The 112,242-nt window shown below is 51.1% G+C and overlaps 5 protein-coding genes and 1 long non-coding RNA gene across 11 annotated transcripts in view; 4 read left to right on the top strand and 2 right to left on the bottom strand.

Annotated features, from left to right (window-relative positions):
• The first annotated feature begins 3,181 nt into the window (after positions 1 to 3,181).
• On the top strand, positions 3,182 to 9,477 carry LOC138813836 (zinc finger protein 426-like). The gene is made up of 5 exons (XM_070002325.1): positions 3,182 to 3,430; positions 4,025 to 4,066; positions 4,850 to 4,976; positions 5,469 to 5,549; positions 7,728 to 9,477. The coding sequence occupies exons 2-5, from the start codon at positions 4,034 to 4,036 to the stop codon at positions 7,793 to 7,795; spliced, it is 309 nt and encodes a 102-aa protein (XP_069858426.1). The 5' UTR covers positions 3,182 to 3,430; positions 4,025 to 4,033; the 3' UTR covers positions 7,796 to 9,477.
• A 1,362-nt stretch (positions 9,478 to 10,839) lies between these two features.
• LOC138813835 (zinc finger protein 778-like) lies at positions 10,840 to 24,206 on the top strand. Of its 4 annotated transcripts, none has more exons than XM_070002322.1 (7): positions 10,840 to 10,998; positions 12,020 to 12,154; positions 13,668 to 13,746; positions 15,517 to 15,643; positions 18,104 to 18,181; positions 19,654 to 19,736; positions 21,671 to 24,206. In XM_070002322.1, exons 3-7 carry the CDS (start codon positions 13,714 to 13,716, stop codon positions 22,982 to 22,984), a joined length of 1,635 nt encoding a protein of 544 aa, XP_069858423.1. In that variant the 5' UTR covers positions 10,840 to 10,998; positions 12,020 to 12,154; positions 13,668 to 13,713; the 3' UTR covers positions 22,985 to 24,206. The 4 variants fall into 4 exon arrangements, with proteins under 4 accessions (XP_069858423.1, XP_069858422.1, XP_069858424.1 ...); XM_070002321.1 differs by lacking the exon at positions 10,840 to 10,998 and adding an exon at positions 11,211 to 11,343; XM_070002323.1 differs by lacking the exon at positions 10,840 to 10,998 and adding an exon at positions 11,211 to 11,358.
• Positions 24,207 to 36,737: 12,531 nt separating this feature from the next.
• Fbxl12 (F-box and leucine rich repeat protein 12) lies at positions 36,738 to 41,760 on the bottom strand. The gene is made up of 3 exons (XM_070001846.1): positions 41,408 to 41,760; positions 41,226 to 41,298; positions 36,738 to 38,075 (listed from the first exon to the last, which is right to left on the bottom strand). Exons 1-3 carry the CDS (start codon positions 41,491 to 41,493, stop codon positions 37,254 to 37,256), a joined length of 981 nt encoding a protein of 326 aa, XP_069857947.1. The 5' UTR covers positions 41,494 to 41,760; the 3' UTR covers positions 36,738 to 37,253.
• Positions 41,761 to 48,315: 6,555 nt separating this feature from the next.
• LOC138813421 (uncharacterized) lies at positions 48,316 to 50,770 on the top strand. The gene is made up of 3 exons (XR_011367806.1): positions 48,316 to 48,401; positions 48,712 to 49,445; positions 50,628 to 50,770. It is a non-coding gene; the product is annotated as an uncharacterized lncRNA (long non-coding RNA).
• A 3,887-nt stretch (positions 50,771 to 54,657) lies between these two features.
• Pin1 (peptidylprolyl cis/trans isomerase, NIMA-interacting 1) lies at positions 54,658 to 65,141 on the top strand. 2 transcript variants are annotated; one of them, XM_070001845.1, is made up of 4 exons: positions 54,658 to 54,765; positions 57,983 to 58,201; positions 63,789 to 63,899; positions 64,628 to 65,141. In XM_070001845.1, the coding sequence occupies exons 1-4, from the start codon at positions 54,708 to 54,710 to the stop codon at positions 64,735 to 64,737; spliced, it is 498 nt and encodes a 165-aa protein (XP_069857946.1). In that variant the 5' UTR covers positions 54,658 to 54,707; the 3' UTR covers positions 64,738 to 65,141. The 2 variants fall into 2 exon arrangements, with proteins under 2 accessions (XP_069857946.1, XP_069857945.1); XM_070001844.1 differs by lacking the exon at positions 54,658 to 54,765 and adding an exon at positions 54,985 to 55,136.
• Positions 65,142 to 68,709: 3,568 nt separating this feature from the next.
• Positions 68,710 to 112,242, bottom strand: part of Olfm2 (olfactomedin 2) — a 54,863-nt gene continuing 11,330 nt past the window's right edge. Inside the window, exons 1-6 of one of the 2 annotated variants that reach the window (XM_070002318.1) lie at positions 111,538 to 111,771; positions 75,317 to 75,466; positions 74,197 to 74,343; positions 72,694 to 72,913; positions 72,313 to 72,419; positions 68,710 to 69,855 (exon numbers count right to left, since the gene is read on the bottom strand). In XM_070002318.1, coding sequence (XP_069858419.1) covers positions 69,178 to 69,855; positions 72,313 to 72,419; positions 72,694 to 72,913; positions 74,197 to 74,343; positions 75,317 to 75,466; positions 111,538 to 111,672 — 1,437 coding nt within the window. In that variant the 5' untranslated portion in view covers positions 111,673 to 111,771 and the 3' untranslated portion in view covers positions 68,710 to 69,177. Of the gene's footprint in view, positions 69,856 to 72,312; positions 72,420 to 72,693; positions 72,914 to 74,196; positions 74,344 to 75,316; positions 75,467 to 111,537; positions 111,772 to 112,242 lie in introns of those variants that run through there. The other variant, XM_070002320.1, reaches the window with a different exon arrangement.

Raw genomic sequence — 112,242 nt, 5'->3', positions numbered from 1 at the left:
GCTGAGGAATCGAACCCAGGGCCTCAAGCATGCAAGGCAAGTGCTCTACCACTGAGCTACCTTCCCAGCCCCTGGGTTTTGGGTTTGTTTGGGTTTTTTTTCTTTTTTGGCTGTTGTTAGTGGTGGTTGTTTTTGGGGGGGGTCAGGTCGTGGGGCCTGAACTCTGGGCCTAGGTGCTATCCCTCAGCTCTTCAGCTCAAGGCTAGTGCTCTACCACTTGAGCCACAGCACCACTTCTGGCTTTTTTCTTTTTGCTTATGTGGTGCTGAGGAATCAAACCCAGGGCCTCATGCATGCAAGGCAAGCGCTCTACCACTGAGCCACCTTCCCAGCCCCGGTTGTTGTTGTTTTTTAAGACAGAGTCTCACTACATAGCTCAGGCTGTCCTGGAACTGGGAACTCTTGATCTACTTCCTGACTGCTGAGATTATAGATTTGTTCCACCATACCCAGCTTCCTTCTTTATATATTTATATTTTTTTGCCTTTTTCTTTTCTTTCTTTCCCCCAGCAAGCACAAGTCCCTGGGTAGCCCCAGTAACAAAAGAAAAATAAAGGCCATGACCACAACTAGGCTCGCAGGATCGCTCATCCGCCTCTTGGCCTCCACATGGAACAGAACAGAATCACCCCTTCTGTATCCTTCTTGGAGAAAAATGAGTTCTTCACAAGGAGGAAAGCCTAAACCTGTCAAACAACCCACGAGGAAGCCAGAGTTACCAGTTGGCCGTTTTGATGCACCAGAGGATTCCCACTTAGAGAAAGAACCACTGAAAAAATTTCCAGGTGATATTAATCCAGTCACCAAAGAAAAAGGTGGACCCAGAGGCCCAGAACCTACTCGCTATGGAGATTGGGAACGAAAGGGACGTTGTATTGATTTTTAAGTCAAATATTCATTAACTTCATTTTCTGAATCATCTGAATTGCCTATTTCTAGTTATTTTCTGTGTCTTTGTGTAAGTCATCTAATTTTTATTATGTATATAATGGCTTTGGAAGAAAGTATGCTGCTATAACTAAGAACAGGAAATATTTTTATGTTAGGTTAACTAATAAAAATACATTGGGGTATATAAAATAAAAGGAAAGAAAGAAAAATAAAGTTTTCCCTTAAACGTAGCAAGAATTTTCTCAAGAAACCATCCCAGAGCCTCCAAATTAGGATTACGCCAACTCCCTCAAAGAATGACTCAAACAAGTTCGACTTAAATGAGGAAAATGAGTTTTAGCATGTTCACTTAGGGGAGCAGTGAGACTGTGGGAGACTATTTTTACCCAGCCAGCTTAGGAACGCCTCCTGAAACACTGGAACATCACACACACACACACACACACACACATACACACACACTCACTCACACACACACACACACCCCTGTTTCCTGAAACACCAGAACACTCCATCCTATCTCACTGTTGAATTCAGGCTCCTGATTCACTTGGCTCTGAAGTCCATAGCAGAAAACTGAGCTAGAGCGCCACCTAATGTCAGCACAGCAGCAATAACTCCAAGTCAAATGCAAAGAGAACCTTGGAGGAAATGAATGAATGATGTGCTCCTCTCCCGGGTCTTGCTGACCTGTGACCTGTGCAGACACTGTCCTATCTTAGGAGTTGTGCTGCAGTCTGTCACTTAGAATAGCTAAATGGCACCGTGCTGCAAGATGGAGTCTGGATAGGAATCAGAGGACCTGTCCCATTCCTAAATCAATGAACTTCCCCAAATTGAAGTGCTTTTTCTTTTTTCTTTTCTTTTTTTTAGCTTTTTTTTTCCTTTTCTTTTTTTGTCGGTTGTGGGGCTTGGGCACTGTCCCTGAGCTTTTTGCACTCAAGGCTGGCACTCTACCACTTGAGCCACAGCTCCACTTCACACTTTACTTGGAAGTTTAGTGGAGGTAAGAGTCTCACAGACTTTCCTGCCTGGCCTGGCTTCGAACCGTGATCCTTAGATCTCAGCCTCCTGAACCACTAGGAATACGCTCGTGAGCTCACCGGACTAGGTGCTGCTTTAAATGTGAGGTTTTCCTTCAGTCACCTACTTTTGATTCTGTGGAGTCCTCCAGAGCCGCTGTATGCATCCTGCCCAACCTTCCCTGAGCGTAGACTACAAGATCTGCAAGCACTCTACCATGTATGTATTCCTGAGACCTACATGGGCCCCGCCCACCTCTGGCCACGCCCAGACATGACCCCACCCATATGCGGTCTGTGTCCCATATCTGGCCCCACCTCCAATTTGGACAGCTCCCAGCTCCACCGGCAACTTCCCCATGGAAGACATAGCCCTGCCCTATCCCTATATGAACCACGTCCCACCTCTGGCCCCCCCCCCCCCCCCCCCGTCACGTATAGACCCCACCCCCAGGGTAACCCCGCCCCCGAGTAACCCCGCCTTCTATGTGGGCCCTCCCTCGTGGGAATCCTGCCTTGCCTCTGGCCCCGCCCACATGCGTGAGCCACGCCCCCGACTCGTACCGCCCCTGTATTTCCTATGGCCCCCGCCTGCTCATAGCCCCGCCTCTCCTGCTAGCCCCGCCTTCAGTGTAGCACCTGTTCCGCCCTTATTCCCATCGGGTAGGTCTGAAGTTTAAACCTCATCCTCTGAGTCTATTTCCGTACGGACCCAGAGCCAAAGCGCGCCAGAACCGAGTCAGTTCTTCCCCTTTACTCCAAGGCAGAGGAACCGCAGGCCCTGGCCCCGCCCCGCTGCGGGCCCCGCCTCCGGAAGTGACGTCGCAGCCCCCGCCGCGGCTGCACCTGTCACGGCGCGCTCGCGTGCGCCGTTAGCGGTGTCAGTTACTGCTTGAAAGCGCGCGTGTGACTCGCAGAGACGAAGCGACGCAGGACACGTCTGGCCGCGGAACCTCGACCTCGGGGGACAGGCCTGGCCCGGTGCTGATGGAGACCGCGCGGGCGGTGGGGAGGTGGGGTGCTCCCGTTCCCTGGGATCCGCATTGGAAAAGCCTCCAAAGCACCATGGCGGATTTTTGTTTGCCGAACACTTTTCACCGCTCGGATCACGGTGACAGCGGCCCAGCCGTCCGGCCTTGCGTTTCGGTGAGCACCGGTGCAAGGTGGTCGGCGGGGGTCTCCCCTGCAAGCAGGCGGCCCAGCCGGGACCCTGGCGTGGAGGGCCCTCCGTTCATCCTGCTGCACTGCATCAAGGCGGGAAAATTAAAGAGCTGTCTTGGGTGCCAGCGGGCCGAGCTTCTCGCTGAATGCTCTCTATCCTCCGGTGCTGGGATTTGAACTCCGGACCTGGGCACTGTCCCTTAGCTCTTTGACTCAAAGCTGGTGCTCTGCCACTTGAACCAAAACCCCACTTCGGGATTTTTGCTGGTTAATCGGAGCTAAGAGTCTCACGGACATTCCTCTCTGGCTGGCTACAAACGGTGATCCTCAGATCCTCAGAGTAACTAGAATGACAGGTATGAGACATTGACGTTGATGTTTCTTTTGGAGGGAAAAAAAAAAATACATCCCCACTCTCCCCCAACCTCTCAATAACAGAATCTAGTGTTCTGAGCCCAAGCAGTTTCCCAGGCTTAGTTCTTGTTGGAGCCACTGAGCTGACTACAGAAGTCAGAAGTCAGGCCTGGAACATGTGTTTCCAGGAGAAATGCTACCCCAGTGTGTGGCATTACATACCTATAATCTCAAATCATTCCCAGCACTTTGAGGACCAAGCTCCAGACTACAGTGAGACCCTGTCTCCAAAGCAAACAAACAAACAAGCACTGCATAATCCATGAGATTTGGCATCAGGACACATGAGTCACATCTCCTGGCTCTGCAGCCTTCTTACCTGTAAAGTGAAGCTGGGTACACTTTCTCCAGTGGGCAACATAGCCCCCATGCCCACACCTATCTCTAGCTGAGACAGGACTACCCTGGCATAGATGGGCAGTAGTGTGTATGTGCCGGATCACAGGATGCCTTACTCAGAAGGAATGGTTTTCTAGCCCTGCGTGTGTAGGAATTATGGCGGGCTCTGGGTTCTCAGGTCTCCTTTCTTTTTGTAGAGGGAAAGGATGCTGACTGGCTTCCCAGCACATTACTATCAGGTATGTAGAAACTGACCTGCATCATTTCATACTTTGTCACACATAGACAAATTTCCTTTGAGGAAGCCTTGATCTCTACAGCTTATTTGTCTGTGTCTGTGTCTGTGTGTGTCTGTCCTGGAGCTTGAACTCAGGGCCTAGGCACTGTCCCTGACCTTCTTTTGCTCAAGGCTAGCATTCTACTACTTGAACCACAGCACTACATTTTTTTTCTGTGATTTAATTGAAGAGTCTCACAGACTTTCCTGCCCATGCTGACTTCAAACCACAATCCTAAGATTTTAGACTCCTGAGTAGCTAGGATTATAGACATGAGCCATCAACACCCAGCTCCTACAGTGGCTCATGACTGTAATCCTAGCTACTCAAGAAGATGAGGTTTGTGGTTCAAAGCCAGCCTGAGCAGGAAAGCCAACCACCAAAACCCTGTCCTAGTTAACCACCAAAAATAAATAAACCAGAAGTGGAGATGTGACTCCCTAGCCTTGAGCAAAACAGCTCAGGGGCAGCTCCTTGAGTTCAAGCCCCAGGACTGGCACCAAAAAAAAAAAAAAAAAAACAAAGGAGCACTGCACTGGTTGGTTGTAATAGAGGAATTCATGATCAAAGGGTTCCCAGCCCCCATATCTGGAGCAGATGGACAGGAAGCTGGGGGTGGACGCAGGATAGAGCCCCTGTCCTCCCTGAGCCCAAACCCTAGGGCTGACAGTGGGATGTCATTTTCAATGCGGGGATGGTGTTGTTGCTTGTGCTTGAGGCTGGTGTGTATGTGTGACTGTTTAGGATTTGATGACCTTTGAGGATGTGGCCGTGGGCTTCCTCCAGGAGGAAGGGAACTTACTGGATCGAGCTTACAGAGATCTGTACAGAGAGGTGATGCTGAAGACCTACAAGAACTTGGCCTCCCTTGGTAAGACTCCATCCTGCCTGAGGCCTCTTGGGGTAAGGGAAGGAAAGTTCATGAAACTCTTATCCCCAACTGGCCACCAAAAAGCCAGAAACAGAGCTATGGCTGAAGTGGTAGAGTGCTAGCCTTGAGCAAAAAGACTTAGGGATAGTGGAGGCTTGGATTCAAGCCACAGGACCACCACACAAAAAAAGGAAGTGTTAGTTTTGTTTTGAAACTGTGTAATAACCACTACTTTTTGGTTTCAGAGAATTGGAGAAAGTGGAGGGGTGGAGGGGGCGGTGATATGAGCTGATATGGAGGTTGGAGATGTGGCTCTGTTGGTAGAGCACTAGCCAATGAGCAAAAGCAACAGGTACTGAGCTTGAGTCCTCAGACCTAAAGCTCAAGTCTCAGACCTAAAAAAGAGGTAAAGCTTGCTACTTTAAGTAGAATAGACACCTCTGACTTATACTGGGTCATCTACTCTCTTGCCTGAACTTTTCCCATGCATAGGATGTCAGCCCACCAAACCCAGTCTGATCTCCTGGCTGGAAGATGAAGACATGGGGACAGTACAGAGGGGACATCTACCAGGTGACCATGGAAGAAATGGGACACAGAAGATTAAGGCTGTTAAATCTGGCATGGTGAGGTGCACCTGTAATCCCAGCTGCTCAGGAAGCAGAGGCAGGAGGATTGAGAGAGTTCAAGGACAGCCTGAGAGTGAGACCCTAATGTCCAAACAAAGGACAGGTTATGGCTCGAGTGGTAGAGTGCTTGCCTAGCACATGCAGCGTCCTGAACCAGTCCCCAGTACCCACCCTACTATATTTGGAGATATATATAATCTCCAAGTCATTTGTCTGACACGTTAGGGTATCTTCAGCTTTCCATTGTTCCTTGCTTTCTGTCTACTCAGACTTTCCTCTACTCTTGCTAAACAAACCCAAGCCAGTAGCTCATATCTATAATCCTAGCTCCTCAGGAGGCTGAGATCTGGTAAATGAACCTTCTCACATTCTCTTCGAAATTCCCTGAAGAGTGTTAGGAGGCTTTGTGAGTTCGTGTGTGGTTATTGGGACTTGAGGATTACGTGAACACGCACGTGCATATCTTACAAGCATACGGCTTCTCGCCAGTGTGGGTCCTCTGGTGCAAGATTGGAGCAGTGGGCAAAGGCCTTGAAGCCACACTGCTGGCATCGGTAGCACTGTAGGCCTTCTGCATGCCTCACACTTAAAGGGTTTCTCTCCGACTTGAGTTCTTAGGTGCTCAATGAGACATAAAAAATAAAAACCTAAGCCGGGCGCTGGTGGCTCACGCCTGTAATCCTAGCTACTCAGGAGGCTGAGATCTGAGGATCGCGGTTCAAAGCCAGCCCGGGCAGGAGAGACCGTGAGACTCCTATCTCCAATAAACCACCAGAAAACCGGAAGTGGCGCTGTAGCTCAAGTGGTAGAGCGCTCGCCTTGAGCTGAAGAGCTGAGGGACAGCGCCCAGGCCCAGAGTTCAAGCCCCACGACTGACAAAAAAATAAAAAAATAAAAATAAAAAATAAAAACCTGGTGAAGGCTCTGCCCCATTGCTTGCAGAGGAAAAGCTTCCTTCCCATGTGCTTTCTGGTATGGGCCACGAGACAGGTGGACGTGGTGAAGGCTTTCCCACACTCCTTATACGCATAGGCTTGTGTGCACTGTGAGTGCGCATGTGCCAGGAGAGACCCCCAGTACTGAGCGAAGGCTTTGCCGCTCTTGGGGCCTGTGTGGGCCTCTCCCCAGTGTGGGTTCGCACGTACTTGCCCAGATAAGCGGGGTCTCGGGAACGCTTTGCACACAGCTCACATCTGTAGGGGGGCTCCACGCAGAGGCTGGCCACGTGCACGGCAAAGTCCATGGAGAGGAGGAAGGGGCCCCCACTGCCACTCCATCCACACAGCTTGTCTTCACCCTGAGCTTCCACGAGGGCCTGGACAGGGATGGCCAGGCAAAGGCGTGCCCACTTCCCCTGTGTCCTGAGGTTCTTCTCGCAGGCAGGCAGTTCTCTGGTACTTTTGGGGTGGGGATGAGGGTTTCTGGTTATCAGCAAGTGCAGAGAGCATCTCTGCAGTAGAGGTTTTCACCTGCAGGGTGAGGAAGGCTTTTCCACCTGGATTGGGCTCACAATTGTTCCCTGCAGCTGGAGTTCTCTTGTCTAGGTGCTCGCAGGCATGCAGTTGAGTAGCTTGGCTGCCACTTCCTGTTGATAAGATGATGAGGGAAGGTTAAAGCATGTGATTGGACGATGGTAATGACCTTGAGGACTTTCAGTATGACTTTCAGCATGGTGTTACATTTGTGCAGCTCTGTGACAAAAGTCACAGAAACAACACAATGGTCAGAGCATCTCCTGGTGTCTCCCTTGGGGAAACACTGCTTCTCTCACCTAGTTTTTTTGTTTTGTTTTGTTTTTGTTTTGTTTTTTTGTTTTGCTAGTTCTGGGGCTTCTACTCAGGGCCTGGGCAGTGTCCCTGAGTTTGTGTTGCTCAAGGCTAGCACTCTCCTGCTTGAGCCACAGTGCCACTTCCAGCTTTTTCTGTGTATGTGGTACTGAGGAATTGAACCCAGGGCTTTATGCATGCTAGGCAAGCAGTCTACCACTAAGCCACATTCCCAGTCCTCACCTAGCTCCTGTTTGGGCTGATTTCCTAAAATGGAACTATCTGTGGTTTTCTGAGTATAAATAAACAAACAGGAGACATTCTTCCTTGATCTTACCATCTGTATCCTGCTGCAGGCTTGTCCCTTCTAAAGCTCCTGTGCATGTGTGGACTCACTGGTACTAAGTGGTTTTTCATATTCTGAAGACACACTGGAAAATGGAATTAAGATTTGCATAAAGAAATGGCCAAGGCCCAGAGTTCAAGACCCACGAACGACGAAAAAGGAAAGAGAAAGAAATGGCCAAAGCTGGGCACTGGTAGCTCATGCTGCAATCCCACCTACTGAGGAGGATTGGATCTGAGGATCACAGTTCAAAGCCAGCCTAGGCAGGAAAGTCCATGAGACTCTTACCTCTAACTGATTACCAAAATGCTGGAAGTGAAGCTGTGGGCCAAGTAGTAAAGAGAGCATCGGCCTTGAGCAAAAAAGCTCAGGAAAAAACAGCTGGGTGTCTTCAAGCCATAGGAGTAGGGGGAAAACAAACAAAATGAAAAACCAGCTGCAGGAGTTAAAATGACAAAACTGATTTGTATTTGTTTTCAAATTAAATTTTTTTTTTGGTCAGTCCTGTGGCTTGAACTCAGCCTGGGCGCTGTCTCTGAGCTCTTCAGCTCAAGGCTAGCGCTCTACCACTTGAGCCACAGCACCCACTTCTGGCTTTTTCTGTTTATGTGGTGCTGAGGAATCGAACCCAGGGCCTCTTACATGTGAGGCAAGCTCTCTACCACTGAGCCACCTTCCCAGCCCCTAAAAAAATTTTAAGCAATTTTTTTATTGTGATTGATTACATGAATTTCACAAATTTCACAGTATTGTGATACTTAAAGTATCACAGACAGTGATACTTAAAGTCACAAACACATTCTAACCTTCATGGGGAAAATTGTCTTTTCATGGTCTATGAAGTTTATGAGTTCTATGAACTTTGAAAATACAGTTAATTCTTCCACATGGAGTGATATGTACATTTCTTTCCTTTTGCGCTGTGTCAGCTGTTCCCTCTTTCCCGCTCATTCCCTCCCTCCTATCACTGCCATTGAGTTGCTTAGTTTTGTTTTTGTTTTTGTTTTTTTTTTATCAATGTCCAATGCAGCTGATGGGTCCCACTGTTATATGTTTTCCAGTTTCCCTCTGTTTCTGTGTCCTCTTTCTAGTTTCCCTCCAATGTGCACAAACACACACACACACATACACCATATATGTAGTCATCAGCATGGTGTCATTTAGTAATGATTCGACCAAGTGAGTGGAGGTCCTTTGTTTCTCCAGTCTTGTTTACTTTGTCATATCTCCTTATTTGGATTTAATAGCCACTTATCAGGGAGACCATATGCTGTTTGTCTCTTTGCTCTTGGCTTACCTCACTCAACATGATTTCTTCCAGGTCCATCCATTTCCCTGTGAATGCCATTATTTTGTCCTTTCTAGTGGCTGCATAATATTCCATTGTATATAGGTACCACAACTTTTGGATCCATTAATCTGTAGTGGGGCATCTGGGTTGTTTCCATATCCTGGCTATTGTAAACAGGGCTGCAATAAACATGGAGGTGCATGTGTCCTTGTATCCTTGTTCCTGTTGTTCAAGATCCTAAAAATGTTTTTTATGGTACTTTTAGGGCTTGAACTCAGAGTCTGAACAAAGTCCTTTAGCTTTTTTCTCTCAAGGCTAGTGTTCTACCACTTCAGCCACAGTTTGACTTCTGGCTTTTTGCTGGTTAAGTGGAGATAAAGAGTCCCATGAATTTTCCTGCACAGGCTGCTGGCTTTCAGCCTCAATTGACCTGACCCATCCAGGAGGATCCATACAGGAGAGCACCCCTATAGATACCAGGAGTGTGGCTTCAAGGCCTTTGCCCACTGCTCCAATCTTGCACCAGAGGACCCACACTGGCGAGAAGCCGCATGCATGTAAGATATGCACGCGTGTGTTCATATATTCCTCACGTTGCAATAACCACATACCAATTCACAAAGCCTCCTGACACTCTCCAGGGAATTTCAAGACTGTGAGAAGGTTCATTTACCACATTCTTTGTGCTCTTGTTGGTCATGGGGCTTGAACTTGGGGCCTAGGCTCTGTCCCTGAACACTTTTGCTCCAGGTGAGTGCCCTACCACTTTGAGCCACAGCTCCACTTCTGGTTTTCTGGTGGTTCATTGGAGATAAAGACTCTCATGGCTTTTCCTGCACAGGCTGGCTTCAAACGATGATCCTCAGATCTCAGCTTCCTCAGTAGCTAGGATGACACTGGTGAGTCACTAGTGCCCAGCTATTTACCATATTCTTGATGGGTTCCATGCTATGCTCCCCTGGTGAACAGAGGGGCAGGGCTGTCAGGGACTGACTATGTCATCCTGGAAAGAAGCCTAGGGAATGAATGTCAGGCCACAGAGACCTGGCAAGCTCACTGGTGATGCTGGTTCCTGCAGTTGTGTGCCATTGAGAAAAGTTCCACCTTGTTCCTTCAGCAAGGCTGCTGTGTTGCTTCTGCTCAGGTGTTGAGCAGCACAGCACTCTATTCTGACTACACCTTGTTTTTGTAGTCAAGATGTGATGTGATGTATAGATATTTGACAGTTCAAAGAACTGTCCTCTGTTGTTTGAGCATCATTGGGTTAACTGTCACTGAGTAAAGTTCTCTCTGTATTTAAAATGTGTGTGTGTGGTGAAAAGCAGCGTAAGAAAAAGGATGAAATAAAATGTAGTTTATTTTCAAATTTATTTATTTATGGCAGTACTGAAGTTTAATTTTTAGGCCTGCTCAACGTTCAGCCTCAGGACCAGCACTAAAATAAAAATAAAAAACCTAGAAACGGATAGACCTGTAGATCAAGTGAAGCATTGGTTGGCTTAACAACAGAGAGGTCTAAGAACATGGGCAGTTAGGGAAAAATCTTTTCTGGGCATCTCTTAAGAGCAAGTCCTCACTCCTCGGGGGGGGGGGGGGGCCCCCCCCCGCCCCGCCCCGCCCCGCCCCGGGCATGGACTCCGCCTTGCCTCAGGCCCCGCCCCCAGGGAGACCCCGCCTCCGCCCCGCCCCAAGCGCGGGCTCCACCCCAGGGGGGTGGGCTCCGCGTGGCTCCGCCCCCGGGACGTAGCCACGCCCTCGAGGGCCCCGCCCCCGACCTCTGGCAATTTTGTCTTCCAAAGTCCATTTGGAGCCTTTCCAAAGATAACAGGCTACGAGTCCCCAGGGGCTGAGTCCCGAACGCCACGGGCTCCACGCGTGGGGCCGGAAGCGGAAGTGACGTCAGCGACCCGCGGGTTCTTTGCCGGCGGCGCTGGCTGCGCTCGGCGGTCCCGAGCACCCTCTCTTCATGGTGGGTGCGTCCCTCACTTGGGTAAGTTCCAGATGTGCTGGGGGGCCGCGGAGGTGGCGGCATGCGGACCCCACAGAGGCCTGCTTCCACCCGGGCGCGCGCGGCCCTGTCAGGTCCTCGGGGGAGCGGGCGGGAAGTGTCCCGGCTGCCGGGCTCGGGGCTTCGTCCACGGGGCTCCTGTCGTCATCCAGCGGCGACCGAGTGCGTCAGAAACGTGCGCCCGAACACAGCGACCGGGTTGATGGGTTCGTTGTTTTTCACGACATACCAGCGAGAAAGTTGAATTCGCAACTGAGGTCCAGTGACAGATGAAATGCCTAAAATACACTGGCGACAACAGGCTGCAAATCTCTCAGAAATACCTATGTATATATAATATACGTGCGTGCATGCGTGTATATATACATGTTACGTGGCGGGCATGTACCTTAGTGGTAGGAGGCTGCTGGCCTAGCATTAAGCCCCGGGTGTCAGAATTTCTTGGTTAACACATCAGTTTTGTTGGGGTTAAACTTTTTCTTCCACAGCACTGGATTTGAACTCAGGGATGTTGGCATGCTAAGCAAGTGCACTACCACTTGAGCCATGCCTCCAGTTCTGATTTCATTGGCATTGATTTGCCTAGTACTGTTGACTTAATAGGGTATTCGTGGCCATTGGCTACCACAGGTACGCGTGTGTTTATGTGTATGCTTGAACTCGTCCTGGGTGCCGTCCCTGAGTTTTCTCAAGGCTGCCACTCTACTGCTTGAGCCACAGCTCCACTGCTAGCTTTTTGGTGGTTAATTGGAGATTAGAGTCTCATGGGCTTTCGTGCCCTGGCTTTGAACTTCAGTCCTCAGATCTCAACCTCCTAAGGAGCTAGGATTACAGGCTTGAGCCCTGATGTTTAGCTGTGGTAATTTTTTAATCTGTTATGTGTCAGTCTGTGCCTTTGTGCTGGACAGATGGTGGTTTAATTTCACAAATAAGTAGGAGAGTTGGGCCAGGCACCCGTGGCTCACCCCTGTAATCCTTGCTACTTAGAGCCTCATCTCCACAGGTCCCTTTCAGAAGCTTCCAAAGCCACCTCTCTGCGTTGTTTCCTACAAGGAAAGGAATTTCCAGTGCTTGGTGAGGCTGACTCCATTCCCTGCTTCCTCCCATCTCGCAGACATATTGATCCCAGTGAATTCAGGTGAGCAGGTGTAAAGTGGTTCAAAATTCTCTTCCTCCTCCTCCCTCCCCCCCCTCCTCTTCCTCTTCCGTGTATCTGTCCTAGAGCTTGAACTTAGGGTACTATCGTTTAGCTTTTTTGCTTAAGACCAGAGTGCTACCACTTGAGCTACAGCTACAGCTCCACTTCAGGCTTTTTGCTGGTTAATTGAAGATAAGAGTCTCACACACTTTCCTGCCCAGGCTGGCTTCATTCTAGTTGATTCTCTGATCTCAGTTGATTCTCTGATTACAGTTCTGAGTCACTTGGTGCCCCACTGTAGACATATTTTCGTGACTATTTCAGGAATTGGCTCAAGTGACAGAGTGCTAGCCTTGAGTGAAAAAGCTAAGGGACAGCACTCAGCCTCTGAGTTGAAGCCCCAGTACTGGCATACAGAAAAAGAAGGAAGGAAGGGGGGGAGAAAAGGGAAAAGGAAGGGAAGGGGAAAGGGAAGATTGGCTTTGGATTTCAGGGGTCCAGACATGAACACTTGGCTCTGTTTTTTCTGGGGCTTGGGGTGATACAATAACATGATGAGCAGCTCATGGAACGACAAAGCTCACCTCGTGGTGGCCAGGGACAGAGAGCAGAAGGGGTCAGAAAATTACACCCTTCAAGAACACGCCCCAGTGACTTACTTTCTCCAAGGAGACAAACCAGACATTTCCACCACCTCCTAGTATAGGAATCCATCAATGCATTGAGCCATTCAGAAAGTTCCAGACCCACTCCCCTTTCCAAAGTCCTGGGGGACCAAGTCTTCAGTACATATGAGCTTACGAATGTTTCAGGCCCAACTGGTAAGTGACCTTGTATAGGACTATCCCAAGTATGTGTGTTTTGAAAAAAGATGTTACCACTGGAGGTGTGGCTCAAGTGGCAGTGTGCCTGCCTAGTGAGCAAGATGGGGGGATGAGAGTTCAATCCCCAATGCCACTAAAAATAAGAAAGAGGAGCTAGACACTGGTGGCTCATGCCTATACTCCTAGCTAATTAGAGGGCTGAGATTTGAGGATCACAGGTTGAGATTGGAGGATTGCAGTTCAAAGCCAGCCCAAGCAGGAAAGTCTGTGAGACTTTATCTCCAATTAACCACAAAAAGGCAAAAGTGGAACACTAGCCTTGAGAGAAAAAAAAACAAAACGAAATTCAGGGATAGCAAGCAAGCCCAGAGTTCAAGCCTCAGGACCAGAAAAAGAAAAGAAAAGAGGTCCTATATTATTATTGTGATGATAGCCCCGGTGGAATATAGTGTTACATCTGACCAGAGATTTCCTTACCAGTAAAGTGAGACTAGTGCACTTTTCCCCAGTGGACAGCACAGCCCCTGAGCCCTCACCCAGTTCTAGGTGAGACAGGACTTCCCTGGCATGGATAAGCAGTAGTGTGTGTGTGTGCATGTGTGTGCTAGGATGGAATGGTTCCTAGCCATGCAGGTGTAGGAATTATGATGAGCTCTGTGTTCTCAGGCCTCCTATCTCTTTTCTTCCAGGTGGTCGTCTTTCTAGAGGCCTGAAGAAAAGGCAAAGGTGGAGAGGATGGTAGCTGATTGCCTGACACATTGCTACGAGGTATGCAGAGAAAGCACCACGATGCCATGCCCTTGCTAGGAACACATTGGCCTTCTAGGCAGGCGGGGCTCCAGAGCTTTCTCCCACTCAGGCTAGTGCTCGATCACTTGAGCCAGGCTTCAGTTCCAACTCCAGAGCTTCTAAAGCTAGTAGAGAGCCCCACTCAAAGACTGAGCTCCCAGGACAGTCACCTCAGGAAACAGCATCTCTCCTCATGGTGGGCTAATGCCTGAAAATCATGCCAGGACCTCAGTAATTCTGAAGTAGTCATAGCCCTTATGGCACAAGTGCACATTTGCTATGTTGCCAAGTGCTTTGTTCAATTAAGAAACACAGAGTGGGAAGTGGCGCCTGTAGCTCAAGTGGTAGAGCGCTTGCCTTGAGCTGAAGACATAAGGGACAACGCCCAGGCCCAGAGTTCAAGCCCCACGACCGACAAAAAAAAAAAAAAGAAACACAGAGTGAAGCCAGGCGCCGGTGGCTCACGCTTGTAATCCTAGCTACTTAGGAGGCTGAGATCTGAGGATCATGGTTCAAAGCCAGCCCAGGCAGGAAAGTTTGTGAGACTCGTATCTCCAATAAACCACTCAGAAAGCCAGAAGTGGGGGCTGGGAAGGTGGCTCAGTGGTAGAGCGCTTGCCTTGCATGCCTGAGGCCCTGGGTTCGATTCCTCAGCACCACATAAGCAAAAAGAAAAAAGCCGGAAGTGGCGCTGTGGCTCAAGTGTTAGAGCGCTAGCCTTGAGCTGAAGAGCTGAGGGACAGCACCCAGGCCCAGAGTTCAGGCCCCACGACCAGACCAAAAAAAAAAAAAAAGAAAGAAAAAAGAAAACCAGAAGTGGTGCTGTGGCTCAAGTGGTAGAGCTCTCGCCTTGAGCTGAAGAGCAGAGGGACAGCACCCAGGCCCAGAGTTGAAACTGCACAACCAATAAAAAAAAAAGAAAAAGAAAAGAAAAAAAAAAACGGAGTGTCCATTTCTTTTTTCTTTACATAGTTGTACAAAGCAATTGCCATTCAACAAAGCAGTTTATGAATACAATACATCTTGACCAATGTCACCCCAAGTGTCCTTATCTTGAGTATTTATTCAACAATTTATCCAGTGCATGTGCAGGAATGTTAAACTATAATTTACAGGAGGGGGGCTCTGGTCCAGTGGTTAGAGGAGTTCATGACCAAAAGGGTGCCAGGCACCAGTAGCTCACACCTGTAATCCTAGCCACTCAGGAAGCTAAGATCTGAGAATCATGGTTCAAAGCCCAAGCAGAAAAGTTTCCATGAGGGGCTGGGAAGGTGGCTCAGTGGTAGAGCATTTGCATTGCATGCCTGAGGCCCTGGGTTTGATTCCTCAGCACCACATAAGCAAAAAGAAAAAAGCCGGAAGTGGCGCTGTGGCTCAAGTGGTAGAGCGCTAGCCTTGAGCTGAAGAGCTGAAGGATAGCACCCAGGCCCAGAGTTCAGGCCCCACGACCGGACCCCCCCCCAAAAAAAAGTTTCTATAAGATTCTCATCTCCAATTAACCACTCAAAAATGAGAAGTGGGACGATGGCTCAAGCCTTGAGCACCAAGAAGCTCAGGGACAATACCCAGGCCCTGAGCTCAAGCCCCATAACTGACAAAAAAAAAAAAGGTCACTAGCCCCCACGACTGGAGCAGATAAACAGGAAGCTGGGTGTGGATTCAGGGCCAACTGGGATGTCATTTTCAATGTGGGGATGGTGCTGTTGTTGCTTGTGCCTGAGGCTGATGTGTGTGTGTGTGACTGTTTAGGACTCGGTGACCTTTGATGATGTGGCTGTGGGCTTCACCCAAGAGGAATGGATCTTACTGGATCGGGCTCACAGAGAGCTATACAGAGAGGTGATGCTGGAGACCTACCAGAACCTGGCCTCACTCGGTGAGACTCCATCCTGCCTAGGACTTCCTGGGGGAGGGCGCAGTCCCATGCTGGCTACACTGCAGGATCTCTGGGCTCCACTAAACACATTAGGAGGATGCATCCTGACACAGTACCTCTCTATCTGCAGGGATCTGTCCCAAGACCCCCAGGGGATTCCGACCACAATCTGGAGTGAGTCCTGTCCATAGAGTTTCCCAGGTGTTTCCAGGTGCTGCAGTAAAACCAGCACAAATTCCTTTTCCCTCTCCATAGTTCCACAGGTAGATTCCTTCCCACAGTTGATATGAGCAACCTTGGCAGATAATTTTTTTCCTCTCCTTTCTGAGAAGTCTAGAACTTTTCACCTAAGCAATTTAGGAGTTCTCTTTACCACTGATCACCACGATCACTACTGGGGGGAGGGTTACTTGAACTGCTGTGTAGCAATGAGTGATCTGTTGCAAGAAGGCTGCTGGGTGACTAACGTGCAGGTAGCATATACAGCATGGCAATTTGGACACACAGATGATTCATATCTGAGGTGTGACACAAAGGAAAACTGATCAAAAGTGTACCATTTAAAACTTTGGACTTTAGCCGGGTACCAGTGGCTCACGCCTGTAATCCTAGCTACTCAGGAGGCTGAGATCTAAGGATCGTGGTTCAAAGCCAGCCTGGGCAGGAACATCCGTGAGACTCTTATCTCCAATAAACCAGTAGAAAACTGGAAGTGGCACTGTGGCTCAAGTGGTAGAGCGCTCGCCTTGAGCTGAAGAGTGCAGGGACAGTGCCGAGGCCCAGAGTTCAAGCCCCACAACCGACCAAAAAACAAAAACAAAAAATTTTGGACTTGGGCTGGGAATATGGCTTAGTGGTAGAGTGCCTGCCTAGTGTGCATGAAGCTCTGGGTTCAACTCCTCAGTCCAAATAAAGAGTAGAAAAAGTGGGCTGGGAAGGTGGCTCAGTGGTAGAGTGCTTGCCTTGCATGCCTGAGGCCCCCTGGGTTCCATTCCTCAGCACCACATAAGCAAAAAGAAAAAATCCGGAAGTGGCGCTGTGGCTTATGTGGTAGAGCGCTAGCCTTGAGTTGAAGAGCTGAGGGACAGCACCCAGGCCCAGAGTTCAGGCCCCAGGACTGGCAAAAAAAAAAAAAAAGAAAGAAAGAAAAAAAAAACTTTGGAAGTTTTGTTTTCTTTTATCAGCTTGTGGGGCTTAAATTTAGGGCCTGGGTGCTATCCTGTTTTTTGATTAAGGCTAGTGCTATACCATTTTGAGCCACAGCACCACTTCTGATGTTCTGGTGGTTTATTGTAGATAAGACTCTCATGGACTTTCCTGCCTGCCGTGTCTTTGAATTGTGATCCTCAGATCTCAGCCTCCTAAGTCACTAGGATGACACCATGAGCCACTGACTCCCAGCACAAAGAAAATTTATATTTAATATTTTCTTGTAGGACAGAAAGCCAAATCATAGATATGCGGGCCTACCATTTACTTTGCTGTGATAATTCTCAAAATGCGGTCCCAGGTGACGTTACCTTTTTCCCATCAGAAATGTAAATCATTGCACTGGGGACGTAGCTTAGTGATAGAGCCCTTTCCTGAATGCACATAACGCAATCTCCAACAGTGCAAGAAAGAAAGAAAAAAAAAACTATAACTTAATGGCTTTCTCTTTTTACAGAATTAGCAATTGTGTGTAAATCCCATTTGTGTTGGCTCACCATCTAGATGACTCTGTACTACACTCCATAGCAATCATTGATCACTGCCAGTTTGTTTTCCAGAACAAAAACCTTTTCTTTGTTGCACTTTATTTTCTGTTTGTGGCTTGTTAATGGGTACTCAGTAGATGTTTGGGCTTCAGGATTGAGGAGTATTAAATCACAGGAAGAGGCAATATCAGCAATGTTTAGCGTATGAAGAATTCCAATGCCTCCATTAGAAGCATGGCTCCTTGCCAGGCACCAGTGGCTCATCCCTGTAGTCCTCATTATTCAGGAGTCTAAGATCTGAGGAGCCCAGTTTGAAGCCAATGTAGGCAGAAAAGCCCATGGGACTCTTATCTGCAATTAACCAGTAAAATGATGGAATGGCTCAAGTGGTAGAGCACCTGCCACAAGTGGAAAAATGCCAAACAAAAAAGTAGGCCCTGAGTTCGAGCTCATGTACACACACACACACACACCATACCAAAAAGCATAGCTCCTCAATTTGTCCTTAAGTGTAGGCCCTGAGTTTGAGCTCATGTACACACACACACACACACACACACACACACACACACACACACACACACACACACACACACACACACACACACACACACACACACACACACACACACACACACACACACACACACACACACACACACACACACACCATACCAAAAAGAAGCATAGCTCCTCAATTTGTCCTTAAGTGTATGGCTTTGGCTCCAACCTTCCCCATGAAAGCATATCTCCCCATGTACAGGACGTGAACCCATCAAACCCAGTCTGATCTCCTGGCTGGAAGAAGATCTGTGGCTTGTACAGAGCGGAGCCCTCCATGGTGAGTGTTTGGAAAGAACACGTTTAGTAGTATAGGGAGGAATCTTTTTCTTGGTTTTTTTTTTTTTTTTCCCTCCTGGTCCTTGACTTGAACTCAGGGCCTGAGCACTGTCCCTCAGCTCAAGACTAGTGTTCTACCACTTGAGACAAAACTCTGCTTCCTGCTTTTTGTGGTTTATTGGAGATAAAAGTCTCATGGGCTTTCCTGCCCAGGTTGGCTTCGAACCGTGACCCTCAGATCTCAGCCTCTTCAGTGGCTGGGATTACAACACCTAGCTAAGGGAGGAATCTTTTAAGACCTTTGAAGGGACAAGGCTTGGGCCACTGACCTGGGAAGGAGGGGAATCCTCAGCTTCTCCCATTCCTACTTCTGTCCACTGAGTCTTCCCTGTGATTGTCCAAGATATCTTGTCTTCTTCCTTTTTTAGCATTTTTTGTCCCATGTTCTTTGTCCAGATCTGTGCTCCTCGTCGTCCTGATAAAATTCTCCATCATCCATTTGAATTTTCAAAGGATCAGCTCATAATAAACTGCCAAAAACTATATTTGTGGCTCACACCTGTAATCCTAGCACTCAGGAAGCTGAGGTTGAGGATCATGATTCAAAACCAACTCAGGCAAGAAAGCTCTTTAGACTCTCATCTCCAATAAACTACTCAGAAAAGCTAGAAGTACAGCTGTGGCTCAAGAGGTAGAGCTCTAGCCTTGAACACAAAAGTTCAGGAAAAAGCTCTGAGTTCAAGCCTCAGGACTGACACACACAAAACAAAAACAAAAAAAATCCTTTGAGTCACATTCTTAACAATAGCCAATAACTGGCACGGTCAAAACACTTCTACTTTCCCTTTTTTCAGCCAGATGCAATTTGAAATCCTAGACAAGTTGGGCTCTATCATTTTTACTACAACATTTTTTGGGGGGGTCCAGTCGTCGGGCCTGAACTCTGGGCCTGGGTTCTGTCCCTCAGCTCTTCAGCTCAAGACTAGGACTAGCGCTCTACCACTTGGGGCTCTATCATTTTTTTTTAAATATTATTTTATTTGAGAACATACTGTACAGAGGGGCTACAATTACATGGGCAGGATAATGCATACATTTCTTTTTTTTTTTTTTTTTTTGGGTCCGGTCATGGGGCCTGAACTCTGGGCTTGGGCACTGTCCCTCAGCTCTTCAGCTCAAAGCTAGTGCTCTACCACTTGAGCCACAGTGCCACCTCCGGCTTTTTTCTTTTTGCTTTTGTGGTGCTGAGGAATCGAACCCAGGGCCTCAGGCATGCAAGGCAAGCGCTTTAACCACTGAGCCACCTTCCCAGCCCATGCATACATTTCTTACCAAGCATTGCAGCCTCCTCCTTTGTTTACCCTTCACCTCCCTTCCCAGCCTCCCCCCTCCCCCCACCGCTCTATCATTTTTAACTCTTGCAATTGACCATTTATCTCCAAACATTAATTTTTTTTTCTGTTTTATCTTCAGACTGGGAAATGCAACTTAACACTAAAGAGTCAACAGTTCAGGAGGACTCTTTGAGGAAACACACTTCCAGTGGGATACGAACAGTAAGATTAACAAGAGATAGTTGTTATTTTCTCACCCAAAATAATATTTTCAATTCCATTTTAGAAAAAATGTAGTATTCACTCAGCAGGGAGCAATGTGTCTGAGAAACACTCACACTACAATGAATTTGGGATGTCCCAAATTTACAAGGGGATGGAGAGCTTGGCTAAGTGGTAGAGTGCTTGCCTGTGTTTTGTCCTTAGTATTTAAAAACCATTGTAAGCCAGGCTCTTGTGGCTCACGCCTGTAATCCTAACTACTCAGGAGGCTGAGATATGAGGATTGTGGTTCAAAGCCAGCTGAGGCAGGAAAGTCTGTAAGATTTTATCTCCAGTTAACCACTAGAAAACCAGAAATGGCACTGTGGCTCAAGTGGTAGAGCACTGGCCTTAAGCTGAATAGCTCAGGGAAAGCACCCAAGCCTAGAGTTCAAACCTCACGAGTGACTACAACAACAACAAAAAACAATCTAGCTGCTGAGTGCCGTAATTCCAGAACTCGGAGGCTTTAATGGGAGGATCAAGAGTTCCAGGTCAGCCTGGGTAGAAAAGTACACAAATCCCCCATCTTCAAAACAATGAGTAAAAAGCTGAACTGAAGGTGTGGCTCATGCAGTAGAGCATCAGCCGTGAGTGAGCAAGCTGACCAACATCAAGGCACTGATTGCAAACTACAGTACTCCCATCCCCAAAACTTTTTTCCTTTTTTTTTTTCTGTCAGTTGTGGGGCCTGAACTCTGGACTTGGGCACTGTCCCTCAACTCTTCAGATCAAGGCTAGCACTCTACCACTTAAGCCACAATGCCATTTCTGGCTTTTTCTGTTAATATGATGCTGAGGAATTGAACCCAGAGCCTCATGCACGTAAGGCAAGCATTCTACCACTGAGCCATCTTCGCAGCCCCCCCCCCCATTTCGTCATACGTATACAAACCCACAGTTTAGACATCAGATTTTTCAAGCAATTTGTGAATACCTGTACAGCAGCTTTAAAATTAAAGCAGATTTAAAATTAAGGCCAGGTGTCATGGTTCAAAGCCAGCTTAGGAAATTTCCATGAAATTCATCTCCAATTCACCAGCAAAGAGCTGGAAATGGCTCAAATGATAGAGCACCAGCCATGAGCACAAAAGTTTAGGGACAGCGCTCAGGCCCTGAGTTTAATCCCCAGGACTGGCACACATACATACATACACACACACACACACAAACACACACACTAAAGCAGGTGGCTCAGAATTTGGGCGCCATTTTTGTGTGGCATCATTCCATGAGAAAGAATATTGTTGGGAAAATGTCATAAAAAGGCAAAAATTCTGAATCATGGTCTCAATGACATAGTTTATCATCCTTCTTGCATTATCAGCATGGAGGAAGCAATAGCACTGGGGAATCCAGAGGTTAATGAGGGAAAACCCTGACTTGCTTGGAGGAAATCAGCCGAAGGAGAATGAGAGACCAGAGAGAAATAACTGTCCCCTCGTGGGGAGGGGGCGGGGCGTCCCAGCAGGGTTCCCTGATAATCACGCTCTTGCCTCAGGTTTCAGTTCCTACCAGTGCCCGCCCCTGAGTACTCAAGATGGGTTCCAGGCGTGGCTCAGTGGTAGAGCCCCTGTCTCACAAATCCAAGGCCCTCAGTTCAAACCCCAATACCACCCATAAAGGAAAAAAAAAATCTTATTAAAACAGTCAAGAATTTTTCCATGGTTAGAACAAGATAGTTTGGGGTTCTTGTGTAAGGGTCCCCCATTCAACTCAAATGCACAGGGCAGGGAATGTGGGCCTGTCAATCAAAATGGCAAACCATCATCATCACCATCATCATCATCATCATCATCATCATCACCATCATCATCATCACTGTTCCGTCATCATGTCGGTAAACCCCTTAGTAAGTGTGAACATGTCTACCCTTTCTACCCTTTCTTCACCAGGCAGGAAGCCACCTCGCCCAGGCCCTCCGTGATCACGCGCAGGGCGGAGAAATCTTCAGTGAGCACTCGTATTTCAAGACACCCGTGAAGACACAGCACGCGTGGCCCCCGGCGGCCCCCGGCGGCCGCTCCAGCGAGGAGGCGGCGGCGCCCGTGCCCCTGCACGCCCTCCGCACCTACGCGTGCAAACTGTGCGGCAAGGCCTTCGGGCGCTCCTCCAACCTCAGCCGGCACATGCGCACGCACACGGGCGAGAAGCCGTACGAGTGCAAGGAGTGCCGCAAGGCCTTCACCACCTACTCGCGCCTGGTGGAGCACTTCCGGACGCACACGGGCGAGAAGCCCTACAAGTGCAAGGACTGCGGCAAGGCGTTCAGCAAGCGCTCGGGCCTCATCACGCACCTCCCCACGCACGCCTCGGACAAGCCGTACGCGTGCGAGCAGTGCGGGAAGGCCTTCGCCTCGGCCCCGCGCCTGGCGCAGCACACCCGCATCCACAGCGGCGAGAGGCCGTACATCTGCAAGGAGTGCGGCCGGGCCTTCCTCACCTCGTCCTACCTGCGCAACCACGTGGGCCGCACCCACAGCCGCGAGCGGCCCTACCTGTGCGGGGACTGCGGCAAGGCCTTCCACTCCTACTCCTACCTGCGCCGCCACGTGCGCATCCACAGCGGGGAGAGGCCCTACCTGTGCAAGGAGTGCGGCAAGGCCTTCCTCAACTCCTCCTACCTCCACAACCACGTGCGCAAAACGCACAGCGGCGAGAGGCCGCACATCTGCGGCGAGTGCGGGAAGGTCTTCCACGCCTCCTCCTACCTCCGCCGCCACGTGCGCACGCACAGCGGGGAGCGACCCTGCATCTGCAAGGAGTGCGGGAAAGCCTTCCTCAACGCCTCCTACCTGCGCAAGCACCTGAGCACGCACGCCGGGGACCGGCCCTACGGCTGCACCGAGTGCGGCAAGTCCTACAACCGATCGAACCTGCTGCACGACCACCTGAAAACGCACCTGGTGGAAAAGCCATTCGAGTGCGACGTGTGCGGGAAAGCCTTCCAGTACTTCTCATACCTCACCAAACACATCCGCATTCACACCGGCATCAAGCCCTACAAGTGTAAGTACTGCGGCAAAGACTTCACCACATCCTCCAGCCGCACGGAACACGTGCGGACCCACACCGGGGAGCGGCCCTACGAGTGCAAGGAGTGCGGCAAAGCCTTCAGCTCCTCCTCCAACCTCATCCACCATGGCAAGATCCACAGCAGAGAGAAACCCCTCGTTAGAGAAGTAAAAAAAAACTCCACTAGCTCCTAACTGAGCACTTACTAACTGACGCCAACAGCAATGGCTTGGGATGGAAGGAAGGCTGACAATCCTGTAGGAATTCTCATCTTACAACATCACACTGGAATGTTCCCTGGGCTTTCTGCCCAGGCTCTGGTGGTTCACACCTGGAGTCCCAGTTACTCAGGAGGCTGAAATCTGAGGGTCGCGGTTCAAAGCCAAACCAGGCAAGAAACGTCCATGAGACTCGTTGTCTCCAAAAAGCAAGAAAGCAAGCAAGCAAGCAAGAGAAAGAGAGAGAGAAATCTACTCCAGAAAAGCCAGACATGAAGCGGTAGCTCTAGTAGAGCACAAGCCTAGAGCAAAAAATAACTACAGATAAGGAATATGGGCCAGCGCTCAGTCAAGCCAGTTCACTTGAAAATATGAATTGAACCTGTGTTCTCACAGCTCCCCATGAATGTAAGCAAGAAAGCAGGAAATCCCTCACTTGTTTCCTGGGAAGTTATTAATTATAGGAAGTTATTAAATACAGTTATTAAATACCATGGAGGGAGAGAACGCTGATGTAAATAATAAGGTTGGATCATGGCTGTACAAGATATTTCCATCTTCCCTTGTGCTTTCAGTGGCAAAAACTGAAGGAAAGGAATAGTGGGAAATCCCTTTCATGGGGCATGAATCCTCCAGCTGACTCCGCCAAGAGATGACTCTAAGGGAAGTGGAATTTGCCCCCCACCCCCAATCAGTCCATCTGGATGGTGTTGGTGTTTTTGGACCATTTTTTTCCTTCTGTCCTGGTCTTTTTTTTTTTTTTTTTTTTTTTTTGCTAGTCCTAGGGCTTGAACTCAGGGCCCAAACCCTGTCCCTAAGCTGCTTTTGCTCAAGGCTAGCACTCTACCACTTGAGCCACAGTGCCACTTCTGGCTTTTTCTGTGTATGTGGTACTGAGGAATCGAACCCAGGGCTTCGTGTATGCTAGGCAATCACTCTACCACTAAGCCACATTCTCAGCCCTGTCCTGGTCACTCTGAGAGTGATGTGGCTTGCTTCCCGCAGCAACACCAGTCTATTCTGGTTGCCATGTCTTCTGGAGGGGAGGGGGCACAACTTGGTGGAAAGGACCTTAGGGTAGAAACGTGATGTGATTGCCCAATGTAGATCTCTGCCTGGGGTTGTCATTCTTTTGCACACCGTACTCCTATAGCAGTCAAGTTTGGCTGAGAATATAGCTTTCTGTGTTCTGGAAAAATGTCCATGTTACTCTTTCACATGTGGTCCTTTCAGATAAAGGTTGGGAGCAAGAGGAGGCATAAGGAGGGAGTGAGGGAATAGTGAGCAGTAGATCTGAGTGTGGAGGAGAGGTGGAACCCTCACTCCTGAGGTTGAGGGGTTCCCACAACACAAGCAGTACAGGGAGGGACCGTAAGGCCTGAGTTCCCTGTGTCACCTCTGCACTTGCTCTACAGATTGACGAAGCATCAACTTCACCCACAATCTGCTCTTCTCCACATGTTGTGGAGACAGAAAGGCTGCTAGAAACATGGCTTGTCAGGGTCCACGAGTGTGTGTGTGTGTGTGTGTGTGTGTGCGCGCGCGCGCGTGCGTGCGTGCTGGTCCTAGGACTTGAACTCAAGGCCTGGGCACTGTCCCTGAGCTTTTTGCTCATGGCTGGCACTCTACCACTTGAAGCCCACCCCCACTTCTGGCCTTTTTAGTGGTTCATTGGAGGTAAGAGTCTCCAGGACTTTCCTGTCTAGTTTTGACCTGTGATCATCAGATCTCAGCCTCCTGAATAGCTGAGATTATAGGCATGAGCCACGGGCACCAGCACAATCCACCTTTTTTTGGTCGGTCGTGGGGCCTGAACTCTGGGCCTGGACACTGTCCCTGAGCACTTCAGCTCAAGGCTAGCGCTCTACCACTTGAGCCACAGCGCCACTTCCGTTTTTTCTGCTTATGTGGTGCTGAGGAATCTAACCCAGGGTCTCATGTATGCAAGGTAAGCACTCTACCACTGAGCCACTTTCCCAGCCCCTAGTCCACTATCTTGACTAGCACTGCACCCCCTGAACAGGGTCTGGGGTTACAGACCTGCAGATCTCCACTACTAGATTTCAGTCTACAGAACCAAATTGAGACACTTAACTCGAGCAGCCAAAGGTTATATCACATGTGATCACGGCTACAGCCACTTGATGGTTCTTCCTGTGGCTCTTAGGCTAGTGTGATGACCCACACCACTACACAAGAGATCCTGAGAAGGAGACCCGTGTCCCTTTGTGTATGTGTGTATTGTTGCCTTTAATTTTGATAACCACTCAGAGGTCATGAGTCTTTATTCCCTTGTGTGGGTTGTAACAGCTTATAGACTATCATTAGGCGCCATACAGATTGTACTAAATAAGGCTGGAGGGACCAGGTGCTGGTGACTCACACTTGTCAACCTAGCTACTCAGGAGGCTGAGGTCTGAGGAACACCGCTCAAAGCTAACACAGGTAGGAAAGTCTGAGAGACTTATCTCCAGTGAACTACCAGAAAACTGCAAGTGGCGCTGTGGTTCAAAGTGGTAGAGCGCTAGCCTTGAGCAAAAAAGCTCAGAGACAGAGCTCAGGCCCTAGGTTCAAGCCCCACAACTGACCAAAAAAATATAATAATAAAATAAAGTTTGGTGATTTTCCTAGAGACTTGGGCAAAGTGAGCAGCGTAAGTTGGCCTCAAACTTGGGCTTAGATTCCTACTGACAGTATTAACAACATCCCAGTGTCCCTGCCTGCCTGAGTTCACTGCTGGTGAGGACATCATCCTGCCCCAAGGCCTGGCCAGGGGAGATGAATTCCATCTGCACTGCACACCAGCAAGGTCGCGTTTAGAACCTGCCCTGTAGCAATGCTACTCACACACACAGCAGCTTGCTTTCCTTTCTTTGATACGTTGGGTCTGCTATGGGCCAGTCTTGCTGCTGGCTTCTCCTGGGATTCCTGAGAATCCTTGGATTCTCAGCCTTTATGGGCTTTGTAGCCCATGGCTGTAGGAAAGTCAGATAAGGTTAGTATTATCCGTGCAGTTCTAAAGGTTGGCAAAACACAGGGCACTGGTGGCTCATGCCTGTAATCCTACCTACTAAGGAGGCTGAGATCTGAGGATCAAGGTTCAAAGCCAGCCCGGGCAGGAAAGTCCATGAGACTCTTCACTCCAATTAACCACCAGAAAACCAGAAGTGGCACCATGGCTTAAGTGGTAGAGGGCTAACCTTGAGCTGAAGAACTGAAGGACAGCACCCAGGCCCAGAGTTCAAGCCCCACGACTGACCCCCCAAAAAAAGAAGGTGGCTCAGTGGTAGAGGGCTTGCCTTGCATGCCTGAGGTCCTGAGTTAGATTCCTCAGCACCACATAAGCAAAAAGAAAAAAACTGGAAGTGGCACTGTGGCTCAAGTAGTAGAGCGCTAGCCTTGAGCTGAAGAGCTGAGGGACAGCGCCCAGGCCCAGAGTTCAGGCCCCACGACCGGACCCAAAAAAAAAAAAAAAAAAAGAATGTATGCGGGGCGCTGGTGGCTCACGCCTGTAATCCTAGCTACTCAGGAAGCTGAGATCTGAGGATCGCGGTTCAAAGCCAGCCTGGGCAGGAGAGACCGTGAGACCCCTATCTCCAATAAACCACCAGAAAACCGGAAGTGGCGCTGTGGCTCAAGTGGTAGAGCGCTCCCCTTGAGCTGAGCTGAGGGACAGCACCCAGGCCCAGAGTTCAAGCCCCAGGACCGACAAAAAAAAAAAAAAAAAAAAGATGATAGAGCCAAGTGTTTTGGTGTACAACTATAATCCCTATGTTTCAGAGGCTGAGACAGAGGATTATGAGTTTGAGGCTAGCCTGAGCTACTCACTAAAATCACAATGAAACCATTATATGGGGGGAGGGGCCTCCACCCAATGGTAGAACACAAGACTAACATTTGGAAGTCTTTGATCTTCAGTACCATAAGAAAAAACAAGTTGAGGCTGGGTGCTGTGGTGGGTCACACCTAATCTTATCTATTCTGGAGGCTGAGATCTGAGGATCGTGGTTTGAAGCCAGCCCAGGCAGGAAAGTCCACAAGACCTATATCTCCAGTTAACTATCAAAAAAGCAGAAGTAGAGTTGTGGCTCAAGTGGTAGAGCACTACCTTAGGACAAAAGAAGTTCACAGACAGTGCCTGGGTCCTGAATTCAAGCCTCAAGTCCAGAACAAAAAAAAAAAAAAAAGTTGAGCCGGGTGCCAGTGGCTCATGCCTGTAATCCTAGCTACTCAGGAAGCTGAGATCTGAGGATTGTGGTTCAAAGCCAGCCAGGGCAGGACTCCATGAGACTCTTATTTCCAATTAGCTACTAGAAAACCAGATGGGGTGCTGTGGCTCAAGTGGTAGAACGCTAGACTTGAGATGAAAGCTGAAGGACAGCACTCAAGCCCAGAGTTCAAGCCCCACGACTAACCAAAAAAAAAAAAAAGGTTGAATATTAGCATAGCAAAATAGTATTAATTGTGGCTGCGTAGGGCTGGAAATGTGGCATAGTAGTAGAGTGTTTGCCTAGCAGGCATGAAGCCCTGGGTTTGATTCCTCAGTATCACATAAACAAAATCAGGAAGTGGCGCTGTGGTTCAAGTGGTGGAGTGCCAGCCTTAAGCAAAAGCAGCTCAGGGACAGTGCTCAGACCCTGAGTTCAAGCCCTAGGACTGGCAAAAAGTATGTGGCTGCATAAGCAGGTGGCATACATAAATGAAGAATTCTCTCTAAAATGTGTTAACAAATCAAATATTTGCATTTTTTGCCAGTGTTGGGGCTTGAACTAAGGATCTGCCCCACCTTGCTTGCTCATGGCTGGTTCTCTACCACTTGAGCCACTCCAATTCCAGCTTTCTGCTGCAGACAGAATCTCTTGTCCTTTTTTTTTTTTTTCCCAGCCAGGTTTTGAACTGTGATACTATAGATCTCAGCCTCCTGAGTAGCTTGGATTACAGGTGTGAGCCACCAGCACCAAGCTTGTACCAATACTTTTTTTTTAGAACCTGTTTTTTTTTTTCAAATTTATTGTGATTGCGGTTACATAATTTCCCAAATTTCACAGTATTGTGGGATAGTGATATTTAAAGTCACAAACACATTCTAATTTTCATGGAGCAAATTGTCTATCACGGTCTATAACATTTATGAGTTCTATGAGCTTTGTGATACAGTTATTTCTTCCACATTGGGTGATATGTACATTTCTTTTGTTTTGCATAGCATCAGCTGTTCCCTCTTTCCCACTAGTTCCCTCCCTCCCATCGCTGCCATTGAGTTGCTTAGTTCATTTTGATCAATGTCCAGTGCAGCTGATGGGTCCCGCTGTTGTATGTTTTTCCCTGATTCCCTCTAGTTCTGTGTCGTCCTCCTGGTTTCCCTCCGGTGTGCACATATATGCCATATATGTGATCAGCAGCGTGGGGTTATTTAGTAGTGATTCGACCAGATGAGTGGAAGTCCTTTGTTTCTTAAGTCTTGTTAATTTTGTCGTATCACCTTACATTTTGGATTTAACATTCACTTATCATGGAGACCATGTGCTCTTTGTCTCTTTGCTCTTGGCTTACCTCGCTCAACATTTCTTCTAGCTCCATCCATTTCCCTGCAAATGCCATTATTTTGTCCTTTCTAATGGCTGCATAATATTCCATTGTGTATACATACCACAATTTTTGGATCCATTCATCTGTGGTGTTGTACCAGTACTTTTAGCAGAGCTGGGGATGTTGAGCAGTGTGTAGATTTACGTGTAGTGCTTAACATGTAAGTGGTCCTGGGTTCCATGTTCAGAATACACGCATTTACTTTTCTAAGCCAGAAAGTTACCCACAAAAAAAACCTCACTTTTTTTTAATAATTCTTACTGAATAAATGAAGAATGTGTGATAGCTACTATTTTTACCATCTGTCTTGAATCAGTAAGATCAAACAAAGAAAGCTTTTTTTTTTTTTTGAAGAAAAGAAGTAGTAATACAACTCAAAACTTTTTTTTTGATAGGATGTGAGATTTGAACTCAGGGCCTGGGCTCTGTCCCTGAGCTCTTTTGCTGAAGACTAGTGTTCTACTACTTTGAGCCACAGCTCCACTTCTGGTTTTTAGTGGTTAATTGGAGATAAGACTCTCCTGGGGACTCTTCTGCCCAGGCTGGCTTCAAACCTCGATCCTTAGATCTCAGCCTCTTGAGCAGGTAAGATTGTAGGACTGAGCTACGATTCAAAATGTTTAAGTCATAGAACATTGAGGGCTGGAGGGGTGGGACTCCATTAGTAGAGTGCTTGCCTAGTATGTGCATGGCTCTAGTATTGATTCCCAGCACCAAAAATAATCACATCACCTGTGTTAAACAGCAATATGTACAAATTGTATAGTAGATAATGCATTACATATGTTCACTGTTGAACTATAAAGGTTCCAGTGCTACCCAGGGGGAGGGATCCTCTCCAGTCCCTACCTAACTTAAAGAGAAACTAACCCAATGTCTGGAGCCCTTGTCCTGCAAATGAAGGCAGGGAATGCCCTCTATTCCCTTGGCACCAGAACCCTCTTGGATGGCACCAAGCTTGACTTCTGGATGGGACAGGATTCCACAGAAGGAAAAGTGATGGCATCTACATCATAAATCTGAAGAAGGCTGAGGAGAAGCTGGTGCTGGCATTTGGTGCTGACCCAGCCTAGGTACTGCTATCTCCACAGCCACTCTGATTGCTGCCTGCTTCACGCTGGGGAAAACCTTCATCAGCCTCATCCAGGCAGCTTTCCTGGAGCTTTCGGTGGTGACCCATCTCAGGGTTGATCAGAGCCTCTCATCGCATCAACCACTGCTCTGTATGTCACAGATTTCTTCCCTGCTGGGCCAGAAGGTTCTACATGTGGGAACATCCTTGAGCAGCCATGCTTGACCTCTGCGTCCATCAGAGACCAAAAGAGGAAGAGCAGGCTGCAGCCACAAAGCCTGTGACCAAGGAAGAACTGCAGGGCAAATGGAGTGCCAGCTTCTAAGTTCACTACTACGCAACCTGAGGTAGTTGAATGGTTTGAGAGTGTGCAGATGCCATCTGTCTGTGCCTATCCAGCTGGTCCCAAATGAAGACGAAGTAAAGGCCTAGCCTCCAATGGTGTCCAGGGCCCATGGTTCATCCACTGATATGATAGGAACAGCACTAAGTGGTCCTAAGTTCTTTGACTGCAGACATTTCAGCAAAACAGAAGAAAGGTTGATGGGAAAGGAATACCAGTTTCTTCGAGAATGTAAAGGAACTCAAATGCGGTTTGGCAGGATATGTAAGAAAAGGAAAGGGGCTGGGAAGGTGGCTCAGTGGTAGAGCACTTGCCTTGCATGCCTGAGGCCCTGGGTTCCATTCTTCAGCACCACATAAACAAAAATAAAAAAGCCGGAAGTGGTGCTGTGGCTCAAGTGGTAGAGCACTAGCCTTGAGCTGAAGAGCTAAGGGACAGCGCCCAGGCCCAGAGTTCAGGCCCCATTAACAAAAAAAAAAAAAAAAAAAGAAAGAAAGAAAAGGAAAGAAAAGGAAATAAAGACCTAAAGGTTGGATTGAGTATATAGAAGAGATAGATCATTTCATAGACTACCAGGTTTAGTATCACAGGGAACTGTAAGGGATCTAAAGACAGATGGGTGGTTTATAAGAAATGTTTTTGATAAGCCCAAAGTTCGTGAGATTCAAATCTCCAATTGACCACCCAAAAGCCTGAAGTAAAGCTGTGGTTCAAGTGGTAGAGCACCAGCCTTGAGCACAAAAGCTCAGGGCCAGCATCCAGGCCCTGAGTTCAAACCCCAGTATTGTCCCAACCACACAATTTTTTAAAATATGAGCATCCCGTGGTCCATCCTGCTGACCACACCCAGCTCGATTCCCGCCTAGTGCCCTATGGTAACCTCGATATCGTAACTTCGCGGGGCAGTTTCTGCCTTAACTTCCCCACCTGAGCGAACCCCTGGGTCTTTCCAGGCCGGTGCAGGGATATATAACTTTCCAGTCTAGCTGGATGGAGTTTACCTGAGGCTGGAGGATTCCAGCCTTCTCGCCCCGTCCCCTCTACGCTGCACGCCCACTATACGCCTCTCACGCCGTCACGCCCCCTTTGTTTACCCTGCCCCTTTTCTGTTGTCCGCCTATTATCAATCCCTCCCGTCCATCCCGGCCACGCCCATCTTCGCTTCGCCCTATCAGTTGGCCTCGCCCCTGCCGCTCGCTCCGCCCCCTTCCCCTGCCTTGCCAACCAGCGGCTAGAGGAAGTGACGTCATAATACCGTCTGCGTCTTTGTGACGTTTTCGGCTCCCGCTTGTGAAGGCGTTGGCGGTTGTGAGGGGCCCGGCGCGGAGAGGACGGGCCGGCTCGGGCCTCCCAGGGGTCCCGGGAGGCAGGCCTGGAGGCCAGCACGCGTCCTCCCGATCCGCAGGTGCCGTGGGCCGGAGGCGGAGAGGGTCGGTGCGCTGTGGGGTTCGTTTCCTGAAGGAAAACGGTCGTCCGCCGCGGGAGGACGGTGGCATCGTCGCCGTGCCCTCCTGCCTTGGGGCCGCGGGCCGCGCCGACACCGGTGGAGGGCCGGCGTGGAGGCCCCGTCCAACTCCCCGCAAGAAGAGAAAACAAAACCATTTTCCATTAGGTGTCAGTGTTTCTTCTAAGAATTGCCCTTTTCCTTTATTTTCTCAGGCTCAGATCACTGAATTCTTTTCACTAGCGAGGCGTTGTGTCGGGAAAATAACCAAGTCACACAGTAATGAATGGTGCTCTTATCTAGAATCTCGACACGCTGGAGGCTGAGACTGAAGGATCAAGAGTTTGAGGCCGGGCTGGGAAGGTGGCTCAGTGGTAGAGCGCTTGCCTTGCATGCATGAGGCCCTGAGTTCGATTCCTCAGCACCACATAGGCAAAGAGAGAAAAGCCAGAAGTGGTGCTGTGGCTCAAGTGGTAGAGTGCTAGCCTTGAGCTGAAGAGCTGAGGGACAGCGCCCAGGCCCAGAGTTCAGGCCCCACAACTGGACCAAAAAAAAAAAAAAAGTTTGAGGCCATCCTGGCTACAGAGTGAATTCCAGGCTAGCCTGGACTACATCATGAGACCTGGTCTCACAAAATCAAAACGAAAGGGCACGGTGGCGCACACTCATAATCCCAGCTACTCTGGAAGCTAAAGTTGGAAGATTGTGGCCCTATACTGGCCCTAGAGGAGTAAACTGAAAGGCTATCTGAAAAATGAACTAAAGCAAAGGGGCTGGGGCATGTGACTGCAATGATAGAGCACCAGTCTATCAAAGCAAAGCCTTGAGTTCAAACCAGTACAGAGGGCAAAAGTATCAGACATTATTGCCACTGTTACACTCTAGCAAGGAAGATAAATGGAAGTAATATATTGTAATCTTTGGCAATTATGTTATATAGATTTGTACATAGCATTTACACCTGGCTCAAGCCTGTTATCGTAGCTTCTCAGGAAGCTGAGATGTGAGGATTATGATTTGAAGCCAAGGCATTCATATCTCCAATTAACCACCAAAACAGCAAAAGTGGAGTTGTGGCTCAAGAGGGAGGGCACTAGGTTTGAGCAAAAAAGTTCAGTGACAGCACCCGGGCCCTCAGTTCAAGACTCAGGACCAGCACACATGGGCATGCATGCACATGGGCACACACACATAAATTTTAAAAACCAAGCAAAAAGGGCTGGGGGATGTTGCTTAAGTGGTACAGAACCCTCATAGCAAACATAAGGCTCTGAATTCAAACCCCAGTACCCCAGTATTGTAAAATAAAAAAACCAGGGGTAAGGAAGAGAGCTGTGCAGATCCCACATGAGAAACTCAAGACAACATACCTACCTTTAAATGTTCTTCCCCGGATGCCAGTGACCCACGCTAGTAATTCTAGCTACTCAGGAGGTTGAGATCTGAGGATCATGGTTTGAAGCCAGCCTGGGCAAAAAAGTGCCCATGAGACTCATCTCCAACCACTCAAAAACTGAAAGGGCTGGTAATGTGGCTTAGTGGTAGAGTGCTTGCCTAGCATGCATGAAGCCCTGGGTCTGATTCCTCAGTGTCACATAGAAAAAGCTGGAAGTGTGGCACTGAGGCTCAAGTGGTTCAGTGCTAACCTTGAGCAAAAGCAGCTCAGGGGCAGTGCCCAGGCCCTGAGTTCAAGCCTGAGGACTGGCCAAAAAAAAAAAAGTGGCACTGTGGGTTAAGTGGTAGAGAGCTAACCTTGAACATAAGAGATTCAGGGAAAGCACCCAGAATCTGAGCTTAAGCCCTACAACCAACAAAAAAAAAAAAGGTCCTTCACATACCTGGGAAGCTCCACCATGGCACCATTATTGATTAGATCGTCACCAAGTCAAACTTGGTGATGGCCACTCCCAGGCCCACAGGCTAATATAGGAAAGCTGGCATGAGGATCTCCAGTTCCACCTTTGAAAACCCGTCTACTATCACTTCCCGTCGTCCCTGCTCTAACCACCATTACGGCCATGCTCACCTACTAGTTTTCTTCCCATATTGTGAAAATGGAAATTATTCGGTCAGCTTTTTCTGTTGTATTTAGCAATGGTTTAGATATGAAGTTCTCCACTGCCCTCCCCTCCAAAAAAAAAGACTCTTGCTTGGTTCCCCAATGTAACAGTGTTCAAAGGTGAGGCTTCTAAAAATGATTGGCTCACTAGAGCTCTGAATTCATCAGTGAATAATCTATTGATTTAGAACAGAATGTGTATGGACTGTTAGGAGGAAGAGGCCTGGTTAAAGGAAGTACACTACTGGGGGTGTGTCTTTGAGGAGCATTTTGTGTGTGTGTGTGTGTGTGTGTGTGTGTGTGTGTGTGTGTGCGTGCGTGCACAGGTGCATGCTGGCACCAGGAACTCAAGAGCCTCATGATCTGTCTTTTTTTATTTTTGCTTGAGATTGTCATATTTCCACATAGCCACTCCTCCCAGCTCAGCTTTTTGCTGTTTAGTTGAAGATGGAGTCTTTTTGCCGGGCGCTGGTGGCTCACGCCTGTAATCCTAGCTACTCAGGAGGCTGAGATCTGAGGATCGCGGTTCAAAGCCAGCCCGGGCAGGAGAGACTGTGAGACTCCTATCTCCAATAAACCACCAGAAAACCGGAAGTGGCGCTGTAGCTCAAGTGGTAGAGCGCTAGCCTTGAGCTGAAGAGCTGAGGGACAGCGCCCAGGCCCAGAGTTCAAGCCCCACGACCGACAAAAAAAAAAAAAAAAAAAAGATGGATTCTTTTCTACCTGAGTTATCTTTGACCTGGGAGTCTCTTGAGTAGATAGGATTACAAGCTTACACCACCAGGTCCAGATGAAGTTAATGTCTTCCTGTGTAATTCCTGTGACTGGACTGAAATTGGGAAGGGAAATAAAGAGGTGTCATGTATTGATTTTTTTCCCCCAAAGCCCCAAAATAGACAAAGAATATCCTAGATTGAGATGTATAACTTGCCATAATGACTCCTTTTGGGTCCAGCTACTCAAAAGAGGTTTATATTCTGTAATGTTATAATTTCTTTATAAATGTATTACTCTAGTCAGCAAAACTTTTTTTGGGGGGGCTGGGAAGGTGGCTCAGTGGTAGAGTGCTTGCCTTGCATGCATGAAGCCCTGGGTTCAATTCCTCAGCACCCCATAAGCAGAAAAAGCCGGAAGTGGTGCTGTAGGTCAAGTGGTCGAGCACTAGCCTTGAGCTGAAGAGCTGAGGGACAGCGCCCAGGCCCAGAGTTCAGACCCATGACTGACAAAAAAACAAAAACAAAAACTTTTTTTTTGCCAGTCCTGGGACTTGAACTCAGGGCCTAGGCACTATTCCTGAGCCTCTTTGTGCTCAAGGCTAGCTTTCTACCATTTGAGCAACTCCGCCACTAATGTCTTTTCCTGAGTAGTTAATTGGAAATGATTCTCATGGACTTTTCTACCCAGACTGGCTTTGAACCATGATCCTCAGATCTCAGCCTCCTGAGTAGCTAGGATTATAGGTGTGAGCCACTGTGCCCAGCTCTAAACACATTTTTTATGCCTTTAAAAAGTTTTTTTGTGTGTGATGATTGTGTATGCCAGGCAAGTGATGTAATGCTGAACTATATCCCTAACCTAAAAAGCTCACATTACAAGTGTGCATTACCACAGTCTGTTCAGTGACCCCTTTTTTTCTTTTTGTTGGTCATGGGGCTTGAACTCTGGGCCTGAACACTGTCCCTTAGCTCTTCAGCTCAAGGCTAGCGGTCTACCACTTTAGCCATGGCATCACTTCTGGTTTTCTGAGTGGTTTATGGGAGCTAAGAGTCTCACAGACTTTCCTGCCCAGGCTAGCTTTGAATTGTGATCCTTAGATCTCAGCCTTCTGAGTAGCTAGGATTATAGGCATGAGCCACCAGCGCCTGGCAAGAAGTTTTTGAGGCAGGCTTACTTTGTTGCTTAGGTTAGTCTTGAATTCCCAGACTCAAGTGATATGCTTCAGAGAGACTATAGGCATGTGCCACTGTGCTTAGCTTAGGACACATTACTTTTAGCAAGGGGTGTGACTCACTGGTAGGTGTTGCCTATACCTTCTAGAGGTAGATGTGAGAAAAGGGGGTCATTGACAGCACCGGTGGCTCACGCCTGTAACTCAACTATTCAGGAGGCTGAGATCTGAGGATCAAGGTTCAAAGCCAGCTCGGGAAGGAACATCCATGAGACATGAGACTCATCCCCAGTTAACCACCAGGAAACTGGAAGTGGCACTGTGGCTCAAGTGGTAGAGCCCTAGCCTTGAGCTGAAGAGCTGAGGGACAGCGCCCAAGCCCAAAGTTCAGCCCCCACAACCGACAAAACAGAAACAGCAGCAACAACAAAAATCATTGCAGAGTCTAGAGGTAAGGTGCAGTGAGAGTCAGTGACTCAGGTTGGGATGGTCACAGATTTGGACAGACCCCAAGCATGGTCACATCTGGGGTCCTTGTGAAGAAAACCCAGCAAAGAACCGAGTCCAGCTCCCCTAACAGGCCCAGCTCACACCCCTCTCTCTCCTGGCTCCACAGACCTGAGGCTGAGCTCCATCTGCCCCTCACTCACTCTAGCTCACAGGTAGGTGCCCAGAACCCTGGGCTTGCTGACACCTGCATCTTCAAAGAATTCCACCTCAAAGGGCAGGAAGAGGAGCTGTTACTGGAACCCCACATCCTGAGCCACCTGCAGACACTGCCTGACACAGCAACCGCCTTCTTGTTTCTGGGTAGTGCCAAGTTCATTCCCCACCCCCACCTTTTCAAGGGCCTTTGCACATGCTAGACAAGCACTCATTCTTTTTTTTGGGGGGGGGGGAGGACGTTGGTCATGGGATTGAATTCTGGGCCTGGGCGCTGTCCCTCAGCTCTTCAGCTCAAGGCAAGCGCTCTACTACTTGAGCCACAGCACCACTTCCGGTTTTCTGGTTGTTTATTGGAAATAGTCTCACAGCCTTTCCTGCAGGGGCTGGCTTTGACAATCCTCAGATCTCAGCCTCCTGAGTAGCTAAGATTATAGGCATGAGCCACATCCCAGCCTCCATCTCTTCTTCCTCAGTCCATGGCTGCTGGCTGCTTTCTCATCTCTGTCCTTTACCAAGTGGCAGTACCTTCCCCATGTTCCAGAATTATCCCAATGTACTGACCTGCTTATGAACCTGCCCCTTCCACTACAGCTCCGGGTACCATGCCTAAAAAGTAATGGGTGTTCGAGAAACACTTGTGGAATAAATGAACCAAATGCTTTTAAAAAAAGGGTTATTGGGTTTTTTTAATAGCAAAATATATACCATGGAAAACTTGAAAAAAGCAGAATACAAAATAGAACCTTTGGAAACATTTGGCTATGCAAAGACAGGCTTGGAGCACTAAGATCCAGTGCCTGGCATGCGGAGAGAAGGGACTGCATAGGTTCGAGCTCAGGCATGGATCATCCTCCTGGGCTGGAGAAGGGAGGGGCCCCGGGCCCCAGCTCCAACCCCTCGGGGGTCCTGAGGACACAACCCTGAGGATGACCCGGGGAAAGGCACTGCATATAGCCTGCATATAGGGCAGGGTCTGCGCTGGACGTGGTAATCACGAGGTAGCTCTGGTGGCTGTTTCCGAACGTGGGATGGGCCTCCCCGAGGCGGGCTGTGGGGAGAAGCCCTGCCCGTGGCCATGCCCACTCGCCGGGCACCCTCCGACGCCCCGCCCCGAGGCCCTGGGCTCTGTCCTGGTGCTCCACCACGGCCCGCCCTCCGGGCTGGCCCGGGAGAGGGGCGTCCCCTCACATCCACCAGTCCATGGACTCCTTGGGGGAGGGCCTGACGATGACCACGCAGTGGGGCAGCCCCTGGCACAGGATCTTCTCCGCCTCCTGCCCCTCCCAGCCCAGCCCCTGCAGCTCCAGCACTCGGAGCTTGGGGATGGCCAGGCAGGAGGCGACGATTTCGGCGGGGGTGGGCATTTCCGGGGTGATGAGGGGGCCCTGAAGGCACAGACTCTCCAGGGCTGGCATCCCCTGCAGCCGGGCCAGGCCCGGGGCGGACAGGCCCCCCACGGTCAGCCGGAGCTTGCGCAGGTCGCGGAGGTGGCGGCTGATGGCCAGCAGGGTGCTGTCGGCGGACAGGGTGCAGCCCAGCACCTCGAACCTCTGCAGGTAGCTGAGCTCCTGCAGGCTGGCGTCCAGGCCGGTCTCGGTGACGCGGTAGGTGCCGCCCAGCACCAGCGAGCGCAGCGCCCGGAAGCGCGTGAGGCCCTGCAGGTGCTCGTCGCGGAAGGCGGGCACGCGGTCCAGCACGATGCGCTCGAGCAGCGGCAGCACCGTGGGGTCCTGCTCCTTCAGCAGCCACGCCATGGAGATCTCGCAGCTGTGCAGCTCCAGGGTCCTCAGCGTGCTGGGCAGGCTGGTGATGGGCACCATGCTCAGGTCGGCCACGTGCAGGCACAGGCGCTGCAGGTTGGGGCACTTCTGGCCCAGGGCCCTCAGCAGGGCAGGGGACAGCTGCGGGGCCTGGGAGCCCGAGAAGAGGTAGCCGCCCAGCCGCAGCGAGTGCAGCCGCGACGCCATGTACCGGCGAAGCAGGTGCCACATGACTTTAGGCCGCATCTGTAAGAGCCAGGGATGGGGGTGACGGGTCAGAGGCCAGGGCAGCCCCGGCGGTGCCCAGCTGGTGGCGGGCACACCCCGGCATGGGCTCGGGTGTCCCCTCTGGGCTTGCCGGGCAAGGTGGTTTGGCATCCCCATTTTGACTGCTAGAACCCAGGTCCTTCTGTGTGCAGAGCGGGTTCCCACTGCGCCCTACCAACACAGAAAAGCAGGCGCGGCCCTGGAAGCCCCAGTCTGCCAGTGCCGCCCGGGCTGGCCTCAAACGCCCATCTGGCCGCTGCCGATGGCTCCTCCAGAGGCTGGGACTACAGCCATGCACCACCACACCCGGATCTATAACCTTTTGACTGATGGCCACCTCTGGGAGAAACAGGTCCAGACTAAAACAAGCTGAAACTGCCCCTAGCATATTAGACGCATATTTTTGTTTTATTTTTTAATTTATTGTATAGACGTATATATACATACATACATATGTGCGTTTTTGTTGTTGTTGTTGTTTTAAAGAAAATCATAACCAGGTGCTGGTGGCTCACTCCTAGTAACTTAGGAGGCTGAGATTTGAGGATTGTGGTTTGGAGCCAGCCAGGGTAAGAAAGTCCATGAGATTCTTTTTTTTCTTTTTGTTGGTCGTGGGGCCTGAAATCTGGGCTTGGGCGCCGTCCCTCAGCTCTTTAGCTCAAGGCGAGCACTCTACCACTTGAGCCACAGTGCCATTTCCAGCTTTTTCTGTTTATGTGGTGCTGAGGAATTGAACCCAGGGCCTCATGCATGCAAGGCAAGCACTCTACCACTGGGCCACCTCCCAGCCCATCCATGAGATTCTTATCTCAGTGAGTCACCAAAAAAGCCAGAAGTAGAGCTGTGCCTCAAGTGGTGGAGCACTTGCCTTGAGCAAAAGAAGCTCGGGGAAAGCACCCAGAGTTCAAGCCCCAGAACTGGCACCAAAAAATAAATATTGAATTAATATTTTGTGCTGGGTACTGAATCCAGGGCCCTAAAATATCCAGAATACCCTACCACTGAGTTAAATCCCCAGTCTATAGCATAACTGATTTGAGACAGTATCACTATGTAGTTGAAGCTAGCTTCCAACGAGTTCTTTCTGCCTCTGCCTCCTGAGTGCTAAGATTATAGGCCTGTACTACCATGCCTGGCTTCACAGTATACATTTTATTGAATAATACTTTGTTTTGTTTGAGATTAACTCCCTACATAGCCCAAGCTGCCCTTGAACTCATGACTTCCATGTGTCAGTGCTGTGATTACAGGGACCCACCACCATGCTCATCTTTATTGACTATTTTTGGACAAAGGAAACAAATTTTCCTGGCCAAATGTAGTCCTGTAAGTTTGGCTCCTAGAAATTGAATAGAAATATTGGCTGCTGGCAGATAACTAACTCCCCAGTGTAGAAGCCCTTGTCAGCAAAATACAAAATAGGCACAAAGCCAATTGGTAAAAATCGACCTTTCCTGGCAAATCTGCTGGATGAGACACTCCTTAGGTTATACACACTAAGATATAAACCAGATGTGGAGAGGCAGATGTTGCAAAGCCCCTAGGGGGAACTGCTGTGGCTTCAGGCCAGCCTCTGGGGACTTCCTATCAATCAACAGCAGCATAAACAACTTAGACAAAGACATCTATGCTAAATAGACATACACCTTTTTTTTGGGGGGAGGGGGTCATCATTTCCTAAAAATTATTAGATGACTAAAGATATCACATGACAAGCTGGAAGCTAGTGGCTCAGGCCTGTAATCCTAGCTACTCAGGAGGCTGAGATCTGAGGATCATGGTTCAAAGCCAGCCCCTGCAGTAAAGTCCATGAGACTCTCATCTCCAGTTAACCACCAGAAAACCAGAAGTGGCACTGTGGGTCAAGTGGTAGAGCACTAACCTTGTGCTGAAGAGCTTAGGGACAGCACCCAAGCCCAGAGTTCAAGCCCCAGGGCTGATTTTTAAAAAATCACATGACAAAAACCAACTAGTTCCACACAGCTTGAATTCTATCAGATGTTCTTTTTGTTTTCAGGGGTTTTTTTTGTTGTTGTTGGTTGTGGGGCCTGAACTCTGGGCCTGGGCGCTGCCCCTCAGCTCTTCTGCACCAGGCTAGCACTCTACCACTTGAGCCACAGCACCACTTCCGGCTTTTTCTGCTTAGGTGGGGCTGAGAAATGAACCCAGGGCCTCATGCATGCAAGGCAAGCACTCTATTACTGAGCCACCTTCCCAACCCTCTATCAGATGTTTTAAGTCATCTGGAGATAAAGTCTACCGGCAATGTACACAGGACACCATGTCATTTTATATAGATGTCAGCATCCTGGGACTTTCACACTCTTAGAACCAATGTCCTCACCAAGGGACGACTAAAGATAAGATTGGATTTCTAGCGTGGTAAAGCAAGTGGAACCAGGCACCGGTGGCTCACACCTTAAGAGGCTGAGAAATGAAGATCACGATTAGAAGCTAGCCTGGACAGCAAAATCCGTGAGACTCTTCTCTCCACTTCACCAGCAAAAAGCCAGAAGTGGAGCTGCGGGTCAAGTGGTAGAGCTCCAGCCTTGAGAGAAAAAGCTAAGGACAGTGCCCAAGGGCAGAATGACCCATTACCAACACACACACACACACACACACACACACACACACACACACACACACACACACACACACACACACACACACACACACACACACACACACACACACCAGGCTTGATTGATGGCTCCCTCCCTGTCATCCCATCTACACAAAAGGCTGAGATCCAGAGGCTCGAGATCCAAGGATGGCTTGAGCAGAGAAATCCATGAGACTGCATGATCCATGGGCCAGCAAAATGCTAGACTGCAAGCGTAGCTCAAGTGGAACCAGCAGAACCAAACCAACCGACCACCACCACCACCAATAACAACGAAAAACGCTGAGCAGTCCTACCTAATATTTGCTAAAGCACCAAGCACGAGCTTAGGCACGAATCCACCCCCTCCCCAAAGCCCCCAACATCCGGGCCAGGCGGGGGTGGGCGGGGCAGGAATGGACCCCATGCAAAACCAGGCTGCGCCGAGGCCCCGCCCCACCACACCCCTCGGGCCCCGCCCCCGTCACACCCCCTCGGGCCCCGCCCCCGCCGCAGGCCCAGCTCACCGTGTACAGCGTCAGGTCGACGTGTCGCCACAGCCAGCGGTCGTCCACCAGCCGCTTCCAGTGGTGACAGACCCTGAGGGAGGTGACCGGTCGTTAGCGCGACCCCGGCCTCGCCAGGGTCCCGGTCGGCATCTCCGGGTGCGCCCCTGCCCGGCTCTTCCCCCCGAGGAGCGGGGCGGCACCTGGAGATGCGGATCCGGTCCCGGACCGGGAGGTAAGAGAAGATCTCCAGAAGCACCAAGTCCGGCAGGTCCACTAAAGACGCCATGGTTCCACTGACCGACACGCACTTCCGTTTCCGGTCACAGCGGCGCTGGAGGCGGCCTGGAGGGGCTCTGGCCGTGACTTCCAAAAGTCGACTGACAAAACTCACTTTTCCAGAACTTTTCCTGAGGAAATAGTGGGCTTCCAGAACTCCCACTGCCTAAGGCTGGGGCCGGTTTGCAGGCCTGGGCCGGTGACCGAGACCGAGCCTGGCCGGTGGGGCCGCGGGGAGCTGTGAGGGGCCGTGAGGGGCCGAGGCCCAGAGGCCAGGCCGGTGATAAGCGCCAATTTGGTGGGCGTGGCCTTGAATAAATATTGGGCGTGGTCACGGCTGGTGGGCGTGACGAGGTCCCGCTCCTAAGGGGAAAGCAGAGCAAGCGTGGAAGGCGTGGCATCTTGGGGGCGTGGTCTGATTCGGGGGCGTGGCTTCGGCCTAGATCCAGTTCGGAAAGCATGTCAGGGGGCGGAATCTGGAACCGAGCCTGAGTCGCTGAAGCAACCCCACGTTCGGGGGAAATCTTAGGGGTTGGATTACGCTTCCCATGATAGGAACCCCAAGAAGAAGCTTGGGAGGCGTTTGGGGGATGGAGTTGAGGCCCTGGGATAGGATTGGGACGAGTGGATGTTCCAAGGGGATTTTTTTTTTTAACCCTAGACAATGAGCTTGGGGCAGGATGAGCGTGGAGGATGTGGCAGAGTGAAATTGAGTCAGGATAAATTGAGGAAAAAGAGGCCTGGTGAAGGCAACTCAGAAACATAGTATTTAGAAACACAGAAGCACTATCTTTGCTTCAAAGAGAGACGACAGGATGCATTCCTTCCTGAGAGAAATGCTCCCCCAAAACTTATGCAACCGGGCCCAAAAAGCAGACAACAGGATACCTTCCTTAGCTCAAAGATAAGGATCTGTTTTATGGCAGGATGCATGCTTATCTGGAAAGAATGCTCCAAACATCCAGAAACTCAAAAAGTAACTAGACTAGAACATAACTTTGAACCCCCTGCATTTACCATATAAATACCCGTAATAGTTTTCACCTACATCCAGTGACAAAATAATTAACTTAGTTTTGCCTGTAATGTGCAGGAAAGTCTGTGAGACCATTATCTCCAATTAATTACCAAAAAAAACTGGAAGTGGAGCAGTGGCCCACGTGATAGAGCGCCCACCCCAGTGCTCAGGTCCTGAGTTCAAGCCTTTGTACTGGCACAATGTAATTTAGTTATGGTTTTTTTTAACATGTATGCATGCAGATAAATTTATGGAAGTGCCAGAGTTGGATTTTTTTCATTTTGCCTGTGTAATTATTATTAATATTTAGGAAATATTAAGGAAGTAATCAAGTACCAGGTGTATGAATGAAGAAAAGGGCAGGGAGGCCAGCTCCAAAGGCCAACAGTTTTTATTTGGTTCCACCTGGGAAGGGTGACCATGTTTCCTTCAGCCAAGCTGAAGAAGAAATGTGCAACCACTCTTCTTCAGCCAGGCAGGGAGAGTGAGGTCAGATGGGGCACACATCAGGGGCAGGGGGGCAAAGGATGGGAAAGCAAGGAAGCTGCTCTTTGTGCAAAGATGGAATCTTGAGTTTCAGGAAAAAGGGGTTTTTACAACATCTTGTCTAGAAACGTCCAGGCCCTCAGATCACAAGTTATCTCTTTCACAGCCTTAAGGTATGTTTGGGGAGGAGGAGGGGAAAGGGAGATGATTCAGCAAGCTAGGGAAGTTCTAAGATTTTACTGTGAGGGGAAAGGTGAGTGCTTTTCCTTTAAGTCATTTTTCATCAGCCTGGTCCTGCCAAAGTGTTGTCCACAAAGGCTAAATTGACACAACTGACTACAAAGTATATAACCAATCACTCAATTAAAAAAAAAATTTCAGCCAGGCACTGGGTGGCTCATGCTTGTCACCCTAGCTACTCAGGAGGCTGAGATCTGAAGATAGCAGTTTAAAGCCAGCCTAGGCAGGAAAGTCTGTCTTCTTCTCTCCAAACAGCCACCAGAAAATCAGAATGGACCTGTGACTCAAAGTGGTAGAGCATGTGACAAAAAGAGCTCATGGACAACACTCAGTTCAAGCCCCAAGACTGGGGGAAAGAAAGAAAAATAATTCTAAGAACAGTTAAAATATACTCAAAGTAGCAGGGTGTGGTGGCTCACGCCTGTAATCCTAGCTACTCAGGAGGCTGAGATCTGAGGATCAAGGTTCAAAGCCAGCCCATGCAGGAAAAGTCCAGGAGACTCTTTTTTTTGGGGGGGAGGGGTCCAGTCGTGGGGCCTGAACTCTGGGCTGTCCCTCAGCTCTTCAGCTCAAGGCTAGCGCTCTACCACTTGAGCCACAACGCCACCTCCGGCTTTTTTCTTTTTTGCTTATGTGGTGCTGAGGAATCGAACCCAGGGCCTCATGCGTGCAAGAATTATTTTTCTTTCTTTCCCCCAGTCTTGGGGCTTGAACTGAGTGTTGTCCATGAGCTCTTTTTGTCACATGCTCTACCACTTTGAGCCACCTTCCCAGCCCTTCCAAGAGACTCTTATCTCCCATAAACCACTCAGAAAACTGGAAGTCGCACTGTGGCTCAAGAGGTAGAGCACTAGTCTTGAGCTAAAGAGCTGAGGGACAAATGCTCAGGCCCAGAGTTCAAGCCCCAGGACTGACCAAAATATATATATATATATATATATATATATATGTATGTATGTACGTATGTATACTAAAAGCCACGTGTGGGGCCTCCTGCTTGTAACCCCAACACTCAGGTAGATTAGTCCTTAGGAGGATTTCAAGTTTGAAGCCAACCCTGGCTACATAGAGTGATATTTTGTTTCAAAACGTAATAGGAGGGCTGGGAATGTGGCTTAGTGGTAGAGTGCTTGCCCAGGGCCTCCTGCATGCAAGGCAAGTGCTCTACCACTGAACCACCTTCCCAGCCCTTCCAGGAGACTCTTATCTCCCATAAACCACTCAGAAAACTGGAAGTGACACTGTGGCTAGAGAGGTAGAGCACTAGTCTTGAGCTAAAGAGCTGAGGGACAATGCTCAGGCCCAGAGTTCAAGCCCCAGGACTGACCAAAAAAAAAAAAAAAAAAAAAAAAAAAAAAAAAAATATATATATATATATATATATATATATATATATAATGTATGTATATATACTAAAAGCCACGTGTGGGGGGCTCGTGCTTATAACCCCAACACTGAGGTAGATTAGTCCTTAGGAAGATTTCAAGTTTGAAGCCAACCCTGGGTACATAGAGCGATATTTTGTTTCAAAATGTAACAGGAGGGCTGGGAATGTGGCTTAGTGGTAGAGTGCTTGCCTACTATGCATGTAGCCCTAGGTTCTATTCCCCAGTAACACATAACACAGAAAATGCCATAAGTGGTGCTGTGGCTCAAGTGGTGCAGTATTAGCCTTGAGCAAAAGAAGCTCAGGGAAAGTGTGCATGCCCTGAGTTCAAACCTAAGGACTTGGAAATAAGTAAATAAATAGGAGACAACAGCTGGAGGTGTGACTTGATGTAGAATTCCTGTTAACAAACGTGAGACCCTGGATTCAAAACCCAGGGCAACAAAAAGAGAACAAGGAGTTTGCTAAAACCATACATTAATAAAAAGCCAAACACTGGCTTTCTATTGAATTAGGAACGATCAGGAAGCTTAAACTTTCCCACATTAGTGTTGGTGTGTGGGAATACAGTATCTCAAGAAGTGTAGGGTAGCAGAGTGGCGGTCGCTCACGCCTCTAATTGTAGCTATTCAGGGTACTGAGATCTGAGGATCAAGGTTCAAAGCTAGCCTGGGCATGAAAGTCCAGAGACTCTTATCTCCAATAAACCACTCAGAAACCGGAAGTGATGTTGTGGCTCAAGTGGTAGAGCGTGTGCCTTGCCCAAGCCCAGAGTTCAAGCCTCACAACGACACACACACACACACACACACACACACACACACACACACACACACACACACACACACACACACGAAGTATAGGGTAAAATTTGATGAACAGAACCCATGAAGGCAGTTTCTCAGCATCAATGTAACCCATTACACCCAACAATCCCATTTCTAGCATTTCAAATCCTGGACATGTTTCCAGGAATGTTTCCTCTTTAGAAAATAACATAATAAAGAGGGCTAGTGGTGCAGCTCAGTGATTAAGTCTGGGCCTGCCACCAGTGAGACCTAGGATTGATCCCAGCCCCACACATATATAAAACCTAAAAAGAGAACAGAGGCAGGAGAAGTGGAAGCAAAGGTGACATTTATTTGAAAATGAGAACGAGGCACCAGGGAAACTGGGGTAAGCCTCTTAGCTATTAAAGGGCAAATAAACTCCCAACCAGGACTCCCAGCTGGGAGGGTTGTCTTTTGCCATGTGAAGTCTTGTCCACCTGCTTACCTGGCAAAGAAGAGGAGGAGGAAAGTATAGACTTTTCCTGCAAGAGAGGAAGAAATGGTACCCAGAAGAAATCAGGAGCCCAATGCAGGTTCCTGGAGTCTCCCTTTTATAGGCCTCTTGGGGGAGTCACAGTTCTTCTGGCGTCTGGTTGGATCACCATCCCTCTCACCCCAAGGGAAAGGGACAAGTTGTCGCCTGTGGAGGGTAGCTACAGGGTTGTCAGGGCCTTTACTTCTCTCAGGGCTTATTTTCGTTTCCCTGGCTCTTCAGAAAGAGGAATGTTCTCAGATCTCAGCCTCCTGAATCGCTAGGATTATAGGCATGAGCCACCAGCAACTGGCCCAATCAATGAATTTTTTCAATTAGATTGCCCTATACTGGAAAAACCACTGGGAGAGACTCTGCAGGGTCCTGAAGAATGACAGGCTAAATTCTAAATGCAATAGGCTATAGGTCTCATTGGGCCAGCTCTCCTAAAATGGTGGGCTCTAAAACAGAATCTTAAGAGTTTCTTCTAAGTTTGTTTTCCATTGCTGGAACAAAATACTCCAGGCTGGGTGCCTTCATTTTTAAGTTTTTAGCTCCTTGATTTGGAATCTGAAATTCTAGGATTGGAGTTTTACACAGATGAACAGATGGCCTCTGATGAGAACCCCATAGAAGGTGGTACCATCAGTGTTAGGAATTCATGCAGAAGGGATCATATGAAACCAGAAAAGGATTCCAAGGCCAGGCTTCTTGTTTGTTTGTTTTGGGGGGAATAGTCCTGGGGCTTGTGCTCAGGGACTAGTGTAGGCGCTGTCCCTGAGCTCTTTTGCTCAAGGCTAGCACACTACTTGGTGCCACTTTCAGTTTTCTGAGTGGTTTATTGGAGATCAGAGTCTCACGGACTTCCCTACCCCGGCTGGTTTCAGCCTCCTTAGTAGGTAGGATTATAGGTGTGAGCCACTGGCGCCTGGCAGTTTTATTATTATTTTTAATACAGGGTATGGTGGCTGGGACCCTGGAACTGGGATTACAGGTGTGCCCCAACATAGCCAACTAGAACAAGGGATGCTTCTCACCTATCTGAACTATCTCAACCTATGATGTGAGGTTCGGTGAAGAACATTCGAGGCCATCCCGTGGAAAAGGTTCATGATTTGTGCCACAGTCTGACTGTGCCCCTCAAGGGTGCAAGTATTGGAAACTTGGTCCTTAGTGTGGCCATATTGGGAGGCAGTGGCAGCTTTAAGAAGAGGGGCCTAGGCTGGGCGCCGGTGGCTCATGCCTGTCATCCTAGCTACTCAGGAGGCTGAGATCTGGGGATCGGGGTTCAAAGCCAGCCGGGGCAGGAAAGACGGTGAGACTCCTATCTCCAATAAAGCACTAGAAAACCATAAGTGGCGCTGTAGCTCAAGTGGTAGAGCACTCGTCTTCAGCTGAAGAGCTGAGGGACAGCGCCCAGGCCCAGAGTTCAAGCCCCATGACTGACAAAAAAAAAAAAAAAAAAAGAAGTGGGGGCCTAATGGAGGGTGATTTAGGTCATTGGGGGGGGGTGCTGTCTCACGGGGATGAATGTTGGCAGCTAGGCGCTGGTGGCTCACATCTGTAATCCTAGCTACTCAGAAGGCAGAGATCTGACCATCATGGTCAGATGTGGTGCAGTGGCTCAAGTGGTAGAGCGCTCGCCTTGAGCTGAAGAGGGACAGCAGTCAGGCCCAGAGTTCAAGCCCCACGACAGACAATAATAATAATACAACAAATAAGAGGATTCCTGTCAAAAATAATCAATTTAGGTTCACCGAACCGGGGTGGGAGAGAAGAAATCTCCGTGGAGAAGAAATCTTCAACCAGATCCTTTGCCAGGAGGTGTATGCTTAAATGCAGGGAGTGGGGCTATCCGACTAGTACCCACAAACTTGGAATTCTGGTACAAAATGATTCCTGAAGATACAGAAGCAAAAGTTTTTGCAATGGTGCAATTTCCAGCTTTCATCGTGACTGTGGCAGAGTGCGAGTCTTGAGCAAAAAAAAAAAAAAAAAAAAAGGCCAGCGACAGCGCCCAGAGACGGAGCTCGAGCGCCAAGTCCTGAGTTCGAACCCTACGACCGGCACCAAAAAGAAAAAGAAAGCAAAAAGGCTTTGTGGAGCCCGACCGGTGAATCCCACTGATACCCATCAAAGGAGCAAGACTCCACATTAAAAGGGTCTCAAGCGAGGCTGGGCATTGGCCATGAACTCGCCCAGACAGACAGACAGACAGACAGACAGACAGACCACACACACACACACACTCACACACTCGATCTCATCAGGACCCCGCAAAGAGGCGAGTTGACGCCCTCAACTTCCACTTCCACACCGGAACCTTAAAGAACTGGCCAGGTGCAGGCAACCCGGACGCAAAGGAGACCGGGACTTCCTGTGTGTCACTTCCGCTTCCGGTTTCACCAGTATTTCCTTTGGTCGAGACCAAAGCGTTTCCAGTGAGGAGTTTGTGGCGTCGGAAGAAGGTTCGACGAGATTCGAGGTGAGAGGTCACTCGGAGAGGCCCGCAGTGGGGGGGGGGGGGGGGGCGGCGGGTGGCAGCGGCGGGGCCTGAGCCGCCGAGGGTTGGGGAGTCGGCGGGAGGGGAGGCCGCGAGCCCCGGGGCCTGGCTGTCAGGCGACGAGGGCCGGAGACCGGTCGGTCCTGGACGCCGGATTTGGGGGCGTCAGGACTTGGATTGTGGGGTTAAGGGAGGTGAGAAGAAGGCCCCCCCCTGGGATCTTCAGGACTGGGGGAGACCCGGGGCATCCCGGAAGTCTGACAATGGCGTCTTCTCTCGGCCCTGGGTACAGATCCCGCCAGGATGATCGAGGTTGTTTGCAACGACCGTCTGGGGAAGAAAGTCCGCGTTAAGTGCAAGTATCCGCCGGCTCCGCGGGTGCTGGGCCCGGGTTCGATGTTGGAGGGTGCTCCCGATGAAGCCCGGGAGGGAGGGCGCATAGGGTCCTGAGCCGGGGGTAAGAGATTGAGCCCGAGTTTGTCATTTTTCTCGTTCTACGTCTCCCTTCTGTTTGCCTTAACTTCTCTGCGCCCAGCACCGATGACACCATCGGGGACCTTAAGAAGTTAATCGCTGCCCAAACTGGCACCCGTTGGAACAAAATTGTCCTTAAAAAATGGTGAGTGAGGCCTAGGAATGTGGCTTAGTGGTGGAGTGCTTGCCTCGCATGCTTGAAGCTCTGGGTTCGATTCCTCCGTACACATAAAAAGTCGGCAGTGGCGCTGTAGCTCAAGTGGTAGAGTGCTGGCCTTGAGCACAGGCTCAGGGAGAGTCGCCCAGGGCCTGAGTTCAAGCCCCAGGACTGGCAACAAAAGAAAAATAATAGTGTGATGGGAGAGCAGCGGGGCTGGATGTCACCAGGTTTGACGGTGGTGGATGGGGGATAGGGGAAGACAGTAATCAGCCCTTGGAGGGAGTGGGGAAGGGCAGCCTGCCCCTTTCAGTGCAAAAAGCCTTCCTTGGGCTCTCTCTGGTCTCTGTCCCATAGGTACACGATTTTCAAGGACCATGTGTCTCTGGGGGATTGTATCCTTTCATGACTTCTTCAGAACTGAGCCCTATTCTCTTGGTTGTACACTGAAGCCTGTGAGAAATTAAAGTGTTTAATTAGAACGCAACAACTGATGGTCACTGAGAAAATGGGAGCCAGGTGATCATTTTGCTGAGAGGGGGAAAGAGGTTTGACACTTCGAGCTCAGAGTATTAATAAGGTTTAGGACAAGTCAGGGTGGAGTTGAGACTCAAGTATGCCTTAGGGCTGGGAAAGTGGCTCAGTGATAGAGTGCTTGCCTCATATGCGTGAGGCCCTGGGTTCGATTCCTCAGCACCACAGCAACAGAAAAAGCCAGAAGTAGGGGCTGTGGCTCAAGTGTAGAGTGCTAGTCTTGAGTTGAAGAGCTGAGGGACAGTGCCCAGGCCCAGAATTCAAGACCCACGACTGACCAAAAAAAAAAAAAAGTTATACAGAAAGGGAGCAGGTATTTTTTTGAGTGTGTTTATGCCAGTCCTGGGGCTTGAACTCCTGGGCGATGTCACTTAGCTTTTTCGCTTAAGACTGGTGCTCTACCACTTGTGCCACAGTTTCCACTTGTGGCCTTTTGCTGGTTAATTGGAGAAGAGTCTTACAGACTTTTCTGCCCAGGCTGGCTTTTCAAGCCTCAAGCCTCTCTCCTCAGATCTCAACCTCCTGAGTATCTAGGATTATAGAAGTGAGATACTAACACCAAGGTGAATTTTTTTTTAATAGTCTGGATTTTCTCCAAATTAGCCCAGTACAGGGGTTGTAGAATACCTGCCAATGAACGAAAGCAAGCCTTACACTGTTTGAATCCCAGAGTCAAAACTCAAAGAGGGCTGGGAAGGTGGCTCAGTGGTAGAGTGCTTTCCTTGCATGCATGAGTCCCTGGGTTCAATTTTTCAGCATCACATAAGCAGAAAAAGCTGGAAGTAGTGCTGTGGCTCAAGTGGTAGAATGCTAGCCTTGAGCTGAAGAGCTGAGGGACAGCGCCCAGGCCCAGAGTTCAGGGCCCACTACTGATCCCTCCCTCCCCCCCCCCCAAAAAAAAAAAACAACAGAATTTTCCCACTCCAGAATTATTTCACCTGCCCCGGAATGATTCTCTGGCCACCTGATTTCCAACTGTGAATGGCTGAGGGGTGGGGGCCGGAAACCCCTCAGAGAAAGTTCCTTAACACAGTTAATTCCAGATGAAATCCATGATGGAATGAACCTGGAACTTTACTACCAGTAGAGAAGTCCTCCTCCTGTCCTCTCCTCATCCTCCAACCTCACCTCTCCCATTGCTATGGATGTTTGTTTTTAAAAATTCTCATTAATAAAGACTTAGATGCTGCTCTGTTGTTGTGTTTGTTGAGGGTTGTGTCGGGAGGGGAGGCTGGCATCTGATTGATACTCTGCTGTCAGGATATAGCTGCCCACTGGGAGCTCAGGTAGACTGGAGCAGCCAGGGAGGAATAGACAAGTCTCTTCTGGCACAGTTGAGGGCTCTTGAGTTTTGTTTTGGGTCTCTGAAGAGCAACCGACTGTAGGGGAACCCAGTTGTGGTGAATACCTGTAATTCTAACACTTGGGAGGCTGAAGCAAGAGGATCCTAAGTTGAGACCAGCTTCCCACCCCCAAGTGCCCTCCACCATCCACCACATCCTGGAGATTGAAGTCAGAGTCTCCAGCTTTGCTAGGCAGGCGCTCCACCACTTGAGCCACCCTCCAGCCCCTTTGTCCATTGGTTATTTTCCAGGTAGAGTCTTGCTTTATGCCCAGGATAGCTTGGACTGCAATTCTCCTACTGTTCTTCCATGCCTAGCCCTTAGTTGAGATTGGGGCATATGAAATTTGGTTACTTTGTTTTGCCTGGGTGAACTTTGATCCCAAGTAGCTAAGATTACAGAATTGAGCCACCATTTGTGGCTCCAAATGGAACTTTTTTTTTTTTTTTTTTTTTTTTTTGTGTCGGTCGTGGGGCTTGAACTCTGGGCCTGGGCGCTGTCCCTCAGCTCTTCAGCTCAAGGCAAGCACTCTACCACTTGAGCTACAGCGCCACTTCCGGTTTTCTGGTGGTTTATTGGAGATAGGAGTCTCACGGTCTCTCCTGCCCGGGGTGGCTTTGAACCGCGATCCTCAGATCTCAGCCTCCTGAGTAGCTAGGATTACAGGCGTGAGCCACCAGCGCCCCGCTCCAAATGGAACTTTTAAGAGATGATAAGCTCCTGAAGTCTGTGCTTCAGGAATTGATAGATTATTTCAAGAATGGGTCTGAGCTGAGTGCCCGAGGCTCACACATGTAATCCTAGCTATTCAGGAGGCTGAGATTTGAGGATCACAGTTTGAGGCCAGCCTGGGAGAAAAGTCCCTGCCCTGTGAGACTCTTATCACCAATAAACTACTCAAAAACGCTGGAAGTGGCGCTATGGCTTAAGTCATAGAGTTCTAGCCTAAAGCACAAAGAGGGTCGGACAGCACCCAGATTCTGAGTTCAAGCCCTAGGACTGTCAAAAAAAAGGGGGGGGGAGGGGTCTGTTAACTTCTCTCTATCTCTTGTATGTTCCTTTCACTCTGTGAAGAAATTCTCTGCTGTTACTTAGCTTTCTTTTTTTTTTTTTTTTTTGGTCCAAGTGGGGCTTGAACTCTGGGCCTGGGTGCTGTCCCTTAGCTCTTCAGCTCAAGGCAAGCGCTCTACCACTTGAGCCACAGCGCCACTTCTGGTTTTCTGGTGGTTTATTGGAGATAGGAGTCTCATGGTCTCTCCTGCCCGGGCTGGCTTTGAATCCAGATCCTCAGATCTCAGCCTCCTGAGTAGCTAGGATTACAGGCGTGAGCCACCGGCCCCTGGCCTGTAACCCAGGCTGGTTTCAAACTCATAATCGTACTGCCTCATCCTCTTGAGTGCCACAATTCCAGGTATGTAACCACCACACCAGACTTCACATTTTCACATCTGCTTCATTGGCATGCTGTAGAGGGTAGATTGAAAAACAAACAAAAGAAAAACATTTGTAAGCATCCACAGTCTCTGGTGTTTCCAGAGACTTGAAGCCCAATGCCCTTCCCCTCTTTCCCTGTAGATCTTGGCCTTGTGCCTGGATTGGAAGAGGAACCTAGATGCAGCCTCACTAAGAAGCCTTTCTCAGCTTCATGCATCCTTTCTCTCCTTAGGGACCTTGTGATCCTCAGTACAAAAACATTGCCAAGTCTTGACCTCTGCACCTCTACTCCCCCAAGTTCCAACCTTCTGCCTCCTTTCTTGGGAACTTATTGTTATAGATATGATATCCAGAGGGATTCCAATTACCTGAATCAGGTAGAGTAGTACATTTCCTTTTGTACTATGTCTTCTGTTCCCTCAGTCCCAGACCCTCCCTCCCGTCTCCACTCTCCAGTTGTATAATTCACTTTCATCAGTATCCCGTGAGCTCCACTGCTCACCTTTTTCCCTGGAATCTATGCCCTCAACCCTTCCAAAGATATACACATAAGGTAAAGAAGACAGAATCAAAGCTGGGCACCGGTGGCTCACGCCTGTAATCCTAGCTACTCAGGAAACTGAGATCTGAGGATTGTGGTTCAAAGCCAGCCCGGGCAGAAAAGTCCATGAGACTCTCCAGAAAACAGGAAGTGGTGCTGTGGCTCAAGTAATAGAGCACTAGCTTTGAGCTTAAGAGCTGAGGGACAGCGCCTAGGCCCAGAGTTCAAGCCCCACGACCAACCAAAAAAAAAGGTCTGTTTCCATATTGTGGAGTTTGTTTCACTATGTGTATTATTTTATATAAATATGCAGAGGCACATAGGCATTGTGCCTTTGTGCTTCTTTCCTAAGAGTAGCCTCAGTTGGTATCATTGTGTGAATATCTAGAATCCTGTATAACTTATCCCAGTGAGTATATTTTAGATCTGTCCACATATCAGAGAGAAACATGCGCGTTTGTCTCTCTGAACGTGGCTTACTTCACTTAGCATGATTTGTTCTAGGGGAACTGGATTTGAATGCTTTTGGCCTGGAGCTAGTTGAAGGTGATCTGTCCTCCATCTCCCAGGCTGGCTTCCAACCTGAATTCTCAGATCTCAGCCTCCTGAGTGGCTAGAATTATAGGGGAGAGCCACAGACAGCTGGCTTAGGTTGGCTTGTCATTCACTTCTTCCTTTGTGTTTTTGTCAGACAACTGGGCTCTTGCCCGCTAGTAAACACACAGATGTTTTCAATTCATCACATTGGCAAGAGTTTGGTAGAGCCCCAGGGTCTCACCCCTATAATCCTAGCTATTCAGGAGGCTGAAATTTGAGGATTGAGGTTGGAAGCCAGCCCGGGCAAGAAAATCCATGACGCTTCTCTTCAGTTAACCAGCAAAACCCTGAAAGTGGAGTTATGGCTCAAGTAGTAGAGCACTAACCTTGAGCAAGAAAGCTCAGGGACAGAACCCAGGCCCAAGTTCAAGCACCAGGGCCAGCATCATAAATAATAAATAAATAAATCGACGTAAAATTAACCTCATTCTCCTCCCACCCAAGTCTCCAATTTTCGCATCTGAGTGGCCATGCCATCACCCACCAGTCATCCAGGACGGAGAAGGAAGCCAGGTGGAGAGGGACTCGGTTGAAGTTGATTGCAAAAGACAATGTGTTTGGGTCTGTAGCAGAAATGGTTATCCTTGCAAAAACCAAAGGAGCAGGGTTAGCCTTGGACAGCTGGAGGAAACGGTGCGAAGGGGGAGAATGGCGCTGCCAAATTTAAGCTTTGCGCTTAGCTACTGGTCACTAAGGCAACTGCGTTGCTAAGACAACAGTAAAGGCAGCTTCCTGCTACTGACTTCCAGACCTGGTCGCCGCTTCCGCGTGGGGACTGGTGGGCCTTGCAGAACGGCTCGGGAAGGCGGGACTTGTGGCCTCGGCAGCCAATCAGGACACTCTTGCCCGGATGGGCTCTGCGGCTAGAAGCGCCAAGGAGGGGTCGGGCTTCGCCGTTTGCCGAAGGGCGTTGAAAAGGGCGGGCTCCCCTAATCTTCCCACCACTAGATTACTGAGAAAGAGGGAGGGGGCGGGGCCCGGATGAGGCCTCCCGGGGGCGGGGCTCAGGTAAACCGTGGTAGATCCGCCCGTCGTTGCTTCTTGTCCAATAAGAAGCCAGAATGCCAGACGGGACGGTTAGAGTGTCCAATGGCTGTTGTCAACCTGCCTTAGGGCTGGACTCAGCGAACCAATCAACAGCGGTGGTGGGCGGGCACAGATCGCAGGCGGTGCGGCGGAGGCGGAGCAGGCGCTGCGGCAGGAGGAAGATGGCGGATGAGGAGAAGCTGCCGCCCGGCTGGGAGAAGCGCATGAGCCGCAGCTCAGGTGCCGTAGGGGTCGGGGCTGGGGCGGGGCCGCGCGAGCCTGCGGAAGTTAGGGCTCGTGCTCGCCCCCTCGGGCACGGCGGGGCAGCCACTGTTGTTCCTCGGGGCCTTTCTTCCTCGGCGTCGCCCCTAGGGTAACGGCCCTAGGGGCTACGAGTCCCGGGGAAACTGAGGCAGGGGGGCGGGGCTGGGTGGGTGAGGGACTTGGGGGGCTCGCGTCGTCGTCCGGGGTGAAGGTCATGGTCTTGTCGCCGAATGCATCTCTGCATCCCGCTAGGTCCGGGGAAGGGCCCCCTTGGGAGGAAGTCACCCCAAGACCTTGCAAAGGGCGTGGCCCGGTGTCTTCCCTGCGGTCCGCACCTACCGCTCAAGGTGAAGATTCATCATAGTGGTATTGCTAGTAACTGCACGTTTATTTCTGCACCAGGCAACGTGCCAGTCTAAGTTCTCTCTGAATTGGTACAACTCTCTGGGAAGGATGCAGTTAAAACAGTTCCTTTTCGTTTTTATTTTTATTTTTGTACCGGTCCTGGGCCTTGAACTTGAACCCTGGGCACGGTACCTTGGCTTTCCCCCGCCCCCCCCCCCCTCAAGGCTGACATTCTACCACTTGAGCCACAGCTCCACTTCCAGCTTTTTGCTGGTTAACTGGAGTCTCACGGACTTTTCTGCCTAGGCTACTTCCAACTGCGATCCTCCTATTTCAGCCTCCTGAGCAGCTAGGATTACATGGGTGAGCCGCTGGCACCCAGCTAACCATCCTATTTTTACAAATGAGGACATTTATGCCTGGACACTAATGGAACTCATTCGAGATCATGCACATCATGCATTTTAGGGGTTGGGGTCTGGATCTGAATCTAGTCACTACCTGCAGAACCCCCTTTCTGGTGGCATCTGTTAACACCCAGAGAAGCAGACCTCGCATCGGGGTCACTGTTACCCTCCAGAGTCCATAGTAATCCCAGTTGCAGTAATCATTCTTATTGATTGAACATCAGGTTCTTCGGGAACACTTTGCATACTTCGATTGTCCACATTAACCCCATTATCTTTGATAGCTTTCTACTCTCGCCTCCCTCTTTCAGATGAAAGCTCATAGCTAAAGTTTTTTTTTTTTTTTTTTTTTGGGTCCGGTCGTGGGGCCTGAACTCTGGGCCTGGGCGCTGTCCCTCAGCTCTTCAGCTCAAGGCTAGCGTTCTACCACTTGAGCCATAGCGCCACTTCCGGCTTTTTTCATTTTGCTTATGTGGTGCTGAGGAATCGAACCCAGGGCCTCAGGCATGCAAGGCAAGCGCTCTACCACTGAGCCACCTTCCCAGCCCTCATAGCTAAAGTTTTAACAGTCATTTAGTGAGCTGGGTGCTGGTGACTAAAGACTACAATTCTAGGCTGATATTTGAGTATCAGACTATGCCCTCCAATTACAGAAAAAGTAAGAAGTGGCACTGTGGCTCAAGTGGTAGGTAGAGTGTTAGCCTTGAGAAAAGCCCAGGAACAGCACTCAGGCTCTGTCCCTGAGCTCCTTTTGCTCAAGGATAACACTCTACCACTTGAACCACAGCTTCACTTCTGACGTTTTCTGTGATTAACTGGAGATTAGCATCTCACAGGCTTTTCTGCCTGGGCTGGCTTTGAACTGAGACCCTCAAATCTCAGCCTCATGAGTAGCTAGGATTACAGGTATGAGCCACTAGCACATACACATACACATTTTTTTAAAATTTTATTTTATTTTATTTGAGAACATACTGTACAGAGGGGTTACAATTACATGGGCAGGATAATGCATACATTTCTTAAACATACACATTTTTTTTTAAAGAGCCAACTAGATTTTCCTGCAAAATCATACGCTTTTCCCCTAATCTGTTTCAGCCCTTTTCTGAGTGAACGTCCAGCATAAACCTGATGCTGTCTGCTGGGCATTGTAGTGCACGCCTGTAATCCCAGCACTCAGGAGGACCATGAGATATTAGGTCAGCTTGGCCCATCTCTAGACCCATTCTGGCCTTTTTTGTTGTTGTTGTTGTTGGTCGTGGGTCTTGAACTCTGGACCTGGTTGCTGTCTCCCTCAGCTCTTCAGCTCAGGGCGAGCGCTCTACCACTTGAGCCATAGTGCCACTTTCTGTTTTCTCGTGGTTTATTGGAGATAAGAGTCTCACAGACTTTCCTGCCCGGGCTGGCTTTGAACCATTATCCTCAAATCTCAGCCCCCTGAGTAGCTAGAACTACAGGCGTGAACCACCAGCGCCCAGCATACTGGCCATTTTTGAGACTCTAACAACCTTCTTCATGGGTGACACCCAACTCCTCATAGTGCTAATATACACAGGCCACCTCCCAGGCCTTAGACTGACACCCCAAATCTGGCTTTTTTTTTTTTTTTTTTGGTTGGTTGTGAGGACTGAACTCTGGGCCTGGGTGCTGTCCCTCAGCCCTTCAGTTCAAGGCTAGTGCCCTACCACTTGAGCCATAGCGCCACTTCCAGCTTTTTTCTGCTTATATGGTGCTGAGGAATCAAACCCAGGGCCTCATGCATGTGAGGCAAACACTCTACCACTGAGCCACCTTCCCAGCCCTTCTTTTCTGTCTCTTTCCTTGATGCTCCTCAGTGCCTGGGTCACGTCTGTGCTGTTTCCTAACCATGCATCCCAGAGCACCAGGTAGGACAGAGACCAGAGCTTGTGGGGTGAGTTGAGCTCCAATCAGCCTGTGGGGGTGCCTGGTGCAAGGGTCAGTGTGGAGGAAACATCACCTATCGCCATATCACCAGAAGGTACAGTTTCATAGCCTGTCCAGGGGAGAGAAAAGCTTCAGTTTTTTTTCATAATCATAGATGTGTGAACTTAGTTCTTCCAAGAGCCAACAGACAGGGTTCCCTTTATCTCCATTTCACACTTGAGAAAACTGAGGCCCAGGGAAGGTAAGGATCACAGACTAAGGAGCTTAGCCAGATTTGAACCCAGGTGACCTGGTTGCTGCATGATCTGAGCCCCTCACTGCTCCCGGCTTCCTTTCCTCCATCAGTCTGGTCCCTTAGCCAAAGACAATGACCTTGTCCAGCTTTGCCTGCTGTGTTAGCTCTGAATCTTCCATGGTCGCTCGTGCCTATGGAGCCTGTTGCCACTGGCGGACATCAAGTGGGTCCAGGGTGCTGTCCTCTGAGTACAGCCCTGGCTAAGTCCTGCCCCCTCTGCCCACCCTCTCCCCTGCAGGCCGGGTGTACTACTTCAACCACATCACCAACGCCAGCCAATGGGAGCGGCCCAGTGGCGGCAGCAGCAGTGGCGTCAGCAGCAAAAATGGCCAGGGGGAGCCGGCCAGGGTCCGCTGCTCACACCTACTGGTGAAGCACAGCCAGTCCAGGCGGCCCTCATCCTGGAGGCAGGAGAAGATCACCCGGACCAAGGAGGAGGCCCTGGAGTTGATCAACGGTGAGCAGGGCCCGGACAGTGTCCTGGGGGGCTGGGGATGTTCTTTCCCTGCAGCCAGGTAGCCCCATAGAGCTTACGGCGTCCACCGCCCACAGCCTGCTCAGCCCAGCGTGGCATTGGCTCACACAGAATTAATTGACTAACGTGATGTGGGCATGGTGCAGATAGTTGCCTCTCTGGCCTTCTGTTTTGTTTTTGTTTCTGGTAGTACCGGGGGGTTGAACTCAGGACCTCATACCTGCTAGGCAATCACTCCAACACTTGAGCCATGTCGCCAATCGTTTTTGCTTTTTTTCTGGTGGGGTCTCGAGCTTTTGCCCTGATGGCCTTGGACTGCCATCCTCCGACCTCAGCCTCTTGACTAGCTGGGATTACAGGCATGCACAGCCACACCTGGCTCTCTGTTCTTTTAGTCTGCTCTTTGCATTGAACCAGGTAAAAGCAGAGGACCCAGCCCAGGTGGAATGAGCACAGCAGGGATTTTATTTTTATTTTATTTTATTTTTTGTCGGTCATGGGGCCTGAACTCAGGGCCTGGGCACTGTCCCTCAGCTCTTCAGCTCAAGGCTAGCGCTCTACCACAGTGCCACTTCCAGCTTTTTCAGCTTATGTGGTACTGAGTAATCGAACCCAGGCATGCAAGACAAGCACTCTACCACTGAGCCACCTTCCCAGCCCACAGATGGTGGCAGTGCCTTGGTTGCTGTGGGAACCTTCAGGACTTTTCTCTCTCCCAGGACTCAGTCTTCTCAGTTTTCTGTGCCCTGGGCCTCCCAGTACCCCTGCCTCCAGAGCCATGGTCGGCATTCGGCGAGGTGGTGCGGGGCTCATGGGTGACATCTGCTGGTGAGCGCTGTGCACACAGCTTGTGGTCATGGAGGGCCATTGGCACTTACTGGTCCAGTGCGGTGCACACAGAGCTCGCCAGCAGCGTTGAGGGGTTCTTTCCACCTGGGGTCCAGTTTGCTGCTGCCAGGCCCTTGCTGGTGGACCTTGGGCTAAGTTTTAGTCCTTTTCCTGGGTTAGCAGTTAGTGGCCTCTTGGGGCCACAGCCTGGGCATGGAATGTTGGATGACACTGCTAGAGCCAGTGTTCCTGATGGTGTGGGACCCGGCTCAGAGCAGCTCTTCGTTCTCCGTGGTAGAGTTGCTATCCCACAGCTGGGCCCAGCATTGGCCCCGGGGATACTGCGCCTGCGCACACGCATGCGCACACGCATACATTCCCGATGCTATCTGTACTTTCACCTCCCCACCCAGGAGCACTCGGGAAAGGAACAGGGAGCTTGTGTGCAGCATTGCTCACCTCCTGAACTGAGAGGCCTGGCATCACCTCCCATCCAGGCTGAAGAAGGGCTACCTAAGATGTGTGTTCTGAAGGCAGCAGGATGTGGGGGGCCATGGAGGGCCCTGGGGATCCTGTCGCTTCAGGAAAGGTCTAGGGCAGGATGTGCTGGGCTGGGGAAGTGAGCTGCTCCATCCCCAAGCTGTGAGGGCTAGGGAAGAGGAGGAAGGATTGTAAGGAGGACCAGCCTGGGCAGTTTTCAAGACTTGTCTCAGAAACCAAAGGGCTTGGGCTGGGAAGGTGGCTCAGTGGTAGAGCGCTTGCCTTGCATGCATGAGGCCCTGGGTTCAATTCCTCAGCACCACATAAGCAGAAAAAAAAAGCTGGAAGTGGCGCTGTGGCTCAAGTGGTAGAGCGCTAGCCTTGAGCTGAAGAGCTGAGGGACCGCGCCCAGGCCCAGAGTTCAGGCCCTATGACCGGACCCCCCCCCAAAAAAAAACCAAAGGGCTCGGGATATAGCTCATTGGTAGCACACTTGCATAGCATGCCTGAGGCCCTGGGTTCGTGTGTGTGTGTGTGTGTGTGTGTGTGTGTGTGTGTGCGCGTGCGCGCGCTCACACGCTGAAGCTTGAATTTAGGGCCTAGATGCTGTCCCTGAGATTTTTTCTTTTCTCAAGAATAGTGCTCTATCCCTTGAGCCACTGCACCACTTCCAGCCTTTTCTGAGTAGTTTATTAGAGATTAGAGTCTCCCAGCCTTTCCTGTCTAGACTGGTTTCAAATCATGATCCTGGATTGGTGTGGGTGGCTCACGCCTTTAATCCTAGCTACTCAGGGGGCTGAGATCTGAGGATTGCAGTTCAAAGCCAGCCTGGGCAGGAACCTCTGTGAGACTCTTTATCTCCAATTAACCACCAGAAAACTGGAATTAGTGCTGTGGCTCAGGTGGTAGAGCGCTAGCCTTGAGCTGAAGAGCTGAGGGACAGCACCTAGGCCCAGAGTTTAAGGCCCACGACTGACTCCGATACTCTCCTCCCCCAAAAATCACGATCCTCAGATCTCAGCCTCCTGAGTAGCTAGGATTACAGGCGTGAGCCACTGATCTACTGCCAAAAATAATGGCTAGCCAGAGCTAGAACAATGAGGTATACCATGTCCAGCAGAGGGCTCTGGGGAAGAGGCTCCATGTTGGGGGCCTGGTGGGAGGCAGAGAGAAGTGAGCAGATTTTGTGTTTAGGAAGCAGAATCAGGAGGCAGTGACGTTGAGAGGGTAGGACGTGGGACTGGGGGGGCAGGTGATGGAAGATCAGAAGCAGAGTGGGCCCCACCTGGCACAGGGCTGCTTCGGTGGCTGCCATGATGCCTCCAGCGAGTGGCTTCCTCCTGAGAGCATCAGCAGCCGCTTGTGGGTACCCAGGAAGCTCCCAGAACAGGGGGCTCAGGGTTTGCCACACTTGGTCTGTGTGTGCAAGTGGGACACCCCGGCAGGGGTAGAGGGAGGCTTCTTGGCCCAGGAACTTCCTCTCTTAGCTTCAGTGTCCTGCCTGTGGCCTTCGTGGGGCAGGGCGATCCATTGTACAGAGAGAGAGAGAGAGAATTCACATGGGCCAGCACTGGCCACCAGACTTGGCTTCCTTGCTCTGGACCTCAGTCACCCTCCCTGACCAGGACCCATTTAGGTGATCTAGAGATGATCTGGAGAGGATGCCCACCGCAGCTGGCAGGCAGGGCCTAGTGAGCATCCCTGCCGTCCTCTTTGGCCCAGGGGACAGGCTGCCTGCAGCAGAGCAGCACGGGACTGCAGAGGTGTCTCAGCACATGTTCCTCTGTAGCTGCTGAGCCGCAGCCAGAGGCCAGCGGGAACCTGAAGGCCTGCCAGGGTCATTGCCACTGTCCTTGTCTGACTGAGCAGGCCACGCCTTGGACAAGTCCTCCGTTCCCTGTTGCTCTGAGCCGCACCGTTCCTCGCCCAGGCCCTTGATGGGGTCCCAGGGAGGCCCAGAATAGAGCATGCCCATGCGCTGAGGAAGCATCAGGCTCCTGCAGCCTGCTAGGGTGCTTTCAGCCTGCTAGCTTCAGCCAGGCCTTGGCTTTGTTGGGGCAGCAGATGAATCTCTCCCTTCTCTCCCTGGCCATCCCCTGCCTGGGCCCCTTTGAACTCACAGCCTGGTGATTGGGTGAGTGAGGGCTGGCGCATGTCGCTGCACCCAGCCAGCCTTTGGTTCATTCACTCTCCCCGAAGTAAGTAATTGGTCTGGGTTGCCCTTGTAGAACACCACACACCAGTGGTTTAGTTTAGAGGGCCAAGATCAGGCTTCAGCCAATTCAGTTTCTAATCAGGTCTCTGGGTTTGCACATCGCTGCCGCCTGTGTCTTCGCATGACCTTTCCTATCTTTACAGTGTTTCTTCTTCCTCTTCTTCATTTTTCTTCTTTTTGAGACAGTCTCGATCACTAGGTTGCCTAGGCTGGCCTAGAATCTGAGATCTTCCTACCTCTGCCTCCCAGGGGCGGGGATCACAGGCGTGCACCTCCACACCCGGCCGGTTTACTGGTTCTGAAATGGATATCGCCTGTGTATGTGCATGTGTGGAGAATCCTAGGCCTTCCTCTCTTGGGGACCCTTGTAGCCCCAGCTGCTGGGAGAGGCAACAAGGTGACACTCATTGAGGATCGGGTCTGGGGCTGGCTCTGTGGGCGCTGGGCGTCTCTATCCATTCCTGCTTCTGAGAGATAGGCAGATGCCCAGAGCAGTGGATGGCCACTGTGCTCCATGTAGAAAGGCGGGCACGGGAATTTGGGGCTCTGTGGGTGAGCCCAAGGAATGGGAGGACAAGCAGGAGATGTGACCCTACCAGGATTTTACAAGGAGAAGCCTCTGCAGTGTGTAGGCCAACAGGAAGGGGGCTTATGTGTGCCCTGGGCTTGTCCTGATAGGGCCAGCCAGCGCCTCCTGGTGGTGGCTGCGTCTGACGGGCAGCGTGGACACAGGCAGGGGCAGCTGCAGCCTTGGACTGCGGACCCTAGGAAAGGGAGCTGGTGGTGGGTGGTGGCGTTTGTCAGGATCTCAGCGCTGGGCGCCGTGCTCCTGTCACCATGGTCTGTGGGTGTGGCCAGTTCTGTGCAGGGCACATACCTAGGTGGCTACTGCACAGGCTGCGCGTACCTAGGTGGCTACTGCACAGGCCGCCCGTCACACAGCGCCTACCATGGTGCCAGTCGGCTGGGTCATGGGGCATTGACCTCCCTCAGAAATCTGAGGCCCAGGAGCTCCTGGGGAGTTTGACTTGGCAGACATCAAGGTGGGCTGTTGGCCTCAGCACCAGTCATGTTCTGGGGGTGGGGAGGGGGGTGCTGAGGGGTTCCCTTGGGTACCCAGTGGAATGTCGGTCCGCAGCAGGGAGGGTGACAGGTGTGTGGAAGGAAGCCTGGTGTGACTCAGACAGGAAAGAACACCATAAACCCAGGGGTAGTAGAGCACTTCTGTAATCCCAGCACTCCAAGGCAACGGCAGCAGGATCAAGAGTTTGAAGCATGGACTGGGAAGGTGGCTCAGTGGTAGAGTGCTTGCCTTGCATGCAGGAGGCCCTGGGTTCGTTTCCTCAGCACCACATAAGCAGAAAAACCCGGAAGTGGAGCTGTGGCTCAAGTGGTAGAGTGCTAGCCTTGATCTGAAGAGCTGAAGGGCAGCGCCCAGGCCCAGAGTTCAGGCCCCACGACCAACTGGAAAAAAAAAAAAAGAGTTTGAAGCCAGCCTGGGTTTATGGTGAGATTCTGTGACCCCCACAACCCTCACTACACCATGAGCTGATGCCCCGTGGCTCAGCCAGGCAGGGTGGGCGGGTCCTCTGCGCCCCAAAGAGCAGCTGGCAGCTGGTCAAGAAAGTGCTTCAGGCCCAGCTCCACTGCCCTGGGAGCCCAGGGGAAGGTCGAGATGCCCACGAGTGCCCGGGCGGCAGGCAGACAGGGTGGGCTGCCCCGTGTCTGTGTCACAGGCCCCTGTGCTTGCCCAGCCCAGGAACCCAGAAGTGCGCATGCGCGGATCACACATGCACGGCCCTCCCGCACCCAGCGCCTCGTGCGAATGCCAGGCGCCTTCACTCCCATCCAGGAGGGAGCCCCATGGGGCCACACCTGTAACCCCCCTGTCCACAATCTCACACGTGGGGAGTGGCCTCTCTGCCCTGTGACCGCGTGGAGGTAACTCCTCTCTCCCCTGGCCTGCCTCTGGAGTTCAAGCAGGGTCATAGGGGTGTTGGTTGGGAGCCCCTGTGCCCCTGACTTGGGCCCCTTCTGTCCCCACAGGCTACATCCAGAAGATCAAGTCGGGCGAGGAGGACTTTGAGTCTCTGGCCTCACAGTTCAGTGACTGCAGCTCGGCCAAGGCCAGAGGAGACCTTGGGGCCTTCAGCAGAGGTGGGCAGGGGCCCAGCACCACCCTCGGCCCAAGAGATGGAGAGGAGCTGGGAGGGCTGGGGGGGGGGGTTGGCGGCCGGGTTCCCTGGGTCCTTGCTGCACCGACCTCTGCAGCCCACTAGGTGGCAGCACAGCTCCCTTCCGTTCTGACACTGCCCTGCTCCTCTGGGCTGAGGTAGGAGACCCCAGGGCCTGTCCCCCAGATTGCTCCCCACCTCACAGGAGGGGAGGAGACCAAAGTGAGGTGGGCAGCACCCAGATTAGGCCGGCCATGTCTGGACTGAGGAGGCTCACTGCCTCCTCCACGTCCACCTCCACCACCTCTGTGCTTCGTCCTCCATCCTCGATCCTAGTGGTCTGTGGAGCTGCAGAGAGGAGCCTAGGATGAGCGGGGAGGGACGTGAGCAAGGGACTGCCGGGGACAGGTGACATACGAGCAGCTAGGATGAGTTCATCATGGAAATCGCTCTAAACGCACAGCAGTGGCGGCTGCTCTGCCTGCCATCCCTCATGCCTCCTCGGGCTTCCCAGGGCTTCTTTAATGGCCCTGCCACCCCCGGCTGGGCTGCAGCTCAGCTGTGACAGGGCCAGAAACTCCATGATGAATGCGCGCAGGCCGGAGCCCCATCTGCCAGAGCAGCCCAACCTGAGTTGCTTCCCTGGATGCTTCCCCTTCCTCCCCTCCTCCTCCCCTCCCTCCTCCCTTCTCCTCCCCTTCCCATCTCCAGGTCAGATGCAGAAGCCATTTGAAGACGCCTCCTTCGCCCTGCGGACGGGGGAGATGAGCGGCCCAGTGTTCACGGACTCCGGCATCCATATCATCCTACGCACAGAGTGAGGGCCGAGGGCCGCCAGCCTGCGGGGCACCTTGCCCTGCCACAATATTTATTGTTTCCAAAATGGCTGGTCAAGGGGCGGGGTGGGCTGTTGAAGGGGGTTCTGGGCTTCCCGCTGCCTATGTGTGTGTGTATGCAGTTGGGGTTGTCCCTCCCGCTCTCCCCCTGAAGGAATTGCCTTCAGAAGGGCAGTAGGGGGTGGGGAGGTGGCCCCCCCTCAGTCCCAGGGGAGAGGGCCTAGTCTACACCTCCCCCTCCCCACTCCCAGTCCCAGGGGCAGGCGGGAGGACCCGGACTTGATTCTCCTTCTGCCTAGCTCCTCTGTTCCGTTGCAGAAAGCAGATGCCGGGGGCCAGAGCCACGGGGCCCCCACGCGTCCCCATTAAAGCCGGAACCACTGCTCCAAGGCCTGTGTCTCATTTTGTCCCCAGGGGGGCGGGGCACTGTCCACCTTCCCTTCTCCTCATGCCCCTGTGTCCAAGCTCTGCCCTTCCTGCCCCAGAAACCTCCCTTCTTTCTGGTCTGGCAGGTATTCCTCCTGGGATAGCCAGTGCTCCTGTTTCAGGGTGCCAAGCTCTCCTGGATTCAGGGCTGGGCCTCCCAGCATCTATCCTGCAGGACTTGGGGGGAGGAGGGGGGGACGGGGAGGGTCCTAGGAGAACAAGGCTCAGAGCTGGGGCCCAGGCCTTCATACAGAGAGGGCGCCCACGCCTCTCCTTCCCCCACCTCCCATCCCGTGGGGTACCAGCATCCTCACCACAGCTAGGCCTTCTGGAAAGCTGTTCCTGGGTCCAGCTGTAGCGGCTGGTCCAGCACCCAGCACGGATGCTGTTACCATGGTAACGCCTCCATTTCCCCCTGGAAGGGAGAGAGCTGCTGCTGGCACCTCTTGAGCAGGGATCCTGGAGGCAGCCTCCTAAGGCTGGTGGAGTCCAGGGGACGCCCATGGCAGGGGCTAAAGTGATGGGGAGCTGGGCTCTCCCTCACTTCCGTGTGCCCCCAACCCCGGCACCTCCACACAGCTGCCTCCAGGCTGGCAGGGGGCGGGGGGCAACACTGAGAGTAGATCCTATGATGGTGCCCCCTCCTCTTGTTGGGGACCAGCCAGCATGAGGGTGGGAGCCGCTGCAGCTGGCAGAGCTCTCAGACAGGAAAGCTGGAGCCGGGGGACCCCCCCCCCACGGCTGAGTCTCACGACAGTCACCTGAGCTAGAGCCATCACTTCTCTCTGCCAGCCGCCTGCTGGAGCATTTGTCATTAAGAAGGTTTAATGAGTTTCTTCCCAGCTGCGCTGCGCTGAGCAGAGCCGCTGCGCTGGGCAGAGCTGGCTTTCCAGGCTGCAACTCCAGCCAGTATGTTCTCACCGCTCAGGGGACTGTGGGCAACCATTATAGCTGGGCCAGGTCTGGAAAGAGAGGAAGTGAGGGGTGGGCGTCCAGGGCCCTAAGTCCCGACTGACAGATGCCCAGCCCTCTGCCCTACTCCCCTTGTCAGCAATGCCCCAAGAGAGGTCTGCAGAGAAAGGCTATGGGGGACATGAGTGTGTGTCTGCATTTGACTGTGTGTGGCCTTGTGGCTGGACCCCAGCCTCCTTCACTGTCTGTACAGTGGCTAAAGCCCAAGCAAGAACATTGACAAAGCCCATGGCTCACACCTGTAATCCCCGCTACTCAGAAAAGTGAGATCTGAGGATGGCAGTTCAAAGCCTACCTGGACAGGAAGGTCTGTAAGATCATCTCCAGTTAACACTAAAGAAAAGGCAGAAATGGCGCTGTGGCTCCTGGAGTAGAGCGCTAACCTTGAGCAAAAAGCTCAGGGACAGAGCCCAGGCCCCGACTTGTTTAAGCCCCATGATCAGCACAAAGAGAGAGAGAGAGAGAGAGAGAGAGAGAGAGAGAGAGAGAGAGAGAGAGAGAGAGAGAGAGAGAGAGAGAAGAGAGAGAGAGAGAAAAGAGCTAGCAATAGAAGAACTTGACTCCTCTCTACACCACTCTTCCCCTCCTACCTGGAACTGGGGCAGGGAGTCCCAGGCCTCTAGGTCTGTGGTTGTGTGGTCTTTATTCGCCATTATTTTTTGTGGTGTTGGGGATGGGACCTAGGGTCTTCACACCCCAGGCAGGTGCCCTGCCTCTGAGCCAGCTCCCTGACAAAATTCCCCCCGTCCCAGAGAATTGACTGCACCCTTGCCATGTGCCAGCCCTGGCTTTTCTGCCCCCCCTACCCCCCTCCTCCGCCCCAGGCTGGGCTAGAGCAGATGACCTCAGGTGCCCTGGGGTTCCTGAGCTATAGCCAGGTGCACATCTGTGATGGGGGGAGTTGAGTTACCCACAGCTGGCCCGCTAACAAGCAGACACAATCCTGAGTGTGCACATTGTGTGTGCGTCTGTCCTTGTGCTCATCCTTTGTGGGAACAAAGGCCACAAGCATGGAAGTATAGAAACTGGGCTTCTCTGAGGACGTGGAGTCTAGCTGTGGCAATATAGCCCTGTCCTCAGTGAGAACGTGGGTCCCAAGTCTGAGCGTGGTGAGGACAAAGATTGGGTCTCAGTGGCCCTCGGGTGCACACCTTCCCTTGGGTAACGGAGCCCGATGCTATGGGGCAGGAGCGCCCTCCCCCACCCCTCCATCAGCACCCTTGCTCATTTACATGGAAATTAATTGCTCTTCTTGGGGATTTCTTTAAAAATGGATTTTAAATGAGTGCATTAGGCAGCCCCATTTATTATTCATGGATTTCCTTCCCAATATGGCCCCGTGTCTGGGTACCGGAGATGATTTAATCATGGAGACCATTAGTTACAGATGGGGACAACAGCCATCTCCCAGTGATGGTGCAGGAGGGATCTTTGCAGGTTCTCTGTGCATAGCACTGAGCCAACCTGGGCACAGATGGGAGGCCCGGCCGGGTACTGGCCCCACCCCCTGCAGTCCTTCCTGCTAGTCCCTCCTCTGCCCTCTTGCTCAGCTCCAGCTTCAGTCCAGACAGATGTGGCCCTCATCTTGTTCTTTGCCCTCTGTGGCACCAGCCCCTCCTCTTCTCCGATACTTCCTGTCTTGGCCTAGTCTCTCCTCTAGGAGCCCATCCCTACGTGAGTCTACAGCAGGGCCAAGTGCATCTATAGGCTGTTGTGTCTCAGAAGAGGCCTGACTTGTCTAATAAGGAGTTATTTTGTTGTTTGGTGTGTGTGTGTGTGTGTGTGTGTGTGTGTGTGTGTGTGTGTGTGTGTGTGTGTGTGTGTGTGTGTGTGTGTGTGTGTGTGTGTGTGTGTGTGTGTGTGTGTGTGTTTACCAGTCCTCCTGGGGCTTGAATTCAGGGCCTGGGCACTGTCCCTGAGCTTTTTGTGCTCAAGGCTAGCATTCTACCACTTTGAGCTACAGCACCACTTCCAACTTTTTGGCACTTAATTATCGGTAAGAATCTCATGGACTTTCCTGCCCAGGCTGGCTTTTTGAACCACAATCCTCAGATCTCAAATTCCTGAGTAGGTAGGATTTCAGGTGTGAGCCGCCAGCACCAGGCTAAAAAATGGTTTTTGAAATTACCAAGCAAAAAAGATGAAAGGATCAGTTGGGACAGGACGCTAACCTTTCCTTCCCAGATTCTTAGAAGCAGCCAAATTGTTAACAGACACATTAAAAAACTGCCAGACAGTTCAGTGATTGCCAGGGCGATCGATCAGTGAACAGCGGGTGACACAGAATATTCATTTGAGGCCAATTTTCATCGTTGTAATAGAATTCTCAGTTTTGATCCAATTGCTTTCAAAGGAGTTGCTTTGGACAGAAGTACGTTTTGGGTTGGGGCTTCTCACCTGGGTCTAACAAAGGCTCACCTGGAGAAGGGGGGGAGGGGATTCTAGCCCTTTAAGGGATGGGGACACTGTAGAAATAGGCCTCCAGGGGTAAACACCCACCCCACCTCCCTTCCCAACCTCTGCCACCATTGGATAACAGACGAGCGAGCGGAAGAAGCATCAAATGTCAAAGGTCCCATTTATTCCGGTAACCCGGAAGGGAAATGTGTAAATAAAAATCAAAATAAAAAGATCCATGCACTCAACTCCAAGGGTAAAGGATGGGGAGGGGAGAGGGGAGATGGGGGAGGGGGTGGGAAGGAAAGAGGGAGGGGAGGAGAGGAGAGGGAGAGAAAACTTGGAGGATCACATCAATCAAAAGAAAGAGAGCGGGGACTTCAATAAAAAGGCAAGAAAGACTCAAGAAGTGGCATATCAAAAGCAGAGATCAATAAAGAACACACCGAATTGAGAAAGGGATGGATAGAAATAGGACTGGGGGGAGGGGGGGAGGCGCGCAGAGAACAAAAGCCCGGGGAAGAGGGGGGGGAGGAAAGGCAGGGAGGAGGGCACGACGGAAACAGCTTCAGGGGGGACACAGGTAGCCAGGGCAGGGCCCTCCCTCCCCGGGCAGCCCTGGGGGGGCACCTAGGGGTCCCCCGAGGTGCTGATGACGTGGAAGAGCGTGACGTTGTACAGCACCTGGTGGCCATTGTTCCAGGTGTACAGGGCGCGCTCGCGGGGGTTGTAATCCAGCATGGAGATGTGCGAGTACTGGTTGTGGAAGGGCACGTCCGTGTACTCGTAGCTGGACGTGTTGGTGAAATAGGCGAAGTAGACCTTGGCCCCGGCCAGGTGCGAGTTGGTGACGTAGAGGACGCCGCAGATCATGAAGGCCTCGCCGGCGCTGCGCTTGGGGTAGCCGGTGTCCCAGGAGCGCACGACCTCCAGGGTGTGCGGGTCCAGCCGGCTCACCACGATGTTGCCCGCGTTCTGGTTGGTGGTGTACACGGCCCACAGCCCGCTCTCGTCCACCATGAAGTCCAGGTCCGAGAAGCCGCCCCACGAGTAGGGGAAGGTGTTGTTGTAGCCGGCGCCGGGCAGGCTGCGCTGCACCAGCACGGAGCGCGAGCGGAAGTGGTACTTGACCACCACGTTGCTCTGGTACTTGTTGTAGAACAGCGAGCCGTTGTACACCACGTGGCCCGTGCCCGCCCACGGCTGCGGCAGCAGGTGCTGGATGAAGTTCTGCCCTTTGATGAAGTCGCCCAGGGTGCGGAACTCCAGCACGCGTCGGCCTTTGTAATAGCCGTCCATGTACCATACCTGGAGGGCAGAGGGGCGGGGCACCAGAGGGGCGGAGCGTCAGAGGGGCGGGGCGACCAGAGGAGCACGGGAGGGCGGGGCATCAGAGGGGCGGGGCATCAGAGGGGCGGGGCGACCACAGGAGCACGGGAGGGTGGGGCGTCAGAGGGGTGGGGCGACCAGAGGAGCACGGGAGGGCGGGGCATCTGAGGGGAGGAGCACCAGGGGGCGGTCACCAAAGGGGCGGAGCGACGAGGGGAGCACGGGAGGGCGGGGCATCTGAGGGGAGGAGCACCAGGGGCCAGTGACCAAGTGGGGGTATGGCATAAGAGGGGAGAAGCACCAGGGGTGGTCCCTAGGGGGGCGGGGCATCAGAGGTGTGTGTCACCGGTGAGGGGGTGGCCACCAGACGTGAGGGGCACTAGAGGGGCGGTCACCAAAGGGGTGTGTCACCAGAAGGGCGGGACAACAGGGGGAGGAGCACCAGGGGGGGCGGTGATCAAAGGAGCATGTCAGCAGAGGGGCGGGGCATAAGAGGAGTCGGGCACCCCCTCCCCCCAACAACAACCGCACTGTCACTAGCAGCACCTTCACCACGTGGCCATGGACCCTCCACTGACCCACTGCACTCCCCTCCTAGTCCCAGCGGGCAGTGCTATTTGTCTTTTAGGCTTTATTTCCTTACATATTTTTATTTTTCAGATAGTACCGGGGTTTGAAATCAGGGCCCTGTGCTTGCCTAGACAGGTGGACTATCATGCAAGCCACGCCCCCTGTGCTTGGGCCACGCCCCTATCACTGGAGTCCGCGCTGTCATTTGAGCCACGCCCCCCGATGGAGCCACGCCCCCTCTACTCCGATCCTGATTTAACCACTTGAGCCACGCCCACCACTGAGCCATGACTCAAAGCTAGGCTCTCAGCGCTTGAACAGTATCTTCATCCTTTGAGCCACGCCCCCTGAGTTGAGCTACCCAACACTTGACCCACGACCCCATCACGTGAACCACGTCCCCCCAGGAGCCACGCTCCAAGGCTCGAACCTTGCCTTCATCACTGGAGCCACACTCTCATAGTTTAGCGGTGGCCCCTACGCACATCATCACGCCCCTACCACTTGTGCCACACCCCAGTACTCTGTGTGTGTGTCTGTGTGTGTGTGAGTGTGTGTATGCTAGTACTAGGGCTTGAACTCAGGGTCTGGGCACTGTCCCTTAGCTTTTTTGCTCAAGGTTAGTGATCTACCACTTGAGCTATAGCTCCACTTCTAGCTTTTTGTTTGCTAATTGGAGGATCTCATGAGCTTTTCTTCCTGCCCAGGCTGGCTTCGAACCAAGCTTCCTGGATAGCTAGAATTACAAATTTGAGCCACCACCTTGGAACTGTTGTCTTTTAAAACAAGGTCTCACTATGCATCCTGGAATATCTCCATTCTCCTGCTTCAGCATTCCAGGCATATGACACCGTGCATAGCTACTAATGATCTTAAAAACAGCCCTCCCTGGGAGCCCACTGGGCCCACAAATCCACTGTTTATCAGACATGGGATAGTTAGGAGGAGTAACAAGTCTCTGGAACTCATCGTGCTTAGGTATGCCCTGTAGCTACAAGATGACACCATTCTTGAATCATCATCATCAAGTTAATAGGTATTTGTTTTGTTTTGTTTTGTTTTTTACAGTTCCTGGGGCTGGAACTCAGAGCCTGGGAACTGTCCCTGAGCTTCTTTTGCTCAAGCCTAGCACTCTACACTTGAGCCACATTTTTTTTTTTCAAATAGGGTCTCACTTTTTGCTTAGGCTGGAATGGCCTTTAATCCTCCCATTTATGATACCCACATAACTGGGATGACAGGTGCACACCACCATACCTGGCCTGTCTTTTGAGATGGAGATCTTCCTCTCTTTTTGTCCAAGCATGCCTCAAATCTTGATCCTCCTACCTCTGCCTCTGATTAGCTGGGATTACAGGCATGTACCACCATGGCAGGCACGAGGGCTAAGACTCTCTTAGAAACTCCAGCACTGACATTATCATAAGCATTCTGAAGATAAAGAAATGGTGGAAAGCTGGGCACCAGTGGCTCATGTGTGTAATCCTAGCTACTCAGGAGGCTGAGATCTGAGGATCAAGGTTCAAAGCCAGCCCAGGCAGGAAAGTCTGTGAGACACTTATTTCCAATGAACCACCAGAAAACCAGAAGTGGTGTTGTGGCTCAAGTGGTAGAGTGCTTGCCTTGAGCTGAAGAGTTCAGGGACAGTGTCCAGGCCCAGAGTTCAAGCCTCACAATTGACTGGAAGAAAGAACGAAAGAAAGAAAGAAAGAAAGAGCTACGAGATAATGCCCAAGCCCTGAGTTGAAGCTCCACGACTGTCACACACACACACACAAAGAATAATTGATGATTGGTCTGGAACCCCAGAGCACTGTGGCCACTTCTTCACAGGCTCTGACCCCTGGAGTAGCCAACATCACTCACCCGGTTGTCAGAACTGGGGGCCATTGTGTCTGTCATCCAGGAACCGAAGCGGGACCCCATGGCACGGATGGTGATAGGGTTACTGACCCCCGTCAGCTTCCCACAGCCTGGCAGGCAGAAATACCAGAATGAGAAAAACCGCAGAAACCCAATCCCTGTCTAGAGGTTCATTAGGGGAGGTCACAGATCGGAGGTCAAGGGTCAAGGCCATTCCAGCCTCTGGACCGCCCCCCCCCCCTAGTTCCCATCCCTAGTTAGAAAGGGTCAAGGGTTGAGGTTCTGATCAGAGGCCAAAATTATGGCCAGCTTTTGAGCAAGACAGACAGTCAGTATTAGGGTTGGGTGGAGAGATGAACGGCCAAGGTCAAGGTGAAGACGTACCCAACTTCTGGGCACAGGCGTGCAGCCGGGCCTCCAGAGCCAGGACGCGCTGCTGTAGGTCCTCATAGCCGTAGGCGCCCATCTCCTCCTGGATGGCAGCCAGGCTGCTGGACAGGTTCCTCACCTCCTCGCGCAGGCGTACGATGGTCCTCGTGTCCGCCTTGTATTGCTCCAGGACAGGGTTCAGGGGCTGCAGCTCTGTCATCCTGTCCTTCAGCTCCTGCCCACCAAGGGACAATGGTGACCCATCATGACCCCTGACCTTTCAACCTCAGCATCTCTGATATACATCTGTCCTCTGGGCAGTTTTGTTGTTGTTGGCGGTGGTCATGGGGCTTGAACTCTGGGCCTGGACGCTGTCCCTGTGCTCCTCAGCTCAAGGGAAGCCCTCTAGCGCTTGAGCCACAGCGCCACTTCCGGTTTTCTAGTGGTTTAACTGCCCCGACTGGCTTTGAACCTGATCCTCAGATCTCAGCCTCCTGAGTAGTTAGGATAACAGGCGCAAGCCACGGGCACCCGGCTAATGAGTACATTTCTTTTGGGACAATGTCACCCCTTCCCTCGCTCTCTCCCAGTTTTCCCTCCTGTCCCCACCCACAAGTAGAATAGCTCATTTTCCACATAGTGTCCAATTTGTACCACTGCTGCATTTGTTCACCCTTTATCCCTCCATTTCTGTGCTCCTTCTTACCCTCCCAAAGACGTATAGACAAACAAACAGAACAAAAAGTAAAGAAAACAAAAACTGCAAAAAAGAATAATTATGAAACCCTCTTGTTTTCCTTTCCTGGAGCTCATTTCAGTAAATATGAGTTTGTATGATCAGATGCACACAGGCATCTGCGCTCTCACTGTGAATGCCTAGAGACCCACCTCGAGGCATTTTTCTTTTCTTTTGTCAGTCTTGGGGCTAGAACTCAGGGCCTGGGCGCTGTCCCTGAGCTCTTTGGCTCAAGGCTAGAGCTCTACCACTTTGAGCCACAGCGCCACTTCTGGTTTTTCTGGTGGTTCATTGGAGAGAAGAGTCTCATGAACTTTCCTGCCCAGGCTGGCTTCAAACCACAATCCTCAGCTCTCAGCCTCCTGACTAGCTAGGATTACAGGTGTGAGCCACCACTGCCTGGCCCCTCTGGGAATTTTGACCCTCTCAAACTCTCCTTCCTTCCTTCTTTCCTTTCTTCCTTCCTTTCCTTCTTTCTTTCTTTCTTTCTTTCTTTCTCAGTCCAGGGGACTTGAACTCAGGGCCTGGGCACTGTCCCTCAGCTTCTTTTGGCTCAATGCTAGCTCTCTACCACTTGAGCCACAGCGCCACTTCCAGCTTTTCCTGTGTAAGTGGTACTGAGGAATCGAACCCAGGTCTTCCTTCATACATGCTAGTTACTTTACCACAAAGTCACCTTCCCAGCCCCTCACACTCTCATTTCTTTCCAGACTTGGAAGTGCCGGGCACAAGTCTCTGTCACTCCCTTGACCTTTGACCTTCCCCAACTCAGAAAGGCCCACCTGGAAGCTTTTGGCTGACAGAGACCCGTCGGCTGCCCGGAGCCTGGCGTCCAGGCTGCGCATGAGGCTCTCCATGCCACGCACGTACTGCAGGTCCCGGTACGTCCGCAGTTCAAGGACTTCCATGGACTGGGAGACATTCTGGACCTGGGACAAAGGACCCATGTGAGCTTTTAGGGGTGCAGATGGCTCCCCTCGAAGGATAACAGGGTACTCTCTTTGCTCAGCTTTTGGAAGGCAGAGCATGGGAGGATGGTAATTCGAGGCCAGCCGGAGCAAAACAAAAAGTTAGCATGCTAACCAGGCGTGGTGGCTCACGCCTGTCAGGAGGCTTGGATCTGAGGATCATGATTCAAAGCCAGCCCAGGCAAGAAAGTCTGTGAGACTCTGATCTCCAACAAACCACTCAGAAAACCGGAAGTGGAGCTGTGACTCACGTGGTAGAGCTTTAGCCTTGAGCTGAAGAGCTGAGGGACAGCGCCCAGGCCCAGAGTTCAAGTCCCACAACCAAAACAAAAACAAAAAAAAAAAAAAAAAACCCATACATATAAGACCCTATTGGGGGAAAAACAAAATAAAGACTGGAAACATGGCTCACATAGTAGAGCTTCTGCCTTAGCAAGCCAGGAGGTCCTGAGTTCAAACTCTAATACCACCAGAAAAGAAGCCAGGCACCGGTGGCTCACGCCTGTGATCCTAGCTACTCAGGAGGCTGAGATCTGAGGATCGAGGTTCAAAGCCAGCCTGGGCAGGAAAGTCGGTGAGACTCTTCTCTGCAATGATCCACCAGAAAACCGGAAGTGGTGCTGTGGCTCAGAGTGATAGAGCATTAGCCTTCAGCCAAAAAGCTCAGGGCCCTGAGTTCAAGCCCCACAAGTGACAAAGAAAAAGAAAGAAAGTTGGGGGTGGAAAGTGGCATTCAGGGTGGGCCTGACCTCAGGGGAAGGATTCTCAGATAATGGTGGGTTGAGGTCGCCTGGGGTATCAGTCAGCTCTGAACAAAGCACATGTCTGTGTGTGCCCAGGTCCATCCTGGACACAGGGTAGGGGGGGAGGTGGGGGCGGGGAGTTGGAAGAGTTGGCCGGCCTTCCTGGATGGATTCATCTGGAAGATTCTTACCTTCTCCATCAGCTGACGCAGCTCCCGGCTGCGGCCGTCTCGGGAGCAGGTGTTCTGGGCCGGGATGACCGCAGTGCAGATGCATTTCCCGTCAGGGGCCTGGGCCGAGGTATAAAGCTGCCAGCCCTCTTCGGGGCTCTGGAAAAGAGTCTGTGGATGGACATGTTGGGGGGGGGGGTGTCAAAGAGTGAGACTCTGGGGAGGGAGGGCGGGGGGGGGGGGCTGGCATGGGCTGGTCACGCATGCTCTGTGTCTGCAGTCATTCCACCAAGAGCCCATTTGCCAGATGGCAAGACTGAGGGATGGGAGGAGGAAGGAGCGCAGCAAGGAATTGTGGGAGTCCAGCCCCTCTCCAAGCCGGAGTTCAGTCTCTCACCCACACCTGCACACCCAACGCTGGCTCCCTGTCCCCACGGCAACACAGATCTCCCTGTAATCACATCCAACCTGGCTCTCCCGCTTAGCGTCCCCGTGCCAGTGTCCCTCAGGGGACACTGAGGAAGAGCAACACGACTGTCCCCACACCACAGGTGGAGAGGCCCAGGAGACGCTCACAAGGTATTTCCTCTAAGCCGGGCACTGGTGCTCATGCCTATAAGCCCAGCTACTCAGGAGACTGAGATGTGAGGATCACAGTCCAAAGCCAGCCTGGGCAGGAGAGTTGGAGAGAAACTTACCTCCAACTAACCAGCAAGAAGCCAGAAATGGAGCTGTGGTTCAAGTGGTAAAGTGCTTGAATAAAAGAACCCAGGGACAGCGCCCAGGACCTGAGTTCTAGCCTCAGCACTAGCACAACAAAAACAATGAACACCATAGAGAGAGAAAATACAGGAAAGGAAAAGGATGAGATGGGGGGATGCGGAGGACTTCTAGGGAGAAGACAGGGAACATGAGAGAGAGGGAGTAAATTTGATCAAGGGACACAGTAATAAAACTATCAGAGCGAAACCTCTTTGTGCGACCCATATAGGCTAATTAAAAATAAAGGACCTTCAGGGGTGCAACTTCAGGGGTCACTTGAATAAAAACCTGAAGGAGATTGAGGAAGAGACCATGTAGATATCTGTAGAACAGTCAGTGCAAAGGCCCTGAGGTAGGTCCATGCTTGGCATGATGAGGACACATGGAGGAACACGAGAAAGAGGAGGCGATCGGGCAGACACTGCATGGTCTTGGGAGCTGTGGTGAGGTCTTTGTTCTGAATTCAGTGGGAGCCAAAGAAGATTCTCAACAGAGGAGAGACAAGCCTTGTCTTGGATGCTTGCTGAGGGCTAGAGACAGGAGGTAGGGAGGCAGTTGGGCCACAAAGCCAAGATGACCACATGGGCCTCAGGCAAATGACCATCCGCATTGGCCAGGAGACGGGAAATGGTCAATTCTGCTCCAATCCGAGATGCATTCTTACGGGCAAGGGAGAAATTCTGATAAAAACCACAAATGTCTTCTGGAACAGCAGAGCACCACAGTGATTGATCGTTTTGGGTTTCTTGTGTTTTGGGGTTTTTTGCCCAGCCGTTTCTGATCACGCGGCTTAGGCCCGGCCCAGAGCTGCAGCGGACATCAGCCTAATCACAGGGACTCCGCCTAGCATAGCACCCCACTTTTGTCCTCTTCCCACTCAATGATATCTTCCTTAAGAACTTACTATGAGCTGATTAAGTACATGCTATCATTGCACAGATGAGCTCAACTCCTCCACTAATTTATCAGGGAAAAAACAAACCCATTCATAAACACCATGAGAAACCAGTAGTGAGTCATTTTGTGTCTGTGTCGCACTCTGCCCGAATTGGGGGGAAACCCCTTTCTTTTTGAAGAGTCCCTGTGTGCTGTAGTTCTGGCCCAGGGTGTGCTCTGGCCAGTTCTGTCCCTTCTGCCTTGGTACTGGGCAGAGGTCACTTTTCCTCCCAGGCTGTTTAGGCCTGCCTGCTCCAGGGACAAATGTTTTTGTTTAGTTAGCTTGCGTGGGTGTGGGTGTGCGCATGCACGCGCGTGCTGCTAGTATGACTTGAACTCAGAGCTTGGGCACTGAGTCCAAGTCTTCTGACTTTTGAGCCTGAGGATCAAACTGTACATGCTTGAATTGTGTCCTTCGTTCTGGAAACTTAGCTTCACGCCCTGAAGAATTTTCTATATAATATATGAATACGTATATACATATGCACACATAAACATATATGCGTGTGTCTGTGTGCACACGCTTGGCTCTGGTATTATTTACTTTTGGTTGGTCGTGGGGCTTGAACTCAGAGCCTGGGCGTTGTCCCTGGGCTTTTTCCACTCAAGGCTAGCATTCTACCACTTCGAGCCACAGCCCCACTTCCGAATTTCTGGTGGTTCATTGGCGATATGATTCTCATGGACTTTCCCTCGCAGGCTGGCTTTGAACCACAATCCTCAGATCTCAGCCTCCTGAGTAGCTAGGATTACGGGCATGAGTGACCAGCACCCGGCTTCTGGTGATATTAGAATTCAGGGCCTTGTAATTGCCAGGCAGGTGCCACTTGAACCACGCCTCCTACGGCTGAGCCACGCCCCCACCAGGGAGCACACCCCATTCACAAAGATAGTTCCATTCCCAAGGCCACGCCCACGGCCTGTGCCACGCCCCTACCGTCCACCCACATTCCCTATCACGGAGCCACGCCCCACCGTGAAGCCACGCCCATTCCACAAAGCCCTGCCACCTCTGGTCACCTCAACCACGCCCCACAGCGGAACCACGCCCCATCGCTAAAGCCACGCCCACAAGGTGGAGCTATATATCCTATTAGCAACGCCACGCCCCCTCGCCTGAGCCACGCCCCAGACGCGGAGCCACGCCCCCCAGAGAACAAAATAGTAAACACAAAATCCACAGAGGCTCACTCTTCCCAGTCTTCCTTCGCCTGGCTGTCTCCCTCAAGCAATTAGGACAGACTTCACCCCTTCTCCCCCCCCCCCCCCAAGATTCTCATTCCTGGAGAAACAAAGCAGTCAGGCTCAACACAATTAACATCTCCCAGCAAGGCCTGTGAAGCAAACAAGCCATACCCCCCCCCACCCAATGAGATACTGAACTGAAAAAGAGAAAAAGGATTTAAGCCGCACCGAGAGGAGGCTTCTGCGACTTTTCCTGAAATAATTGTCTGCCCGGACACCCCCTCTCACCAGGCAGAGTTCTTTGCAGGCCTAATTAAAAGCCTGGGGGTTTGCCAAGACTCTCAGCACGCTGCGATCCCGAGCTCTGCCCTGTGGGTTTAAGTTCAAATGCACAGTCACGCGTGAAGTTCACACCCCCGGTGGCTGCCCCCACCGTGGTGGTAATGGAGTCTAAACGCTGGCATCCTTTCAGACCGGGCCTAGCTTGCAATCAGAGGCAAGAATCTTGGATGATGGCCACCCCAGGGCCAAGGCTTGAGAAGCGAGCTGCCCCGCAGACCTCGTGGCTCACCTGGCCACTCTCCTTTGCTGAGCTCTGCTTGCAAATTTTAGTCCTCCACTAACAGGCTGGAGGAGGATTCTCTGGGCCTTCACGCAGCTCTTGGACAGCGTCTTCTTTTGCCCGGAGTTTTCAATCCTGTGGTCCCCAAAGCCACAGCCTTTAGCTCTAAGTACCAGGCTGCAAGGATAGATGGAGGACAAACTCAGTGTAGGGCCTCCCTGCCTCCACCTTTGTAGACAGACTTTTACCACTGGTGCCAAGGCTTTGGATAGCAGGAGAAGAAAGAAGACGAAGGAGGAGAAAGAGGAGGAGGAAGAGGAGGAGGAGGAGGAGGAGGAGGAGGAGGAGGAGGAGGAGGAGGAGGAGGAGGAGGAGGAGGAGGAGGAGGAGGAGGAGGAGGGGGAGGAGGAGGAGGAAATGTATTATTATTTCCGGGTCCCCAGGATCAGCCATCCATGGTAGTACTAGTCGTGAGGATTAGGTGTCTAGAACACAGCAAGCAGCTGTCTCTTCATAAAATAAGGATGTTATTGAATTTGAGGCTGGGTAATTTAATCAGGAAGCAGAGGTGGCTTGGGGCTTATATATTTATTTGGCCCCTGCTTTGTTCCAGAAAAGCATCTAAATGGTTTACAAGGATATGTAAAATACCACAAGATTGCTCCAATTAAATATGAGAGCAAGGATTAGAGCTTTCTGAAGGCAGACTGCCAATCCCCCAGCCAAGGCGTTAAGATTTCCGTACTTGAATTTTTACCCAGCTGATCTAAGGCGAAGAATCCAGGCGATGGAAACAAAATGAACTATTGGACAGTTACACAGGTGCTAATTAGAGCGCTGTTTAAAAAGGCAGAGCTCAAGTTTTCCCTCCAATTATCTGACATAGGGAGAAGGAGTTTACATTTTAATAGACAACCATCACATGGAATATTAAGCGGTCATTAAAAAGGAGCGATTTAGCCAGGCGTTGGTGGCTAGGAAGTTGAGATCTGAAGACTGAGGTTCAAAGCCGACCAGGAAAGGAACGTTCTTGAGACTCCAATTAGCCACCAAAAGATCAGAAGTGGATGTATGGCTTGAGTGGTAGAACCCTAGTTTGAGCAAAAAGAAAAAGTTGTGAGACAGCACCCAGGCCCTGAGTTCAAGCCCCAGGACTGGCATATATACAAAAAGAAACGGATCTGTGATGCAAGTGTGACTCAAGTAGTAAAACTCCAGCCTTGAGCAAAATGCTGAAGCAACAGCGTGTGAGGCCCTGAGTTCAAGCCTCAGTAACCCCACCCCCTCAAAAAAGACAACAAAAAAAAAGCCAGGCAGCAGTGGCGCACGCCTGTCATCCTAGCTACTCAGAAGGCTGAGATCTGAGATCGTGGTTCAAAGCCAGCCTGGGCAGAAAAGTCTCCATGAGACCCTTATCTCCAATGAACCACTCCAAACTGGAGGTGGGGCTGTGGCTCAGTGGTAGAGCACTAGCCTTGAGCAGAAAGAAGCTCAGGGACAGCACCTAGGCCCTGATTTCAAGCCCCAGGATGGAAGACAGGAAGGAAGGAAGGAAGGAAGGAAGGAAGGAAGGAAGGAAGGAAGGAAGGAAGGAAGGAAGGAAGGAAGGAAGGAAGGAAGGAAGGAAAGAAGGAAAGAAGGAAGGAAGGAAGGAAGGAAGGAAGGAAGGAAGGAAGGAGAAAAAAACCCTCATCTTTTAAAACCCAACCCATAAACATATGGTTGGGCCAGAGATTTGGCTTGGTGATTCTTCACATCTAATTCAAAATGAGAAAGCTGGTCATTTATGCAGTTCCAGCATCCTGAACACCGAAGCGTGCCAGATGCCCAGGGAAGGCTGGACTATTTTGGGTGCTGAGAACAGGGAGGGTTTCTCCCACGGCCCTCTTAAAATGGATTCGGTGTGCTTTTCACCCCCATCCTTCCACATCCTATCCTTATGAGAGAAACCACTCCGTTCCTGTGGGTGTCTCTTACTCCTGTTTGGGTAGAGTAGAGCTGACTGTTAAGAGCAGGGTCCTGGGTCAGGCTGCCTGAATTTTTGTCAGTCTTGTGCCGTGGCAATACTGTGTGACCCAGGCACAGTTGCTTACCCTCTCTGTGTCTTCATATGTAAAACAGACCTCTTGCCAGGAGGATGCAGAAAACTTAAAATGAAAAAGTCTGCAGGGTGCCAGTGGCTCCCGCCTGTCATCCTAGCTACTCAGGAGGCTGAGATCCGAGGATCACAGTTCAAAAAGCCCTGGGCAGGAAAGTGAATGAGACACTTATCTCCAATTAACCACCCCCAAAATCCAAAAGTGGTACTGTGGCTCAAGTGGTAGAGCTCTAGCCTTGAGTGAAGAACCTCAGAGACAGTACCCAGGTCCTGAGTTCAAACCCCAGGACCAACACACACACACACACACACACACACACACACACACACACACACACACACACACACACACACACACACACACACACACACACACCAAGGGTAAGGGTAAACTAAGTGCCTTGGCTAAATCAGCACAGCCTATAAGAGATAGAAATGGGATTTGGACATTAGTCTTTTTTTGGGGTGAGGGTGGGGTCAATCATGGGCTTGAACTCAGGGCCTGGGTGCTGTCCCTAAGCCCTTCTGCTCAAAGCTAGTGCTCTACCACTTGAGCCACGGTGCCACTTCTGGTTTTCTGGTGGTTCATTGGAGACAAGAGTCTCACGGACTTTCCTGCCCAGGCTGACTTCCTGCCCAGCCTCCTAAGTAGCTAGGATGACAGGCGGGAGCCACCAGCGCTAGGCTAACACAGGTCTTCTGACTCTAGAGTCCACAGCCTCTTCTGTCCTGCCCAGTCCCTTTTACTCTCCTCAGATCTCCTGGCCATGCCTGAGGCTGGCCTCTGGCCCTGACAGGGTGGAGAATTTCCCCTGCTCTGCAGATAATTCATTCCTGACCCCCCAAGCCACCATGGCTGTTTGTGGACTGACTCAGCCTGGATAGAAGGCTTACACCAAGCCTTTTCTCTCACCACTGGGCTGGCTTCCTTGGCCTGACTTCAGACAGGCGTCCGCAGCCCCATGTCCCCAGTGGCCAACGGCAGAGAGCTGTGATGAGCCATCAGGACATGAACAGCCTGACCACGTCCCTGTAGAAGGCTGAGATCACAGCAGGCAGTCCTGGTCAGGCCCCAAGGAGCTGGCACGGTGTCCCTGAGCCATCAGCCTGACAGCCTTGAACAAGACATCAGCTCCCCTCGCCAGACTGGAGAACCGGGAGTGGTTGGGGCCTCCTGCGGCCTGAGCTGCCCCGGCTTTGCCTAGGAGAGCTGTCTCAGGGGGGAGGGAAACTGGGAGTTTATTTATTCATTTGTTCCTTCACATATCCATCGACTTATTCCTTAATTCCTCCATCTATCACAATTAGCTACCTACTCATGTCTTTGTTCGTTAATTCATCTATTCATGTCCGTTCATGGATTTATCCATCCACGAATCAATGTATCCATCCATCCATCCATCCATCCATCCATCCATTCATTCATCCATCCATGTATCAGCCTACCTATTCATTAATTCATTCATCCCACCATCTGTCTATCCGTCCATCCATCCATCCATCCATCCATCCATCCATCCATCATCCATCAATCCATCCCTGTATTCATCTACGTAACCAGTAATTCATTCAGTAATTCATCCCTTCTCCAGTTATCCATTTGTCCATTCATCAGTCTATTCATCTATCCAGCTACCTATTCACTAATTCACTCATCCATCTATCCCTCTGTCTGTCTATCCATTGGTTCATTCATTTACTCATCAATCCATCCATTTACTCATCCATTAATTTATTCATCTATCTATCCCCCATCCATTTATCTACCTATCCATCCATTCATACATCCATGTTCCATTTCTTCATGCATCCATCTACCCACCTACCTACTCATTAATTCATTCACCTATCTACCCCATCTGTCCATCCATCCGACTGTTCATTCATTCATGTATCCAGTCACCCACCCACTAATGTATTCATCAATCTGTCTATCCATTCATTCATGTCTCCACCCTCCCATTAATGTATTCATCTATCTGTCCATCCATTCATTCATGTATACACTCACTCACCCATTAATGTATTCACCTATCTATCCATCCATTCATTCATGTCTCACACCAACAATTAATGTATTCATTTATCTATCCATCCCCTGTTCATTTATCCACTTACCCATCCATTTGTCCATCCATCCATCCAACCATCCATCCAACTATCCAGCTAGCAAGCCTGCCACTTTCCCATCCATCCATTTGCTCATTCATTCATTTATTCCTCCACCCATTTGCTCATTCATTCATTTATTCATCCACTCATTTATTTAGTTCCTACAGACACAATGAAGCCATCTTGCCCAGAAATGGCATCTGGGCTGGGATCTGTAGCGCAGCCTCTTACTCTCACAGCCGTGCTGTCTTAGCAGAAGTCTCCCAGGCCTAGCAGAGGCCAGACTGTACATCCAAGGGTGCTTAAGGCTCTGATGTCACAGTGCCACCAACCTCAAGTCAAGGAAATAGGGGCTGGGAATATGGCTTAGCGGTAGAGCGCTTGCCTAGCATACATGAAGCCCTGGGTTCGATTCCTCAGTACTACATACACAGAAAAAGCTGGAAGTGGCGCTGCGGCTCAAATGGTAGAGCACAAGCCTTGAGCACAGACAGGCTCAAGGACAGTGCCCAGGCCCTGAGTTCAAGTTCCAAGACTGGCAGTAAACAAACAAAAAAGGAAATAAATTTCCTTGGGACAGAAGGGAAGAGACTGGGTTTAACTGATTTCTCTGCAGACCACAGACAATGTGGAGAAGTCTGGCGTGGTGCAAGAATTTTAGATACTGGGTGCTGGTGGCTCATGTCTATCATCCTAGCTACTTAGAAGACTGAGATCTGAGAATCATGGTTCAAAGCCAGACTGTGCATGATAGTCTGAGACTCCTCTTTCCAATGAACTACACACACACACACACACACACACACACACACACACACACACACACACACACACACACGCTTTCCTATCCACAGCTAAAGCCTGTAATGTTTCAGGGCTGCAGTAAACTTTCTATTTTATTCTATTTATCTGTTTACTTATTTATTTTGCCACTCCTGGGGCTTGAACTCAGGGCCTAGGACTGTCCCTGAGCTTCTTTTGCTCAAGGCTAGAACTCTTACCACTTGAGCCACAGTGCCACTTCCAGCTTTTTCTGAGTATGTGGTACTGAAGAATCAAACGCAGGGCCTCATGCATGCTAGGCAAGCACTCTACCACTAAGCCACATTCCCAGCTCCCCACTTTTTTTTTTTTTTTTTTTTGGCCAGACCTGAGGCTTGAGTTTCCTGCCCCGGCTGGCTTTAGATCTCAGCCTCCTGAGTAGGTAGGATGACAGGCATGAGCCATTGGTGCCTGGCTAACCTTTTTATTTTTAAATAATTTTAGATTTGGCCAGAAAATAACACCGATAGTACAGGCAGCCCTCTGGGGCCACTCCTTTGTCCTTCTCTGTTGCTAACATCTTATGTAAGTCCAGCACATCATCACAACTAAAACCCCAACGTTGTCATAACTCCATGTAGACTTTATTCAAATCTCCCCACTTTTCCCACTTCTGGCCTTTTTCTGGTTCAGGATCCCACGCATTGAGTCATCGAGTCCTCTTGTTGCTGGGTCTGTGACAGTTTCTTGGTCTACTTCTTCATGACCTTGACCGATTTTCCTTTGTTCTTCCCCCCACCAGCTCCTATTGGTCCTGGGGCTTGAACTCAGAGCCTGGATGCTATCCCTGGGCTTTTTAGCTCAAGGCTAGTGTTCTACCATTTTGAGCCACAGCTCGACTTCTGGTTTTCTGGTGGTTACTTGGAGACAAGAATCTCACAGGGACTTTCCTGCCGGGGCTGGCTTTGAACCATGATTCCCAGATCTCAGCCTCCTGATTATCTAGGGTTACAGGTGTGAGCCACCAGTAAACTGGCTCCTTTGTTCTTTTTTGGTGCGTATATGTGCTGGTACTGGAGTTTTAACTCCGAAACTCAAAAGAGTTTAGCTAGTGCTCTACTGTGTGAGCCATGCCTCCAGACCAACTTTTTGTGTGCCAGTCCTAGGGCTTGAACTCCAGCCTTGGGCATGGTCCTGTAGCTTTTTTTTGCTCAAAGATGGCACTCTACCACTTAAGCCACAGCTCTACTTCCAGCTTTTTGGTGGTTAGCTGAAGATAACGAGTTTCACAGACTTTCCTGGCGTGGGCTGGCTTTGAATCACAATCCTCAGATCTCAGCCTCCCGAGGAGCTGGGATTACACTGTGGGCTATTAGCACCTAACTCAGTACAACTTTTTTGCTGGCTGATTGGATATGGAATCTTGTAGACTTTTCTGCCCTGGCTGGACTCAAACTATGATCCGCCAGATCTCAGCTTTCTGTGTAGAAAGGATTACAGGTGTGAGCCACCACCAGTGCCCAGTTTGAAATTCTGACAAGTTTTGAGGACTACTAGTCAAAGATTTGTAGAGTGACCACCAACTTTATTCATGTATTTACTTATTTATTGCCTATACTTTGGATGGAACCTAGGGTTCTACCCCTAAGCCATGGCCTCCAACCCCTAATTATTGACTTTTAAGGACAGGAACTTGGGGCGTGGCTTCACCAGGAGGCGTGGCTCTACATTAGAGGGAGTGGCTCCACCCTAATAGAGGCCTAGTACTGCGATAAGGGGGCGTGGCTCCGTGGCAGGGGCGTGGCTCCGTGGCAGGGGCGTGGCCCCAGCGGGGGGCGTGGCCTCGCTGCAGAGAGCTTGTCTAGCATCCTTCCTGGAAGGAACTCTAGGTTCCAAGCCCAGCATTGAGAATAAAGGATGGAGGACAGCACCCGGATCCCCGGATCCCCTTCCCTTAGCGGGAAGCCCACCTCCAGGCCCACAGGAGGTGCTCAGAGAAGGCATTCCCCGCATGAATGAATGTCTGAACTGCAATCATTTAGTTCATCCTGCTCGCCTGGCTTTGTTCTCACGGCCTGCCTGCCAGAGGCTAGATCTAGCGAACTTCCCAGAGACATCAAAGGGCTTCTCCCGTCAGAGAGATCTGGTCTTGATCCTGCCTTTGTAGACATCAAGGATTCGTTTCTTAAATAGTTAGCGGCTTTTGAACCAAAGGCAGGCGGCTGCGCGTTCATCAGAGGGCTCGTTTTTCAAGGCAAGCGAGGGAGCGCTTCCTAACACCCTGCGTCCTCCGTCCCAGACCTGTCTCTTGATTTCCTGGCTTGTTCCTCCCAGACTTGCGGGGTTTCTGGCAGGAAGGAGGAGTTGGGAGTTGGGGAAGGGGGGAGGAGAGAGAGAAGCTGGAGTGAGGGTTCTGGAATGATCCACACACTCTTGATGTCCTTTTGTCACAGCCCAGGGCAGCTTTATAACAACCAGGCCAAGTGGCAAGGGCAGACTGAGTTCCCCTGAGCTGAGGATGGAAATAAATCACCAGCTTGAAGTCAGTCTCTTGCTTGCTAATGGTTTCCTAGTTGCTGGCAGGATGGAGAATCCTGTGTTTGGGGACACAGAGCTGTCCCCTTCCCTTTCTAACATCAGTGGCTTTAAATCAGGAAATCCCTCCCGGCAGCTCTCCCCTTCCGCAGGGAGGGAAAAGAAGAAGAATACCTGGGTAAAAAAAAATCACTGCAGTCTGTGCAGTGGGAAGACACCCGTCCAGGTTTAATCTCTCTTGCCTGAAGTTTGTCAGAAGTAAAAATGAGCCTAGGCGAGCTTTGGAGACACTATACTGTGACTTACAGGAATTCAATTTCCAGCTGGGCTATAAATCTGGGCCCAGGGGTGGGGGCTGGGCCGGGCCCGGCTAGCAAGAGGCTGGGGATGGATTTCTGAAATCAATCCGGCAGTGTGTGGAGAAGGTCGTCAGGGGGGAGATTCATCATCGGGAGCTGCCTGAAGCATTTTGTGTCCATAGGCTACACAAAATGGAGGTGTTAGCTGCCAGTACCCCGAGAGCGGGAGAGCTGGAGTGGGGTGGGGGTGGGGGACAAGAAGGGAGGGTAAGAGGGACAGATCCACCTGCCAGTTAATAACTCAACGACAACCAGGTGTCAGCTCTGCCTCGATCCAGTGTCCAAGGACACCTTCCTGTTAAATCCCATGAGCCTCTGGGTAGCTAGCTGCCTATCACCTGGGTACCGCGGTTCACATCTTCCAGGGTTCCAATGAAATGAGTCTCAAAAGCATTTCATTCTGCCTCGTGTCAAGCTGGTTCTGGATTAGAGTCTCTTGGATTTAAGTCTCAGCTGTGCTGTGTGACCTTGGGTTAGTGACTGAACCATCCTGTGCCTCAGTTTACCCAACTGTAACAGGACGCTAAGAATAGTGATGATCAAGCCAGGCACTGGTGGCTCACACCTGTAATCCTAGCTACTCAGAAATCTTACATCTGAAGATCACAGTTCAAAGGCAGCCTGGGCAAGAAAGCATATAAGACTCATCTCTAAGCATCAAGTAAAAAAAAAAAAAAAAGCCAGAATTGGGAGCTGTGGCTCAAGTAGTAGAGCACTAGCTTTAAGCAATAAAGCTCAGGGATAGCACCCAGGCCCTGAGTTCAAGCCCCAGAACTGGCACAAACAAACAAATAAAAAATGAAGTGTCTTCACTTTACTAGACTTGATGGCTGCATGCCTGTCACCTGGACATTATTCAGGCTGAAATAGGAGTTTCAGGCCAAATCGGCACTGGTGGCTCACGCCTGTCATCCTAGCTACTCAGGGGGCTGAGATCTTAGGATTGTGGGTTCAAAGCCAGCCTGGGCAGAAAAGTCCTTGTGAGATTTTGTGTGTGTTGTGTGTGTGTGTCGGTCCTGGGACTTGAACTCTGGGCCTGGGCGAGGTCCCTGAACTCTTCAGCTCAAGGAGAGCACTCTACCACTTGAACCACAATGCAACTTCTGGTTTTCTGGTGGTTAATTGGAGATAAGAGTCTCACAGACTTTTCCTGCCCAGGCTGGTTTTGAACTTCAAACCTCAGATCTCAGCCTCCTGAGTATCTAGGATTACAGGTGTGAGCCACCAGTGCCTGGATTTCTGTGAGATTTTGTTGTTGTTGTTGTTGTTATTGTTGTTGTGGGGTCTGAACCCTAGGCCTGGGCGCTGTCCCTCAGCTCTTCAGCTCAAGGCAAGCGCTCTACCACTTGAGCCACAGCACCACTTCCAGCTTTTTCTGCTTATGTGGTGCTGAGGAATCGAACCCAGGGCCTCCTGCATGCAAGGCAAGCACTCTACCACTGAGCCACCTTCCCAGCCCCTCTGTCTCCAATTAACCACTCAACAACCAGAAGTGGTGCTGTGGCTCAAAGTGGTAGGGAGGCCCTGAGTTCAAGCCCCACAAACAACAACAACAACAACAACAAAAAGAGTTTGAGGCCAGTCTGGGCTACACTGGGATTCTTTGCTTCCAAAACCCCTTCCCCATAGTTGAGAGCCATGGTGCCTGGCTAGCATCTGACCTGTCTGAGGCTTCTCTCCCGGATTCACAGATGGCTCCCTTTTCCCCCTTTGTCTTCCCGTGGGGCTCCCTGGGGGTGTGTGCCGGTGGCGGGTTCCTTGTATAAATGTGCAGCATTTGCACGGAGCCTGCACACCCTCCTGTGGGCTATGTTTGTCTCCAGATGACGTGAACACGGCATCGATTGTTGTTACCCTGGATAGTTCAGGGACCAAAGAGGAGAATACAGCCCAGGGTTCAGGAAGAACTGACTCAGTGCACAGATCACAGGCGCGCTGGAGGAAGCTGGGGGGTCCAAAGAAATGGTGGGAAATGACAGTGGGGGGGGGGAGGCCTGGGGGTCCCCCCCATCACTCATTCACATAGATTCAGTAAAGGACTTGGAGGACCAGCAAATTCAAGCTGTACTTTTTGGAACTTTCTAGAACTTCCCCCCCCCCCCTCCAATTTCTTGTATTCCTAGTTCTGGGGCTTGAACTGGGGCGCTGTCGCTGAGCTTTTTGTGCTCAAGGCAGGTGCTCTACCATGTGAACTACAGCTCCACTTCTGGCTTTTTTGGTAGTTTATTGGAGATGAGATTCATGGGCTGCTTGGCCGGTTTTCCACTGCGATCCTCAGATCTCAGCCTCCTGAGGAGTTAAGATTACAGACGTGAGCCACTGGGGCCCGGCTTGTTTTGTTTTGTTCTTTTTGTTGTTGTTCGTGGGGCTTGAACTCATAGCCTGGGCGCTGTCCCTGAGCATTTTTGCTCAAGGCTAGCAGGCTTGCACTTTGAGCCACAGGGCCACTTCTGGTTTTCTGGAAATTAACTGGAAATAAGTTGCATCAGACTTTCCTGTCCCGACTAGCTTCAAACCGCAATCCTCAAATCTCAGGGTCTGGCTACTGTGGCTGAACTTCTTTTTGCTCAAGGCTAGCACTCTACCACATGAGCCACAGCGCCACTTCTGGCTTTTCCTGCTTATGTAGTACAGAGGAATCGAACCCAGGGCTTCATGTATGCTAGGTAAGCACTCTACTACTGAGCCACAGCCTCAACATTCTCAGTCCCAGCTTTGTTCTTTTTTTTTTTTTTTCTAGATAAATCCTGTCTATGTAATCCAAGTTGGTCTGAAAGTCTCAATCCTCTTGCCTCTGTTTCCCTAATGCTGGGATTACAGATATGCAGCACTAAAGTCAGCCTTGTTCTGATCATTTTTGATATATAGTTGGTTAAATCTGCATGCACTCACATGTGTGTGCACACGCGCGCGCACACACACACACACACACACACACAACCTGTGCTCACAAAGACAGAATTGTACCTTGCGTGTGTGAGGCCCTGGGTTCAAATTCCAGTACAGGAGAAACAACCACAGCCAGGCGCTGGTGGCTCACGCCTGTCATCCTAGCAACTCAGGAGGTGGAGATCTGAGGATCATGGTTCAAAGCCAGCCCAGGCAGGAAAGTCCATGAGACTCTGATCTCCAATGAACTACCAGAAAACTGGAAGTGGCGCTGTGGCTCAAGTGGTAGAGCGCTCGCCTTGAGCTGAAGAGCTGAGGAACAGCACCCAGGCTCAGAGTTCAAGCCCCACAATGGACCAAAGAAACATTTAAAACAACCACAAACTCTCTCTCCAAATACCCACACATTCAGGGATACTGAGAATTCAGACTTCCACATATTGGGGAGGGGAGAGTTGGGGGGGAACCATTTCAGTGAGAAACACTCACCAGGCCCGTTGGCAGGAGGAGTGGACTTTACTCATCCTTTAGACTTTGTTTTTTCCCAGGGCCTTCAAAGAGATGTTTCTGGAACACAGACTGGAGCTCCAGCTGCGAGGTAGTCCCTGCCCCCCCTGCTTGGAGAGGAGGGGGCAAGGTGCCCCCCGGGTCACCCGGATCTATTGTTAGCAAGAATGGCCCACTTGCTGGGAAATCGATTCTCGCTTCCCCTGGAAAGCAGGGAGGGCTGCTCCAAGCCAAAGCTGCAGAGAGAGGCCACGGCCCCCTCTTCTCTCTTCTCTACACCCCGGAAAAAAGCCAGCAGGGGTGGGCCTTCTGCCTGCCATTGTCTCGCCAGGTGTCCAGGCCCGGAAGGGCCTGCAATCAGCAGGCATTGTGACCAGCAACATGGCCACCTGTGTCCCTCCCGCTCCAAGAGTCACCTCCAAGCCTCCGCATTGAGCAGAGACACCCGATAACGATCGCCGGCATCCAGGTGCCTGGCACCTTCCCACAGCGGGCATACAAGGACCTGGCCATGCCACCCTCTGGCTGGACGCTGAGAGCAGCTAGCCGGATGCCAAGAGGCAAGAGGGAAATAAATCACGGGGTGAATTAGAATGGAGGGTGGGAGGACAGGATCTCTTAAAAGGAAATGTGGTCATTAAACTTCCAGTCCCCCCCCCCCCCGCCCCGCAAAGGCTGGACCTGGACCAGTAGATAGGAATCCCCCCTCTTCCCTCCGCGCCCCCCCCCCCCCCGCAGTCTCAGTAAATTGCACAAATCCTAAAGGTGAATGTTCTGTCTATTCATCTCTGTCTCCATTTGACAGTGTTCTAAGCCATTCCTTGAGCAATCACCTTGGGTACCAAGAAAGAAAGAACTGGCCCATCACATTGTGTGTGTGTGTGTGTGTGTGTGTGTGTGTGTGTGTGTGTGTGTGTGTGTGTTGGTATTGGGGCTTCAACTCAGGGTCTAGTACCTGCTTAGCTTTTTTCCCCTCAAAAGTAGTGCCATAGTTCTACTTCTGGCTTTTGGGGTGGTAGATTGGAAATAAGAGTCTCACAGACTTTCATGTCCAAGGTTGGCTCTGAACCATAGTCCTCCAGATCTCAGTCTCCTGCATGGCTGAGATTAGAGCGAGAGCCACTGACACCCTGCCTGATCAATAATATCTTTATGACAAGGAACCATAACCAACCCCTAAGGAACAGCAAGGCCAACAGACCCCCTTAATGAGGACAATTATATAATGATGAGGCTGCACCCTGAAACTAGAGGCATCATCTGGTGGGAACCAGATTGCTCTCCTCAAGCCATGATAGAGATAATCAACTTCTCTGGATCCAGTAGAACCACCAGGCCTGTGACGGGCACTCTTCAATGGTGACCCCTGCCCCCGGTTCTGCCTTCACTTAAACCTAACACTCATGTCCGTAACCCAAAGATGGCTGAAGATGAACGAAGAGGCCACTGGTGGAGATCCAAGGCCATGTTGGATCGTCTCAAGGAAAGAATTCAACGCAAGGCCCAAAGGCTGAAGATGAGGGAAAGCAGAAACTGTCAGCACCTCAAGGGAAGCAGGGGAAAGGAAGAGTTCAGAAACTGGGGGCACCAGGCAGAAAACAAAGAGGTGAGACATGAAGCAGGTGAAATCATTGGACTAGAGCTAACAGGTTAGCAGAAAAATTCCTTGGCTCCTCTTCCCCATCCCTCCATCTCCAAATCCCCAGAGCAGCCTCCACTGGTTGAACCCAACAGAAGGTCAGGGAGCCAGGCCTTCTGGGAAATGTAGTTTTTGTGTGTATGCCTGTCCTGGAGTTACACTCAGGGTTTAGGTATTTGTTGTCTCTGGGCTTATTTTTTTTTTTTACTTTTTTTGGTCGGTCATAGGGCTTGAACTCTGGGCCTGGGCGCTGTCCTTGAGCTCTTCAGTTCAAGGCAAGCGCTCTACCACTTGAGCCACAGCGCCACTTCCAGTTTCCTGGTGGTTATTTAGAGATAAGAGTCTCACGGGGAATTTACTGCCCAGGCTGGCTTTGAACTTTGATCCTCAGATCTCAGTTTTCTGTGTAGCTAGGATGACAGGGTGTGAGCCACCAGTGCCCGGCTCTGGACTTCTTTTTTGATCAAGAATAGCACACTACCACTTGAGCCAGCTCTTCCCAGGTCCCATCTCCCCGTCCAGCACTTGTCACAACAGAAGGCACATTGATAGTCGTTGGTTAGTCCAGTGGATGGACTTAGAAGATAATTTGGAAGTGCCTTGACCTTAAAGGCATCGTTGTATTGAAAGCTTAGCTCCCAGTGTGGTGATGCTAGGAGCTGGTGGGACCTTTAAGAGTTGGGGCTGAGAGAGAGATTAGTGGGGTCTTGGAAAAGAAAAGGTCATGGGGGAGGGTCCCGGGTCAGCTCTCTCCAGAAGGTTGTCAGGAAGAAATAAACCTAGCTGTGATCTACCATTGAATCACATCCACACTGCCAATAAGCCACGCCCTGTCACAAGCCACACCCTACCACAGAGCCACGCCTTTTACTAAGCCACGCCCCCACAGCGAGCCTGCCCTACCAACAAGCCACACCCCTACCACAGAATCCTGCCCCTTACCATTGCGCCACGTCACAGAGCCAAGCCACGCCCCCACAACAGAGCCCCGCCCTGTCAACAAAGCCACGCCTCCTGACCCTGAGCCTCACCCCCAGCCCCGTACTTTGCCATTGCGGAGCCAACATCAGCAATCTGTGAGACAGAGCAAGCAGGCGCCAGCAAGAATGAATGGATGGATGATTGAATGAATGCCTCTTCTACTTTCCAAGTTTTTCATGTGACATCCTCCCCCCATTCTGTCCTGTTCTGTCAGCCTTCTCCTGATTTTCATCCCCAGAACTGGTGCCAAATCCCAGCTGGGACCCTTTCTGAGGGGGTCCTGGGGCTGTAGGAGCTGTAGTTGGGGGTCCTGCCTGGTCCCCATGCTAACCGGCTGGGCTCAGACCCAGCTGCTGAGCAGCTGCGACTTCGAGAGACCTGCCCTTGGTCATGGGGAGCCATCACACCCTAGATCTGACAATTTACATGATCCAGTACAGCCCCCCTCAAGATCAGAGCCAGCTGCACACCTGGTTCAAAACAGCCCCTTCCTGGGACCCCTCCCACACACACACCCTTTTCTCTCACACCTATATTTTCCTTTTTTGTGGTGGTCTCACTATGAAGCCCAGGCTGGCCTGGAACTCACAATATTCTTACTTCAGCCTCCCCAACACTGGGATGACAGGTATTATGGTTTGTTTTTTTTCTCTTTGAAAACTACCCAGCCTCAGCTAATGTGTTATAGGAACACAGAATAAAGACAAAAATAATCCAAGGGGCAGAGCTGCCCCATCTGTCCTCTCTGTCACTCCCTTCTCTCATTCTGTTCTGTGTGTGTGTGTGTGTGTGTGTGTGTGTGTGTACGTGCCAGATCCTGGGTTTGAACTCAGGACCTGGGCCTGTCCCTTAGCTTTTTTTCCCCTCAAGGTTGGCACTCTACCACTTGAGTCACAGCTCCGCTTCTACCATAGGTCTGTTATTTATAGATGGATCCTGGTTCATAAATTCCAAATGCCTTTTTTTTTATCTCCTTCACTGCCAGGCCCTTATACATATTCATGAGTCTCCTGCCTGGGAACATTTGAGCAGAGAGAGGAGTGGGCTGGCAGGGGGGGAAACAGAGAGTCCCTGGAGTGCAGGGGGAGGGCGGGCCCTGGGGTCTGTGTGCATTGCTCCCGCCCTCCCCATCTTCCCTTTCCAGCTGTCCTGGCAGGAAGGGCAAACACGTCTTGAGGCCGTGGTCCAATCCTGCCCCCCCCCCCAGGCCCCTGACTGTGGAAAAACACTGCCCGCTCACTTGGGGGCACGGCAGGTGCCCACGCTGTTTTCTAGCTGCAGCTCTCCCTCTGCGTGGGAACTGGTCAACTGGGGACCAGCCCAGCCCAGGAGGGGCGGGAGACCCCATCTGATGAGCCAGGAGGCAAGATGGGGGCAGGTATGCATGGCTTGGGTCTCCTCTCCCAAATAAACCGAACAAAAGGACTGGCCCCTATGGAACAGATTGTGCACACGTGTGCACCTAGATGTTGTCCTCCCCATGTGTAAGACACAATGGTACTTAGTGGAATTTTTGATAAATTTTCCAATTGTGTGTGTGTGTATGTGTGGTACTGAGTAATTAGATTCGAACTCTCAGCCTCCTGCATGCTAGGCAGGCGCTCTGTCCCCAGACCTTTTAGGAACCTGGAATTACAAGTACACATTGCTATGCCTAGCTTTATTATTTTTGTCAGGTCATGGGGCTTGAACTCTGAGCCTGGATGCTGTTTCTTGAGCTTTTCAGCTCAAGGCAAGCACTCCACCACTTGAATCACAGCACCACTTCCAGTTTTCTGGTGGTTCATTTGAAGTAAGAGTCTCATGGACTTTCCTGCCCAGGCTGGCTTTGAACCACAATCCTCACATCTCAGCCTCCTGAGTAGCTAGGATTACAGGCTTGAAATGTCAGTGCTGGACTGGTCTTGTCTAGCTTAAGTTTAAGCCAAGTCCTGGCCAGATCTATCCAGTCCTGAGCCACACAGACCTTGGATTTGATCCTGTGTCTGTCCTTAAACCCAAACCCAAACCCAGCCTGATCTACCCGAGTTGGGTTTGATCTTGGTCTGGTTCCTATTCAACCAAAGAGTATAGAATACCCTCAGAGATGCCTCTTTGTTCTGTACTGGGGCTTGGAATTCTCGTGTGTGTGTGTGTGTGTGTGTGTGTGTGTGTGTGTGTGTGTGTGTGTGCGCGTGCGTCTCATGCTCAGGCCTGTAATCCTAGCTACACAGGAGATTGAAATCTGAGGATTACAGTTCAAAGCCAGCCCAGGCAGGAAAGTCTGTGAGACTTTTTTTTTTTCGCCTCAAAACAATGATTTGTATTACCTTTTTGTCTACCATGTTTGACAATATAAATATGAATATAAATATACTCATTGAAGAAGCTGCAGTATTTAAATAAGAGTTCATAGAAATTTGTAAAGCATAGCTAATGTACTCTGACTTATCTTTTAAAAATGTCATAACTAAATGAATAAAACTAGGCCTGACACTGGTAGCTCACACCTGTCATCCTAGCCACTCAGGAAGTTGGGATCTGAGGATCACAGTTCAAAGCCAGCCCGGGGCAGAAAAGTCTGTGAGACTCTGATCTCCAATAAACCACCAGAAAACCAGAAGTGGTGCTGTGGCTCAAGTGGCAGAGCGCTCGCCTTGAGCTGAAGAGCTGAGGGACAGCGCCCAGGCTCAGAGTTTAAGCCTCACAGCCAACAAAAACAAAGAAACAAAAAAGTCTCATGCACTTTCCTGCGAGGAATGGCTTTGAACTGAAATTCTCAAATCACAGCTTCTTGAGTAGGTAGGATTACAGGCATGAGCCACCAGTGCCGGACAGGACTTGGAATTTATCCATCATCTTAGGACCAGAGCCAAGCTTTGTCTGTCTTACCACCCCCATCCACCACACTCTAGCTGATCTTCCTGGCCAGGCAGAGAACAACACTGCACTGCACCCACAACAAAGTATTTCTCCCCCAAATTCTCAAGCCTTTTGAATAAATATTTACCACCAGTGATTAATGAGCCCCAGGATTAATGAGAGTGAGAGGATTTTGTTTTTCCAATGCGATTATCTGAAATTCATTAATGTGGATTTATGGTTCTTTCTGAAGGATTATCATTACCAGGCTTTCTCCACAAGTTAATATACATGTTATTCTTCTTTAAGATTTGGGGATTTTAAAACCGGAGGTGTAACTCAGAGCACTTGTGTTTCATCGCCAGTACCACAAAAGAGAGAACGAAAGAAAGAAAAAGAAAGAAAGAAAGAAAGAAGAAAGGAAGGAAGGAAGGAAAGAAGAAAGAAAGGAAGGAAGGAAGGAAGGGCTGGGAAGGTGGCTCAATGGTAGAGCGCTTGCCTTGCATGCTTGAGGCCCTGGGTTTGATTCCTCAGCACCACATAAGCAAAAAGAAAAAAGCCGGAAGTGGCACTGTGGCTCAAGTGGTAGAGTGCTAGCCTTGAGCTAAAGAGCTGAGGGACAGCGCCCAGGCCCACAGTTCGAGCCCCATGACTGGACCCCAAAAAAGAAAGAAAGAAAGAAAGAAAGAGAGAGAGAGAGAGAGAGAGAGAGAGAGAGAGAGAGAGAGAGAGAGAGAGAGAGAGAGAGAGAGAGAGAAAGAAAGAAAGGAAGAAAGAAAGAAAGAAAGAAAGAAAAGAAAAGAAAGAAAGAAAAGGCATGCAATCTCAACACTGAGAAGGGCAAGAAAGAAGAATAACAATTCAAAACCAATCTGGACAAATTAGATACTATCTTTAAAAAAAATGCTGGATGCAGTGGCTCATTCCTATAATCCCAGCTACTAAGGTGTTGATTGGAAGGATAATGGTGTGAGGCTAACCCAGTCAAAATGTTAGTGACAGCCTCATCCAAACCACCAAACTGGGCAGAGTAGACATATCTGTCATCCTAGCTGTGTTTGAGGCTGGTGGTAGAAGGCTCCTGGTCTAAGGCTAGCCCTGGGAAAAGTTTAAGAGATCTGAGGCTTCGATCTGAGGATCGAGGTTCAAAGACAGGCCTTGACAAAAAAAAATTATTTATACTTTTATCACCAATTAATCACAGAAATAGCACTGTGACTCAAGTGGTAGAGCACTAGCCTTGAACAAAAGGAGCTCAGGGACAGTGCCCAGGCCCCAGTTCAAGCCCCAGGACTGGCAAAAAAAAAAGTTTGGTTGGACACTAGTGGCTCATGCCTGTCATCCTAGCTACTCAGGAGGCTGAGCTCTGAGGATTGTGGTTCAAAGCCAACCTGGGCAGGAAAGCCCATGAAACTCATCTCCAATTGACCACCAGAAAACGGGAAGTGGTGCTGTTGTTCAAATGGTAGAGCACTAGCCTTGAGCTGAAGAGCCGAGGGACAGTGCCCAGGCCCAGAGTTCAAGCCCTTCGACCAACAAAAGAATAACTAAAGGGGCTGGGAAGGTGGCTCAGTGGTAGAGTGCTTGCCTTGCATGCCTGAGGTCCTGGGTTCGATTCCTCAGCACCACATAAGCAACAAGAAAAAAAGCCAGAAGTGGCGCTGTGGCTCAAGTGGTAGAGTGCTAGCCTTGAGCTGAAGAGCTGAGGGACAGCGTCCAGGCCCAGAGTTCAGGCTCCTCGACCGGACCCCCCCCCCAAAAAAATAATAACTAAAGCCAAAAAAAAAAAAAAAAAGAAAAGTAGCAAGTATGGTTCAATTGTTAGCAAACATTTGCCTAGCAAATGCAAGGCCTGAAATTGATCCCCAATACATCCCTCTAAAAGATGGGGGCTTTAAGAAAACCAACCATGAATCTTATATCCAAGACACTTTTCAGATAAAAATTGCCCTGCATCTGAGCTGTCCCCAGCCTCGGCTGCTTTGTTCATGACACTATGACAAGCCCACTGGCCCAGGGCAGACAAATGCTAACTGGGACAATTCTTATCTGTCCACCCCCTTCCTGCCCATCCTGGCCTGACCTCTAAGCTCCTCAGAGGCAACAAGAGACGTAAATTGGAGACATTTTTCTCTCAAGTCACAATCAATTTTAGGCCTCTCTTGGCCTTTCCCTCTACAGCTTATAAATTGTTTGTTTGTTTGCTTTTTTTTTTCTGGTGCCAGTCCTGGGCCTCGAACTCAGGTCCTGAGTAATGTTGAGTACTGAGCTTCTTTTGCTCAAGGTTAGCACTCTACCACTTGAGCCACAGAGCCATTTCTGGCTCTTGAGGGTTAATTAGTGATAAGAGTCTCACAGACTTTCCTGTCCAAGCTGGCTTTGAACCATGATCCTCAAATTTCAGCCTCCTGAGTAGCTAGGATGACAGGCGTGAGTCCCTGGCCCCCAGCTCATGAGCTATTTTTTGTTTGGATCCTCTCTGCCTTCTTGGGACTCTCACTTGATGCTCTTGTTTCTATGTTCAGTTACTCTTTCTCAAGCAGAACTTTCTCAGTCTTCACTTGTTGGTTTGTTTTAACTAGTTGGTTGACTGGTTGGTTGAGTTTGTGTCTTAAGTTGACCTGAATTTTTTTTTTTCCGTTCATGGGGCTTGAACTCTTGGCCTGGGCGCTGTCCTTCAGCTCTTCTGCTCAAGGCGAGTGCTCTACCACTTGAGCCACAGCACCACTTCAAGTTTTCTGGTGGTTTATTGGAGATAAGAGTCTCACAGACATTCCTGCCTGGGCGGGCTTTGGACCGTGATCCTCAGATCTCCTCCTCAGTAGCTAGGATTCTGGGACAGCACCCAGAATTCAAGCCCCACTATCAAACAACAACAACAAAAATAATTGACTATTTAGTTATTTATTTATTCCCTCCTTCCCAGGCGCCCAGCATTTTTTTTTTTTCTGGGTCCAGTCGTGGGGCCCGAACTCTGGGCCTCGGCACTGTTCCTCAGCTCTTCAGCTCAAGGCTAGCGCTCTACCACTTGAGCCACAGCGCCACTTCCGGCTTTGTTCTTTTTGCTTATGTGGTGCTGAGGAATCGAACCCAGGGCCTCAGGCATGCAAGGCAAGCGCTCTACCACTGAGCCAGCTTCCCAGCCCCGCAATTTTTTTTTAAAATTTGTGCCAATCTCAGGAATTGAACTCAGAGCCTGGGAGCTACCTCTGATCTTTTCTGCTCAAGGCTAGTACTCTACCACCTGAGCCACAGCTCCACTTCTGTCTTTTTGATAATTGATTGTAGAGGAGTTCCATGGACTTTCCTGCCTAGGCCGGCTTTGAACTGCAATCCTCACCTCTTGGCCTGAGTAGCCAGATGAGCAGGAGTATCTTAAAGAAATGTATCCTGGGAAAATGGTTCCTTTCGACATAAAATATGTTTAGGGGAGAAAACTTATCTTGGGTACATATGCCTGCCCTGAAGAACCCGTGGCAGAATTCATCCTTTCTTTGAAAAGACGCCCAGACTCCAATGACCCAAGTTTAATGAGCAGAGATCAACTTCAGAGTCTCTGGCCCAATTGATGGAACTGTGACTTCCTCTAACTAGGCCACACCCCCATGGTCTCCACCCCCTCCCAGCTGCCCAGGAACAGTGTATCCACCAATGGATGAATCCATTGATGAGGTCAGAATCTCTTGTGAGCCAATCACAGAGCACGCCTTCAACCCACGCGCTTTCTAGTTACCAATCACAACACTCAGGATGCCTAGGCTGACAGGAGCCAAAGAGAACAAGAGATGTCAGAAAGGAAGGGTGGAATTGAGGCCCCTTCCTTTCTGGGCTGAAGGACACCCTCTTGGATGTAAGGATGGTTGGAGGCGGGGGAAGGGTCCGGAAATAAGACACCAGGACCTCAATCTCCTGCTTTGTTAGGGACTGTATTATTCATGGCCATGATAACGAAGATGATGATGATCTCTAACTATGCACCTGGCCCTGCCTCATGCCAGGCATCTTTCTGGGCATCAGCTCATAATTAATCCCAAAGAGAGAGGCAAGAGACTCAGCCATGAAAACCAGGTGAGGGAGGCCTGACTCAGAACTCCTTGGATGGCGTCGTTCAATCCCAGCCTTAGACATCCACCATTTTTGTGGGCTTGAGCCTCGAACCCACGGCCTCACCCATGGAAGTCAAATGCCATACCACTTGAGCCCCACCACTAGTCTCCGGCTTGACTCAAACATCCCTTCATGGTTCTCTGGGAAGAGCTGAGGCCACTTCCTAGGCAGCCCCTAGTGGCTTTTGTTTTTGTTTATTGCAATGATAAGGACTTGCAGAGCAAGAGCTAAATCACAGAGCCACACCTCTGCCGTGGAACCACGCCCCAAACGTTAAACCACGCCCACCGCCAGGCCCCGCCACGACACTGAGCCACACCCCTCGCCACTGAGCCACGCCCTCACCCTTGTTATCTTTGAGGTCTCACTGTCCCAGGAGTTCACAGGGACTTAGGGAGATTTGGTCACGGATGTGCCCAAATGCACTAGGATTGTGTGAATTACCTGCTGGTAAACACAGGTGTCCATGTGTGGGAAATTATGGAATATCTGGACACGTGTGTGACTAGTCACGTACATACATGCTCATTAGCATAAATCCAGGCCCTGTGTATACAGAGGTAGACGGGGCGAGAACATGGCACTGTGTTGTTGCTGAAGGCCACGAACTGTGTACAGATAGACATGAACATAGAAGTGGGCACCGGTGGCTCACGCCTGTCATCCTAACTACTCAGGAGGCTGAGATCTGCAGATCTAGGTTCAAAGCCAGCCTGGGCAGGAAAGTCCATGAGACTCTTGTCCCTTGATAAGGGTCAGTGCCCAAGCCCTGATTTCAAGCCCCACGACCAACAACACAGCAACAACAGAAATTCTCTACTGAATATGCATTATACCATCGTGAACTTGTAAAATCCTAAAGCAAACCATCAGAACCCAAGGGCTAGCTGTCCTGTGTGTGCATTACAGCTGTGTGAGAATCTTTACACCTGTTCGCTGGGCATATCTTCATCTATTTAACTCTTCCATGCTCACTGGTGCCCCGGTGACACACACCAGCATGCCTGTACCTTGCCCATACCCCACAAATGGCGCAACCACACCATGAAACACACCCATCACGCGGGGAAACACCTCCCTGTGGATAACCACGTTCTATGCACTCAAAAGCCACCGGCACACTGTCCATGCATGCTCAAGAAAAGCAAAGCCAGGCACTAGCTTAGCTACTTGGGAGGAGTTGATGGAAAAAAAAAAATCACAGCTCTAGGGCCAGCAGGGGCACTAAAGTTGAAAATCTTCCATTTCAGTGGCTTTGGTGGCGTTTGCCTGTCATCTCTAGGGACATTCGAAGCACAAACAGGAGGATCACAGCCTGGGCCCATCTCAGGCACAAGGCAAGAAGGCCCCAACAGCCAATATATAAAGGAGCTGGAGGTGTGGCTTAGAGCTGGAGGTGTGGCTCTGCGGTGGGCGGGCCACAAGTGGTAGGAATATGGCTCAATTACAGGGCAGGGCTCCTAGGCGGGGGCGTGGCCCAAGCCATAAAGGGCGTGGCTCAAGTGGTGGGGGCGTGGCTTGGCGACGGGGCGGGGTTCAAGCATAGGGCCGTGGCTCAATACTAGGGCAGGGCTCAGTGGTGTGGGTGTGGCTCAGTCATGGGATCGTGGCTCATAGGTTAGAGCGTCTGCCCATCAAAAGCCAGGCCCTGACTGACTGACCCCAGTGCCGCTCAAAACCAAAAGCGAGACAGCTGTGCCTTGCATGCGTGATCCCACACGTCACCTGCGTCCACATGCTGGCACCCGCACACCGTCTACACTCCTCTCAGGGGGAGGTGACATTTGTGCACCCTCTGCCAACTGCCTGGTGGCTCCCCAGGCAGCTCATTAGTGTTGTGGTCAGAGCTGACGTGTTCCCGCGGAGTTGATGTTTTACTAATAAGCCGGTGTCCTGCTGGGGTCACAATGTCCTGCTGGGGTCACATGGTGTTCCCAAGGGCTAATAGAGTCAGCCGTGATCCTCTTCTGACACTGCCAGAGCTGAACTCAAGAGAACCAGCCAAGGCCTTCCTTCTCACCAAATCTAAGGTCTCAGCCAGTGTCTGTGTGTGTCACACACAGTCACATTTCCAGATAGTTGAGAAACCCCAGCTCATCCCCCTTCCCCCGGGGGTCACATCCACAGCTGGAGCTCTAGACCTGGCATTGTGCCCAGGGCTGTGCTACAGGGATGGGTTCCCACACTGGGGGCAGCTTCCCACTGGTCACTTAGTGACGGATGCGTCAACAGACCTGTCATTGTACTCAGGAGTGTGTTACTCTTTGGAGCGCACTAAGGGTTTTTGTTTGCTGGTATGGGGATGTGCACTCAGGGCCTCATGCTTGTTCAGCTTGCTTGCTTCCCAGCTGGTGCTCTACCACTTGAGTCATGCCTCCAGCTTGGCCTTTTGCTGGTTAATTGGAGATGGAGATTCTGGATCTTTTCTTCCCCAGGTTGACTTTGACTCGAGAACTTCTGGATCGTAACCTCCTGAGTCGTGAGGGTTACAGGGAGAGGCACCAGCACCCGGCCATCAGATCTCAATCACATTTGTTAGTTATAACATGGATGGCCTCAGTCTTACGCTGGGCAAAATACACAAACTTCGTAGCTAGACAGTGTGATGGACAGACAACATTTTCCCTCTGTGCTGGTCAGTCCTCTGGAGGTGTGGGGTAAAGGTTTAGTGATCCTCCAGGGTCTGGACACAGGAGGACATCCAAGGAACAACTGGGCACCCTGATGCCATGCCCTGAGGGGAAGCGAAGCCACAAAAGACAGAAGAGCAAACAGTACCACAAGAGCTTCACTACCACTGGATATGGTAACACACACCTTTAATCCCAACACTTGGGAGGCTGAGGGAGGAGGATCAAGAATTCGAGGCTACTCTGGACCCCACAGTGAGACCTTGTCTCCAAGAACTATAAATCAAAAAAAGCTGAAACTCAACCCTATTGACCCACCAGTATTGCAAGGACTAGAGTTGGGGGGGATGTTGACTCAGTGTGTTGTTTGGGGTTCTTGACCGGCTTTCCCCGAAAGCTGTAGATCTCACATGGCACTGGCCTCCCTCCCACAGAGCGATGCCAAGATACACTATGCTAGCCCAGGAGTTGGTGAGTAAACGCTCCCATTTTGTCCCACCCACCAGACCACGCCCCCTCCCAACCACGCCCAGAGGTGTCGGCCCTGCCCCAGCCAGCCACGCACTTCCATTCAGAGTCAGGTTCAAAGCCCTCCCTCCCACAAGCCGGAGCATACTTGAGGGTCAGGCAGGTGGCCAGCCGCCACCTGCACCCCCTTGGCCACTTTGCCCAGAATTCTAGATGGATCGATGGGGCCACAGGGAGCAGGCTGTGATCAATTAATCGTCCAGCTGCTCTGAGCCACCACCCTGGGCCATCCATTCATTGGCTGGGTCCCTCCCAGGGAGGCCAAGGGAACCGCAGGGCAAGGGGACAGGGCAAGGGGAAGTGGCTGGCTTAATTAATTAGTTCTAATTGAGATATCTTTACAAATATCCTTCTATTGAAGGACACCAGCCCATCTGTTTCCTGGGGAATTTTGTCACCTCGATTTATCGCTTGGCCCCGGAGGATGGCAGAAATGAAAAGACAAGAAAGAGGACCCGGCAGAGCGCTGGGGCGCGCCCCGTGGCCGTGCCTCTGATAATGACGGCTGAGGTGACAGGGGACAAGGGGGGAAGGCCCCACGGACACTCCCAAAGAGACAGGAGACAGAAGAGGCAGAGACAGAGGGGCCGCTGGGAAATACTTGGAAGAGACAGGCAGAGAAACTTTGCAAGGGGGTGGGGGGGGGAACCAGAAGTAGGGACAGATGGACCCCATGGCTGGGCAGACAAATCTTCCTCTGCCTTTCCCAGCCTCCATCGCCTGCTCTTCCCAGCTCCTGCCCCCCCCCCCCTCCACAGCTCAGGGCAGCCACAATCATTCCTGATTCCTCTCTGGCCCCAGCGCCCTCCCCCCACCCCCCACTCCGCAATCATCTCCCTTGTTCAGAATCAGCTGCAGCTGTAGCCAAACTGGTCTTCTTGGAGATCAGAGCCAGAGGCTGGTGGCTGGGTCCTAAAGGTACAGCTCCCGGAGACAGGACAGGGATAACAGAAGGATGGGAGTTTGGGTACCCACTTCCACCTCCTGCTCCAGTCTGAGCTCATCCTTAAGTGTTCTTTGGGATCAGACACCCCCACCTCCCCAACTCTCTCTGGGCCAATTCCTAATCACTCTTCCAACTCTTCCTAAGGGGCTCAGAGTCAGACCTCTCAAGTTTGAAATTTGTTCTCTCTCTCTCTCTCTCTCTCTCTCTCTCTCTCTCTCTCTCTCTCTCTCTCTCTCTCTCTCTGTCTGTCTCTGTGTCTGTCTGTCTGTCTGTCTGTCTGTCTGTCTGTCTGTCTGTCTCTCTCTCTCTCTCTCTCTCATCTCCCACTTCCTGGCCAGGTCCTATAGTAAGAGAAAGAATCCCAGAGAGCCAGACAGATGAGACAGGCAGGCATACATAGACAGAGAGACACATAGAGATGTCCAAGAGGAATGAGAGATAATCAGAGACCAAAGAGACACATGGAAGCAGAGATGGAGATAAACTCAGAGACAGAGGGAGGCAGAGAGACATTAAAACGCAGAGAAATAAACATCCATGGTCACTCAGAGTGACTAGGCACAAAAAAGAGAGAGAAGGGTATATACATGCATAAAGTTTAGCAATAGAGACATCCAAGCTAGCGAGAAACAGGAAGAAAAAACTGAAACTGAAGCAGCTACAGGCAGACACTGTACATCCTGTACATCCTTCCCCTTGCTTCTTCTGCCTCAGTTTCCCTCCAGCCTGGCTTCCTAGTAACTGCCTCGTTCCTCTCCCACACAAGCACACCCAACCTCACATCAGACTCTTGCAAAAGCCCAGATGACTGTTTCTCTCCCTCACCCAGACTGACAAGGAAGTGCCTGTTAGAAGAGGCATAGTGTGTGTGTGTGTGTGTGTGTGTGTGTGTGTGCGTGCGTGCATGTGTGGTACTTGAACTCAGGGCCTGGGCCCTGTCCCTTGTCTTTTTGTCTCAAGGCTGATGCTCTACTCCTTGAGCCACAGCTCCACTTCCAGCATTTTGCTGACTAATTGGAGATAAGAGAGTCGTGGACTTCCTGCTTTGGTTGGTTTAGAACTGAGATCCTCCGATCTCAGCCTCCTGAGTCAGTAGGAAAACATGAGCCACCAGCACCCAGTGAAAGTCTCACTTTATGGAACTGAAGATGTCACCCTAAACATCTCTGGCCAAATTCCTTTGTGTGCTGGGACCTGGCTGACCACAAGGGACCTTTCCACACCTATCTCAGAACCTCGGTCTGCTTGCAATTTTCCCTGTGCCCGCCAGGATGCCAGTCCCCGTGTGTGTGTCCCCCCTCCCTCTGACGCTTGGTCTTCACTGTTCCTTCTATCTGGAGGGTCACTGCCTTGCCCTTCACTTGACTGAGTCCTCTCAGACTTAAGGACTCAATGGAAGACGGGAGATGTGGCTCCGTGTTTGCCTAGCATGTGTGAGGAGAAAAAAAAGAAAAGGCTCAATGTAGGCATCACCACCTCCAGGAAAACTCTATTGCAACCAGGCTGGTTTTGTTGCCTCTCCTCTGCCCCCACAACGTTCCTGAAATATCGCTGTCACCAAACATACCATGTCTCAGGGACTGCTGACGAGGCTGAACCTAATGGATGTCCGGGGCCTTGTGGGAGGCTCTAGTCTTGGCTTTTAGGCCTAGAGTTGAAACCCAAGTTCTTCCTCCCAGAGGCTAGGCAAGCCCTACACCCTGAAGCCACGCCCCACGGCCAAGCCACGCCTACCACAAACCCACACCCTATCACATGGCCACACCTACACCATAAAGCCACGCCCAGCAGCCGCTCAGCCACATCCCTACCACCTGGCCACACCCACAAGGAACGACGCAGTCACCATAAAGCCACGCCCATCGTGGGCCACGCCTCCGGTGTTTGGCCACGCCCCTTAACTGAGCCTGCCCCCAACCACGCCCTCTACACATGGGCCCTGAGCCTGCATTTTGTCTCTTAGCCGAAGCCGGCTGTGCACAACTGAGCGGGTAAACCTGGCTGATGGGGGTCCAGTGCTTCTCTCCACCTCCCTGACCTTGACCCTGGTCCAGCTCCCATCCTCACACACCCGGAGAAGCACAGTCACCTCTGTCCTGCTCTCCTGGCTCCTGCTTTTGTGATCCATAAGTCCCAGAAAGCAGCTGTGGATTCTGAGGATTTTGGTAGTGATATCTTGCGTGTGTGTGTGTGTGTGTGTGTGTGTGTGTGTGTGTATCTTTTGTTATTTTTGAATCAGGTTCTTACTATGAAGCCCAGACTGGTCTTAAACTCAACAACATCCTCCTGCTTCAACCTCCAGTGTGCTGAGACTATAGGCATGTATTACTGTCCCCTGCTCTTAGTAAAGAACTGTTCTTCTCCTATTTAGAACCTTCCACAACATCCCATTCTGTTCCCTGAATACATTTTGCAGGTATTTACTGAACACTACTATGTTCCAAGGTCAGAGAGAGAGAGAGAGAGGGAGAGAGAGAGAGAGAGAGAGAGAGAGAGAGAGAGAGAGAGAAGAGAAGAGAAGAGAAGAGAAGAGAAGAGAAGGGAAGAGAAGAGAAGAGAAGGGAAGAGAAGAAAAGAGAAGAGAAGAGAAGAGAAGAAGAGAGAGAATGTCCTGGGCTCAAACTCAGGGCCCAGTACTATTCCTGAGCTTTTGTGCTCAAGACTAGTGCTCTACCACTTACACCACAGCTCCACTTCAGGCATTTTGATGGTTAATTGAAGGGTCTCATGGACTTTCCTGTCTATGCTGGCTTTAGACTGTGATCCTCAGATCTCAGCCTCCTTAAGTAGCTAGGATGACAGGTATGAGTCACCAGCTGGCAAGACAATTCTTTCTTGTTTCTTTGGCTTCTGCTGGAAACAAAATAAAACTCCAGATCCTCCCGCCTCAGCCTCCTAAGTGGCGAGGATTACAGGAGTATGCCACTGTACCCAGCTCACACAAGATAAATAAGTCAACAAGACAAAACTATTAGAAGGTATAAAATATAATCCAAAAAATAAGATGAGAGGCCAAGGCATATATGGAAGTCCAATTTAAAGTCCCCACAAGACATCCCCTGAAGAAGATATGGCTCTTGTCACTGTCTGATCCTCATCTGCTCTTCATCTCCCCTCTCGTTCATTTTATACAAGTCAAACTGACCTTCTTCAGTACAATGTTCAAGTTTATTTCTACCCCAGGACTTTTGCTTGTGCTTCTACCTGTAAATTTCCCTCTAGATACCTTTCCTCCCTTCCTTCAGATCTTTGCACCCCAAATAGTTCTCTTTCTCCATTCTAGACCGTCTTCTATTCTATTTCTTTCCAGAACATTCAGTACTGATTTAGTACCCATTTACCTGTATACTCCTTACTCCCTTCTCCTGCCCTGAAATGTTGACCCCATGAGGATGAGAATTTCTGCTTGCTGTGTTTACATAGTAGATGGTCAGTAAACACTTGTTGAATGAATGAGTAAGCAAATGAATGAATGCATGGAAACATTCCTCGGGAGAATTCTCCTGCTTTGGGTTAAGAGGAGGGATTGATTCACTGGGTGAGTAAAAAATGGGAAATAGGGGCTGGGAAGGTGGCACAGTGGTAGAGTGCTTGTCTTGCATGCATGAAGCCCTGAGTTCGATTCCTCAGTACCACATACACTGAAAAAGCCAAAAGTGGCACTGTGGCTCAAGTGGTAGAGTGCTAGCCTTGAACAAAAGAAGCTCAGAGACAGTGCCCAGGCCTTGAATTCAAGCCCCAGGAACCACACACACACACACACACACACACACACACACACACACAGCTTTGGTTGTTTTTTGGTGGTACTAAGGATTGAAACTCAGGGCTTCGTACTTGAAACAAACCCCCAACCTTTTTTGTTCTATTTTGTTTTGCAGGTCTTGCTGACTTTGCCCAGGCTGGCCTCGAACATCTGATTCTCCTACCTCCACCTCCTGAGTAGCTGGAAGTACAGGTGGGCATCACCACACCCAACCTGAGCTTAGGTCCCTTCCTTCCTCTCCTTCTTCCTTCCTTCCTTCCTTCCTTCCTCCTTCTGCAGAGCTGGGATTTGAACTCAGGGGCTTGAGCTCAGGCTTTGATATTGGTTGGGAAAGCACTGAAGGAGCTTCCGCTGAAGACTGCTTAAACCCTCCCCTCCCTTTCTGGGAACAAGAAGGTCCTCCCCAAATGGCACAACCCAACCCTCTCCCCTCTGCCGTCCCCCCCTACCCTCCCTGAAGCCCTCCAGAAAGCAGGGAGGGAGACTGGAGTAGGGCAGAAGGCCGAAGATCCAGGCAAACCCGCTGCGGGCTCTGGAATGGCAGCGGGCCTGGCTGTGGAGCAAGCATCCAGCCTGGAGTCTGCCGGAGGATTTATGATCCCCCGGGAGAGGCCATGTTGCCAAAGGCTCTCATCCAGATGAGGTAGTTTATGACTGGGAAGGACCCAAAGCTGGGGACAGGAGCAGCTTCCTCCTGGATGCTGGTGTGTGTGTGTATGTGTGTGTGTGTGTGTGTGTGTCTGTGTCTGTGTGTGTGTGTGTGTGTGTGTGTGTGTGTGTGAGAGAGAGAGAGAGAGAGAGAGAGAGAGAGAGAGAGAGAGAGAGAGAGAGAGAGAGAGAGAGGTCCTGCTTGTGTGGATTAAGGGGTAAAAGGAGGTGGAGAGGAACCCACCCCCCACCCCCCACCCCCCAGGACTGGGCTCAGCCTCACCTGCATCTAACCATCTGTCTGGTGGCTTTGGGAATTCACAGTGCTGAGACTTCCCAGCATGCCTCCGCTGCCAGGGCACCTACTAGGTGCCTGCTGCTCCATTCCCTCTTCTCCCGTTCTTCAGAAGTAAAATGGATGTAGACATGTGAGTGTTTATTCCAGCCAGGCGCCGGTGGCTCACACCTGTCATCCTAGCTACTCAGGATGCTGAAATATGAGGATCAGAGTGCCAGCCTTGTACACACACACAAAAAAGCTAAGGGACAGTGCTCAGGCCTTGAGTTCCAGACACACACACACACACACACACACACACACACACACACACACACACACACCACCCAGGTTGTTTTGTTTGTTTGTTCTTGTGTTGTGTCACCAAGCTATAGGCAAGTCATCTAGCATCAAATTGTACTCTCCCCTCCCCGATCTCTGAGTCTAATGGAGACTCTGAATTCTCCTTGACCAAATAAGGATAGCAAAGTTGAGAGAGATTAAATAATTCCCCCCCCCCCCGGAGGGGGGGTCACACAGTTACTAAATTGCTGGCCAGAATTCAACCCTAGGTATATTTATTTAACTCCAAATGCTACCACTAACTGATCATCTGATAGGAAAGGCACTGGACTGGGAGCTTTCAAATACAGCGTGGTGCACATACAAGAGGTGCTGGGTAGTTCTGTGAATAAATAGAATGGAGGGGTTGGGGACATGGCTTAGTTGTAGAGTGCCTGTCTAGCATGCATGAAGCCCAGGGTTCAATTCCTCAGCACCACAGACACAGAAAAAGCCAGAAGTGGTGCTGTGGCTCAAGTGGTAGAGTGCTAGCCTTGAGCCAAAGAAGCTCAGGAACAGTGCCCAGGCCCTGAGTTCAAGCCCCAGGACTGGGGAAAAAAATAAAATGGAGATGAAGGAAGGAAGGGAGGCAGGTAGGGAGAAAGGGAAGGAAGGAAGGAAAAGGACATCTAGATGAATGATGGATGGATGGATGGGTGGATGGATGGATGGATAGATGATTGAGGTACTGAAGGGGAAGAAAGGCTGTGTGGATGGCTGGGTGGATGGATGGGTGGATGGATGGGTGGATGGATGGATGGATAGATGGATAGATGACTGAGGTACTGAAGGGGAAGAAAGGTTGTGTAGATGGCTGGGTGGTTCAGAGATGGTTGAGGGATGGATGGATGGATAACGGATGCATGGTGATGGATGGATAATGGATGGATGGAAGGATGATGGTATGGATGGATGGAAAGAGAAAGACTGGACGGGAGACGGAAGACAGTGGCAGACGGGTGTGTGAGTAGACGAGCCGATGGATGCCTGGATGGATGGACAGACGGGAATCTGGACAGCAGGACTCTGTTTCCCCACAGCAGTTCACTGATCAATGTGAGGTGCAGCCGGTGATGCATAGAGAAAGTTGGGGGAAAAGGCAATTTCTCAGACTCCCCACAGCCCCTCGTGTCACAGCCCTGTCCCAGGACACTGGCAAACCCCTTGGCAAGGCACCGAGGGGACACACAGCCAGTGACAAGGATCTGCTTAGCTACAAAGGTGCCAGAGTGCAGAGCAAGTGCCTCTCGGGCCCGCGCACGCGCACTCACACACGGGAAAAAATATCACGCATGCGCACTTACCCACATATGAAACCCCGTCACGCCTGCACACTTACACGCGAGAAACGTCACACTCATGCACGAAGGCCATGTGCACACTGAGCCAGCATACCACCGGCAAAGACGCATTTGCACACAAGCCTGAATGCGTGTGCACACCTGCACACACACAGTGCGAATTCAGAGGCCTGGGCACGCACGTGTGTGCGCACCCAGTCCACACGCCTACGCTGGCGTCTGCACATGCGCACATACGCGTGCGTGCATTTACACGCTCACACTTGGGAGGGGGGACTTGGCTTCTGGATTCAGGGACATCAACTCCGCAGTCCTCCCCTCCCCGTATCTGTGCACACCCCAAAACACACGCACCCCAGGACAGGGCCTGGCAATGTCACTCCATGTGACGCGCGCGCGTGCGCACGCGCACACACTTGGGGATCCATCTAGTGGTTTCCAGGGTGAGAACTTGCACTTGTGCCCAGCTCAGGGCCACCTCTCGGCAGAGCCCCCCACAAACACTTGTCTGCACCCCCGAGGAATCAAAGCCCCCTTTCTTTCCATGAGGAGCAGTGACATGGTTGGGGGGGAGCCACACAGGGGGGGAGGTTGGTGAAGTGGGGACAGCCCGGGTCCATGCCATGTATTGGGGTGAAGCCAGCAAAGACACTGAGGCTGGCAGGCCTGGGGCAAGTTTGCCATGGGGGGCCCCCTCCCCTGCCCTGCCCCCCCCCCCGCCCTCCCCTCTCCCCAGGACCATGAAGCCACCGTTTTATTAACCCCTTCCTCCTGAAGAGAGGGAAGCGAGGGTGCAGAGGGGGAGGGGAGGGAGGAGGAGGGTGGGGACCTGGGGCGGGGGCTGCAGCCACCCCATTATCCCACCCCCCATCAGCCACCAAGGGGGGAGGGCCCAGAAGTATTTGGCACTTGGTAAAGATGGGGAGGAAAATCGGGGTGTGGGAGAAGAGAGACAGGGGGAAAGAGGTGCAAAGTCTGAGACGGAGGCGGCCGGGGATGGAGACAGAGACAGAGAGACGGAGACAGACCGACAGACAGACAGACTGACTGACTGAGGGTGGGGGTGGAAGTATTCAGAGACTTTTAAACTCAACCAGGCAGAGCCTCTGAAGGCACAGACACCCCCCCAAAGAAACCCACCCCCCATGCAGACACCAGCTCCCTCTCCCAGGTCTCCCCCAAACCAGCCTTCCCCTCCCCCTTGCACCCCACTCAGCCGGGACCCGGCTCCATTCCGCAGCCCTGGAGCCAGCCTGGCTGGGCCACTGGAGGAAGCGACTCCTTCACACACCACACTGATTAATCAACCATCAATCATCGATCATCGATCACCGATCAACATCATCATCAGAAGAAGAATCCGAACGGCAAACCGCACGGAGGCAGCTCAGGGGGGCCTGGGGGCTTCCCCACCCCCCAAAATCAAACCCTCCGAGGAGGGTTGGGGAGGGCGCCTCCCCGCCCTCGCCGGGGGGACTCGGGGCGCCGCGGCCACCACGCCCCCCGGCCCCCGCCCCCCGCGCACTCACGATCTTCTCGGAGGAGCCGGCGCGGGACGCGGTGCCGTTGAGCCCCACGAGCGACGGCAGCGTCTGCGACATCCAGTTGGTGACCATGGCCATGGTGCTCAGCACCGCCCCGATCTTCAGCAGCGGCACCGACATCGCGGCCCCGCCGCATGCCCCGCGGAGCCCCGCGAGCGACCCAGCCCTCCCCGCGGAGGGAGGGGGACCCCGGCCCGCGCGCCCCTCCTCCGCAGAGAGCCGGGGGGCGCACTCCCCTCCCCCGCCCTCCCCTCGCCAAGGGGGGACCCCCGAACCGGGCTGCGCGTCCGTCCGTCCCCCCTCCCCGCCTTGGAAAGAAAGGAAGGAAGGGGGAGAACTTGATCCAACCGCGCACCCCTTCCCCGGGAAAGAAGGGGCGTGTGCGGGGAACCCGCGATCGATCGCGATCTGGGGGCCACCCTGGACGCGGGCTGCGGCTGGGTGTCTCGCGGGCTCCGCTTATAAAGCGCCGGCCCCCCCGCCCCCCGCACCCCGCCTCCCCGCACCCCGCCTCCCCGCACCCCGCCTCCGCGCCGGGCACTTCCAGCCGCGTGACGTCACGGATCCCGCCCCGAGCCTGGCGGGGGTCTGGGGTGGGGGGGCTCCCGGGCTGCCCCCCCTCCACAGCCCGGCCGTCCCGCAGCCGCCTTCCTCTAGGACCCAGCAGGTGGGGGATCCCCCCCACTTTCT

The sequence above is a fragment of the Dipodomys merriami genome, unplaced genomic scaffold (assembly GCF_024711535.1).
Source record: "Dipodomys merriami isolate MVZ:Mamm:240054 unplaced genomic scaffold, mDipMer1.0.p SCAF_6, whole genome shotgun sequence".
In the NCBI taxonomy this organism is placed as follows: Eukaryota; Metazoa; Chordata; class Mammalia; order Rodentia; family Heteromyidae; genus Dipodomys; species Dipodomys merriami.
This window is presented reverse-complemented; position numbering and strand designations above follow the sequence as displayed.

Excerpts from the sequence above, each read along its gene's own strand:
- LOC138813835 (XM_070002322.1), top strand. The coding sequence starts at position 13,714 with ATGGTAGCTGATTGCCTGACACATTGCTACGAG. Across the intron at positions 13,747-15,516 it reads GCCTGACACATTGCTACGAG|GACTCGGTGACCTTTGATGA; the intron begins GTATGCAGAGAA and ends GTGACTGTTTAG. Across the intron at positions 18,182-19,653 it reads ACAGAGCGGAGCCCTCCATG|ACTGGGAAATGCAACTTAAC; the intron begins GTGAGTGTTTGG and ends TTTTATCTTCAG.
- Fbxl12 (XM_070001846.1), bottom strand. The coding sequence starts at position 41,493 with ATGGCGTCTTTAGTGGACCTGCCGGACTTGGTGCTTCTGGAGATCTTC. Across the intron at positions 41,299-41,407 it reads GACCGGATCCGCATCTCCAG|GGTCTGTCACCACTGGAAGC; the intron begins GTGCCGCCCCGC and ends CACCTCCCTCAG. Across the intron at positions 38,076-41,225 it reads TCGACCTGACGCTGTACACG|ATGCGGCCTAAAGTCATGTG; the intron begins GTGAGCTGGGCC and ends TGGCTCTTACAG.
- Pin1 (XM_070001844.1), top strand. The coding sequence starts at position 55,004 with ATGGTCTTGTCGCCGAATGCATCTCTGCATCCCGCTAGGTCCGGGGAA. Across the intron at positions 58,202-63,788 it reads GGCCCTGGAGTTGATCAACG|GCTACATCCAGAAGATCAAG; the intron begins GTGAGCAGGGCC and ends CTGTCCCCACAG. Across the intron at positions 63,900-64,627 it reads CCTTGGGGCCTTCAGCAGAG|GTCAGATGCAGAAGCCATTT; the intron begins GTGGGCAGGGGC and ends TCCCATCTCCAG.
- LOC138813836 (XM_070002325.1), top strand. The coding sequence starts at position 4,034 with ATGCTGACTGGCTTCCCAGCACATTACTATCAG. Across the intron at positions 4,067-4,849 it reads TCCCAGCACATTACTATCAG|GATTTGATGACCTTTGAGGA; the intron begins GTATGTAGAAAC and ends GTGACTGTTTAG. Across the intron at positions 5,550-7,727 it reads ACAGAGGGGACATCTACCAG|GCTTGTCCCTTCTAAAGCTC; the intron begins GTGACCATGGAA and ends ATCCTGCTGCAG.